This window comes from Loxodonta africana, chromosome 3 (assembly GCF_030014295.1).
Source record: "Loxodonta africana isolate mLoxAfr1 chromosome 3, mLoxAfr1.hap2, whole genome shotgun sequence".
NCBI classification, from domain to species: domain Eukaryota; kingdom Metazoa; phylum Chordata; class Mammalia; order Proboscidea; family Elephantidae; genus Loxodonta; species Loxodonta africana.
Window position 1 is genome coordinate 9,070,533 of NC_087344.1, and position 141,537 is coordinate 9,212,069.

The 141,537-nt window shown below is 51.2% G+C and overlaps 2 protein-coding genes across 4 annotated transcripts in view; one reads left to right on the plus strand and one right to left on the minus strand.

Annotated features, from left to right (window-relative positions):
• The first annotated feature begins 902 nt into the window (after positions 1-902).
• Positions 903-81,201, plus strand: MLLT1 (MLLT1 super elongation complex subunit). 3 transcript variants are annotated; one of them, XM_064280403.1, is made up of 12 exons: positions 903-959; positions 13,935-14,115; positions 27,912-27,994; positions 57,167-57,310; positions 61,771-61,896; positions 67,982-68,536; positions 73,299-73,386; positions 74,979-75,087; positions 77,675-77,774; positions 78,133-78,204; positions 78,451-78,522; positions 78,612-81,201. In XM_064280403.1, the coding sequence occupies exons 1-12, from the start codon at positions 948-950 to the stop codon at positions 78,738-78,740; spliced, it is 1,671 nt and encodes a 556-aa protein (XP_064136473.1). In that variant the 5' UTR covers positions 903-947; the 3' UTR covers positions 78,741-81,201. The 3 variants fall into 3 exon arrangements, with proteins under 3 accessions (XP_064136473.1, XP_064136474.1, XP_064136472.1); XM_064280402.1 differs by lacking the exon at positions 903-959 and adding an exon at positions 1,185-12,705; XM_064280404.1 differs by lacking the exons at positions 903-959; positions 61,771-61,896 and adding an exon at positions 1,176-12,705.
• A 14,223-nt stretch (positions 81,202-95,424) lies between these two features.
• The window catches only part of ACSBG2 (acyl-CoA synthetase bubblegum family member 2), a 63,561-nt gene continuing 17,448 nt past the window's right edge, over positions 95,425-141,537 (minus strand). Inside the window, exons 3-16 of the mRNA XM_010601033.3 lie at positions 127,437-127,537; positions 125,478-125,707; positions 121,492-121,580; positions 117,862-117,982; positions 116,400-116,483; positions 113,077-113,226; positions 111,672-111,848; positions 106,615-106,796; positions 106,269-106,502; positions 102,850-103,067; positions 101,738-101,877; positions 100,639-100,885; positions 98,490-98,598; positions 95,425-96,466 (exon numbers count right to left, since the gene is read on the minus strand). Coding sequence (XP_010599335.2) covers positions 98,525-98,598; positions 100,639-100,885; positions 101,738-101,877; positions 102,850-103,067; positions 106,269-106,502; positions 106,615-106,796; positions 111,672-111,848; positions 113,077-113,226; positions 116,400-116,483; positions 117,862-117,982; positions 121,492-121,580; positions 125,478-125,707; positions 127,437-127,537 — 2,047 coding nt within the window. The 3' untranslated portion in view covers positions 95,425-96,466; positions 98,490-98,524. The remainder of the gene's footprint in view (positions 96,467-98,489; positions 98,599-100,638; positions 100,886-101,737; positions 101,878-102,849; positions 103,068-106,268; positions 106,503-106,614; positions 106,797-111,671; positions 111,849-113,076; positions 113,227-116,399; positions 116,484-117,861; positions 117,983-121,491; positions 121,581-125,477; positions 125,708-127,436; positions 127,538-141,537) is intronic.

Genomic DNA, 141,537 nt, shown 5'->3' on the forward strand with positions numbered 1-141,537 from the left:
GTGTTTACAAGATTCTCAAAAAGCTGGAGTGCGTCTGTCTTCAAGGGCTCTGTGAAATTATGTTTTCCTCGGTAAATTAAAGATCGTCTTTTGAGGGACTGGCATTTTTTTGTAATTTCGTGGCCGAGACTCTCTTGATTCCTTCAATGTAGCACGATTTCAAACCTGTATCGTTCACATTAGTAGGAAATAGAATCACACCGTACTGTTACTTCTTCTGTTTGACAGATGAACTGAGACTTGGCGGGGGGCGGGGGGCGGAGAAAGAAAGCGAGTTGACCACCTTTGCCACGCAAATTCAAGATTCGAGTATTCATCTTCAGATCCAGAGCCCAGGGCTCATTCCATCACACAGCAGCAACACGCAGCTAGGAAACAAGTGTCCCAGGACCCCGTTCCCGGAGTCGAACCCACCACCCCAAGCTCGGGACAGGGAGATGCTCCCGCCAGGAGACAGCGCCCCCTGCGGGCCGCGGCGCGCAAGCACGGCGCGCTCGTCCCCGCCCCCGCCCCCCTCCACGTGCAGCGCACACCTCGCGCTCCCCTCCTCAGGGCTCGCCTCGCACCTCCCTCACTCCCTCCTCCCGCCCCTCCGGCCTGAGCCTCCCATTGGCTGCGGGCTTCGTCCCTCCGACCGCAGCCCGGCTGGCCCTCGCCAGGCCGGAAGTCCCGCCCCACGTGCGCCCGTCCACGCTGCTGAGTGGCCAACAGCGCCGTCCGTCCGGGCGGCGGGCCCGAGTCGGCGGCGGGGGCCGCGGTCGGTGCGCGACCCGGGCTGGCGGTGGTTTCCGGTTCCGCGGGGCTGGCGGGCGGCGGGCGGCCCGGAGCGGCGGCGGCGGTGGCGGCGTCGGCGGCGGCTGACAGACAATGAGGGCGGCGGGGCGGCGCTGAGCGGCGGCGGCGGCGGCGAGCGACGCGGGGCCCGGGGGCGGGGCGGGGCGCCAGCCATGGACAATCAGGTGAGGAGCGGCCGCGCCGCCTCAGCGCAGCCCCGCGCCGCCCGCCCGCCCGGCCCTTCCCTCCGCTCGCCGCCGCCGCGGCCCCGGCCCGCCCCGCGCCCAGCTCCGTGCGCGCGCCCGCCGCTCCCCGCCTTTATGTGGGCGGGGGCGCCCCTCCCCCACCCGACCCCGGCCGGCGCCCCGTGGACACCCCGGGACCTGGCCCAGCCCTCACCCCTCCGACCCTTCTCGGGGAGTCCTGCACGGCCCATATCCTTTCAGACCCTTCTTGGGGACCCCAGCCTGGCCTAGAGCCCCTTCGGACCCTTCTCGGGGACCCCGGCCTGGCCTATGTTCCCGCAGATCCTTCTCGGGGACCCGGGCCCGGCCTCCACCCGCCTCGGGCATTCTCTGGAACTCCAAGCCCGGCCCAGACCCCCGCAGACCCTTTTCGGGGACCGCGGCCCGTCCCAGATACCCCCTCAGACTACCTCGGAGATCCCAGCCCAGCCCGTATTCCCTGGGACCCTTTTTTGGGACTTTGCATGGCCCATGTTCTCTCAGACCATTCTCTGGAATCCCGGGCGGCCGACGTCCCCCTAGACCCTTCTCAGAGACCCTAGCCTGACCCAGACCATCCTCACCCTTCTTGGGGACCCTGATCTGGCCTATGTTTCTTCATATACAACTGAGGGACCCCAGCCTGACCTACGCTCCCCTCGGGCGCCCTTTGGAACCCTGGTCTGGCCTACATTCCCCTCAGGTGCCTTTTGGAGGCCCGGCCCAGAGCCCCCTTAGACCATTCTTGGGGACCCTGGCTCAGCTTGTATCCCCTTTGACCCTTTTCTGGGACCCTGTATGGTCCACATCCCCTCAGACCCTTCTTGGGGTCCCCAGCCTAGCCTAGAGCCCTCTTGGACCCTTTTTGGGGACTCTGGCCCAGCCTATGTCCCCTCAGAGCCTTCCTGGGGACCATAGCCCATCCCAGAGCCTCCTCACTCCATTTGGGACTCCTCAGACCTGGCCAGTACCCCTTTTCCTTTGGATCCAGGGCCTGCTGGTGTCCCCTTCCTTTTCCGGACCCTGCCCCTGAACCCCTTAAACTCCCTGAGTCCCCAACTTGCTGCCTTGTCTCCTTTGAGCCTTTGCCTGGGTTTGAGTCCCCTCAGATCCCCTGGGACCCTGGTCTGCAGCCTCCTCCTCCCTCGAACCCTGGCCCAGCCCAGGCTTTCTTTCCCCTCATCCTCTGCCTGAGCCTTAGCCCCCGATGGCTGGATGGCTGAGGACGCTGGCCTGAGTCTTCTCCCCTCTGATCTTCCCCTCACCCAGCCTGGCCCGAGCTCCCTCTAACTCCCCGGGACCCCAGCCTTCCGCCCTTTTACCTAAAACCCAGGCCTGCTGTGAGGGTCCTCAGCCCCCCTCTGGTTTCAGGCCTTCAGACTGCAGTGCCTGAGGGGCTGGCTTTTTGACTTTCAGACCCTCTTCTCGTATTCCAGGACTAGGGCAATTTCTTCTCTCACCTGGAGCCTCTAAACTCCTCAGACACCAAACTCTGCCCCTCCCCTCAGCTTGGACTCCCTTTGTCCCCTGGGACCCTAATTCATGTGTCCCCGTGTTTCCCCCAGTCCAGACCTCTCTCCCCCATCTGGTTTCCGCCAGCCTCAGCCAGCCTCCCTTCACAGAACTGCAGGCCCCAGGACCCCTGTCTAAGGCACCTGCACCTCCCTCCTTATCTTGGTGGCTGCCTCCCGCTGCCTCCCAACACCCCCAGCCAACCCCCCCCCCCATATTTTCCTTTTCTTTCCCAGCATCTTGGAGCCTCCATCCTGCCAGGAGGCTTGCTCCAAACCCAGGGTGTATTCCCACACCTCCCTAAACTCTCCCAGTGTCCCCTCCCCCTTTGATCTGGAAGCCTGGAGCCAATCTTGTTGGTTCATGTAAACTCGAGGCAGATCTGGCCCTTCGTACCCCTTTCGCCAAAGTCTGCTTTGTCTCATCTTTAATACCAAAGGCCCTTCCTGCTCCCCCCAGCCCCGTTGCTCCCTTAATAGGGTCATTTCTTCCTCCTCCCTTTCCCCTGGCTTCAGGGGTGTGAGGCAAGGAAAGGCCATGTGGCGTTGTGGGGTGGTAGATGAGATCTCCGCCTTTAGCTAGGGTAGGTTGGGGTGTCCTTGGCTCCTGGCACCACTGAGTTAGCTCTGGTGAGGTGCTTTGTGGCTGTGTGGTTCCAGGGGTTCAGGGCAAGAGACTTCCGCCTGTTCTGGCCGCCTGTAGGACAGAATTGTTGGCGGGCAGGTGACACAGTCACCAGGTTTCCTTTGACTTTGGTGTGGCTACCCTCTCTTGAGAGGTAGGGAAGAGTTTTTCGCAGGTGGATGATGGATTTCCAGAGTCGGGAGTCAGGTTCTCTTGAAGGGCGCTTGTTGGCTCCAATGGTATTAAGCTAAGAAACAAAACAGCGTATCTTCAGCGTCTGCTTTAAAGGAAGCCCATGCCTTGTTCTTCACCACAAGGGATGGAATGTTGCCCTGTCACCAGCCCACCCCTCAGTCCCAGGAAAGGTGTCTTAGGCAGAAGCATTTTCCTTCCATCTATGATGTGCTGGGCCCTGGATGTTGGGGCAGTTGCTACTGAGTCGATTCCGACTCATGGTGACCCACGTGTCAGAGCAGAGCTGTGTGTGCCCCACAGGGTTTCGAATGGGTGATCTTTTGGAAGCAGATTGTCAGGTCTTCCGAGGCACCTCTGAGTGGACTTGAATCGCCAAGCTTTCCGTTAGCAGCTGAGCGTGTTAAGCGTTGTCTGGGCAGTTGTCATTTCTGTGAGTGGATGGGGGAGCATAGATGGCATTCTTGGCTGGTGACAGGGGAAGAGGAAGGTTTTGCTTGGGTGGACTGCTGAACACACAGGCCCGAGAGCTCGATTACACAGCCCAAGTACGCAGCAGCTAGCACGTGGGCTATTTACATTTAAACTAGCCAGAATTTGACAGCTCAGTCACACTAGCCACATTCTAAGTGCTCCTTAGCCACACATGGCCACCAGCCACGTTATTGGACAGCGCAGACAGACAGCATTTGCATCATCACAGAAAGTTCTGTAGGACGGTGCTGGTGGAGATCCTGGCAGAAGTGTTTGCAAGTGAAATGGGTCCCCAAGGAAAGTACCCGTCGTCTGATCCTTATTCCCCTGGCGTGTTTGCATGTGAATTTGGGAGAGGCACAGGAGCTCTATCCTTTCCTGACCCGAGACTGAGGCCCCCGGGGAGCCATGGAGAATGGTTCCCTTTTATCCACGTAGGTGAGTTGGTGGCGAGTATTACAGAAAGACTCAGGGTACACAGAAAACACTTTGAATCCAGCGGAATCTCGGCCTTCCCTTTCTACCCTGAGGTGTCACAAACCTGCAGTTGCCTCACAGAGAGTGCAAAACTCCCCCTGTGCCCTCTGGCTTTTTGAGGCTTGAGTCTCTTAGTACCCTCCAGTCACTTCCTGTAGGACTTCCAGTTTAGCTAATGAGTAGGATTTCGCATTTTGCTTCGGGCTTGACTTCTCAGCATTGCAGTCTTTTTCTCACGCCCAGGAGAAGGTCTTTCTGGTTCCCATTGCCCCATCCTCCTCCGCGCCCATGTCTGTACTGACTAGCTTGTCATCTGTGGAATTAGTATTTGGGGGTGGTGGTGAATGAGCTCTTTTGCCCCCTTAGGGGTCATACCTGGGAAGGGTGTGATTTCTTTCCAAGGATGGTGAACCAAAAAAACCAAATCCATTGCCATTGAGTCGGTTATGACTCCTAGCGACCCTGTAAGACAGAACAGAACTGCCCCACAGAGTTTCCAAGGAGCACCTGGTGTATTCGGACTGCCCAGCTCTTGGTTAGCAGCAGTAGCACTTAACCACCACGCCAGAAGGGTTTTCCCAAGGATGGCAGCGAAGGAAAATGAGCAGATGCTGAAAAGCTTGCAAGGGGATGATCTGGGAGTAGGGAAACTGGACGGATGGTGGTTGCTGGGGCAGCTGGGAAGTGGTTTTAGCTTCTGAGCCAGTCTGTTCTCCAAAAGGACCAGGTAGTCCTACTCGTGCATAGGTATGGTCCTGGGGTCTGAAGTGGGTAGCAGACCAAGCAAATCCAACAGTTGGATCGATTGACGACTATTGATTTTTGAAGTCATACCAGTTGCCGTCAAGGGGACTGTAACTCATGGCTACTCCAGGTGTGTCAGGGTAGGACTGTGCTCCAGAGGGTTTTCACTAACTGATTTTTTGGAAGCAGATCGCCAGGCCTTTCTTTCGAGGTATCACTGGGTAGACTTGAAGCTCCAGCCTTTCAGTTAGCAGCCAAGCATGTTAGCTGTTTGTACCACCCAGAGAAAAGGCTCTACTTAAAGTTTGAATTTGGAAACAACTGCCTTGTAATGATAGGAGCCCTGGTGGTGCAGAGGCTAAGCACTTAGCTGCTGACCAGAAGGTCAGTGGTTCAAATCTACCACCCACTCAGCAGGATAAAGACGTGGTAGTTGGCTTCTGTAAAGATTTACAGCCTTGGAAACCCTATGGGGCAGTTCTGCTCTGTCCTCCCGGGTCACTTTGAGTCGGAATCGGCTTGATGGCGGTGCGTTTACAGGCTGTATAATGATTTAGGGTGTTGTTCTAGAAGGGTAGGTTTGTTTTTAATGGCTATGACTGTGAGTAACCCCCTCCCCGCAGCCACCGAAAAATGCAGTCCAAAAAAGTCCAGAGAAGTGTCAACGTGTGGTAGAATTTTTAGTTCGCTGGCTCGGCTCTTGCCCCAAACCTTGCATTACAAAGCTCGGCCTTCCTCAGAACACTAACTGAGAATGCCCGGATTCTCTCTTCCCGCAACTCCAAAGCTATTGCCTGGATAGTTGCCCTGCCAGCTTTTTGTCCTAGAGTTGGCATGTCGTGAAGGGCTTGAGGGCAGGAGCCAGAGTCCAGCCCTGTTCTTGTTCACGTCCGTTGTAGTCTCCAGTGCACAGTTTTGCACTTTTTGAGCTTCACCGAACGTTCGTTAAATGCGAGTGGCTAGGAACTTATCCCTCTGTAGCCACTGTCACCTAGTCTGGCGCCGGGTGCCGCTACTGGGGTTGTGTTCGCTCAGAGAACTCATGAGACTGCACTTCTGCTCCCTGGAGAGCCCAGGAGGCACCTGGCGTGCCATTTGTGCACCTGGTTTGCCCGCGTATACCTGGATGGCATCTCGTAAATACATGGCCTACCCAAGGCCGCCCTGGCAGTTTGGTGGGGGTCAGCCTTACCGGGAACCTGCAGACTCTTAAGGACAGGGAGTATGTTTGCTTATCCACATGGTCCGTGCTCTTCACAGAGAAACTCTTTGAGCCTGTCCCATCCTTCATCATCAACCTTGTGCCCTGGAGCAGAGGGACAAGGGCAGATGCAGCCAGGAGAAGGGAGGGGGTGCTGGCCTGTGCGCCAGGGGTTGACAACACGGCCTCCTCATGCAGCTGTCAGCAGGGGGTCCCCACCTGCTGGCAGACAGTCCTCTGCTTTTGAGGGCTGACAAAGGGACAGCCATTACTTCCTCATTACTCTCATGTCTGATTCAGTGTCTGTTCCAGAGAGCCCCCGACCAGGTCTGTAGGGAGAAGGTTCTGCAAAGAGTATTTTATTTGGTTTTGTTTGGCCATCACTCCACAGGACTCCCCAAGTGCCATTTTTTAGTGCTGAACCAGCAACCGTGTTCTGCCCAATGGGATTGGAGCAGTCGTTTAGGCTGAAGAGGGCACAGATTTCTCAGTGCGCTCTCCTCCCAAGGGTGGGGGGGGGGATTGTCATCAGGGGGAGTTAGGTGCAGGAGCCCAACTCCAGGCCTAATTGTACCACTTGGTGATCTGCAGATTCCCAGGGGAAAGGGCACCTGCTGAAAGAATTCCCACGAGAAAACATGGGGAAGTCTTACAGATAACCCAGTTGTTCAGGACCTGTCTTCTGGGGCCTAGGGCAGGCTCCTGGGAAGCGGGAAGGAACTGATCAGGAGAGGGCTTTGGGTTGTTTGGAGCTGGCTCCTTCTGTGTCAGGTGCAGGCCATCATAGTCCAAACCTGGGGAGCGCTATACCAATGAGTTACCATCGAGTCGACTCCAACTCATGGCGACCCCTTGTGTGTTAGAGCAGAACTGTGTTCAGTGGCTGAGTTTTTTGGAAGTAGATTGCCAGGCCTTTCTTCCAAGGCACCTCTGGGTAGACTCAAACCTCCAGCCTTTGGGTTAGCAGCCGAGCGCATTCATCGTTTGTACCACCACGGGTTCCTGAGATCTATACTTGAGTGATGAAGTGCCTGGAAGCTGCCCTGCAAGGTTTAGGATTCCACCCTTAGGTGCCGAGTGCCCTCTGCCAGTTGGCCTGGAAAGAGGGCAAGGCCTAGGGCAGGCCCTCTGCCTGGCTTCACTGCCCCCTGATGGCTCATGTGCCACTTTTTGATGACTCCCCAGAGTTTAAATGGTCATTCTCTGGGGCAGGCCTGGACTTTCCCCCTTTGTTCTTGGCTTTTGTTGGGGAGTGGATTGGCCAAGGTGCTCCCCAAAGGACCGGGAAGTGGCCGTAAGTGAGGCCAGGCCCCGGATTGCTTTCAGCTGTCGATTCTGGCAGTTCCACAGCGTGCCCTCCCAGCAGCAGGCAGTGCTGGTGTCTCGGAAGAACTGTCCGGGGGATGGGGAGGCTGCCAGGTGGGAAAGTTGGGAGACCAGCTGCTGGGACACACGCGATCCATTCAGTCCTGGAGAGTCATCCGCTAAGGCCTTTTTCCAGGCACCCTTCCTTCCTAGGGAGATGGCTAATTGATCTTCAGTCCTTTGGTGCTAACGGACGGGGAAGGAGCCCTGGTGGAGTAGGGGAAGGAGGGGACGTACCCCTTGGATGTGGAGTTGGCTTTTGCTGTTGTTGTTAGGTGCCATCGAGTCAATTTTGACTCAGAGACCCCATGTGACAGTAGAACTGCCCCACAGGGTTTTCTAGGTTGTAATTTTTTAATCTTTATGGGAGCAGATCGACAGGTCTTTCTCCCATGGAACCTCTGGGTAGGTTTGAACCACCAACCTTTTGGTTAGCAGCTGAGCGCTTCACCACTGTGCCATCAGGGCTCCTCCCATGCTAATAAATTATCGTGAGTCAGTATGTTAAAGTAGCTGGCCAGGGCTCGGCAGTCACGCTTCTTGTTCTAGTTAATGTAGCCTGAGTGTCTTGTTGAATCGGTGAGTTTCTTTTCTTGTTAGTATGGCTCAGAGTCTGTGTTATCCTACTGTCTTTCTTGGAAGATTCCAGCACTGAAGGGTGCCCCAGCGTGCCTGGGGTAAGAAGGCTGGGCGTGTTAACTGTGAATCTGTTGACTGGATCTGTGACACGCCCTGAACCGGGGGTGTCAAGGCAGAGGTTGGCACCCGCCCCCGGGCATAGTTGCCGCCCTGGTGGAGCTGTGGGCACGGCCTGCTGGCTGGCTGCAGGGATGGCCTGCCCGTCCCGGCTTCAGGACCTTCCTGTTGACTTTGGCTGCGAAGCTTATTTTGGCGCCGACGTGTTCCCCCTCTCCGATGGCGCTGTGGTCTTCCACTCTTTCACAAAACTGCTTTGCCACTTGTGTGCCCTGGGGAGGAGCCCCAGCCACTCAGAAATGCCAGGATTTTGGCAGCTGGTTTGGAGAAGAGACGGTTTCATCATGTAGGAGGAGTTAATGCCAGAGGAGGAGCCCTGGTGGCACAACAGTTAGTGTTGGCTGCTAACTGAAAGGTCAGTGACTTGAACCCACCGGTGGCTCCTCAAGGGAAAGGCGGGCGATCAGCTTCTGTAAAGATCACCACCTGGGAAGCTGTGGGCAGTTCTGCACCATCTTACAGGGTCGCTATGAGTTAGAATCAACTTAATGCCACACAACAACGCCAAAGACCCCGAAGTTGATTTCCGTACAGGATTGTTGCTGTTAAAATTGTATGGGATTCGTTTTCGCCTGTAACCGTCCCAGCGATTCAGGAAGCCTCTTGGCAAAGCAGAGGGCGATACACATAAATGGACATGATGACTGCAGCTTATTAACCAAACCAAACAAGCCAAGCCTACTGCCATCGAGTCGGTTCCAAAGCGTATTAGGGAGAGTGTAAGTATTGTCCAGGAGTCCCCAGGGGGCGCAAATGGTTAAGCACTTGACTACTAACCGAAAGGCTGAGGCTCAGGTTCCCCCAGGGGCACTTCAGAAGCCGGGCCTAGGAGTCTGCTTCGAAAGGGTCGCAGCCATTGAAAACTGTCAGCGGTCGGAAGCCACTTGATGGCAGCTGGACTTAAATACTGATTGGGTTTTGTTGTTGCTGTTGAAGATTGTCTGTGTGCAGCGCTATTCAGGTGATGCGGTTGGTTCTGAGCAGTACTCGTTTGTCCAGACGTTTGGCCCCTCATCGCCAGGCCTTTCCTCTGAGGTGCCTTTGGTGAGCTCTTTCCACTGGAACGTTCCGTGTTTCTGTCAGTGCACCTCGCCCAGGCCTTTCACCTCCCGCCCTCTGTGCTTCGTGCTCATCCCCGCAGCCTGGGCCCTGGAGTCACTCAAGTCTCTTCCTCTTGCCTCCTCTCTTGGGTCCCACCAGTCCCCCCACTTCAGGCTCCAGCACCCTCCTTTTCCAGCCCCTCTCTTTGACCGTCTCCTAGCAGGTCTCTTGTGTGTTTTTCTCCTTTCTGCCATTACTCCAGGCTGTAAACAGGTCCCTGGAGTGCTTTCACTCAGATCCCGTTTCCTCATCTCCCCCGTCCACTCACAGCTGGGCGTCATCTCTGTGGGGTCAGATCTAAACGCTCCATCAGATCCCAGCTCCTCCCTCAGTGTACCCGGTCCTTAGGTCGTCACTGCTCTCTTTCCTGTGGAACCCCAAGGGGACTGTCGTCTGGTGCCAGGGGAATGTTTTCTCCTAGCCCTTGTACCTGGCTTGCTAAGGACCCAGAGCCCCAAGCCTCTCACTGGCCCCTCCACACCTTGGAATCACCCTAGTCGTCTTCTGTTTTTTATAATAAAAATATTATCAATCATTTCTAAACTCCTTTAGCTGCTGCTTATTTTCTTTTCTGAATTTTATCTGTGGTGAAAATATAACAGACATGCAGCCACTCCACGTTTCCTACATGTGTGTTCACTGATGTTGGTTACGCTCCTCGCAGTGTGTCGCCGTTCCCGCTGTCTCCCCAGTTGTTCCACCACCAGCGGCTCAGACTCTGTCCCCTGACCTCCTCCCCTGTGGTCTAGCATTGCTGTTGTCACCGTCATCTCCTATGGCTAATTCTTCCAGAGAGCGCACTGCTTCAGGAGAGCTTTCTTCACTAGTTGAGCTAGACTGTGCTTCAGTTTAAAGATGACTTCATGGGATAGGTTTGGTTCAAGGCCTAAAGATTATCTCAGGGTAGTAGATTTGGGGGTTCCCCAGTCCCAGTGGGTCCAGTAAATCTAGTTTCTGTAAGAATTTGAAATTCTATTCCCATGTTTTTCTCTTTTTGATCAGGATCCTCCCATGGGTCCTTGATCAAAACGGTCCGTACTGGAGGCTGGCACTGTCCGTTCTCCTGGTCTCGGGGCAGTGGAGGTCGTGGAACCACCCTGTTCTGTCTGCCAGTTTGCTCCTTCCATCCTGGAAAGCCGACTCAGAATCGCTGCTGGGCAGGCGCTCAGCTGTAATGAATCCAGGATCACTGAGGCCTCAGGGCCATGGCTCCGAGTGAGACGGAAAGGACGGACAGGCTGTGGTCCCTGCTGGCAGAGACTTCACAGGGCCCTTGGGGGAGACAGCAGTGAACAACTCAGGTGCGCGAGGCACAGGAGATGGGCGTGTGGAGCTGGATGCTCACTTCCGCAAGATCCACGGGAAACAACTCATTTCTAGCGTGGAACTCAGAAGGGGCTTTGGAGGAAGCAGCTCTTGAGCCGGGACTTGAGGGACGAGTAGGATTTTGGAGCAGAGAGATGAGTCCAGGGCATCCTAGGTGAGGAGTAGGAGAAACGAAGGCAGGCAGGAGTGAGCGTTGCCCGTGTGTCGGGGGGACGGCTGGCCATTTGATTTAGGAGTCCCTGTGCGGTGCAGAAGGAATGCTGTTGGTGCAGTGGTTAAGCGCCTGGCTGTTAACTGGAAGGTCGGCGATTTGAACATACCAGCTGTTCTGCAGGAGAAAGGTGTGCCAGTCTGCTTCCATAAAGATTACAGCCTTGGAAACCTTGTAGGGCAGTTCTACTCTAACCTCTAGGGTCACGATAAGTCAAAATCGACCCAATGGCAGCAGGTTCGGGGTGGTGTAAACAGTTAACACACTTCCTGCTAACAGAAAGGTTAGTGGTTCCAGCCCACCCAGAGGCTCCTCAGAAGAAAGGCCTGGCCATCTCCTGAAAAATCAGCTGTTGGAAACCCTGTGGGTCACATTTCTGCTCTGACACACAGAGGAGTCCTCTGAGTCAGAGCTGATGACAACCGCCAGCTATTTGCGTTAGCCAGACATAGGCTGTGTGTGAGGAGCCCCGATGGCGCAACGGGCTGCTTACCAAAGTTGGTGATTAAAACCCCTGCAATGGTTCTGCAGGAGAAAGCCCTGGCGAGCTGCTCCCGTAAAGATGACAGCCCGGGAAACCCCGTGGGTGGTTCTCCTCTGTCACACGGGTGGTGTGAGTCGGAACTGACTGGGTGGCACCAACAACAGCACACGGTGTGTGTATCTCCTGTGTCTCTAAGGCACATCAGCAACGTAGTAATAGCTTCCGCGTATGTGTGTGTGTCCCCTCAATATGTGAAACCTACACATGGCCTGCAAGATACACTTCTGACTCTGAGAGGGTTAAAGTGGGAAGGTGTGAGCCTCAGGTGGGAGGAAATGCCCAGGTTTGGGGGGGGGGGAGTGTGCTGAGGAGTTTGGACTTTCTTCCAAGGGAGCGGTGAGCGCTCACAGCTTTACCGTGATGGGTGCACGGGCAGCCAGTCCCACGTGACCGGCTTTCCTCGTGATACCTAGTATTATGTGTGTGGAGAGCCCCAGGGAGAGGGGTGGACAGTAAGATGACCACTTAGATGACATTGTAGGCCTCTGGAAGTGGTGAGGGTCCGACCCAGGGCAGTGGGATTCCAGAGAAGAGCCAGGTCCTGGAGGGGCAGTGACAGAGATGTACGTGGTCCCCGAGGGCAGCTGGCAAGAAAGAGAGAGGGAAGGAACTGACTCAGAGTTCTCCGATGGGGCGGGGCAGGGAGGTGGCCAGCAGAAAGGGCCTGCGGAGCGGTGCGAGTGGGCGCTCAGCTCTGGGAGTCCCAATCCGTTCCTGGTTATCTTGGCACTTAGAAACAAGTGTCCACTTGGTGTGTGTCTTCTTGTAACATTGTCGTACTTGATACTAGCTAGAAGGACTGTGTCTATTTGAGGTCTGGGAGGTTTCTCCACTCCGGAGGGGATGTTTAGGATGGGCTCCCTGTCACTGGCTTTGGCCCAAGGTGTTGAGAATCCTTTGAGCAGTGTGGCTCTGTGTTCGGTGGAGTGGAGTTGGCACGAGTCGCTTTATGTTTCAGGGAGAGTGTCAGTCTGGTGCATCACAGAGGGTGCGTGGCTCCTGAGGCCTCTGGCCCACCTGTGACTGGTCACCAGCCACACCAGACTTGCCTCTCCATCCTGACTGGGAACCACCTTCTGCCTTGAAAACCAAATGCCAGTGTTTTCTGCTGGTGGTTTAGATGACTGTCTCCAGGAAGAATTCCGTAGGATGAAATAGAATGAACGTGCTTTTATCGGGGGTATGTGGTGGGATGGCAGAGTGGCTGAGGGAGTGGGCCCTCGGGTTACCCGGACCCCTCTTGCATCTGGTCCCCACTCCTTACTCGCCGAGCGACTGTGGTGTGTGGTGTAGCAGTTCACTCTTGGAGCCACGGTTTCCTCATCTGTAACATGAGGTCACGGCAGTGTGGTTAGCACAGTTGTATTCTGTAGATTCTCACTAGGATTTCAGCTACAGACAAGGTCCTGACCCCCGAGGAGTTTACATAATAAGGGAGTAGGTGAGCAGTTGGAGGCCCTGGGTGGTGGTGACGGAGCATATGCGGCTGCTAACTGAAAAAGTTGGAGCTTCAGCTCCACCCAGAGGTTCCTCAGAACAAAGGCCTGGTGGTTCGATTCTGAAAAATCAGCCCTTGAAAATGCTATTGAACATAGCTCCACTGTGACACACGTGGAGTCGCCAGGAGCCAGAGTTCACTTGGCGGCAACTGGTTTAGATGGGCAGTTAACAGGGTGATCTCTGACAGTGATAAATCCTGAGAAGAGCACCTAATGAGATGAAGAGTGACAGAGGGTGGTGGGGTACTTTCAGATTGGGTGGTCAGGGTAGGCTTCTCTGAGCAGGTGGCCGTTGAGCTGAGACCTCAGGCCCAAGGGGAGCCAGCTAGAGGGAAGTCTGGGGAAGGGCATCCCAGGCAGAGGGAACCGCAGGGGTGAGCTTGGCTTATCTGAGGACCAGCACGGAGAGCAGGTGGTCCGAACAGGGAGAGTGAAGGGGGGACTGGAGATGATGGGTGTGGGCCATGTGGGGCCTCTCGTGGGCTTGGTGGAGATCACGTGAAGACAGCACTTGGCACAGGCCTGAAGAGCCCTGGTGGCACAGTGGTTAAGTGGTCAGCTGTTAACTGAAAGGTTGGCGGTTCAAACCCACCCACTGGCCCCATGGGAGGAAGTCTTGGCAATCTGCTCCTATAAAGACTACAGCCTAGGAAACCCTGTGGGGCAGTTTTACTGTGTTACACAGGGTCACTAAGAGTCAGAATCAACTTGACAGGACCCAACAACACAGGCGGGGTGTACTGTGAACACCCTGGGAGCCGTTAGCGTTCTTCCTGTGGATTTGGAGGTACCACTCAAGCAAGAGTCTCTGTATTTAACGGGGCCAGTATGGAGTGAGTGTGCTTTACGGGAGGTGGGTGGGCCAGCCTGCAGCTCCACCCTGACCCTGTCCCACCTCTCTCTCCTGCAGTGCACTGTCCAGGTCAAGTTAGAGCTGGGACATCGCGCCCAACTGCGGAAGAAGCCCACCACGGAGGGCTTCACCCATGACTGGATGGTGTTTGTCCGTGGCCCCGAGCAGTGTGAGATCCAGCACTTCGTGGAGAAGGTGGTCTTCCGGCTGCATGACAGCTTCCCCAAGCCCAAACGCGGTGAGTGGCCCCAGCCCCACCACCCGGGCCCGCTCGGCTGCACCCCTTGTCCCAGGTGCTCTCTTGATGGGCCTGGTAGACGTTGCTTAGCAAGGAGGTGGCCTCTCCTGCTGTCTAAACGGCCCTTCCCCTTCCTCCTCCACTTGGAGCATCAGAAGCCGCGTTCTCCCTCAGCTGTTGAGCTAGTCGTAGGAAAAACTGAAAGGACACAGTGACCGCTTATCGCATCATGATTTAAACTCTGAGAAGCACGGAGCTCATAGCCAGTTCCCTTTAGCTGGTGAGTGGGATGAGTGACTTAGAACCCGCAGATGAGTAATCAGGAAATGGCTCATGGGGCCCACAGTGATCAGAGACACTGGTTTCAGGATTCAGGGTGCTCAGGGCCACACGGGGGGGCTCACTGTCCCTCGCCTCACTGCCTCTCATGTCACCCCCCCCACCCCATGGCCTTCACTCAGCAGAAGGGCCTCCCTCACATGTTGAGCAGATGCTGTGACTGCCTGTGGCGTGGTGGTCCTGCCCCATGGAGGATACATTCTGATGGGACAGGGGATGGGAATTCATTTGGCTTTACAGGGATCAGGAGGAAGAGGCATGTTGGGTGGGACCTGGGCGGGGACCTTGGGGACGAGGTTGGTGGCTGTTCTGTGAGTCCCATGGGGGCAGGCTGTCGGGTGCTCACCTTCGTATCTACAGCGTAAGCACAGGGCCTGGCACAGTGAATGTTTCTCCAGTGAACACGTAGATAAAGGAGTGAGGGACTTCCCGCTAGCAGAGTGCCTCAGGGTAGGGGGGACCCTGCGCTTGGTGGTACAGTGGCTCAGGTGGCCATGAGCAAGTGGATGGCCTCAGGCCGAAGCAGTAACACGAACAGGGATCCCCTGGGTGTTCGGCCCTGTGCGTGCAAGTGGCTGACAGTTTACAGGGGGAAATGATATATGTGTCAGAAGTAGTGAAGTCAGCTCGAGATTAATTTTGGCTTCAAAACCCCTCATTTCTCCTTAAATGAGTCTTCACCTTCTCCCCTTTTCCTTCCTCCCTTTCTAAACCTCTCAGAGATAGCAGATATGGTTCCTGGGAACGGCAGATATTTATAAAGCACTTACTACTAACAAGGGGGGCGGTGATGACTCAGTGGAAGAATGCCCGCCTTCCACATGAGAGACCCGGGCTGGATTCCCAGCCAGTGCACCTCTGCGCAGCCCCCGCCCGTCTGCCAGTGGAGGCTTGCCTGTTGTCATGATGGTGAACAGGTTTCAGTGGAGCTTCCAGACTAAGACGGACTAGGAAGAAAGGCCTGGCGATCAGCTTCTGAAAAGCAGTCATTGAAAACCCTGTGCGTCACAGCCGTCCAGTGTGCAGCCGATCATGGGAATGGCGCAGGGCAGGTTCTGTTGTGCACGGGGCTGCCCTGAGTCGGGGACTGCCCCAAGGGCAGCAACAATAGGAAGGAAAGCCATTCATTGAGGACTTACTGCTAAGCACTTTTCCTTTGCAGAATCTCATTTCATTATTTCCAAACCCTAGTAACCCTTTTCAGTTTCTGCGTCTGTAAAGATGTGCAGGCAGGCTCAGAGGGCCCAGTAAGCTGGCTGTGCTTAAAAGCAGGGGTCAACAAACTCTGGACCGTGGGCCACAAATGCCTGCTGCGTGTTTTTATTGAGCACCAAAACCAGTTGTCACCGAGTTGATTCCAACTCATGGTGACCCCATGTGTTTCATCGTAGAACTGTGCTCCATAAGGTTTTTGTGGCTGTGCCCTTTTGGGAGCAGATTGCCAGGCCTTTCCTTCTCGGCACCTCTCGGTAGGTTCGAGCCATTAACTCTTCAGTTAGTAGTACAGTGCTTAACTGTTTACGCCACCCAGGGACTCCTTATTGGAGCATGTTGTTGTTAGGTGCCGTTGAATTGATTTGTACTCATGGTGACCCCACATGAGAGTAGAACTGCCCTGTAGGGTTTTCCTGGCTGTAATCTTTATGGAGGCAGATCACCGGGTCTTTCTTCTGAGGTGCTTTTGGGTGGGCTTGAACTTCCAACCTTTCAGTTAATAGCCCAGCATTTAACTGTTTGCGCCACCTGGGACTCCTTCCTGGAGCACAGCCACACACGTCTGTTTGGTGTTGTCTGTGGTGTTGGCTTGCGAGCCCAGTGGAGCAGAGTGGTCCCGACTCCTGCTCTGTGCCCCCCTCTTCTCTGCGGGGCCTTCTTGGCTTTCTCTTCTGTGGAGGCTCTCCCTTTCCATCTACCTCACCTGTCCTCTCACCTGTTCATGAAGCACCAGCTGGACCTGGGATGGCACTGTTTATTTCATGCTCGCTCCCCAGCACGTCAGTCACAGAGCGGCTACCAGAGGAGTGCTCCCCAGTACATCAGTCACAGAGGAGACTCCAGAGGAGTGCTCCCCAGTACCTCAGTCACAGAGCAGACACCAGAGGAGTGCTCCCCAGTACATCAGTCACAGAGGAGACTCCAGAGGAGTGCTCCCCAGTACATCAGTCACAGAGGAGACTCCAGAGGAGTGCTCCCCAGTACATCAGTCACAGAGGAGACTCCAGAGGAGTGCTCCCCAGTACCTCAGTCACAGAGCAGACACCAGAGGAGTGCTCCCCAGTACCTCAGTCACAGAGCAGACACCAGAGGAGTGCTCCCCAGTACATCAGTCACAGAGGAGACTCCAGAGGAGTGCTCCCCAGTACCTCAGTCACAGAGGAGACTCCAGAGGAGTGCTCCCCAGTACCTCAGTCACAGAGCAGACACCAGAGGAGTGCTCCCCAGCGTGTCAGTCACAGAGCAGACACCAGAGTGCTGCCCAGCACATCAGTCACAGAGCAGCTACCAGAGGAGTGCTCCCCAGCCCGTCAGTCACAGAGCAGACACCAGAGGAGTGCTCCCCAGTACCTCAGTCACAGAGCAGACACCAGAGGAGTGCTCCCCAGCATGTCAGTCACAGAGCAGGCACCAGAGTGCTGCCCAGCACATCAGTCACAGAGCAGCTACCAGAGGAGTGCTCCCCAGCCCGTCAGTCACAGAGCAGACACCAGAGGAGTGCTCCCCAGTACCTCAGTCACAGAGCAGACACCAGAGGAGTGCTCCCCAGCCCGTCAGTCACAGAGCAGACACCAGAGGAGTGCTCCCCAGCCCGTCAGTCACAGAGCAGACACCAGAGGAGTGCTCCCCAGCCCGTCAGTCACAGAGCAGACACCAGAGGAGTGCTCCCCAGTACCTCAGTCACAGAGCAGACACCAGAGGAGTGCTCCCCAGCGTGTCAGTCACAGAGCAGACACCAGAGGAGTGCTCCCCAGCATGTCAGTCACAGAGCAGACACCAGAGGAGTGCTCCCCAGCATGTTGGTTACAGAGCAGACACCAGAGTGCTGCCCAGCACATCAGTCACAGAGCAGCTACCAGAGGAGTGCTCCCCAGCCCGTCAGTCACAGAGCAGACACCAGAGGAGTGCTCCCCAGCCCGTCAGTCACAGAGCAGACACCAGAGGAGTGCTCCCCAGCCCGTCAGTCACAGAGCAGACACCAGAGGAGTGCTCCCCAGTACCTCAGTCACAGAGCAGACACCAGAGGAGTGCTCCCCAGCGTGTCAGTCACAGAGCAGACACCAGAGGAGTGCTCCCCAGCATGTCAGTCACAGAGCAGACACCAGAGGAGTGCTCCCCAGCATGTTGGTTACAGAGCAGACACCAGAGTGCTGCCCAGCACATCAGTCACAGAGCAGCTACCAGAGGAGTGCTCCCCAGCCCGTCAGTCACAGAGCAGACACCAGAGGAGTGCTCCCCAGTACCTCAGTCACAGAGCAGACACCAGAGGAGTGCTCCCCAGCCCGTCAGTCACAGAGCAGACACCAGAGGAGTGCTCCCCAGTACCTCAGTCACAGAGCAGACACCAGAGGAGTGCTCCCCAGCGTGTCAGTCACAGAGCAGACACCAGAGGAGTGCTCCCCAGCACATCAGTCACAGAGCAGCTACCAGAGGAGTGCTCCCCAGCCCGTCAGTCACAGAGCAGACACCAGAGGAGTGCTCCCCAGTACCTCAGTCACAGAGCAGACACCAGAGGAGTGCTCCCCAGCCCGTCAGTCACAGAGCAGACACCAGAGGAGTGCTCCCCAGTACCTCAGTCACAGAGCAGACACCAGAGGAGTGCTCCCCAGCCCGTCAGTCACAGAGCAGACACCAGAGGAGTGCTCCCCAGCCCGTCAGTCACAGAGCAGACACCAGAGGAGTGCTCCCCAGCCCGTCAGTCACAGAGCAGACACCAGAGGCAGTGTCAACAGTGTCTGCTTCCATCAGCCCCAAGCGGTGTGCCGTGTGCCTTTTGCTATGCGTGTGTACCTGTGACGTGGGTCTTCCCGGCATCCTTGTGGGCAGACGTGGAGGCTGAGATCCAGAGTGGTCACTGACCTGCTTCAGGCCACGTAGATGCAGCAGAACCTCCAGGCACGAATTCCTGAAAAATGGGGCAAGGGGCGGGGCTTACTCTCGGACTGTCAGCTTGTGGGCAGCGTTTAATTTGAAGGCCGGAGCACACACAGACAGCAGCTGCATCGAATATATCAGGTGGCAGATGTCCCTTCGTTCCTTGGCTACTTGTTGAGTAAAACAACTTTGCTGGGTGGCATCTAGCCAGTTGTCAGTGAAAGTGAATTGGGCTGTAAGAGTGAGTAGATTCCTTTCAGAATTGCAGCCTCTGAAGTAGACCTCGTGTACTTAACCGGCATTTCGTCTCTCATGGGGGCACCCCATCCGTCAGAGTGGAAGTGTACTCCATAGGGTTTTCGATGGCTGATTTTTGGAAGTAGGTCCCTAGGGTTTTCTTCGAGATGCTTCTAAGTGCAACCTTTTGGTTATCAGCCAAGCGTGTTCATTGTATACACCACCCAGGGACTCCTTTATCAAATACAGACCTGTTATAACAAATCAGGAGGAGCCCTGGTGGCCCGGTGGTTAAGCATTCGGCTCCTGACGGAAAGGTCAGTGGTTAGAACTCAGCAGCGGTTCAGCGGGAGGAAGCTGTGACTGTCTGCTCCCGTAAAGATTACAGCCTAGGAAACCCTATGGGGCAGCTCTACTCTGTCCTATAGGGTTGCTGTGAGTGGGAATTGACTTGATGGCAGTGGGTTTTGGTTTTTTTATAACATAGAATAGTCACGTGTGTGATATGAAGCTGTTTTTTGTCTTGTCAGCAGGTGCTCTCCCCAGGGGCAGTCTTTGTAACCACTTTGCATTCTGCTCTGCGTACTTCTTGAACATCAGCTGAGCTGCTTCTACGTGTGTCTTCTTGATTTTTCCGATTTTAACAGTATCTATTAACTTTTACCAGCATAAAAGATAAGGCTTTACCACAGACTACCCTTGTTCCCGTCTTCTTCTCTGAACGTTTTATAGTTGATTATTTCTGCTTTGCTAGTCATTGTAATTTTGAATAATGTGGTGGTTATGAATTAGGTTATTTTCTCTCCACTGCAATTTGTGTTGAAACCCTAACCCCTATACCTGTGGTTTGAACCCACCCAGCAGCTCCGAGGGAGAAAGACCTGGCGATCTGCTTCCATAAAGACTATTCCTTAAAGAACCCTATGGGGCTAGTTACTCTGTTGCCTGGGGCTACTGTGAGTCGACAATCGCCTAATAGAGACAACATGCCTGTAGTCCGGTTTGGAAACAGGATCCTCTTTGTTATGTTAATTTGATCACACCCTGGAGAAGGTGTGTTCTACATCTCATCACTTCTGAGTTACAAGCAGAGCCCGTCAGGCACAGATGCATACAACCTGGGAAGACAGTTGACCTGAGAATCTACAGGGAATGCCCGGGGCCACAGGCAAGGAAGGAATCTACTCTCTGAGTCCTTGGTTTGGGCTTTGAGCCTCCTGAACTGCGAGACGATAAATTTCTCTTCTCTGAAGTCACCTACTTGTGGTGTTTGTGTGACAGCAGCACTGGCACACCAAAACGGGTGAGCCTGTTTGTCCTGGGACCTGAGGTCTTCCATGGCAGTCCTGTCATCTCTGTGGGATGTCCTTTTCTGGCCATCAGATGGTGGTCTCAAGTGCAGTTTCTTCTCTCAGCACACCCGCACAGCCACGTGCTCCTTAGCCCATTTCCCAGTTCATTTTTCTCCTTAGCTCCGTCTTAACGTATCTCTGTCTTGCTTTTTATCACATTTAACCTTACACACACACACACACACACACACACACACACACACACACACACACACACACACACACACTTTCTCTCTCTCTCTCTCTGCCCAGGTAAGGATACAGTCATTGTTGGGTGCTGTCAAGTCGATTTTGAATCATAGTGACTCCATGTGACAGAATAGAACTGCCCCATAGGGTTTCCTAGGTTGTAATCTTTATGGGAGCAGATCGCCAAGCCTTTTTCCCACGGAGCTGCTGGGCAGGTTCGAACCGCCGTCCTTTGGGCTGGCAGCTGAGTGCTTAACCATTGCCATCAAGTTGATTCTGACTCATAGCGACCCTATAGGACAGAACTGCCCCATAGGGTTTCCAAGGCTGGTGAATCCTAACTACCAACCTTTTGGTTAACCACTGCGCTACTAGGGCCCCAAGGATACAGTAGGTGCTTATTAAATATTTGTTGAATGACTGTTTAGGTTCTTACGCCATGCCGACTCTGTTGGTGTCTCCACATGGGAAGGTAAGGACATCAGCGCCCCATCTTTCCCTGAACTTTTGCCTCCCCTCCTTGAGAACTGCACTTGACCTTGTTATGTTGTTGAACTGGAACCCAGACTTCTGCTCCCCGATTGCAGACTGACTCTGAATGTTGGGAACCAGTAAACAGCATTGACTTTCTTGGCTTTGAGCGTTCACCACCACTGTGATGGTTCAGTGGTGGAATGTTTCCTCCCATGCCGGAGACCCAGGTTCCGTTCCTGGCCAGTGCACCTCATGCGCAGCCGCCACCCGTCTGTCACTGGAGGCCTGCGTGTTGCTAGGATGCTGAACGGGTTTCAGTGGAGCTTCCAGACTGAGATGGACTAGGAAGAAAGGCCTGGAGATCTACCTCCAAAAATCAGCCAGCTAAAATCCTGTGGATCACAACCGCCTGCAGCCAATCACGGGGATGGTGCAGGACTGGACAGCATTTTGTTCTGTTGGGTGTGGGGCTGCCGTGAGTCAGAGCTGACTAGACGACAGCTAACAAGAACATGTGCTGTCAGGGAGGTTGGGACACCAGAGTTTCTTTTCCCTCTAGCCAGTCAGGACCCTGGGCCACTCAAAGGAGACTGCTGTGGGGTCAAGGTCAGGTGGGTTCTTTTCTCATTCTGGTTAAAATTCTGCCCTATTTAAGTTTCCTTCATGTTTGGGCTGTAACTTTCGAATACCCTTTTGCTTCTGCCTTTTCTCCCCGTGCATCGTATGCCTTCATCGTGCTTTCCCTTTTCCCATACTCTCAGTCACTGCATTTCTTCTGTGGGGCTCCTTATTTTCCCAGAAGTTTCATTCTGCTTCTGTCTGCTCCTTTCCTTCCTTCTCTCGGACCGTCTCCTCGAGGCCGACTCTTCAGCCACCATCGTGGACTTTACTGTCCTCCTGGGGAAATTTATTTATTACCCTGTGTTTCAAGTTATTTTCTGGTTTTACTGGGGTAATTGTTCAAGCAATTAATCATGTAAGACATTTCCTGAGAAAAGTGTGTGGGAAATAAACTCTTTGAATCTTGCATTTTGGAAAACCCCATTATTCTGCTCTCACACTTGGATGATAGTTTGGCTATAATATTCTAGCTTGAGAATCCCTCTCAGTACTCAGATCCACCAGGTGCTCCTTGGAAACCCTATGGGGCAGTTCTACTCTGTTGTATAGGGTCGCTATGAGTCAGAATTGATTCGACAGCAATGGGTTTTTTGGGTTAGGGCTTTGAAAGTATTGTGTCATTGTCTTCTGAAAAGTCTGATGCTGTTGGGTTCTCATTCTATCGCAGATGACCTATTTTTTCCTTTAGAAACATTTAGGATGTTTTTTATAACATTGTTTTTTGGGAGCTTTTTTTTTTGCTCATTGTGTTGGACATCTGATGTTGTCGTTAGGTGCCGTCGAGTCAGTTCTGACTCATGGTTACCCTGTGGACAACAGAACGAAACACTGCCTGATCCTGTGCCGTCCTCGTGATCATTGTTACGCTTGTAAGCCCATTGTTACAGCCACTGAGTCAGTCCATCTCATTGAGGGTCTTCCTATTTTTCGTTGACCCTCTGTTTTACCAAGCATGATGTTTTGCTCCAGGGACTGGTCCCTCCTGTGAACATGTCCAAAGTATGTGAGACGTAGTCTCGCTATCCTTGCCTCTAATGAGCATTCTGGCCGTACTTCTCCCAAGACAGATTTGTTTGTTCTTTTGGCAGCCTGTGGTACATTCAGTGTTCTTCACTAACTCCGTAATTCAAAGATATCAATCCTTCTTTTGTTTTCCTTATTCGTTGTCCACCTTTCACATGCATATGAAGTGATTGAAAATACCATGGCTTGGGTCAGGCGCTCCTTAGTGTTTAAGGTATATCTTTGCCTTTGAACACTTTAAAGAGGTCCTTTGCGGCAGATTTGCCCAGTGCAGTGCATCATTGGATTCTGAACTGCTGCTTCCGTGGGTGTTGATTGTGAATCCAAGCAAAGTGTAACCCTTTACAACTTCAGTCTTTTCTCCGTTTATCATGATGTTGCTCATTGGTCCAGTTGTGAGGATTTTTGTTTTCTGTATGTTGAGGTATAATCCATACCGCAGGCTGTGGTCTTTGATTTTCATCAGTAAGTGCTTCAAGTCCTCTTCACTTTCAGCAAACAAGGTTGTGCCACCTGCGTATTGCAGATTGTTAAAGAGTCTTCCTCCAATCCTGATGCCCCATTCTTCGTAAGATCCAGCTTCTCAAATTACTTGGTGTCCTTCATTTTAGCTCTGGAAATTTTTTTCTTTCTTTTTTTTTTTTTTGGACAATTTCCTTCCATCTAGGTATTTACATTCTCTTTCTGGGATGCTTGTGACTTTTCTTTCCTAAATCTTTTCCTCTGTAAAACTGTATCTGTCACCTAAGGTTGTTGTAAAGATTTAGTGAGTTAATGTGCATAAATTGCTGAGAACAGTGCTTGGCACACAGTAGGTGCTTTATAAACTTAAGCTGCTGTTAGTGTTCATTTGCCCTGCTAAATTGATTGTTCGTGGCTCATCTTTTTAAAAAGTGTGTCTTTTTGCTGCGTATTCTGGGGAATTTCCTCTATTTTCTAGTTTATGAAATTAAAAAATAATTAAGTACTATGTTTGTACTATCTAAGAACTCTTATTCTATAATTTTTCCTTTTCTTAAATAACTTATTCTTTTGTTATTGAAAGTATATACAATAGAACATACACCAATTCAATGGCCTGCATGGACAATTCAGTGACACTGATTACATTCTTCGAGTTGTGTAACCAGTCCCACTCAGCTTTCCTGAATTGTTCCTCCGCTATTAACGTAGACTCACTACCCCCTAAGGTTCCTGTCTGTCTTTTCTAGTTGCCATTGTCAATTTGATCCCATATAGATTTTAAAAGAGCATGATGCGTCAGGCAGACATTCTTTACTAATTAAGCTAAACTATTGTTTCTTTTAAAGAAGATTTCAGGAGACGTTTTGGTTTAAGGTTTAAAGGTTATCTCTGGGCAGTAGCTTCAGGATTCATCGGGTCTCATTGGGTCCAGAAAGTCTGGATTCCATGAGAATTTGAAATTTTCATCTGCATCTTTCTCCCTTTTCCGCAGGATTTGTCTATAGAATCTGATCAAAACGTTCAGTAACGATAGCCAGCCACCATCCAGTACTTCAGGACTCATGGTAAAGGAGGCATTTGTTCGTGGAGGCAACTAGCCGCACATTCTCTGAGTTTCCTTTTTTAAAATACCTTGCTTTTATTTGATGGGTGTATCTCCTCGAATCCAAGGCCGTTCTGGAGTCCCTACCCCACCCAAGTTCTTTTGGGGTCTCCAAATTGTTTCTTTGGGATCTTTCCTCCAGGTGGGAGTTCTTATTGAGTCCTTTGTTGGAGTGTGGTGGGTTTTGTTGACCAACAGGCTTCTGTTAAGGAAGGTGGACCCCCCACATTCCTAAATGAGGAGAGCTTCTGGGGAGGGGCCTAAAGGTTGGCAGTTCAGACCCTCCCAGAGCCTCTGTGGAGAAAAGGCCTGGCGATCTGCTTCCGTAAAGATTCTGCTCTTAACACGTGGGGTCACCGTGAGTCCGAATTGACTTGCCGGCAGCGGGTTTGGTGTGTTTGTTTTACCCTGCGGGACCAGTCTTCATACTGAAAGCTTCAGCTTCCACAACAGTAGGCTCTTCTCTCACGACATGGAACTGTCTGGATTGTGACCCAGAGGGAGACGTGAGCCGTCCGAGCTCCTGGGGGCCAGGGGAAGCTGTCACTTCCCAGGGCTGCTCTTCTAAGTACAGCCTTTCGGTTTGGCCTTGTTTATTTTTTAAAAACAGTTGGCCCTCCATATCAGTAGGTTCCACATTCCTGGATTCAACCAACTGCGGATGGAAAATATCCAGAAAAACAAAAAGGGCTCAAAGGCCTGGGACAGCGTGAAGCGTAGCCCAAGGCAAGACAGGCTCTGGCCACAGGAACGGTGTGTGGCTGTGAAGGCAGAAGGAGGCAGCTGCACTCGACATAGTGTGGATAAATGAGGACACCAGGAATGGGGTTGTGAACCTAGGCTCAGGTGCTCCTTGGCCTGACTGACAGAGGCAGAGGTCTCGGGTCCAGAGGAGAGAAGAGAGTTGGCAGGCCCAGGACCTAGCACTTTGCGCTGTGCATATGCAGCATCTAAAGCCACCCAGGGCCTCCTACCTGAGGACCCCTGGCTCGGAGGGCAGCCTGCGGCAGGGGTCACAGATGTGGCTGCCCCTAAAAATGCCTGCTTTGATTCCGCACCTCAGCTTCCACCCTACCTTGGCCCAACCATCACTGTTTGCTTCAAAGTGAAACCCTGTTCATGCCTGTGCTGTGTAAAAAAAAAAAAAAACCTCTGGCGTTTTATATAAGGGACTTGAGCACCTGCGGATTTTGGTGTTCGTGGGGGGTCCTGGAACCAGTCCCCTGTGGATACTGAGAGACAACTATAACCGCTAGATATAATTCACATCACACTCCCCCTTTAAAAGAGTGCACTTCAGTGTTCTTTAGTACACACAAAGCTGCGCTACCATCGCCACTGTCTAATTCCGGGACATTTTTATTACTCCAAAAAGAAACGCCGTGCCCACCATTAGAGGAGTCCCTGGGTGGTGCCAACAGCCGGGCTCTCGTCTGCTAGCTGAAAGGTTGGTGGGAAGACTGGCCTGGTGATCTCCTTCCAAAAGGCCACCATCTTAAAAACCCCGTGGGGCACAGTTCTACTCTCACATGCCTCGGGTCACCGGGAGTTGAAGTCATCTCGATGGCCACTGACAGCAGCAGTGACCCACCGTCAGCAGGCACTCCCCATCTTTGTGAGCCCGCGGACTCTGTGCCAGGCCTTGCTGCCTTGTGGCCCCAGTAGGCTCTCACCTGCTCTGCAGCACCCCTGGCGGATTGCGGCTGCCACAGCTGCGCTTCCTGTTTCTGTAACAGTGCGCTCTCACCCACGTTCTGCCTGGCAGGAATTTGGGGGCTTTCCCCTTGCCCCCTCCCATCTTCACTGTAGTGGCTTTATTGCTGGCCGTGTTTGATTGGCTGGGTTTCTGTGGGTGCTGGCGGGACAGCAGGCAGAAGTGTCTATGCGCTTGGTGTGCGTACTGGGCCGCAAGCCCGTGCTTCTGTGTCCAGAGGGCGTCGTCCCTCTTCACCGTTTCTGCAAGGACAGACATTATCAGTCATGTGACAGGCCTTTGGGGAGAGAGTGAGCAAGCCAGGGCAAGGGTCCTTCCCTGACGGGGTTTGTCATCTGGTCAGGACGGCATGATGAGCTGTGCCATGTAGATTTGGAAAGATAGAGCCCTGGAGGTGCAATGGTTAAGCACTCAGCTGCTCACCGAAAGGTTGATGGTTCAAACTCATCCAGCGACTTTGCAGGAGAAAGACCTGGCCGTCCATTCCCATAAAGATGACAGTCTAGAGAACTCTATGGGGGCAGTTCTCCTCTGAGTTGGAGTCAACTCAGTGACACCCAGCAACAAAGATTTGTGCAGATCCAGATGTCAGGTGACGTGCTCAGATTGCTGGCTATGGGATGGCTCTGGGACTCTGTGCCACAGCGGGTCTAGTTGCATGCGAGGTCCTGCCCTCCAGAAGCTTCTAGTGTCGGGGATGGGGGTGGGGGTAGGGAGTAGAGAGACTGGGACCTCATGCAGAGAGTGGGGGGGGTGGTGGGCTTAGACCCAGAGAGAGATGGCAGGGGGGCTTGAGGGTACCTGGAGGGAGGGTGGGGCTTTATCCGAGGCCAGCAGGAGTGTCGGTAAAGGTGCATGGGGCCAAGGGGGCTCTTACCTCCCTCCTCCCCCTGTTCCTGCACCTCCTTCGAGGTGTGCAGCCTGGGTCGCGGGCAAGGCAGACCCACCAGCCCTGCCCCTGGAAGGTCACCCTCAGCTTGCCCTGCTTACCATTTTGTGTGGATAGTTGTGTGGATAGGCACATGAGATCGATGGAGTCCCTGAGCGGTGCAAGCAGTTAAGCACTCAGTTGCTGATCAAAAGGTTGGTGGTTCCAGTCCACCCAGAGGCACCTTGGAAGAAAGGCGTTGGCAATCTACTTTTTAAAAATCAGCCACTGAAAACCCTATGGAGCACAGTTGTACTCTGACACATCTGGGGTTGCCGTGAGTCAGGGTCAACCTGACGGCAACTGGTCTGGTTTTTGTTTATGACATGGATCCGTGAGAACCAAAAACTAATTTTTTTTTTTTTTGAGAAAAATCTTAATGATGTTTTAGTTAAAAAAAAAAAAAAAATTGTGTTTCACTGTGTTTGGTAAACCATTTTCCAGGAATTCCCGGCCCAGTTATGAATTACCCTGCTGGGTACAAATGCACGTTCAGAAAGGTTTTTCCAGCCCGGGAGAAGTTTTTCCTGGCTCCTGTTAGTGGCTGCCTCTGGAGAGGGAGGGGCAGCAGGCGGGGGAGGCTCGATTGGGAGTGTTCTGACTTTTTTTCTTGAAAGGGAAAACAGTATTTTCATATCACTTGCATAACGAACAGCACACATATCAAAACATTGGAAGTTTATTCCAGTGGATGAGATTATGGAAATGATCATACTTACGCTTTGCCGGGGTTTTTGATTTCATATTTCATTTTTGTTTTGTTTTGAGTCTCTGGGGTTACTGAGGTTCTGGAGAGTCATCAGTAATTGTTTCTGTCAGGCCCTGAGGTAGAACCGAGAGGAGAAAGCCAGCGGAGCCAGTCCTAGGTTCGAGGGGGCGGCTGGGTTTGGGTGACTTGGTGGTGCATGCTGTCCTGGAGACGGACAGGATCACGTCGTTGCTTATCACGCTTGCTGACCTGGATCAGCTGGACTGTGCAACCCGTGAATGTCGCTGCATTTCTGGCCTTTGCATCCTCCTTGGCCTCAGGAGCCAGTCCCCAGGCGACAGAGGCCAACAGCATCCTGATCTCCCCCTCTGCGCCCCACTTCCGCGGCTCTGTTCCTCCTTGTCTCTGTGCCCCCTTCCCTGTGGCATCCCACACCCTGTGGAGAGCCCAGCCTCCTGAGAGGCCAAGAGGCTGCAGTGGGGAGGTGACCAGGGGCCTGACCCAGCCTGTGATAGGGCAGGAAGCTGATGGATGCGTTTTCTTTTTCTTTTTAGTGTGCAAGGAGCCCCCGTATAAAGTGGAGGAGTCGGGTTACGCTGGCTTCATCATGCCCATCGAGGTGTACTTCAAAAACAAGGTAGGACCTTTGGTGGCAGTGAGGACACTCGCCCTGGTGGAGACATACAGGGGCAGGCCCCTCCCTCGAGCTGCACCTGGCCCACAAGCACCAGGAGACGTGCCCTGAGCCCTAGTGAGCAACCACGGCAGAGCCTGAGCCATGGCACACGAGCTGGTGGCCTTCCTCTCTTATGGTGGGAGGGGTGCTCTGGTAGCAGGAGGTGGAAGTGCAGATAGATTTGGCTTTTCTTGTGGAGTCCTGGTGGCACAACAGTTAAGTGCTCGCCCACTGACCAAAGGCCAGTGGTTGGAACCCCCCAGGGGCTCCATGGGGGCAAGGCCTGGCAATCTGCTCCTGTAAAGATGACTGCCTAGAGAACCCTGTGGGGCAGTTCTGCTCTGTCACACGGGGTTGCAATGAGTCAGAATTGATTTGACTGCAGCTAACAAAAACAAAAACAGAGCCATGAAGGATGTGCGTGGTCCCCAAGGGACATCGGACGCCATGACAGGGCTGGGCCATGGGCCGTCCCTGAGCCCAGTCGCGGCGTCACTTGGGATGGTGAAGTTTCATTGTCCCCCAGTGGGGGATTGTAGAGAAATCTCTGGTGCCTCTTCTGAGTGGGATATTTGATGGCCTGGGGAAAAGCCTGTAATGCTAAATGAGAAAGAGCAGGTCACACGTCTTTTTAAGAGTCCTTGGGTGCTGCAAGGAGCCCTGGTGCACAGTAGTTAAGAGCTCAGGCGCCAACCAAAAGGTCAGCTGTTCGAACTCTCCAGCCGCTCTGTGGAAACCCTATGGGGCAGTTCTGCTGTGTCCTGTAGGGTCTCTATGAGTCGGAATTGACTCGATGGCAACGGGTTTGGTTTAGTTTTTTTGGGGTGGTGCAAACGGTTAAGTGCTTGACTACTAGCTGGAAGGTTGGCAGTTTGAACCTAGAGGTGCCTTGGAAGACAGGCCTGGGGATCTGCCTCCTATAAGTCACAGCCTTGAGAAGTCTATGGGGCAGTTCTGCTCTGCACACATGGGGTTGCCGTGAGCTGGAATCGACTGAACCGGAACTACCAGTAACAATGACATATGTTTGTTGTTACTTATAGAGGTGCTCCAGTGGCGTAGTGGCTAAAGAGCTTGGCTGCTAACCAAAAGGTCAGCAGTTCGAATCTACCGGCCGCTCCTCGGAAACCATATGGGACAGTTCCACTCTGTCCTATAGGGTTGTTATGAGCTGGAATTGACTTTATGGCAGTGAGTTTGGTTTGTTTGTTTTTATTGTTTATAGAAGGAGCCCCGGTGGTACAGTGATTAAGCACTTGGCTACTAACCGAGAGGTCAGCAGTTTGAACCCACAAGCCGCTGGATGGGAGACAGATTACAGCCTTGGAAGCTCTGTAGGGTAGTGCTGCTCTGTCCTGTAGGGTTGCTATGAGTTGGACTTGACAGCAATGAGTTTGGTAATTTTGGTGTTATTTATAGAAAAAAAGGAATTATATGCAAAAAATGTTACCAAAGGTGATTTGGGTGGTAGAATTACAGGTAATTTTTATTTTATTTTTTTCTATCTGTATTTTCTAAACATTTACAGTGGGCATAGATCATTTTTATTTTAATTCTGATGATTAAAAATAGCACCTTCCCCAGCAGCTAGCTTCTGCTGCTTCTTGAAGGCTTCCTCAGGGGGCCAACGGTGACATTTCGGCTCCAAGAGGCCTGGCCCTGACGGACACCATTCCCTGCACACAGCTTGCCTGGTGTGGCGGCAGCTCTAGTTGACTTTCAGGAAGGAGGTCCCTGTGTGGGGCCTGGGAGTACTCACCACTCAGTTACGGAGTCCCTTGTTTACAACTGGCCATGCTGAAGACATGTGGTGGGAGTCACCTTGTTCCACGAACTGCCCAGGGCTAACGACCTCTGGGAACGGTGCTCAGATAGGAGGCCCACAGGGTACTGAGTGGCACTTCTGTAGCCCTGGCACAGCAGGATCTTGGATGCTGGTTCTCTGGGGGCCCCGGCACAGCGGTATCTCTGGTGCTGGGTCTCTGGGAAAGCAGGATCTTGGGTGCTGGTCTCTGGGGCTCCCTATCACAGGAGACTGTCCTGTGAGGCTGCTGTGGAGTTGGAGCCCAAGTGGTTGGGTGACCTTCCCCTGCTGAGGAGAGAGCCGCGCATGTCTCCTAGGGCCCGTGTCTCTGCTGCAGGGCGGGGGCAGATGCGGGGAGCAGCCCTCTCTGTGCCGCACCCCTGCATGGCTGGTGCCCAGAGCAAGCAGGGGGCAGTGTCCTGGCCAGGGGTGACAAGGCCGGGGTGGTCTCTTGACGGGGGGGGTATGGGCTCAGGGGCAGAAGGGCTGGTGCAGAGCCATCTGGGCTCATCCCTGCTGGGGTGAGTCCCGTGGTGGGTCTCTCCTAGTCCCATGGCAGGTCTCTCCTAATCCCATGGTGGGTCTCTCCTAGTCCCATGGTGGGTCATTCCTAGTTCCATGGCAGGTCTCTCCTAATCCCATGGTGGGTCTCTCCTAGTATCATGGTGGGTCTCTTCTAGACCCGTGGTGGGTCTGTGTCAGACCTCTACAAGTCCTGTGGGGTCTGTGTCTGGCCTCTGAGTTCCTCTGGTGGGTCTGTGTCTGGCCTCCGAGTCCCTCTAGTGGGTCTGTGTCAGGCCTCTCCGAGTCCCATGGAGTCTGTCCAGCCTCTCTGAGTCCCTCTGGCAGGTGTGTGGGGAGGGAGTAATAACAACAGCCCCCTCATGGGTTTGCTACGTGCACTCTTCTATGCAAAGCCCTCTGCTGCCCAGTGTAAGCAGGTGTCTTGTGGTGGCTGGGTGGCCACAGAACACAGTGCAGCCCCTACCCCAAGGTTCAGGACAGTTGGGGTTCCGTGGGCCACAGAACACAGTGTGGCTCCCCTGAGGTTCAGGACAGTTGGGGTTCTGTGGGCCAACGAAGCTTTGCTCCCTGAGGCCTTCCTCTCCTGGGAGCTGCCTGGAGTCTGCAGCCCGGTAGGCACTGCTGATCCTCCCCAGCATCTGCCCCGAGGTCCCTCCCCCAGCATCTGCCCAGGCCCTCCCCCAGTGTCTGCCCCAGGCCCCTTCCCCATCATATGCCCAGAGGCCCTGGCTTACCCCAGCTGTGGGACAGTACCACGAAGGCTGGCCTGGAGTCCAGAGCTCTTTTCCCAGCTCAGGGGATCCTCGCTGGTCTCAGAGAGCTGGTGATACTTGGGCTCCGCCTCTTCTCTGCCAGGTGGAGGGCTCCCGTGAGGTGGGCCCTGCCCAGTGGTGGCCTCCATGGCTCTGTGCATGCTGTTTTTTGCCCCCAGGCCCTGTGAGCTGGATGGCAAGACACCACTCAGTGTCTGTGTGTCCAGGCAGAAGGCCCTGGTCTCTGGAGAATGGGGTGGTGCTGGGCATTTGGGGCTAGGGAAACAGCGGCCCCCCCAGGCTTCACTGTCACACCACCAGCAACTGGCCTGCCAAGTCCACTGCTGGAGCCCCAGCCTGAACCCCTGCTCCTTTCTCTCCCACCCACGGAACTGCTCGTTGCCAGGGGCCTGCCAGGCCCGTGGGATGGGTCATGCCCGCAGCTAGGGGCCTGCCAAGCCTGCAGGGTTGGGGCCTGCCCAAAGCCAGGGGCCTGCCAGGCCTGTGGGATGGGTCATGCCCACAGCCAGGGGCCTGCCAAGCCTGCAGGGTTGGGGCCTGTGGTTCCCCAGGGCGGAGCGCCCTTTTGTTTCTGTTTTTGAGGCTGCAGCCAGGCCCCAATACCTCCGAGCCCTCCAGACCATTGCTCTTCAGATGCGGACCCTGCCACCTGGGGGTGTCAGTGACCATGCCAGGACCGAGCCAGATGCTCAGCCCAGTGTGGTTGAGTTGTTCTCTGAGTCATTTGAGAGCATGACTTGGTTCACTGCAGCTCGGGTGGGAGCCGGCCAGGTGAGAGCCCCGGTCAGCAGGAAGGGGCCGCTTCTCTGCTGCCTTTTGTCCTGTCGTTTGGTCCATGTGAGGGTTGCATTCCAGGGAGGACCCTGGGGGTTGGGTTATCATCATGTTCATGGACGTCATGTTCCAGCTACCTGCCAGAGGCTGCTGGGAGCCTGTGGAGGGAAAGTAGTGCCTTGGAAATGGGCTTATACGTCTCCTCATGCGGCAGCACATGGGGTTCGGGCCCTCCCTGGTGGCTCAGTAGTAGAGCTCTCTCTTTACGTGCAGGAAACCCAGGTTTAATTCCTAGTCAGTGCACCTCATGCACGGCCACCACCTGGCTGTCAGTGTAGGCTTGCGTGTTGCTATGATGCTGAACAAGTTTCAGCAGAGCTTCCAGACTAAGATGGACTAGGAAGAAAGGCCTGGCAATTGACTTTGGAAAATTGGCTCATGAAAACCGCGTGGATCACAGTGGTCCTATCTGCAACCGATCATAGGCATGACACAGGACTGGGCCGTGTTTCCTGGGTTGTGCATGGGGTTGCCATGAGTTGAGGGCTGACATGGCTGAATGCAGGTTTAGAGGCAGGATGGGGCAGAGCATGTTGGTGCTGTTGGTTCACCCCTGGTCCTTGCCCTTGCTCAGTGTGGGGAACCCTCAGGCTGGTCACAGGTAGGCAGCCCCCAGGTGTTACAGAATGCAGACGACTGAGCAGGTCTGGGCCCCCTGTGGCAGAAGCCATCATATCAATCCACCCCGTCTGCTGTACCTCGAAGTCCTCTCCTGAGTCCAGACTTCAGGCTTGTTCCCACCCCGAGTTCCTGGAGATTCAACCCACTATGTCCTGCCCCCTTGTTGTCGGATGCTGTCCAGTCAATCCTGACTCATAGCGACCCCAGGTGACAGAATAGAACTGCCCCATAGGGTTTTCTAGGCTGTAATCTTTTTGGGAACAGATTGCCACACCTTTCTCCTACAGAACTGCTTGGTGGGTTCGAGCTGCCGACCTTTCAGTTAGTGCTGTGCCACCTGGGCTCCTTGAGTTATGATTTTCATACAGTACGTTTCTCCCTTTTTAAGTGTGTCAGGTTTTTGGAATTCCAGCATGTGTTTTCATTTGAACCCTGTTGGCAGGTGCCCAGGTTTTCCGTTGAAAGGAAAAGAGTCACGTCCCTGCGGTGTACTTGTCCATCCGCTCCTTCAGGGGCCATCTGGCTGCGAGCCCGTTTTCAGGATCTCTGTAATCTCGTGTCCCTGTGCGCTGTGTCCCAGTTCACTGGGAATCTGCTGCTCCTGGTGGTCTTTTTGCCCGCAGAGCTTCAGAGGGCCCCGCACCGAGAGAAGCCAGGAGGTGCGGCCCAGCCCAGAATGTTCTGCAGTTCACTGTGGTGTGTGCCAGGCACCTGGCACTGTGCTCAGCGGGTCCTGATTTAGTCTCAGAATAAGCCCTGCGGGAAGGTTACCTCCCTGATTTATGGACAAAGGAGCGCCGGGGTACTTAGTCAGTCAGTCAGGGTCACAAGGTGACTGGCGGAGCTGGGATTTGAACCAGCACAGTGTGCCGTTGTGTGTGTGTAGACACACGTCCATGGTTCAAATGTCCCAGCCAGCTATCACCTGGAGTGAGAGCTGCTCATGAATTCTGGTTTTTACTCACGTCTAGATAACAAGAACGAAGGAGCCCTGATGGTGCAGTGGTTAAGCACTAACTGAAAGGTGGACGGTTCAAACTCAACCGATGGCCCTGTGGAAGAAAGACCGGGCGATCTGCGCCCGTAAAGATTACAGCCTAGAAAACCCTGTGGGGCGGTTCTGCTCTGTCACATGGAGTCGCTATGAGTTGGAATCGACTCTATGGCACCCAACAACATGACAGATGACAGGGACAGTGTTATTTTATGTGTTGTGTTCTGCAGACGTTGTCCAAATGCTTCTAAAAGTTTTGTAAAGAGCAGACAATCTAGAAAAATGAGTGTTGGTTAATTGCAAAACCAACTTTTTATGAATGTGCCGGTTTGGAATGCTGTTTGAAATGGGGACTTCATTCATGGGTCTGCTGAGAATTTTCTACCCTGATGTAAACAGAGTTGCACAGGGTTTTTAGCCATGACTCCCTCGTCAGCTGTAGGTAAGGAGAGTTCATTCTTGAGGTAGTGAGCAAAGGGGGCAAGGGAGGTGAGAATTCTACCATTCCCAGCCAGTGCACCTCGTGGCAGCCACCTCCCTTCTGCCATTGGAGGCGTGTATGTTGCTAGGATGCTGAACAGGTGTCAGCGGAACTTCCAGATTGAGATAGACCAGGACGAATGGCCTGGCGACCCACTTCCAAAAATCAGCCAGTGAAAACCCTATGGATCACACCTGTTCGACCTGCCCCCGATCATGGGGATGGCTCAGGACCAGACAGCATTTCATTCCGTGGTGTGCGGTGTCGCCATGTGTCAGGGCCGACTCAACGGCAGCCAGCACCAGCAGCAACATACAGAGGGCAAGTGTGTGTTTAGTCTGCGTGGAAAGAGCAGCCGAGGGCAGGCTGGAGGTGGATGCCCAGGGCTGGGATGCCAGTGATTTTCAATGGCTGATTTTTCAGAGGTAGATCACCAGGCCTTTCTTTCTGGGTAGACTCAAACCACCAACCTTTTGGTAAGTAGCCGAGTGCACTCACTGTTTGCACCACCCAGGGACTCCTAGAGAAAGTGAAAATCCCCCATGATCTCCCCTGCCAGAGATGACCTTTCATTGTTGTCTTAAGGGCCGAATGCACTTGCTGTCTGCCCCATTTCCTCCTTCCCTCATGCTCCTGAACCCAGAACAGGGTGGGTCTGCCCTGCACACCATCCGGCAGAAGTGCCGCGTCCATGGCCACAAGTGACCCCTGTTTCATTGCAGCCAGCGGAAGCTCTTCACTTCCTAGCTTGACCAGCTGAACGGGACGCTGCTGCCCACCCCTTCCTTCACGCTCACTTTCCCCTTAGCCTCTGGGACACCACCCACTGGTGCTCACCTGCCTCTCTGGGCGGCTTCTCCTCTCTGACCTGTCCCAGGTGGCCCTCTTATCTCCTCTCTGCTGTGAATCGGCTCCAAGTGCTGCTAGCTCCTGAGTCCCATCTGCAGCCCTCTGCCTCCCGGATACCTGTCCCCTCAGGTGATCCAGGGCCCCCCCAAGCTTGGCCCCCTACTCACAACTACGTGAATGACCCCCTATGCCGTACCTGCTGGGGCCTCCCGCTTTAGTGATGGAGCTGCCATCCCTCCACCTGGGCAGAGGCTGAAACCTACCCCTCCCTGCCCTTCGTCCCCAGCCAGTCCCCAGGGCCCGTCAGTTTTCTCCTCGGCTCGCTTCTGTCTTCAGGAGCAAATCGTCATCCAGGCCATGCTGGTCACCTGCCTAGAACATCCAGCCTCCCTGACCAGCTTCCCCCAAGCTTGCTTCCCTTCTCACCCTTCCCACTCTAGGCGGGGTGAGCTTGGGAAACACATCCTCTCATTTCTCCTCCGCTCTAAGAGCTCTCACGTGGCTCACCCCTGCCCTTGAAACATGTAAGGGTTTTCTTGTTTTCAAGTATATGTACATATATTTCATTTTATTTTTGGTGAAAATACAGCAATACCCGCTTCGGTTCCACAATTTCTAGACGTAATGATCAGTGACCTTGGTTACATCCTTCACATTGTGTCAGCATTGTCGCTACTCCTGGTTCTTTCACTGCCGTTGACTTAGACTTCCTGCCCCACGACCTTCTCGTCTGTGCTTTAGAATAGCTGTTGTCCATTTTGTCTTAGTATGGGTGATTCTTTAAAAGAGTGTAGTACTCAAGGGTGACAGAACGATTCAAACAGGTTCTCCTCCCATGGCTCATCTCCTGCTGCTCCTGAATGCCAGCTCACTCCCACCAGACTGTTCATTGCCCTCATCTCACCGTGCACTCGCCCTCGTGCTTGGAGCGGGCGTCCTTTTGTTCTGAGACCCCTGCACAGACCGGGCCTGTCTGATCCTGAGCCCTAGGTTTCTGTGTCGTGTGGCTCCTGTCAGATGGTCGGGCCCCACTGTTTTCAAGAGTCGCTGTACCATTTGGCATCCTCACCGCCGGGGAATGAGAATCCGGGTTGCTCTGTATCCTCATCTACACTTAGGATTGGCCGTTCTTTTGATTTTAGCCGGTCCAGTAGGTGCAGTTCTATTCTGTCCTGTAGGGTTGCTGTTAAGTCGGAATTGACTCAACGGCAACAGGTTTGGATTTTTTTGGTTTAATAGGTGCGAGGAGTCCCTGGGGGGATGCACATGGTGAACGTGGTTGGCTGCTGACTGAAAGGTTAGAGGTTTGCGTCCACCCAGAGGCACCTTGGACGAAAGGCCTGGTGATCGACTTCCAAAAAATCAGCCATTGAAAACCATACGGAGAACAGTTCTACTCTGACACACATGGGGTTGCCGTGAATCGGAGCTGACTTCATGGCCACTGGTTAATAGGTGTGAAGAGGTATCTCACTGTATTTTTTTTGAAAATTGATTGTGGTGAAAATATAATGGAACATACGCCTTCTCAACAATTTCAGCATGTAGAGTTCAATGACATTGACTACATTCTTTTTCTTGTGCAGCCGTGCCCACAGCTATGGTAATTCACTGGTTTTGACACGCACCTCCCCGTGGCTAATGATGTAGAGTATCTTTTCACATGCTTGTTGGCAATTTGAATATCGTCTTTGGTGAACTGTCCATTCCAGTCGTTTGCCCTCTTTTTTTTAGATGAAAGTTTACAGAGCAAACTAGCTTCTCATTAAACAGTTGGTACACATATTGTTTTATGACATTGGTTGCCAACCCAATGACATGTCAACGCTCCCTTCTCAACCTTAGGTTCCCTATACCAGCTTTCCTTCCCCTCCTGCCTTCTAGTCTTTGCCTGTGGGCTGGTGTACTCCTTTAGTCTCTTTTTGTTTTATGGGCCTGTCTAATCTTTGGCTGAAGGGTGAACCTCAGTAGTGACTTCATTACTGAGCTAAAAGAGTGTCTGGAGGCCATACTCTTGGGGTTTCTCCAGTCTCTGTCAGGCCAGTAAGTCTGGTCTTTTTTTTTTTTTTTTTAATTTTTCTGTGCTTTAAGTGAAAGTTTACAAACCAAGTCAGTCTCTCACACAAAAGCTCATATATACCTTGCTACATACTCCCAATTGCTCTCCCCCTAATGAGACAGCCTGCTCCCACCTTCTACTCTCTCTCTTTGTGTCTACTTTGCCAGCTTCTAACCCCCTCTCATCTCCCCTCCAGGGAGGAGATGCCAACATAGTCTCAAGTGTCCACCTGATCCAAGAAGCTCACTCCTCCCCAGCATCCCTCTCCAACCCATTGTCCAGTCCAATCCCTGTCTGAAGAGTTGGCTTTGGGAATGGTTCCTATCTTGGGCCAACAGAAGGTCTGGAGGCCATGACGGCTGGGGTCCTTCTAGTCTCAGTCAGACCATTAAGTCTGGTCTTTTTACGAGAATTTGGGGTCTGCATCGCACTGCTCTCCTGCTCCCTCAGGGGTTCTCTGTTGTGTTCCCTGTCAGGGCAGTCATCGGTTGTAGCTGGGCACCATCTAGCTCTTCTGGTCTCAGGCTGATGTAGTCTCTGGTTTATGTGGCCCTTTCTGTCTCTTGGGCCCTTGGTGATCCAGGTGGGGTGAGACCAATTGATGCACCTTAGATGGCCGCTTGCTAGCGTTTAAGACCCCAGACACCTCTCTCCAAGGTGGGATGCAGAATGTTTTCTTAATAGATTTTATTATGCCAATTGACTTAGATGTCCCCTGAAACCATGGTCCCCAAACCCCCGCCCCTGCTACACTGGCCTTCGAAGCATTCAGTTTATTCAGGAAACTTCTTTGCTTTTGGTTTAGTCCAGTTGTGCTGACCTCTCCTGTATTGTGTATTGTCCTTCCCGTCACCTAAAGTAGTTCTTATTTACTATCTAATTAGTGAATACGCATTTTCCACCCTCCCTCCCTCCCCCCTCTCACAACCATCAAAGAATGTTTTCTTCTCTGTTTAAACTGTTTCTTGAGTTCTTATAATAGTGGTCTTATACAATATTTGTCCTTTTGCAGCTGACTAATTTCACTCAGCATAATGCCTTCCAGACTCCTCCATGTTATGAAATGTTTCACAGATTCATCACTGTTCTTTATTGATGTGTAGTATTCCATTGTGTGAATATACCATAATTTATCCATTTATCCGTTGATGGGCACCTTGGTGTTTCCATCTTTTTGCTATTGTAAACAGTGCTGCAGCGAACATGGGTGTGCATATATCTGTTTGTGTAAAGGCTCTTAATTATCTAGGAATTATTCCAAGGAGTGGGATTGCTGGATCATGTGGTAGTTCTAGTTCTAGCTTTTTAAGGAAGTGCCAAATCAATTTCCAAAGTGGTTGTACCATTTGACATTCCCACCAGCAGTGTATAAGTGTTCCAGGCTCTCCCCAGCCTCTCCAACATTTATTGTTTTGTGTTTTTTGGATTAATGCCAGCCTTGTTGGAGTGAAATGGAATCTCATTGTAGTTTTGATTTTCATTTCTCTACTGGCTAGTGATCATGAGCATTTCCTCATGTATCTGTTAGCCGCCTGAATGTCTTCTTTAGTGGAGTGTCCGTTCATATCTTTTGCCCATTTTTTGATTGGGTTATTTGTCTTTTTGCAGTTGAGTTTTTGCAGCATCCTGTAGATTTTAGAGATCAGATGCTGATCAGAAGTGTCATAGCTAAAAACTTTTTCCCAGTCTGTAGGTTATCTTTTTACTCTTTTGGTGAAGTCTTTGGATGAGCATAGGTGTTTGATTTTTAGGAGCTCCCAGTTATCCAGTTTTTCTTCTGCATCGTTAGTAATGTTTTATATATTGTTTATGCCAGGTATTAGGGCTCCTAACGTCCCTATTTTTTCTTCCATGATCTTTATCGTTTTAGATTTTATATTTAGGTCTTTGATCCATTTTGAGTTAGTTTTTGTGCATGGAGTGAGGTACGGGTCTTGTTTCATTTTTTTACAGATGGAATATCCAGTTATGCCAGCACCATTTGTTAAAAAGACTGTCTTTTCCCCCATTTAACTGTTTTGGGGCCTTTGTCAAATATCAGCTGCTCATATGTGGATGGATTTATGCCTGGATTCTCAATTCTGTTCCACTGGTCTATGTATCTGTTGTTGTACCAGTACCTGGGTGTTTGGACTACTGTGACGGTGTAATAGCTTCTAAAATCAGGCAGAGTAAGGCCTCCCACTTTGTTATCCTTTTTCAATAATGCTTTACTTATCTGGGGCCTCTTTCTCTTCCATATGAAGTTGGTGATTTGTTTCTCCATCTCATTAAAGAATGTTGTTGGAATTTGGTTTGGAATTGCATTAAAGGTAGAGATCGCTTTCGGTAGGATAGACATTTTTATAATGTTAACAGTCTTCCTATCTGTGGGCAAGGTATATTTTTCCACTTAGGTAGGTCTCTTTTGGTTTCTTGCAGAAGTGTACTGTAGTTTTCTTTGTGTAAGTCTTTTACATGTCTGGTGAGATTTATTCCTAAGTATTTTATCTTCTCGGGGGCTACTGTAAATGGCATTGATTTGGTGATTTCCTCTACGATATTCTTTTTGTTGGTGTAGAGGAATCCAGCTGATTTTTGTATGTTTATCTTGTATCCCAATACTCTGCTGAACTCTTCTATTAGTTTCAGTAGTTTTCTTGAGGATGCCTTAGGGTTTTCTGTGTATAAGATCATGTCTTCTGCAAATAGAGATAATTTTACTTCTTCCTTGCCAATCTGGATGCCCTTTATTTCTTTATCTAGCCTAAATGCTCTGGCTAGGTCTGGTCTCTTTTCGTGAGTTAGAATTTTGTTTTAATTTTCCTTCAGCTCTATCCAGAACCCTTTATTGTGATCCCTGTCGGAGCAGTCAGTGGTGGTAGCCGGGTACCGTCTAGCTGTGCTGGACTCAGTCTGATGGAGGCCGTGGTAGTTGTGATCCATTAGCCCTTTGGACTAATCTTTCCCTTGTGTCTTTAGTTTTCTTCATTCTCCCTTGCTCCAGATGGGGCGAGACCAGCAGAGTACCTTAGATGGCCGCTCACAGCCTTTGCCCACTTTTTTATTGGGTTGTTTGTCTTTCTGTTAAGTTGTAGAAATTTTATATGTATTTTGGTTATTAGACCCCTATCGAATATGTGGTTCCTGAAAATTTTCTTCCAGGCTGTGTGCTGTCTTTCCGCTTTGTTGATAAAACCCCATCATTCGGGGCTCATCTCGGGTTTTCCCTGCTGCAGCCCTAGAATCCTGTGTCTCTGGGGAGTTTTGGTTCTTTTTGCTGAGTGATGGTATTTGAAAACCAAGACCTGAGCGCTAAGTGTGCCGATTGCTTCTGAGGTGTCCCTGCACCTTCTGGGGTATCCCTGCACCTAGGCCCTCTCAACAGAAAATGCTGGAGAATGTGCAGTGGTGCAAACCATCTGCGCTCAGCTGCTAACCAAAATGTGGGCGATTTGAATACACCCAAAGGCACCTTGAAAGAGAGACTTGGCAATCTACTTTTGAAAACTCAGCTACTTTAAATCCTACGTATTAAATGGACACACTGATTTTAAGAGACACTTCAATTTTCAGAAACCTTACGATGTAAGAAAAGCTGACTTGGGTTATTTGCTGTTGATATTAGACCTCCTGTGCCTTCCCCAGACAAGCTTAACGCTGGGCCCTGAGCCCCAGCCGACGGCCATTTCCAAGGCTTTACTCAAACGTACTGTCATCGGGAGTCCCTGGGTGGCACAGAGGGTTAAGTGCTCGATTAGTAGCTGAAAAGGCTGATTGCTCAAATCTACCCAGAGGCGCCGTGGAGAACAGGCCTGGGGGTCTGCTCCTGAAAGGGCACAGCCGGGAAAACCCTGTGGAGCAGTTCTCCTCGGCACACATGGGGCGGCCATGAATTGGAACTCGCTTGATGGCAACGACAGCGTCATCAAACGCTCCGTCATCCGAGGCCACAGAGAGGGCATCTGGGTGCGTTTTATCTGCAGGGTTGGGTGGTTTGATTCAGACAGGATTTTGGTTTTGAAATCAGTTCAAGCTGTAGAGTCTTAAACCTTCGGTGGCGTCTTGTTGGACATGCCCCGTCTGACTTGGGCTTTGGGGGGGCAGTAGCACAGGCACATGGCTGGTGATGACAGGCTGTCACGCAGCCCTGATCCCTTCCACACCCCTCCCCACATTGTGTAGAGTGGAAATGGCGCCCAGTGACCGAGAAAACAAAACGTGATATCTTACCCTGCTGCCTCCCCTTGAGTCCCTTTAGGCCTTCCCCACTTCCCTCAGGTTAATCGGAGACTCCCTGAGAATGGGGAACCCAGACTGTCCCCTAAGCGTACCACGTCCTCACCCCCTGATATGGGGTGAGACCTGCCTGCTCTGTACCTGCCCCTCCCTGGCCCCCAGGCTTTCCGGGGCACCCCAGAGTTCAGGAGGCGGGCAGCCCTTCCAGTGAGCCAGCTGCTGGCAGCGGGGACAGTTGGCTGGTTAACGCAGCCAACAGGGGTGGGGGGGCCTCCCCTGGGGATTGCCCAGGGAGCCAGACAGAAGGGGCATTGTGTGCAGAGACCCAGAGAAAGGTCAGGCGCTGTGGAGTTGTGACAAGCCAGCTTGAACAGGCGGCTCTGCAGCCACGGTTTTCTTTCTTTGATGGGGACCCGGGCATCTGTATTTCCTCAAGGGTGGTGGCCAAGTCTGGACAGGGAAGTGCCTCGAGAGGGGATGTGAAGAGGCGTGTCCTGAGCTGCGGCTGGTCCGTGAGGGACAGCGCTTGGCCTCAGCTCGCCCCGCCTTGCGCCTCCTCTTTGGCTCTTGGGGAAGGAATGGAAGCATCAGCCTGGAGTGGAAAGTGTCCCTGTGTTTCCCACACTGCCTGGTCTGCCTGCTGTCTTCCTCACCAGCTTCTCTCAGAATTGTCTTCTGACCGAGCTACACGTGTCCCGTAAAGATCAGAAGTCCCTGGGGAGCGTGAGCAGTTTGGACTTGGCTGCTAACCTAAAGGTTGGCAGTTTGAACCCACCCAGCTGTGCCCCGGAAGAGCGGCCTGGTCTCTGCTTTTGTAAAAATCGTTGTCGAGTGCCGTCGAGTCAGTTCTGACTCACAGCAGCCCTATATGGGAGTAGAACTGCCCCCACAGGGTTCTAAGGCTGTAATCTTTATGGAGGCAGCTCGCCAGATTTTTCTCTTGCAGAGCTGCTGGGTGGGTTCAAGTTGCCAACCTTTTAGTTGTCAGCCAAGCGCTGAACTGTTGCACCACCACGTCTCCTTTCTGTAAACATTACAGCCAAGAAAACCCTGTGGAGTAGTTCTGTAACGTGGGGTTGTGTGAGTCGAAATCAAAATGGCAGAGGCTTTGAGGGTTTTTTTGGTAAAGATGAAAACCATGTAACTAAGTTGTTTGTGCTGTAGCTCCCCAGCATGGAGAAGGGCCACCGTGGAGCAGGCATGGCCCGGGGGCCGGCATTTGGGGGCACTCGGTAGGAGGGGCCTTGTGCTGGGCTCTCCTGCCTGTCACCTGGGAACTTGTAGCATCAGCCTAGCCCTGCTCGTGTCTCTGGAGCTCCAGGAAGTTTCAGGTGTGGGAGTGGTCGTCCCCGGTGTTTTGCGTGTGTGACCTCAGAGCCCCTCTGGGACATGGGGGTCGTGGCTTCATTTTGGGGACGGAGGCCCGGAGCTCAGGGCAGCTGACAAGTGTGGTTCTCTTCCCACCACCTTGCTGGTGGCTGTGGCTGCGGCCATCGCTTTCACTGATGCGTGCCAGGCGCACCTACTTCTGTCTTCTTTGTTAGAATCCAGGTGTCTTTTTGTAAATTGCCATTCTACGCGTGTGTTAATGTTAGTATTGCAGGCAACTCTCTAATAGTTTTTGGTAGATTGGGGGTCAATCACGAGGTTAGGGTTCCGGATAATCGAAGCCTACCATGAGCATAAAAACGTTTGATGGTTTCCACAGGAAGGTCTTTAATTAAAATGTCCTCTTCCCTTTCCTGGCGTCTCGTTTTAATTGCTTGTCAATACGTGGATCTATTTAGGCGATGCAAAGTTCAGATAATACTGAAGCATATAGAGTGAAAACCGGAAACCTTTCCATCTCTCTGCCCCCCTTTTTTAAATTGCTATTGAAAATACGCAGAGTAAAACATTACACCAACCCCCCCATCCCTAGATGTACAGTTCGGTGACGTTCGTTAGAATTGTGCGACCATTCTCACCCCCCTGTCTGAGTTGTTCTTCCCCACGAACATGAACCCACTGTCCCTTAAGCTTCCTGTCTAACCTTTTGAGTTGCTATTGTCAATTTGATCCCATGTCGATAGATCTTAAAGGAACACAACGCTCACCCTGCTCTCATTTTTTTTTTTTTTGGTTTTCTTTCAATAAGGTTAACCTTTAAGCGTCTATTTTCTTGATCCTTTCCCTATGTGCTTTATATTCATATATAAATAAGGTGTTTTTGTTTTCAAATTTTAAAGCTATTTATGACCCTTGTCCTTTTGCAGCTGGCTTTTCTTAGCAGTATCTCCGGGGATCTTTCTGTGCCGGCGTATAAGGATAGGTAGCATTTTCTGAGCGCTTGCAAGTAGGGTAGGTTCTGTTATTTACGTTTTTCAGGTGAGGGAGCCAAGGCGCGCACAGGTTAAATACCTGGCCCGAAGTCTCACAGGAAGGTGTGGAGCCAGTGTGAGTCCTGTCCGCTCGGCTCTGGAGTCTGTCCTCTGAATCACTTGGCTCTCTCTCTTGAGTTCTTTTTAGTGGCTGCATAGTATTCCATGAGGAGCCTTGGTTGAGCACTGCTTAAGTGCTTGGCTGCTAACCCTAGGGTTGGTGGTTCGAACCCACCCAGCAGCTCTGTGAGAGAAAAGACCTGGTGATCTGCTCTTGTAAAGATTACAGCTTAGAAAGCCCCATGGGGGCAGTTCTGCTCTGTCATGTGGAGTTGCCATGAGTCAAAATCAACTTGATGGCATCCAACAGTGGGCATATTGGTATTCCACAGTGGGCAGATACCATTTTTTTGAGCGTTCAGAAGGTACAAAAAGAAAACTCCCCTCCTCTCCTGATCTCCAGAGGTGGCTCCTTACTGACAGGCATCTCAGTTGTTTGCTGTCTTTTACTGTTTAAGCAGCAGCAGGGACTGTCCACACTGCCTGTGGCCTGGGCAGGGCCTGGCTGGAGGTTTCCTGGCCTTCTCAGCATGGGGGCCGGTCAGATGTGAGAGAGGTGCAGGCTGATACCTCACGCTGTCCTGGGACTCCCCCCATTCCCTGCGTGCCTATAAACCAGAGTCCACAGGAACACCTCCCCTCCCTGCATGCTTACAGAAACAGTCCATGGGGACTTCCCCCTTCCACATGTGTCTGTAAAACTAGGGTCCACAGGGACTCCCCCCTTCCCTCTTGCGCACGGAAACAGTCCATGGGGATTCCCCTCTTCCCTGCGTGCCCATAAAACCAGGGTCCATGGGGACTCCCCCCTTCCCTGTGTGTCTGTAAAACCAGGGTCCATGGGGACTCCCCCCATCCCTGTGTGCTCATAAAATCAGAGTCCATTAGGACTCCCCCCGTCCCTGTGTGTCCGTAAACCCAGGGTCCACGGGGACGCCTCCCTTTCCTTGTGTGCCCGTAAAACCGAAACCAAGCCAGTTGCCATTGAGTGGACTCTGACTCACGGTGACCCCATGTGTGTCAGAGAAGAACTGGGCTCCATAGAGTTTTCACTGGCCCATCGTTCAGAAGTAGATCACCAGGCCTTTCTTCTAAGTCACCACTGGGTGGCCTCAAACCTCCGACCTCTTGGTTAGCACCCGAGCATGTTAACTGTTCGTGCCACCCAGGGGCTCCTGTGAACCCATAGCCCTGCGTTGTTCTTTCCCCCTTGTACTGAGGCTCAGGAAGGTGAAGGGCCTGTCCACCATCACACAGCAAGTCGGTACGGAGCCCATCCTTCTCAGCCCCATTGTAGCATTTCCCTGATGCCTTCTGTAGTTTTTCTTCTTTTAATTACAAATGTAATCTCTGCAGGCCCTAGGAATTGAAACACTCTCCCTAGCCCGTGTCCTCAAAGCAGGCACTGAGAGAAAGTAGTTGTGTATCCTTCCAGGAACGTTTTCCTGTGTCTGTGCGCGCACACAGCAGGACCGTGCTGTGTCTCTGCGTCCTTATGCTTGCCATCTCCTGCCTGCGCAGGCCGTCAGGCACAGAGCTCTGCCCCATTCTTGGTTGTCTGCCTGGTGCGCCCTTTAGTTCACATCCCCTGTAATTTGTCTGGCTTTTCCTGTCAAGGGACACTTGGGCCTCCCTAGGCTTTTCACTGCTATTTGTAAGGTTCTCACTGGCCGGCTTCTTCAGAAGTAGACCATCAGGTCCTACTTCCTAGTCTGTCTTAGTCTGTAAGCTCAGCCGAAACCTGTCCACGAAGGGTGACCCTGCTGGTATTTGAAATACTGTTGGCAAAGCTTCCATTATCACAGCAACATGCACACCACCACAGTACGACTAACTGACAGACACTGCCAGAAGAACGGACAAACCTGTCTTGGAAGAAGGCCAACCAGGATGCTCCTTAGAAGCGAAGCTGGGGAGACTATGTCTTACATCCTTTGGACACGTTGTCAGGAGGAATCAGTCCCTAGAGAAGGACATCATGCTTGGTTAGGTGGAGGGTCAACAAAAAAAGGAAGGCCCTCAAGGAGATGGATTGACACAGTGGCTACAACAATGGGCTCAAACATAGCGACGGTTATGAGGATGGTGCAGGATGGGGCAGTGTTCCGTTCTGTTATATGTGGGGTCACTTCGAGTTGGAACCAACTTGACGGCACCTGACAATGACAGCAGGCCTTTCACTGTTGCACAGGGCTTGGTCAGCAGCCATCCTCACGTACTTGTGTTTGCACGCCTGTGAATATCTCAGGGGGATGGAATTCTAGCAAGTGAAATTTCAGATTTGGTGGTGGTCGCTGATTAGAGTTACTTTTTCCACATTTCTTCCCTTGCTCTCTCACATTGGGCTGCTGGACACGTGCTCTTGCTGCCGAGGAAGCAGCCTGCTCCGTGTGTGGTAGGCTGGAGTACGGGGAGCCAGGGCAAGAGCTTCGTCTGAATGAGAGCCACGGGCTCTGTGGACACAGGCGCTCTGGTGCTGGATGGCGCAGCTAATCTCTGTGGTTCTGTGCAGCTTTGGAAAATGAGTCGTTGGGTGCTGTCGCGTTGATTCCGACTTGTGGAGACCCCCAGTGTGTCAGAGCAGGGCTGTGCTCCATAGGGTTTTCAAGGACTGATTTTTCAGGGATAGATCGCCAGGCCTTTCTTCCAAGATGCCTCTGGGTGGACTAGAACCTCCAGTCTTTCAGTTAGCAGCCACACATCTGCATCACTTGTTGGGTGCCATCAAATCTGTTCCAACTCACAGCATCCCCATGTGACAGAGTAGGATTGCCCCATAGGGTTTTCGAGGCTGTAAACTTTATGGAAGCAGATTGTCAGGTCTTTGCTTCTGCAGAGCCTCTGGTGGGTTTGAACCGACGAGCTTGTGGTTAGCAGCGGAGCATGTAACCGTTGCACCAGCACGGCTCCAAATGAATGAGTAGAGCCCAGGAAACCTCAGTGTCTTCTCCTGATGGTTGTGAGAACAGGAGCTCGTTCTCAGTGCATCTGTGAGGATGAAGTAAGGCACAGCCACAGAGCGTGCAGCGCAGGGCCTGCCCCGGGGAGGGCTCGATTCGAGGGGCTGGCAGGGCAGGTGTGGCTGGAAACAGAAAGCGAGGCACTTGTCCGGTGGCCGAAGAGGGTCCTGGGGGGCCTGGGGAGTGCAGGGCTCCACTGGCCTTGTCTGGGCCTGTGAGGGGGGATGTGCTGTTCACTGGATTCCCAGCAGCCAGGACAGAGTCAGGCTCCGAGGTGGTCAGACGGTCAGTGAATTAAAATGCAGAACTGGGAGGAAGGCTGGCAGTGGAGCCAGGCATATGTATGTAATTTTTTAATATGTTGTTGTTGTTATTAGGTGCCATCGAGTCAGTTACAACTGATGGCAACCTTATGCACAACAGAACGAAACACTGCCTGGTCCTGCACCATCCTTACAGTCCTTGTTATGCTGGAGCTCGTTGTTGCAGCCACTGTGTCAGTCCACCTCGTTGAGGGTCTTCGTCTTTTCCGCTAACCCTGTACTCTGCCAAGCATGACGTCCTTCTCCAGGGACTGATTCCTCCTGACAACATGTCCAAAGTATGTAAGACGTAGTCTTGCCATCCTTGCTTCTAAGGAGCATTCTGGTTGTACTTCATCCAAGACAGATTTGTTCTTTCTTTTGGCAGTCCATGGTATATTCAATATTCCTCGCCAACACCACAATTCAAAGGTGCCAGTTTTTCTTTGGTCTTTCTTATTCATTGTCCAGCTTTCACATGCATATGATGCGATTGAAGATACCATAGCTTGGGTCAGGCGCACCTTAGACTGCAAGGTGACGTCTTTGCCCTTCGACACTTTAAAGCTGTCCTCTGCAGCAGATTTGCCCAGTGCAATGGGTCTTTTGGTTTCTTGACTGGTGTTTCCATGGCTGTTGATTGTGGATCCAAGTAAAATGAAATCCTTGACAACTTCAATCTTTTCTCCGTTTATCATGATGGTGCTTACTGGTCCAGTCATGAGGAATTTTGTTTTACGTTGAGGTGTAATCCATACCGAAGGCTGTGGTCTTTGATCTTCATCAGTAAGTGCTTCAAGTCCTCCTCACTTTCAGCAAGCAAGGTTGTGTCATCTGCATATCACAGGTTGCTAATGAGTTTTCCTCCAACCCTGATTCCGCGTTCTCCTTCATATAGTCCAGCTTCTCTTATTGTCTGCTCAGCATACAGATTGAATAGGTATAGTGAAAGGATACGACCCTGACGCACACCTTTCCTGACTTTAAACCCATCAGTATCCCCTTGTTCTGTCCGAACAACTGCCTCTTGATCCGTGTACAGGTTCCTCATGAGCACAATTAAGTGTTCTGGAGTTCCCATTCTTCGCAGTGTTATCCGTAATTTGTTATGATCCACACAGTCGAGTGCCTTAGCGTCGTCAATAAAACACAGGTAAACATCCTTCTCGTATTCCCTGCTTTCAGCCAGGATCCATCTGACATCAGCAATGATATCCCTGGTTCCACGTCCTCTTCCGAAAGCGGCCTGAATTTCTGGCAGTTCCCTGTCAGTATGGTGCTGCAGCCGTTTTTGAATGATCTTCAGCAAAATTTTGCTTGTGCGTGATATTAATGATATTGTTCTATAATTTCCACATTTAGTTGGATCACCTTTCTTGGGAATAGGCATAAATATGGATCTCTTCCAGTCAGTTGGCCAGGAAGCTGTCTTCCATATTTCTTGGCATAGACGAGTGAGCACCTCCAGTGCTGCATCTGTTTGTTGAAACATCTCAATTGATATTCCATCAGTTCCTGGAGCCTTGTTTTTCGCCAATGCCTTCAGAGCAGCTTGGACTTCTTTCTTCAGTACCATCAGTTCCTGATCATATGCTACCTCTTGAAATGGTTGAACATCGACTAATTCTTTTTGGTATAATGACTCTGTGTATTCCTTCCACCTTCTTTTGATGCTTCCTCCATCATTGAATATTTTCCCCATAGAATCCTTCACTATTGCAGCTGAAGGCTTCAATTTTTTCTTTAGTTCTTTCAGCTTGAGAAACGCCAGGCATGTTCTTCCCTTTTGGTCTTCTAGCTCCAGCTCTTTGCACATGTCATTATAATACTTTACTTTATCTTCTCGAGAGGCCCTTTGAAATCTTCTGTTCAGTTCTTTTACTTCATTATTTCTTCCTCTTTAGCTGCTCAATGTTCGAGAGCAAGTTTCAGAGTCTCCTCTGACATCCGTCTTGGTCCTTTCTTTCTTTCCTGTCTTTTCAGTGACCTCTTGCTTTCTTCATGGATGATGTCCTTGATGTCATTCCACAGGGCATCTGGTCTTCGGTCACTAGTGTTCAATGCGTCAGATCTATTCTTCAGAAGGTCTCTAAATTCAGGTGGGATGTACTCAAGGTCATATTTTGGCTTTTGTGGACTTGCTCTGATTTGCTTGAGTTTCAGCTTGAGTTTGCGTAGGAGCAATTGATGGTCTGTTCCACAGTCGGCCCCTGGCCTTGTTCTGACTGATGATATTGAGCTTTTCCGTAGTCTCTTTCCACAGATGTAGTCAATCTGATTTCTGGGTGTTTCATCTGGCGAGGTCCATGTGTATAGTCGCTGTTTATGTTGATGAAAGGAGGTGTTTTTAATGAAAAAGTCATTGGTTTTGCAAAATTCTATCATTCAATCTCCGGCATTTTTTCCATCACCCAGGCCATATTTTCCAACTGCGGATCCTTCTTCTTTGTTTCCGACTTTTGCATTCCAGTCGCCAGTAATTATCAATGCATCCTCATTGCATGTTCGATCAATCAGACTGCAGCAGCTGCTAAAAATCTTCTGTTTCTTCATCTTTGGCCTTAGTGGTTGGTGCATAAATTTGAATAATAGTCGTATTAACTGGTCTTCCTTGTAGCCGTATGGGTATTATCCTACCACTGACAGCATTGTACTTCAGGGTACATCCTGAAATGTTCTTTTTGACAATAAATGCAACGCCATTCTTCTTTAGGTTGTCATTCCCAGCATAGTAGACTATATGATTGTCTGATTCAAAATGGCCAATACAAGTCCATTTCAGCTCACTAATGCCTAGGATATCGATGTTTATGCATTCTGCCTCGTTTTTTGACGATTTCCAATTTTCCTAGATTCATGCCTCATACATTCCACGTTCCGAGTATTAATGGATGTTTGCAGGTGTTTCTTCTCATTTTGAGTCGTGCCACTTCAGCAAATGAAGGTCCTGAAAGCTTTACTCCATCCACGTCATTAAGGTCGACTCTACTTTGAGGAGGCAGCTCTTCCCCAGTCATCTTTTGAGTGCCTTCCAACCTGGGGGGCTTATCTTCCAGCACTATATCAGACAGTGTTCCGCCGCTATTCATAAGATTTTCACTGGCTAATATTTTTCAGAAGTAGGCTGCCGGGTCCTTCTTCCTAGTCTGTGTTAGTCTGGGAGCTCAGCTGAAAGCAGTGCGCCATGGGTGACCCTGCTGGCATCTGAATACCGGTGGCATAGCTTCCAGCATCACAGTAACACACAAGCCCCAACAGTACAACAAACTGACAGACACGTGGAGGTTTTTATGAATTGGAATCGACTTAACAGCAGTGGATTTTGGATTTTTTTTTTTAATATAAAAAATGTGAAATATATACACAGAAGTAGAGAGAGTGGTACAGCAACCCCCGACATGGTCCCCATCACCACCTCCCGCAGTTCACTCATGGATGACATTCTGTCATCTCATCAGCTGCCGCTAGGTCAGCCTGACTCATGGCGACCCAATGTGTATCAGTAGAACTGTGCTCCTTAGGGTTTTCAGTGACTGGTTTTTTAGAAGCAGATTGCCAGGCCTTTCTTCCAAGGTGCATCTGGGTGGACCCGAACCTCCAGCCTTTCAGTTAGCAGCCGAGCTCATTAACCATTTGCATCACCCAGGGTCTCCTAGGTTTAGCTGCTCTTTAAGCCAAGCAGAAGCCCTGGTGGCACGGTGGTTCAGATCTCAGCTGCTTACCAAAAGGTCAGCAGTTCAAATCCACCAGCCTCTCTTTGGAAACCCTATGAGGCAGTTCTGTTCTGTCCTGTTAGGGTTGCTATGAGTCAGAATCGACTTGATGGCAACAGGTTTGGGGCGTTTTTGGTTTTTAAGCTGAGCATATGTGAGCCAGGGCCTCTCATAGGGAGTGCCTCACGGTCCTGAGGGCCGAGTGTGGGCAGGTTGGAGATGGCAGGGAGAGAGTGCTGGGGTCATCGGGAGACCTTATTGAGGGCTGGGTCCTCTTCATTTGTGTCCGGAGTGGGGAAGTAAATCTGAGGTTTACTTCTGGACCAGCCATGGAGAAGAGAGAGGCCCTAGAGACTGGCTTCACATGTGGGGTCCAATGTAGTTGTGGAGGAGCATCGTCCCTTTTGGTGGTCACCCTTGGTGGCAGCAGCAGTGGTGGCAGCAAGTGTGGTTGCCAGCCACAGGGCTGTTTGTGCTGCTGTGCCCCCAGTAGCCAACCCTCGAGCCTCATGAGTCCCACCTTCAGGACACTGGCAGGCGTGTCAGGGTTCCCGGCCCGGGCTCCCCGCCTGCCCTGGGCGTGCGCGCAAACTGCTGGCACTTGGCCCTGGCACCAGTTTGGCCAGTTCCCCTGAGTCTTGGTTTGCTGAGGCTGGAGAGACGCTGGCCTGGAGCCCGCTGGCTTGGGAGTGGGTACCCACTCAGGGCTGGGTCTGAGAACACCGCGTCCCAGCGGACGCTGCTGCTGCCGCCAAGGAGCTGGGCAGAGGTGACTCAGGGTGCTCTCGGGGCTGCTGATGATGGGGATTCTGTGCTGGGATCCCCGTGTGTGCTGCCAGGCCTCGGGGTATGGCCGAGTTGGGCACGGCATCCTGTGTCAGAAGGTGGCTTCCAGGGGCATGCAGGGCCAGCTCTGCAACCCTCAAGGTTCCTGAGCCCCATGGCACAGGTCTTGCTCAGAGCTGACACCTTCGCCCCCTCTGTGCACTGTGGTCCCTCGCCCAGCAGCCAGCCCCAGGTAGTCAGAGGCAGGGACTAGCCTGGATGTGTGCTGCAGGGCCCCTCTGCCCGGCTGGGCTCGGCACCACCTGCCTCTGGGGAACCTTAGAGAAAACGAAGTAGCCGTCTCAGTGCACTGCTGCCTTGCACTGTTTGGGTGTGTGTGTGTGTGTGGTGTGTGTATGTGTGTGTTTCAGCATGTCTGTATGTGTGTGTGTTGTCTTTGTGTGTGCATGCGTATGTGTCTGCATGTCTCTGTGTGTGTGTGTTTGTATATGCGTGTGTGTGTAAAAGAGAGAAAGAAACCTCTCCAAGACCCGGTGGCTCCAGAGAACCTGGGAGTCCTGGCTCTGCCACTCACCAGCCATGTGGCCTTGGACAGATGACCCTGCCTCTCTCTGTTCCAGTTTCTTCATCTGTAAAGTAGGGTAATGATGGTGCCTGCGCTTGGGCTGTCAGAAGGGTTCAAAGCCTTGATGCTTGTTAAATGCATAGGGAAGTGCCTGGCCATGGTATGTGCTGGGCAGATGTGACGTTATGTCCTGCTACAGTGAGGGCCACGTTCGCTGACCGCCGCAGATACAGCAGTGGCTCTGCATAGGATTGATTTTTCTTATACAGCAGGGAGGCAGGAGGCAGGTAGGGCAGTCACCCGCAGCTCTCTGGCTTCTTCCATGCCTGTTCCCGTGGTGGATGCTGCACCTCTGGGCCTGGCGCCCCAAGTTTAAGGAGGAAGAAGAGAGAGATGGTGACAGACTTCCTCCTCACAGCCCACCCTAAGCTGACCCTTTATCTCATTAGCCAGAACCTGTCCCACGTCCCCTCAGACCACCCCCTGGCCAGGGGGAAGGAGGTGCCCAGCCCTGGTTTCAGCCTGTCACAGTGTGTCCCTGGGAGCTAGTAGAGCCTACTGTCCCCAAGTTGAAAGGGTCTCCCTTCAGGCGCAGATTGGGGTCTGTCAGTGAGGTGGGACCGTCAAGTGGTCGAGGTCTGTGTCTCATGCTCAGCTTGTTACCTCCTCATTGGACCGGAGGCTCCCAGAGGGTAGGGTGTGTGCTGGCTAATTGGACAGGTGCACCTTCCGTCTTTGCAGCCATCCACACAGTGGGACTCCTGGGCAGCTGAGGGCCCATCCACCACCTTTGTGAGGACATGGGCACGTGGCTGTGTAGGTCTCAGCTCCCAGGTATCACCTGGCCACTCGTGCTCAGGAAGCCTGGCTTTGCTCATACAAAACACTAGCCACTTGCTGAAGAGCCTGAGGGGAAACTGAGGCAAGGTGGCAGCTAGACCCGACTGCAGCTGGTGGGGGACTCTTGCGCCATGGCCCTGCCTCGTTTTCTCCTTGTCCCCAGCCCCCGTCTTGGCTTCCTTCCTGCCAGGACTGTGAAAGCAGCTGTGAACCTTGGAGTTTGGGCTGCTGGTGGAAGGGATGAAAGTAAGAGGCCGTGGGAAATTCAGACGGGCGGAAGCTCAGCAGTTTTGCTCTCCTTCCTTTATCTCTCATTCAGCTGTTGCAACGTCTCCTTCCACTTACTGAGCGCAGAAACCCTCACTGGATTCCCGTGCCCGTAGGTCCCCCTCAATGGATAGCATTTTTTAAAAATTGAGATATAATTTACGTACCATAAAATTCACGTTTAAAGTGTACCAGTCGGTGGTTTTTAGTATATTCACAGTGTTGGGCAGCCATCCCCATGATCTAATTCCGGAATATTCTCATCACCCCGAAAAGAGACCCTGTTCCCATCAGCGCTCACTCACTCCTCATTCCCCCCTCCTCCCATCCCTCAGCAGCCAATAATCTGCTTTCTGTCTCTGTGGATTTGGGATCATACAATAGGTGTCTTTTATGTCTGCTGTCTTTTCACTTACGTTTTCGAGGTCCATCCGCATTGTAGCATGTACCAGAACTCCATTCCTTTTTATGGCTGAATAATATTCCATCGTATGGGTGGACCTCATTGTGTTCATCTGTCATCTGCCGATGGACACTTGGTTGTTTCCACCTTTATGCTATTGTGAGTAGTGCTGCTGTGAACATGCACGTATTTGTTTGAGTACCAGTTTTCATTTCTTTTGGGTATATACCTACGAGTGGAAATACTAGGTCATATGGTAATTCTGTATTTAATTTTTTGATAAACTGCCAAACCTTTCCACAACGGCTGAGCCATATTACAATCCCACTGGCAACTTTCCAATTTCCGGACTTCTACCCCAACCCTTGTTTTCTATGTTTTTTTTTTTTTTTGATAGCAGCCATCTTAGGGCGTTTAAAGTGGTATCTCATTGTAGTTTGGGTGTATATTTCCTTAATGACTGATGACATTGAGTGTCTTTCCATTGGCTTGTTCTTTGGAGGAATATCTACACCCACTCCTCACTTATCAACATGGTTAGGTTCCAAAGACCAGGTCGTTATGTGAAAATCATTGTTAGGTCAAAATGGAAGTGACTGTATCAGATCACAATATGGAGGATGACTACATCATTACATAATTTACAAACCATGGAGAATCATGGCCTAGCCAAGTTGACACATAACTTTAACCATCACAGCCTGCTTTTACTCTCACCTTGCACGTCGGCGTTCGCTGCTGCCAGGTGTACATTGTTAAGGCGCAAAATACTAGGATAGTAGGTTTTTTACTATTGTCATAAATGCAAAATGTCAGACTGTCTTTTTATCGTTCAGTTAAAAGGGTTCGTTATATTTTCTGTATGTATAAGTCCCTTATTAGATATATTTACAAAAGGTTGTCTTTTCATTTTCTCTCTTTTTTATTTTTTTGGTGATACAACACTTTCCAGGTTCACTTTTCACTTTCTTGATAATGTCCTTTGCAGCAAAAAATTAATTTTGTTGAAGTCCAATTTATCTGTTGACAAATGCAAGGTCGTGAACGTTCACTCCTGTGTTTTCTTCTCAGAGATTTACAGTTTCAGCTCTTAACATTTAGGTCTTTCAACCATTTTGAGTTAGTTTTTGTGTCTGGTGTGAGGTAGGAGTCCCTGGGTAGCACAGATGGTTATTCACTCGACTACTAACTAAAAGATTGGTGTTTTGAACCCACCCAGAGGCGCCTTGGAAGACAGGCCTGGTGGTCTGCTTCTGAAGGGTAACAGCCTGGAAAACCCCATAGAGCAGTTCTATTCTGCACAGATGGGGTCGCCTTGAATTTGAATTGACTCAACGGCAGCTGGTTTTTTTTTTTTTTTTTTTTTGGTTTAGGAACCTAAGTTCATTCTTTTGCCTGTCCTGGTTGCCTCAGCTCCATTTGTGAAAAGATTAATCTTTCCAGTTCTCAGCGCAGGGACCCTGGGTCCAAAGGATGCGCTCCTCTCCTGTCTCTTCTTCCTGGTGGTAGTGAGGTCCCCTTACAACATACAACTTATTTGCAAGACTCCCACAGGGGTTCCATATACCTTATTTGCATTATTAGCAAGCTGTCCAGTCCACTTGGTAGGCAACAAGACCTCTTGTGCATAGTCCTACCCAATCATTTTGTAGGAGTCACAAGACCATGGTGAGAAAGGCCATAAAAGTGATTCATTGTACCACAGGTACACTTCGTACTATCCTGTTCATACTCAGGGTGAATTAACCTTTATAAATCAAGACATAGAAAGTTGAATGTTCCCATGATTTAAAGCTGTCAAGGCAAGCTTACTCTTAGAGTGCCAAATGAGACCGTTGTTTGGTAGTACTAGGCTGATAAGATAATCTATTAGGATTTTTATACAAGTTATAAAAGTTAGAGAAGCCCAGGTCACACGAACTTAAGCTAAAAGAAGAAATTACTGGCTTACGTAAGTCCTAGGGATGAATCTGGTTTTACGTATGGCATGTTTATTCAATGGACTTAGCATCCTTATCAAAATCAGTTGCCCATAAATATAGCCATTGTTGTTGTTGGGTATCATTGAGTCGATTATCAACTCATAGCGACCCCCATGTGATAGAGTAGCTATAACCTTTACAGAAGCAGATCATGAGGTCTTTCTCCCACAGAGCCACTAGTAGGCTTGAACTGCCCACCTTTCTGTAGCTGAGTGTTTAACCATCGTGCCACCAAACCAAACCAAACCAAACCAGTTGCCGTCGAGTTGATTCTAACTGATAGCAATCCTATAGGTTACAGTAGAACTACTGCATAGGGTTCCCAAGGTGCGCTGTCAGCCTTTTGGCTAGCAGCCAAGCTTATTAACCCCTGCGCCAGCAAAAAAAACCAGGACTCCTTAAATGTAACCTTACTTATTGTTTATATTAAAAAACTTGGATTCCTTAGCTTTGCGTTGAAGGCTTTCCACAGTTCAGTTTCCCACACCCCCTTTTCACTCCCACTTTTCTTACCGGCCCAAAGTCCTGAACCAGGAGCAGCTCTAGATTTTTCTGGGGCCCGAGGCTTATATAATTAGATGTAGGGGCTCTTTAAGAAAAAGAATATGAAAATACCTTGATTTGTCAAATGCTGACATTCGCTTGTGGAGTTTTCCGGGGACCTGATCCTGTGCACACATCACTGGGCCCCTCTGCAGCCTCAGGAGAGTCGGACACGCCACCTTCCTTCCCCGCACACCTGCCTCCACCCGAGACACCCCTTGCCTTTGCTGTAGATGTAGCACCCCTCTCCATCCCTCTTTCCATCCCTTTCTCGTGAAGCTGCCACTTCTGAGTTCACCGCTCCTCTGTCCAGAAGCTGTCCCAGGTGCCTGCGCCATGCCAGGTTGTGCCACACCAAGCCCGGGGGAGCAGGACGGAAGCCCGGCCATGAGCGTTGGGTGCAGAGCTGTGCCGGCACAGGCGAGGCCTCCTGAGAACGGTGCCAAGCAAATGTGTTCCGTGTTCCCGTAACACTCCCAGCCACTGCTCATGGGCCCTGTGTTACCCTCCACGTGGGCCCTTCCAGGGATGGGGGCAGGGGGTCGAGGCATTAGGGCACGGGCTTCCAAGCCTGGGCTCCCAGTGCAGCACAGCCATCTGGAAGCTGCATGTCTCTGAGCCTCGGTTTCTCTGTTTGTCACAGGGCTGCTGGAAGGATGGAAGGGGGTGGTATCAGCACTTTGCTCAGCACTTGGCATGCAGCTGTGCACGCCCTCGGCGAGACTGTGTCCACCCAGGAACCGTCTGAGGACATGACTGTGGGGACCCCTCCTTGGTCACAGACTCCCCGTTGCCTGTTGTTGGGTGTCGTCAAGTCGATTTCAACTCATAGTGACCCCATGTGACGGAGTAGAACTGCCCCATTGGGTTTCCTAGGCTGTAATCTTTACAGGAGCAGATCGCCAGGTCTTTCTCCCAAGGAGATGCTGGCTAGGTTTGAACCACCGACCAGGAGCTGAGAGCTTACCTGTTGCGCCACCGGGGCTCCTTCCCCGTTGCCCAATCCTCTGCGAAGAGTGAGTAGATTTGCTTTTAGTGACAGAGCAGGAGACAAGCAGCACACAAAGAGAAGCAGGGAAGGGCCTGAGGGGAAGGGAAATGGAGGCAGAGAGGAGGACCCGCAGACCACAGCTCCCTCTGCCCCCGCGGCCTCCTGCCCGCCCCTTACCTGACTTCCTGTTTCCTTTGTTGAAGGAGGAGCCAAGGAAGGTGTGCTTCACCTATGACCTGTTCCTGAACCTGGAGGGCAACCCGCCAGTCAACCACCTCCGTTGTGAGAAACTGACCTTCAACAACCCCACCTTCGAGTTCCGGTGCAAGCTGCTGAGGGCAGGCGGGGTGAGTGTGCCCCTAACAGGTGGGCTGTGCCTCCTGCTTGGATGGATGGACAGATGGGTGGCTAGATGGCCTCCAGTGTGGCCACTGTGGGGAGCTGATCAGTCTATCCCAGGCCCTGGGCTGTGGCATTGGTGCAGAGGGCACTGTGGGGGTCTCCTTGGCCGGTCTCTGCTGCAGATGGCCAGGCACCCATGACCCAAAGGGGCAGGTGGCCCAGGTCATGCTGGAGGAGCTGAGAGGACCCAGGTGTTCCCAGGCTGTGCTGGGCAGTGTCGGTGTAGATGACTGGTTGGCTGTTACCGCCCGTTTCCTGGTTGGCCATGGTTAATTAGCATCTTCCTCCTTGGAGGGGCCGGGAAGGAATGGGCCTGAGGCCAGTCTGTCCGCGTGGCTGGTGCTGGAGCCGGCTTTGAACTGGCCTGGCAGCACTGCCGCCAGGCGCCGTCGTATCCAGGGCCATCAGTGGCCTCTCTGAGGGGTCCCCGAGAAGGCGCTGCCTGTGGTTTCTGTGCCTGTGAGACGGGGTCCCACGCCTGCTCTCAGAACCACGGTGCCTTGTGAGTTGTGCGGTGGGGAGTCCCTGTGTGGTGGCTCTCTTGTCTTCTCTTGAGTGGGCGCCTCCCAGCCCCTGAGGGCAGAGCCCAGGGCTCCAGATGGGGACCCGATGGGGCACCTGGAGAACGTGGGTGGGAGGGAGGGGAGTCTGGTGCTGCTGGTTGGTCGTGGCTGGGTGTGGAGGAGGTGGGACGCTTGGCTGTGGGCCTGGAGTGTCTGTGGGGAGGGCAGTGCGAGCTGAGGATCGGTCACGCGACATCCCGAAGCCACCTTTGAGTGGCCAGAAGTCATAAGACCTTACCTAGGTGCTGGCCAGTGCCTGCGATGGAGGAGTGGGGCCAGGGTCCTGTGTGTGTGTGTGTGGCAGTGTGTGGGGAGTGTGAGTATATGTGAATGTGAGAATGTGCGTCATTGTGTGTGTGCAAGAGTGTGTGTGCTTGTGTTTGTATGTGACTGTATGATGTGTGAGCTTGTATGCATCTGTGTATGTGTGTATGAATGTGTCATTGTGTGTGTGAGAGTATTGTGGTTGTATGTGAGTGTATGATGTGAGTCCGTATGGTTGTGTTATTGTGTGAGTATGAGTGTGCAGTTGTGTGTGTGAAAGTCACGGTGTATGAGTGTGTGTAAGTGTGTTTGTATGTGTTGAGCCTGTGTATATAAGCGTGTGTGTAGTTGAGTGTGAGTGTGGAAGAGAGTGGTTGTGTATGAGTGTGATGTGTGAGTGTAGATAAGTGTGTATGTGTGTATGAGAATGTATGTGTGGTTGTGTGTTCGAGTGTGTGTGTGTGAGTATATGTGAGAGTGTGATTAAGGTTACGTGAGTGAATGTGTGTCACTGTGAGTGATTGTGTATGCATCAGTCTGTGTGTGTCATTGCATGTGAGAGCATGGGTGTGTGTGTCCGTGTATGTGAATGTGTGTATATGTCTCTGTATGTGTATGAGTGTATCCATTTATGTCAGTGTGTATTGTGTGTGTGTGTATATGAGTGCGTAGCTGTGTGTGAATGTCCGTGTGTGTATGAGTGTGCATGTGTATATGAGTGTGTGTGTGTGTGTGTGTGTGTGTGTGTAGCAGCTCTACCTCCCACGTGCGAATGGGGAGTTGGGTTGGGCTTCTTCAGGCTCAGGGAATAGTCCTTTCCCTTCATCTAATACAGTTGCGGTCTTTGATTAGCTTTTTCATAAACTTAAAGCATAACTTGTTGGTTGTAGAGAGTTTGGTTCAGCTCCGCAGGGTCCTCATGAAAGAGGCGTTTGTGAGGTGACTCCAGCGCGAGGGCTGATGGAGCAGAGTATGGGGGCGCGGGGTGGCTGGCACCATGGGAAGGCAGGACCCCGCTGCCTGAAGTTCATGAGACCTAAGAGTGGGTGGGGGCCCGGGCCCAGCGCTCTCCCCTGCTCTGCTCTGCTGCCTTCTTTGTGCCCCCAAGTATTTCCCACAGTATTGTCACAAGATGTTTCCGGGTGCTCCCCGAAGGTTCCAGGGTCAGCTCTGTTTGGGAAACACTCGCGTAACCAGTGAGCCTGGGACACAGAGGTGGTCTCTCCTGAGAGGGAGGCTCTGTGTGCATCATGGAAGCACATAAACCAGGGGCAGGGAGCAGGGCGGGAGAGAGGGAGAGGTCCGGCTGCCATTGTGAAGGGGGTGGCCGGTGAGGGCAGAAGGCAGCATGTTCACTCACTGCAGCCACCCTCGGTGCCCCAGAGAGGCCCACAGGCCACCCGCCCCTCAGCCTCTGCCCTGGCTGTTCTCCTCCCAGCGGCCTGCCCGGGAGAGCTGCCTTGCTGGTTGGGACTTTGGCTGCTCTGAGGGCCAAGGAGCGCACTTGGTCTTAGGAGCCCAGCCAGAGGCCCTTAGGGGATGGGAACTTGGGGTGCAGTACTTCTCGGGGGTCCTGAGAAGGAGGGACTGTGGTGCCTGCATCTGCCATGCTGGAATTCCGGCGTCATCAGTGGGGCCGGCAGGGATGTCTGGTGACAGATGGCCCAGACCTTGCGGTGTTGGTTTCGGCACCAGAAGAGCTGGGAGGACGGGGGAATCCAGAAGTCCATGAGACCTGCTCTCTCTACTCCTCTGAGTGCTGTGATTCCTCACGCCAGTCTGCGGAAGTATCATCCAGAAAGCCCAGAGTAGGGGCCTCCTGCTTTCCTAGCAGGCCGGAGGCCGCCCTGGGGCAGGTGGAGGAGCCCTTGGACAGGATTGTCTCCAGGCTTTTGCTCAGGGAGCAGTTAAGCCACAGAGAACAGCGCCTGCTTTGGTGGGTGTGCTTCTGTGCTTCCATCTGCTGAGACTGGTCTTTGCTGTGGTACCTTGCGCAAGGTAGACGTGGCTCCATTTATTTACTTTTTTGAAAAGGGTCTTTGTTACGAAGAAGAGAGACTTATCCTGAAATAGCATCAGTTCAGTGCCTCACTTGGAAGGGAGAAAACGGACGGAGATTCAGGAGGAGGTGGGTCGACATCTGTCTGCTGGCCACGGGCTCAGCTTCCCACCGGGCTCATCGTTTATTTATACCCTGCGCCCTCTCTAGCTGCGAGCACGGGCATTTCAGGGAACTAGAGGTCCTGGGGCCTGGCTGGGCCTAAACGTGGGCTCGGTGCCGCGGGTCAGGAGCCTGTGGTGCACAGGCTCTGCTGAGCAGCTCTGTCTCCCGCTCACGGCCTCTGAGTCGTGGGGCCAAGAGGCTGCAGCTCTTTCAACCAGGTGACCTCATGGCCGTTCTTGCCGGGACCTCTTCTCCGATGGCTCCTTAGATGAAAGGCTTGGCTCGTCAGGTCACTCAGGTGCCTGGGGCTATTCGTGATGCTTGTCTTACTGAGCTACACATGCCTTTGAGAGCACATTGTGTTCTATGCCCTTGCCATGTGGAAGGCGTGTCTTCGTTCCAGACCAGTAGTGTTAATGTGGGAGCCCTGTGTGGTGCAAGCAGTTCTTGTGCCCCACTGCTAACCCCAAAGTTGGAGGTTCGAGTCCACCCAGAGGTGCCTAGGAACAAAAGCCTGGCAATTTGCTTCTGAAAAGTGAGCCTTTGAAAGCCCTATAGCATCAGTGTTGACTTGATGGTGATCGGTTTTTTAGTGTTCATGCGGTGTTGGTGTTCGGAGAGCTTGGCCTGAGCTTTCTCTCCTGCCTTCAGCACATGTCATGGCAAACCTCGCTGGAGTTGGGGGTCCCCTGGGAGGCCCCAGGCCCCTTCTCATCCTGTGATCTTCCGACCAGGAGCAGACGCTCCTTCCCGCAGGCTCGCTCTTGCCCAGCGGCTCTGCTGAGATCAGCTGAGACAGGCACCCCCACCCCAGACACGATTCTCCGCCTGCCCCGGGCCTGCTCTCTGCTCTGTTCCCCGCTTTGCCCCTCTGAAGTGGTGGGTCTCGCCCCAGGAGTGTGGGAAGCGGTGAGGCCGTCTCCTCCCGAGTTCATCCGAAGCTGCTCGCTCTGCGTCCACCTGCTTCTCGTGGTGGCTGCCTGGCTTCTTGCCTTCCCACACCACCCCTAGTCTCGCTAAACCCAAGTGCTGAGGTCAGGCTTTGGCCGCAGGTACCTTCTGGTGCTGTGGCTGCTCTCGCCGGCCTGTCTTCCGGCCCTCGGTCTGCTGGACCAGGCTCTGCGTCCTGGGGCCCAGGGGCCCGCCCCAGCCCAGCCATCCTGGGACCCACTTCTCTTCGCTTCGCCCCAAGCGTGCAGCACCCCGAGCCACATGTCCGGCTTGCCCTGACAGGAGATGCCTTTGACTCTTCCGGGAAAATGACGCTCAAGCTGGCACCCCTCCACCCCCGCCCACCGCCAAGAAGGAAGCTCTGAAAGCCTCACCCTCGCTCAGGAAGGGCCGACTTCTTCCTCCCGACAGGTCCCTGGCTCCTCCCTGCCTTTGATAACATCTGTCTCTTCTTTATCACTAGGTGATGGTAATGCCCGAAGGAGCAGAAACGGTGTCCAGGCCCAGCCCCGACTACCCCATGTTACCCACAATTCCACTCTCTGCCTTCTCTGACCCCAAGAAGACCAAACCGTCCCACGGCACCAAGGTTAGTGGGGCAGAAGGCCCAGTCTGAGGGAGCCCAGCCGTGGCGGGGCTGGGACTCGGCACCCCTGCAGAGCTGGGCTTTCTGAAGGGGCCTGGAACTCGCTCCCTTGGCATCTTCTTTCTTGAACTCTCTGCTCTGCCGTGCTGTCTGCTCGCTGCCCCTGACTTAGGAGAGCCAGCCCCTCCTGTGTTTCAGGGGACAAGCCAAGTGACCATGGTGGGCTCTCTGCTCCGCTCTTCTTGAGGCCAGAGGCCCGACCCCATCTTCTTTCCACCGTGCTGAGTCAGGCCTGGGCCTTATACCCCTCAGCCCCGATAGACTCCCTGGCCAGGGGCCGCTGGACACAGTGGGCTCCTCATTGCTGAGACCGCCCACCTTTCAAGGATTGGTACCCGACCCAGCGTGCCCTGTCTGCCCAACCCAGCTGCTTCTGCCCTCGGCTGTTCTAGGCTTTGCTCCTTTGGCAGCAGCTTGTGCAGAGAAGGCTGATGGGGGGCAGGGGCCAGGGGAAGCAGAAACAAGGGGCGTGAGCGATTCCACTGAAGAAGGAACAGTGCGTTGTCTTGTCTTGGCCCAGCCGAACGGTGGCATTCCTCTCTCTGAGTGGGCCCGAGCGGCTGTCTGAGCACTAGCCGAGGCCTCTGGTGGCATCACGGTGCACATACACGGACGTGAGCGTGTGCTCCCCGCCAGTCCTCTGCAGCATCCCCCAGCGCCCGAGCGCCATCTGGCTGTCAGGCAGCTGCTTGTCTTCCTGTCACCAACCCTACACATTTCTTCACTTCTCATCCTGATGTTTTCCTGCTTTACCTGCCTGTCAGGTATGGGGACCTGGCACAGCTTAGGTGCAGAGGTAGTAACCTCAGTCATCCTTGAGCCTTACTTACCAGCATCACCGGAGGAGAACCACCTGTTCACCTTGGCATGATCTCTCCGGCTCTTTCCATAGGCCAGCAGGCCTCTGAAATCCTTTGACATGTCTGATCTCAGCCGTCCAGGTGGGTGGCACCACAGTCTTGAGGTGCAGAGTGTTGCCCTAGGGGTCTCCCCATGCCGGCCCCTGACCTGTCTTCCAAGCCCTATGGAGGTTAAGTGGAGGAAAGTTCTCGTTGATGGCGTCGGCTGCTTCTCTCTCAGCCACCACATTTTCTGGAAGTCCCATGCAGCATAGGAAGTCAGTGGAATGGCTATTTCTTCTATACAAGCCACTTGATGTCACCTGAGGCCCAGGGAAAAAGTACTCTCTGGGTGGCGAGAAGCTCCTGTGGCTGGCAGGACCGTGGCATCGCTGCGCCTGCTCCTGGCCTCTCCTGCAGAGTCTCAGAGACCCAGGGAGCCCCAAGCCAGATTGCTTTCTGCCAGTTCAGGGAACCTGTGGGCAGAGCCTCCTCCCCCGTCTCGTTGTGGAGTGCCTGCCAGCCTCCCCAGCACCTGACTTAGGAGGTGTTCATGGAGGCTTCCCAGGCAGCACTGGCGAGTTCTCTCCCAGGAGCTCCCACTGCCTTGCTGCAGACGGGCCTGGTGTCCACACTCACAGCCTCACTGCCTTCTGCTGGGAGTGGGCTGGCCTGCGACCCACGCCTCTCACATGGAGGGCTTCTGTCCAGGCACTGCTGTCCCCACCCCAAGCAGGTCTCTGCTTTTGGGGCCCAAAGAGTCTCACTGGTCTCTCAGCCACAGGGGCCTCAATAGGGCTTAGTGTAGGTGGAGAGGCTGGGTGGACTTTGCCTGGCCTCTATCCCATGGAACCCCCCGACCAGGTGCCTGGCTGTTGCCGCTGACTGTGAGTAGCTGCAGGCTCTGGTCCCTGGTGGTTGTCCCTCCTCTCGGCCCCTGCCAGAGGGGTTTGTGGAGGCAGGCCGGGGCTCAGTGGTGCCTGTTGGCTCCCCCACAACAGGGCACAACTGGCCGCCAGCTTCTGGGCACTCAGCCATCTCTGCCCGATGCTAGGCGCTTGGGCTGCTGGTCTCTCTCTGAAGCTCAGTTCTTCATCTCATCCTTCTTTGGGGTCATGGACAACGTTGAGAACGTGTCTGCTGTGGAGCTTCTCCACTGGGAAAAGTCCTCACGTTGCCGAGAGTTTAGCACTTGACCTCGGAGAGCCTGTGGGCTCCGACAGCTGTGCAGACCCCCAGGCTAAGAACTGTTAGGGTTGGGAGTGTCCCAGGGGCTTGGAGGAGTGGCTGGTGTGGGGCTGGGCGAGCATGGGGGTGGGGAGTGGGGTCTTGGATAGAGGCCTTGGCACGCTCTCGGCTTGCTTGTCAGCCCCGTGGCTGTGAGGTCGGAGGTGTGCTGCCAGGGTTCCGTGGACACCGGGAGAAGAGGCCGGTGCTCCGCCTTGGCTGTGGACTTTGAGCATGGTGCCTTTGCCTCTTCTCCCTCTGTGGGCGCAGCCTGCTGGATGTGGAGCCTGGGGCCAGCTGCTCTTCCTCACCCGCCCCCAGCCTGGCTGTGGCCTTGCGTGGGCTCCTTGGCCAAGACCAGGGACCCCGGGAGCTTGTGGTGTCAGGGCAGCTGCTCGTCTTCCTGTCGTTAACCCTGCACATTTCTCCACTTCTCATCCTGATGTTTTCTTTGCTTCACCTGCCTGTCGGGTGTGGGGACCTGGGGCTGCCCTCTTAGGTATGAACCTGGTGACTAAGAGCTGGCGGCCAGGCCACAGCGGCCAACCATACTCCAGGAAGTGCGGGCAGCATCAAGGCCCCGTGCCGATGCTCTGGGTCTCAGACATCAGGGTGGTCCTATGAGAAGATGGCAAACTGGGCCCCATGGACGTGGCTGAGGGGCTCTGTCATGGTTGGAATTGTGTCCCCCTCAAAGTATTTATCAACTTGATGAGGCCATGATTCCCAGTATTGTGTGGTTGTCCTCCATTTTGTGATTGTAATTTTATGTTAAAGAGGATTAGGGTGGGATTTTAACACCTTTACCCAGGTCGGATCCCCAGTCCAGTGTAAAGGGAGTTTCCCTGGGGTGTGGCCTGTACCACCTTTTATCTCTCAAGAGATGAAAAGGAAAGGGAAGTGAGCAGAGAGACGGGGGACCTTATACCACCAAGAAAGTAGTGCCGGGAGCAGAATGAGGCCTTTGGACCCGGGGTCCCTGTGCAGAGAAGCTCCTGTTCTGGAGGAAGATTGATGAGAAGGCTGATGGAGAGAGAAAGCCCTCTCTCGAAGCTGACACCCTGAATGTGGACTTTTATACAACTTTACTGTGAAGAAATAAATTTCCCTTTGTTGAAGCCATCCACTTGTAGTGTTTCTGTTATAGCAGCACTAGATGACTAAGAATTTGGTGCCAGGAGTGGGGTACTGCTCTAACAGATACATAAAATGTGAAAGCAGTTTTGAAACTGACTGGATAGAGTGGCAGCACCAGAGAGCCGGCAGCAGCAGAGAAATGGCAGTGGCAGAGAACCAGTAGCAGCAGAACCAGAAGACCAGTGCGAGGTGGCACTGGGGCCGACCCATTGGAGTGAGTGGAGCACCTGTGCGCAGCAGGCTTCCTGGCGGAGTGGGGTGCCTCCGGGCACTTATCGGTGGAGCTACAGAGCTTTGGAAAACTTGCCCCAGCAGGGCAGATATGGGCGTGAGGCTGGAGGAACTGAGAGGCCAAGAAACCACGAAGCAGAAGCCGAAGAGACAAGGAACACAAGAAGCTGGGCTGCCTCAGCCTCAAAAGGTGTGGGCTGGACCTCTGGGTTTCAAAGGGTGAAGCCACGGCCTCTGGTGTTTCTAAGGGCGGAGCCGCCACTCAGATGGACTAGGAGAATGGTGCACCTAAAGCCGAGGGAGCAGAGTTGCTGTCCCAGGGGGCCTGGAAGGTGGAGCGGAAGCCCAGGGCCGAGGGGCCTCCACTCAGAATCCAGAGAGTGTGGCCAGGACCTGGAGTCCGGAGGGCAGGGCCATTGTGTAAACGGTCTCAGAGAACAGAGGATTCTTTTCAAAGCCTTGAGGGCTAATGTACTGTGTTCCACTGACTCGCTCAGTGCCTGTTACGCCATCTTTCTCTCCAGTTTCTCCCATTTGTAATGGAAATGTCTAGCTGGTGCCTGTTCTGCAATTGTACCTTTGGAAGCAGATAGCTTGTCTTCTAGATTTCACAGACGAAGAGGAATTTTTGGATTTTAGACTTGGAGTTAAGACTTTTGCTATGATATGATGGGGTAAATATGTTTTGCATGTTGCAAGGATGTGATTTTTCCGGGGGGCCGAAGGGTGGAATGTCGTGGATTGAATTATGTCCCCCCCCAATATATGTGTCAACTTGGTTAGGCCATGATTCCCAGTATTGTGTGGTTGTTCTCCATTTTGTGATTCTAATTTTATGTTAAAGAGGGTTAGGGTGGGATTATAATGCCCTTACCCGGGTCACATCCCTGATCTAATGTAAAAGGAGTTTCTCTGGGGTGTGACCTGTACCACCTTTTATCTCTCAAGAGATAAAAAGGAAAGGGAAGTGAGCAGAGAGATGGGGGACCTTATACCACCAAGAAAGTAGTGCCGGGAGCAGAGCGAGTCCTTTGGGTACGCGGTCCCTGTGCAGAGAAGCTTCTATTCTGGGGGAAGATTGATGAGAAGGCCAACAGAGAGAGAAAGCCTTCCGTCAGAGCTGAGGGACTAAGTGGACTTTTAGCCTACTTTATTGTGAAGAAGTAAATTTCTCTTTGTTAAAGCCATCCACTTACGGTATTTCTGTTACAGCAGCACTAGATGACCAAGACATGTCCTTCTACTGCACGCTGTTTGTGGGAGTATCTGTGGCTGGACCCTCAGGCTCTGAGAGCAGGCGGCAGAGGGGCCCTGCCCTGGGGTCTCGGTGGCTGCCCTGTGGCGGCTCACACCCCTGTCCTGCCCCTCGACTCTGAAGGTTTGAGAACGTCTGCCTCCCTTCCTGAGGGGCTCTGGCCGGCTCAGTGGACCCCAGCCTGGCGCAGGCTACCGTCGTGCCTGGTTGCCTACGAGGCTCAGGGGAGCGTTACCTGAGAGACCCTGGGCCTGGCTGTGTACCTGGCCAGCCATTGCACTGTTCTGGGGAAGACAGAGTCACAGTAGCTGATGCCAGTGGACACCTGTCCCGCGCCCCTGAGGGCATGGGACTGAGTGTCAGTAGAGAAGAGGCCCAAAGTGGTGTCCGCTGTGGCTCCCTTCTGCAGGGATGCGGCTGCAGACAGATCCGCACAAGTACGTGGGGGAAAGCACCGTTGCTGCGTCTCAGCAGCCCCTTCGTGGACTACCTGGTGCCCACCAGGGCCACGTCCGTGGGGAGGTGGTCTTCCCCTCTATTGGAGGAAGCCCAGGTGCAGAGGGCTGGAGAGGGAGCTAGTGCCCCTCACCCTCACCGTGGACGCCTGCTGCCAGGCACAGCCTCCTGCACCCTGGAGCCGGCCTGCTCCCAGCCTCTCTCCCACCTCAGTCCAACAGAGCTTCGCAGATCCTGTCCAGACTCCACCTCCGCCCTCGGAATTTCCAGGTGGAGCCCCAGGGGTTGTATGGTTTTGAGAAAAGCCCCCAGGTGGCTTCAGTGGTGATCAATCAAGATGCTGTGTGTGCTTGTGGTCCTGGGCACTCAGTTGGCACTTGGTCAGTGCCAACTTCGTGAATCCTACGAGGGCCCTGAAGACGGGGCTGGGGGAGATAGAGAAGAGGGAGCTGGCCGGGCTCGTGGGAGGAAGGCCTGAGGTGGCTGGGCAGGTGCACGCAGGCAAATGCAGGACAGAGAGGTGGCTGGAGAGGAGGCGGAGCTGACCGCAGGGCCGTGCAGTGCCAACGGAGCTCGTGAGGCGCTGCAGGGTGCAGATCAGTGCGGCCCCTCATGCGCCTGACTTACGTGTGCTCTCCCTTCATCCCTCAGGGAAGGTCAGTTCAGTTCAGAGGGGACTCAGCCTGCAGTCGCCAGGACCTGCTGACCATCCCATAGTGTAGAGGCCCTATTTAAACTCTTACCTGCTCCTTACTTTTTTGCTCTAGCTGAGGCTGAACCAGGTGGATTATGCTTTGTAGGGGTCGGGGGAGGCGGAGCAGGGCGGCACACCACGCTGTCTTGACCATGTGTCCTCCCCACCCCCCACCCCTTGCCCTTGCAGGACGCCAACAAGGAGAGCAGCAAGACTTCCAAGCCACACAAGGTGACCAAGGAGCATCGCGAGCGGCCACGCAAGGACTCAGAGAGCAAGAGCACCTCCAAGGAGCCGGAGCGTGAGCCATCCAAGGCCTCCAAGGACACCACCCGAAAGCTGGGTGAGGGCCGGCCACCCAAGGAGGAGAAGGCACCACCGCCCAAGGCTGCCTTCAAGGAGCCCAAGATGGCCCTGAAGGAGACCAAGCTGGAGAGCCTGTCCCCCAAGGGGGGGCCCCCAGCCCCGCCCCCGCCCAAGTCTTCCAGCAAGCGGCCCGCTGCCACGGACTCGCCCAAGCCCAGTGCCAAAAAGCAGAAGAAGAGCAGCTCCAAGGGCCCCCGAAGTGCCCCTGGCACCTCACCCCGCACCTCGTCTTCCTCGCTTTCGGACAAAAAGCCAGCCAAGGACAAGAGCAGCAGCAAAGGGGAGAAGCTGAAGGCAGAGAGTGAGGCCAAGGAGGCCAAGAAGCCCGTGGAGGTGGAGGAGTCCAACTCAGAGGACGAGGCCTCCTTTCAGTCAGAGGTGAGCTGACCCTCCCCTGTCCCTGCCCCCACCCTCCTCCCTCCTCTACCTCCTCCCTCCTCCCCACCCTCCTCCCTCCTCTCCACTCTCCTCCCTCCTCCCCCTCTTCCCCACTCCTCCTTACTCTACCTCCTCCCACCGCTTCCCTCCTCTACCTCCTTCCCACACTTCTCTACCTTCTCCCCGCCCTCCTTTATCTTCTCCCCACCCTCCTCTACCTCCTCCCCCTGCCTTCTCCCGCCCTCCTCCACCTCTACCTCCTCCCCACCCTCCTCCCTCCTCTGCCTCCTTCCTGCCCTCCTCTACCTCATCCCTGCCCTCCTCCCGTCCTCTACCTTCTCCTAGTCCTCCTCCCCTCCTCTCTGTCCTCCTCTCCCTCTTCCCTGCCCTCCTCCTCACCTTCCTCCCCTCCTCTACCTCCTACCCCACCATCCTCCCTGTCCTATTCCCTTCTCTCCTCTCCCTCCTCATCCCATCTTCCTCCCACTCTCCTTCCCTCCCTCCTCCTCCTTGTCCCCCCTCCGCCCATAGGCATGGCAGTCCAGTGGGACAGCCTGTGGTGGAGTCCCTCTTCTCTCTTCTGGCTCTCAGCCTCGGGAAGCTGCTTAAACTGTTGTACTTGAGGAGGAGAGTGAGGTCTCAACCCAAACTCCAGGCTTTGAGTCCATCAGCTCCCAGTTCACACCTGCTCTTCGACTTGACACCTTCTGTCGTAGGGCAGGATGACAGTGCTTGCCTTGCGGGCATTCTGTTGAGATGGAAGTTAGTGCATTCGCCGTAAGGTGTGTCACGGTCCCAGTAAGCGTGATAGTCTAGGCCCTAGGTTCAGCCTCTTATTGGGCAGCCCCTGCCCCGTGGTCAAGAGATGGCCAGGGCCTTTGTGGCCACCTTGGTCAGGGAGGGCAGGTGACCGTGTCTACCCATTGCTGCTTCCCCTCCCATGCCCGGCTATCACCCCAGTTGCCGAGGGGGTGGTAGTGCCCTCACCCCTCCTGCCTTCCCACCCCTGCCACACGTGGTCTGTCTGTAGAATGCCGGAGGTCCTTCACCCTGGCGTTCTGAGCTCTGGCTGGCAGGCCGTGCTCTCGGGCATCACAACGAGGCTCCAGGCTCGCTCTGCAGCAGCGTGGCCACACACTCTCTGAAGACCACCTTGAACGTGGCTGAGCCCAGACTCGACTGTGCAGCCACACCCCCTGGGGGCCTATGATGGTTGTCTGTGAGCAGGGACCTTGGCATCACACTCAGAGAAAGGCTGCATGCGTGAGTGAGTGAGTGAGTCCTTCACGTCTGTCTCCAGGCCTGGCCCCGGGTGGCCTGGGGCAGTGTCCGGACCCTTCCTTTACCTCTGAGGGTGAGGCCAGCCTTGCTCAGGAAGGTCAGCCAGCAACTCTGCTGATTGAGCCTCGTCCAGAACCCAGTCCTGGGATGGGGGTGCTGGCTCCCCCTCGGACCTCCCAGGGGCCTTGCAGAGATGGCAGCGTCGGCTGCAGAGAAAGCTCCGGCTGTTGGTGACATCCGTCCCTAGCTGCATAGACACAGGTGGAGCTAGGTGGTGCTCAGCACTCCTCGCAGCCCCGCTTTCCTCAGACACAGGGACCTTGTGTCCCCCTGATCTCAGGAAGCCATCGCTGCAGCCTCTTGGCTGCCAGAGCTTCTTTGCCGACCTCAAGGCGCCTGCCTATGTGCACATATGCAGTGCCCACAGCCCTGGTCCTCCTTTCCACCAAGTTCCTGGCTCAGAGGACACTGCTGGGTAGAACCCGGTCCCACCCATCAGGCACTTCTGGTGCACCTCTGCCTGAGGCCAGGTGGGCTCGGCATGGGGAGAGCAAGGCTCTGAGACCCAGGCGTTTGTGTGGATCCTGGTGTGGTTGTCGGTGAATACCTGGGGGCATTTTGGGGGAAACTCCCCACACCTCGCCGCTCCAAGTGGGGTGGCTTTGGGGTGCCTGGTCCTGAAGCTGCCTTAGGGGCCATGGGTTTTCTTCCTGGCTGAAGAGGCACGGCCCATGCACAGAGAGACTCTCGTGAATGCTGTGCCTTAGCTGCTGCGGTCCACAAGGTGGGGAACCCGGACTGCAAGCAGGGTGGCTGGGGGTCTTGGAGGCTGCCTGGTGGCGACTCACAGGCGTTTCCCAACACTGGGAGTCAGTGAAGACAAGCTGTGGTAGAAGAGGCCACCTCTCGGGCTGCACTGTGGCAGCAGCTCCTCTCGGAGGTGGCCACTGGCGGCCACGCATCTGCTGCACCATGGGCACTCTGAGCACCAAGCGGCTTTGGGCGTGCCCCAGGGACTTTCGGGGGGCTTGCCAGCACACACCAGCTTCAGGCTTTCTTGGCCGAAACCAGTTCCCAACTCTTTCCCTGCCTCCTTGGATTTGTGTGGAAGGACAAGAAGCAAGTGCGTCTGAGAAGCTTTTTGGGAGCCACTTCCCGCCTTGTCGAGCTCGATGCCAGGACTCCGAGGGCCGGAGCCGGCCATTCTGCTCTGCCCGGGACCTGCTTCTTGGGATCACCTGGGGCCTCCTACATGCAGTTCGCTGTCTGTGCAGCCGTGCCTGTGAGCCCGCTCGCTGTCAGCAGCCCTTGGGGAGTGAGAGCACGTGAGGGGTGGGGCTGGGGGCCCAGGACTCCTCCCCTGAAGTGGGGGAGCTATCTCACCTGGCCCACCTGCCACCAGATGGGCACATGGCCTGGCCAGGACAGGCTCCTTCCCCAGCCCCAGGGTGAGCAGCCAAGCCAGTGCCTTCCCATGGTGCTGCAGGCCCCCCTGCCCCCACCCAGAGTCTGGCCTCCTTCTGGCCCTGCTGCGCTCTGTCCATCCCAGTAGTTCTGTCCAGGTTCTCCACCCAAGATCAGAGACAGGACTGGCATTGACGCCGTGTATGGGTGGCTGAGACACACATGCTTAGCAGAGACCAGCAAGGTAGCTCTCTACAGATGGAAAAGCTGAGGCTTAGAGCTGGGCATTGCCTCGGCCAGAGTGAGAAAGCCAGGGCTAGACCCAGGGCTTCAAACTGCTTTGTTCCAGTTTGACCTCCTGCTGAGAATTTATCTCTCTACCCTGGATATACTGAATCAGAATCAATGTTTTAATGAGACCCCCAAATGATTCTTGTGTATACACCAGAATCTTAGGAAAATGTAGACATACACATAAGAATCCGTAAGATTCCCAAATAGGGATTCCGTAACTGATTCGAAGTCCTGGTTAGAACACATCAGCGCTCGCACCTGTGTTTGCGCCGCCCCCAAATCAGGACTGGGGGTCAGCATGCAAGGGGAGTCATGGCGTGGTGCAGGGGACTGCGGTGCAGGGTAGGGGACCATGCCGTTCTGTGTGGCACTTCCCCAAGAATGTCCCCTCAGAGCAATGCAAGGCTTCTGCTAGATTTCCTGGAGAGGCCCTCAGGGAGCCCCATTTACAGCATGAAGGGGGGCGAGGAGGGCGTTGAGAGGGGCTGGTGTGGGCTGGAGGACCTGCCGTGGGCTGGGCTGGGCTGGGCCCGGCAAACCTCAGAGAAGAGACAGAGAAGACTCCTCCCCAGGGAGCTCTGTCTCTGCATCAGGGTCTGCATCTGGGTTGAATGAGGAGAGGCTTGTGCCTTCTTGGTCCCCTCTGCGGGTAGGGGGCTGCCCCAGAGACTGTGGAGGGGCTGAGGGGCCCTTAGGCACATACAGTCCTGAGTCGAGGGCAGAGGAGGGACCTTCTCGGCTTCCTTACACGCCCACATGGGGCCCCAGGCTGCTGGCTGCCTTCTCCCCCGGAGTCCAAAGTGCCCTGGCCAGTTCCACCAGCTGGGCTTGCCAAGCAAGAGCCGGGCCTATGAGGCTGGAGCCTCTAGGTGTCCCTGAGCACCTGGGGCAGTGCACACCATACACAGAACATGCATGCGTGCAGGCACACACACATCACGTGCGAGCATTCACATCAAGGCGTCTTACCTCCCTGTATCCTTCAGGCTGTCCAGTCACGTTTGTTTTGTCTTACTGCCCCCTGGTGGCTGGGCCAGGGCGGACAGCTGCAGGAAGAGGGGGTGAATGGGACTCCAGAGGCATGGTGGTGGTGGTGGAGGGCATTCAGGCTGGGGCTGGGTTGGGGGTCAGTTGCTTGGCCCAGAGTCTCTTCCAGCCACAGCCACACATGCCTCCCCTCAGCACCACGGGGACGGCTGGCAGATGACAGCAGCACACAGGCTGGGAGATGAGGTTTTGTCACCCCTGAGCTGCAGGACAGGGCAGTGGGAACACGAAGGCAAGAACGGGAAGGGTCTGCACGAGGAGCAACTCCTTCCACCCAGCCCCCTGTTACAGGTCTTTCTGCTGCCCCTGCAGCTGCTACAGCCCACATCAGCCAGCTCAGATGCTCTTTGGGGGAAGGCCGGGTACCCAAACGTGATGAGCCACCTCCCTCCAGAGCTTTCTGTGCCTCCTTGACCTGTGGCCTCAGCAGATAGGAGACTGGAGTCTGGAACTTCTGATCCCACTGGGGGCTGAGTAAGGGGATTGTGTCTGGAATGCGCACTGGCAGTGTGCTGGGGCTGGAGGGGGTGACCAGCTAGTGGCCCCAGCCCGAACTGCTCGGGACAGGTCCACCAGGCCCCCTTTGCCTGCACGACTTCCTGTTTGCCTCAGGCAAGAGGTCCTGCGTCTCTGCGACCCTCAGGGTAGGGCGTTTTGGCACCCTTCCTTTGCTGAGACCTGAAAGATTCTCTTCTTCCTCTCCCCGTCCTGCCCCCTTGCCCCGCTCGGGGAGAAGTCGGCCCAGTCGAGCCCTTCCAGCTCCAGCTCCAGTGCAGACTCCAGCTCTGACTCGGATTTTGAGCCTTCCCAGAACCACAGTCAAGGTAGGTGCCATGGGAGGGGTGGGTGAGAGCAGCAGGGGGAATCCTGTGGGTGGGGCCTCTTGGGAGCCAGCCAGGTGGGGGCTGGGAATGACCTCCAGAGTGAGCTTGTTCCCTGTGGAGGTTCAGCCGTAAATGCAGCACCGGTGTCTGGAAGCTGCTGCTGCCCATGCCATAGCTCAGTGCCAGCTCACCGGGGGCCACGGGGGCCTGCGGATGTGCTGGGCAGAACCTGAGCCCGCAGCTCTTTCAGTGTACGGGGCTAGCCCCGACTGCCTCTGAAGGCCCCCCCGGCAGGTGTGCCGTGGCTCGGGGGAGACTGTGCTTAAAGTAGCGACAGGTCACCAGACTGCTGCTGCCAAGTTTGGGCATGCTGTCCTTCTGGTGGCCTCTGGGGTCTGCCTCCCCCTAACCCTCCCCACCGCACCCCCATCCTCTGTGTGGCAGGGCCTCAGGCTGTGCTGATGAGATGCTGGCATCTGTGGGTGGGTGCAGACGGTAGCCACCTCTGGTCTGGGCCCCACCGCTTGCCAGGAGCCCCCTTCTGCGGTGGCTCCCAGTGGAGGCTCATTGGTCACTGTCAGGCACCTCTGCAGCACCTTCTCCTCTGCCCACGGCCTGGCCAGCCAGCACCCAGCTCTGGGCTTGGGGCAGGAATGCCCTGCTGGGGATCTGGACTTGGCTGCAGCTTGGCTGGCCACCAGCCTCTGCATCCTGGCTTCTCCCTGCAGGCAGCGGGGTCTCAGCCTGCCCCAGAGTGGTGAGGGGACATGCTCAGGTGACCGTGGGGGCCTTCGAGGACCCCTGTAGACCAGAAGCATTTCCCAGGGTTGGAATGAGTCTTCTCCCCCACAGCCTGGAATCCTTTTGGGGGAGTGGGCGAGGGGTGTGCCTGGGGGGAGGCCTGGGATTGAGCTGCGCAGCCGCCGAGGGGGCTGGGGGATGGGATGTAGGAAGCCCACACGCCTTCTAAGTGCGCTTATCTGGGAAGGGAGGGAGGGGGAACCTGGTAGAGCGGGATCATGTGACCAAGGTAATTGAGGGCTTTGTGTCCCTCTGTTGCCTTGGTAACGGGAATATAAACCAAGATGCCGTCGGTAGGGGACTGGAACTGTGAGCCTCTGGAGAAAGGGGAGGACGGTGGGCCGAGAGCCGCGGAGGGCACCATGGCGGGAGGGGGTGGGCGGGCGTGAGTAGCGGGTACAGGCTGGGTAGAGGAGCTCTGTCCCGGCCGCCACTGCCCTTAGCCCAGGGGAGGCCCCCACCCCGGGCAGAGCATCAGCACCAGCTCTGTCCTACCCATCACGCTGAGGGCCACCCACCTGGGCACCAAGAGCAGAGGAGGGCCCCCTCACCGCCAGGATGGAGGCGCCCTGCAGCCCTGCTGCAGGCCCGCGCCCTGAGGCTGGGGAGCAGGGTCAGGAAGGTAGGGGCTGGAGGGGCCTGTGCCTAGAAAGGGTGTGGCATGGGGGAGGGGAGACACAGGCCACTGGTGAGCGGGTTGTGTGTGGGTTCAGGGTCCCTGGTGTCACAAGACCCCACGTGGCCCTGCAGAGCCTCACCGTCCTCCCCTCCTCCTGTCCAACTTGCCTCAGGCCCCCTGCGCTCCATGGTGGAGGACCTGCAGTCCGAAGAGTCCGACGAGGAAGACTCCTCGTCGGGGGAGGAGGCCACCGTCAAGACGAACCCGGGGCGGGACTCCAGGTGACTGGGCCCCTGGCAGGTGGGAAGGTGGCGGTCAAGGGCCACTGTCTGGTTTACTGTGACGGTGGGGGGCACTCAACTCGAGGGCCTGGAATGCGATGTCACAGCCGGGGCAGGCGCCCGGGTCTCAGCCAGCCAGAGGCCGTGCCAGAATTGCGGGGTCCCCAGGAGAATGGAGCGGGGTGAGGCTGGAGGGATGGGGCGTCTATGCTGCTGGATGTCGTCGGGTCCCAAGCGGCCTCTCTGCCCAGGCTGGGTGTCAGGGGCCTGTGGATGTGTGCCATCCATGGCAGGCCCTCTTCAGCTTTCCCACGCTAGGGGCCTTCAGGGAGATGTGGGGATGTTTAGAGCAGTCACAGTTGTCATTGGAGGAGGTGTGAGCGGCAGGCAGGACCCCGCAGCAGCCAGAGGGCTGGTCCTGGTGTGAGGTGCATGAGGGCAGGAGGGCTCTGCCGCTCTCAGCCATGGGCGGGATGCGTGGGGATGGGGCCAGGACCACCACTGAAAGCCCTGCCTGCCCTGCAACAGCCTTGCCTGGGGAGCATCCCTCAGCCCTGCCCTATGTCCCGGGCTCTTCAGTGCAGTCCCCCACCCCCCCCACCACTGCCATCCAGCCCCAGGCCCATGGCGGTCCAGGTGGGAGGGTCCCCGATGGAGGGTGAACGGCCAGCTGGGAGAGACACGGCCAGCTGGGAGAGACACGACTGAGGTTGGGGCATGGGAGGGCTTGGTGCTGGAAGGTTACTCACTGACCCTGCCTTCCTGGGAGCTGCAAGCTGTGAGAGGCTCCGTAAACCGGTTCCCAAGTGTTAGCAGGTCCCCATCCCCCGTTCCCCCAGCACACATTGCTGAGCGAGGCGGGCAGCTGGAGGCAGGCCTCGCGGTGCAGGGCAGGGCCCATCAGAGCTCGCCGGCTCCATTGATGTGGAAGCACTCAGTGTCAATTCTTCTGGATGCTGTGAGAAGCCAGAGTGGGTGGGGCAGGCGCAGCCCAGCACTCTAGGGGCTCACAGAGCCGGGAAGCCCTGGGGGTCTGTGTCCACGTGGGAGCTGGTGGGACAGAGTGCTGTGGGCCAGGATGGCTGAGGAGGCGTGCTCCCAACGTTTAGCATCCCCATCCTGGCCTGTTCTGGGGGGTGGAGGGGGTGAGGGCAGTGGTGCTGCAGCCCAGCCGGGCAGCCCTGGGCTATGGGAGCATCACACGGGCTGCCTTGTGCTGGCCTCTGTGGGGGTGGCTCGTGGCAAGGGAAGGGGGGACCGAGCTCTCAGGCCCCAAAGAGAGTAGGGGGCAGGCCCTGAAGCTGACAGTTCAACGTGGGAGAAGTTTATCCAGGGAGAATGATAACACCTTGGCAATGGGGAGGGAAAAGACGCCATTGGGGGCCAGGGCTATCTGCACTGCCACACACTGTGTCAGCCCAGGCAGGCACAGCCCAGTGGGACTGCGGCTGCACCTCAGGGCCTTTTTGCCTTGAAGGTCACAGTGAAACTCCCCTGGAATAGGAAGAACAGGCAGGCAGGACTCCCCAAGTACAGGTGTGTTGTAAGGTGACAGCTGTCAGGCTCACTGGTACTGGGTCAGGCCCAGCTGTCCACAGGGACCCCAGGCACAGGCTCTGCCTTGAGGGTCTGCTTGCCCCAGCGAACAGTGGGGCAGGCAGGTGCTGCAGGACAATGCTGGGGGCGGGGGAGGCCACCTCCCCTCCTTGCTGCGCACCAGGAGGTTCTGGATAAAGTAAGAGAAATGGGCCAGCACCTGTTATCCAGACCGAGGTCGGGAGAGGAGGTGTGGCTGCAAGGAGGGCTCAGGCTCAGGCGAGGGAGGGTGTCTGGCCTCCCCCTCTGCCGGTAACCGCTGACGTCAGATGCTGTGAGCTGGGCCCTCCTGGGGCACCTTCTTGTGTCCTCGTGGGGATGGGGGAGACTGAGGCTGAGAGGATAGGGACCTGCCCAGGGTCTGACCCTCAGAGGAGGTAGACATGGCCACCAAGAACACGCAGAGTTGACAGGGCTCCTGTTGGTCCTGGGGGTGTTGTCAGGGCTTCATGTCACAGCGGGCCCCAAGGCTGAGCTGGTGGGGGCAGGCAGACCCGGTAGGGGCGGGCAGGCCGGGCAGGGGGTGGAGCAAGCCGCCTGAGGGCAGTCAGTGGGGCAGAGCAGGTGGCGGGGTGGAGCAGGCGGGCAGAGTAGGCTGTCCCAAAGCTGAGAGCTAGTAGGGAGAGCAGGGGGTAGCAGGGAGTGGAGCAGGCCAGCTCCAGGGCTGAGGATGGGGGGCAGGGCAGGCCGGGTGGGGGCGGGGCAGGCAGCTTCCCGAGCCCCTTGGAGTTCGTGCTCAATGTGCTTCAGCCCTTTCTCCCTTGGAGGCCAGGCACCTTCTGCCCTTTTTTTTTTTTTCTTTTTAACCTTAGTTGTAGCTGGCTAGAACATCTCCAGAAGATGGGGGTCACCTCTTAGGATGGGGAGCCAAGCACTTGGCAGCCACAGACCCAGATGTGGTTCCCTGGGGCCTGCGGGGTGGGTAGGCAGAGGAGCCTGAGGTGGGTGTGTGCAGGCCGGGGAGTCTTGACATTCTGTGTCTTGTGTCCAGGCTGAGCTTCAGTGACAGCGAGAGCGACAACAGTGCTGACTCTTGCCTGCCCAGCCGCGAGCCCCCACCCCCCCAGAAGCCACCCCCACCCAACAGCAAGGTGAGCCCAGGGCTCTTTGTGTGCGCAGGGAGGGCAGGTCAGGGGCCCCTGTCGGGGGGAGGCCTGCAGGGCAGTCGTCTCGTCTCCCCTGATAACGTTGGGGTGCAGGACTGGAGGGTTAGGTGCTGGTGCCCAGCCTGGGCCTGAGTTCTCTTGAGGGGCCCAGTTCCTAGCTGGGGGAGATGGGTTTGTTCTAGGATGTTCCAGTCGGGCCAGAGAAGGGAGGTGCCTCTTTCTCCATGTGCAGCCTGGCCCAGGGGGCTCAGGAGGCTTCTCAACAGGGTCTCAGCATAGTCCTGGGGGGTCTAGAACTTGGGGGCCAGACAGGTGCTCAGGAGTCCTGGGGTTTGCCCTTCAGGCATCAGGCCGGAGGAGCCCTGAGTCCTGCAGCAAACCTGAGAAGATCCTCAAGAAGGGCACCTACGACAAGGTACTGGGCAGTGTGGGGATCGAAATGGGGAGGCGGGAACCCCTGAGGCCCCCAGACCCTCACGTGGGGGTTGCCCTCCCTCCCCTGAGAACCCCAGGCTCCCTCTGACCTGGTGCCCTTCACCCTGTGCGAGAACGGGCTGGAGCACCTGTGGGGAAGTGACCAGAGGTGGTGGGGTGGGCCTGGGTGGTGGGGGCTGGCTGGAAGCGGAGGGGGTGAGCTGCTACTGACGTCATCCACCTGCAGGCCTACACAGACGAGCTGGTGGAGCTACACCGGAGGCTGATGGCCCTGCGGGAGCGCAACGTGCTGCAGCAGGTATGAGGGCCGCACCCCGGGGGCCATCCGAGGAGCTCTGGGTGCCCCCTTCCCCGGCTTCCAGCCCTGACTCAGTGCCCGCCTTCCAGATCGTGAACCTGATTGAGGAGACTGGCCACTTCAACGTCACCAACACCACCTTTGACTTTGACCTCTTCTCCCTGGATGAGACTACCGTGCGTAAGCTGCAGAGCTACCTGGAGGCTGTGGCCACATGACCCCGGGCCGGAGGCCGGGCCTGCGTCCCCGGGGCCCCGGGAGCCCGCGCCGGGGCCCCGCCTTCCTTCCTGTCTCTCCACTCACCTGCCTGCAGCGCTGCCTTAGCGACCGCCCTGTCTTCGGCCCACACCGCCAGCTGCACTTTCCTCGGCGGCATCCGGCCCGCCCTCCCCGCATTCTCCTCGGGGGGCCCTGGGGCCGAGGGGGGCCTGGCTGACGCAGCTGCCCCTGGCCACCCTCATGCACTCACCTAGGCCTCCCCCCAAGAGGGGTTGGCATTGAAGATGGTGCCGGGCCGCGCGTGGTGGCAGAGTGGAAGAGATGTGTCCAGTTGTGGGCTCCTGGCCCAATGTTGGGACCCGCCCCCAGGGTAGTGGCCTGTCCCCCAGCTCCCTGGCGGGGTATGTGGGCGGTAACCGCCAGGCATCCTGACAGCTGACAGCACGCCCACACCAGGAGGGCCGAAGGCTCCCTGGAGGCACCACCTCGGTTTCCTGGTGAGCCTGAAGTTGCCGCCCTCTTGTGCCGGCCTCTGGGCTGAGCTGTACAGCCCTATATATATTATATATATGTACACGCCCTGGTGTCTGACGGGCGGGTGTGTGTCTCCGTGGCAGCAGTGGACCTGGGGGGTGGGGGGTGGACAAAGTTGGACGTGTAGGTTAAGGTGTCTCTACTGGTCTTGTCGCGATGGAGCGGGCCTCTGAAGCACTCGAGTCTGCGGCCCCCAGGCCACCTCACCCAGGAGTGGCCTCCGGTCACCGTTCCAAGGACGTCTCTTCCGCCCTGGGCGGCCAGTGAACACTAAAAATGAGGTGCTCGTCCTCAGGAGCTTGTCTGGCTCGCTGCTGCCGGCGCCTAGTCAAACTAGCGCCAGGCTCTGGGGACAGACCTTCGGATCCCCAGCCAGCAGCGAGGCTGCCGGTGTTGGCACCTGGGGCTCGCGTGCCTCCTCCTTCTCTTCTTCTTGTTAATTAAGTCTTTGAACTTTAAGACAATGAGCTTTTGCCAAATAAGACAGGAAATTCTGTGGAGTTTTTCGAGGAGCCCCCAGACTCAGCTAGTCCTGTGTGTAGCCTGGCGGCAGGGTGCGGCTTAGCAGCCAGGCTGGCCCTCTCCAGGCACACCTCCCCCTGTGCTTCGGACCAGCTGAGCAGGACTGGGATCCTCCCTCTGCCTCCCTCCTGTAAGGGAGTCTGCCTCCTTGTTCCCATTCTTCTGGCCTGTTTGAGGAGGGGAGAGAGGAGGCCTGGGGCCAGAGGTGGGTGCCGCTTCTCTCCAGCCCTGTATCTCATGGCCCCTCCACCAGGTTAGGAGTTCAGGCATGGGGGGCTCCAGGCTTTCCTCCTGTGTTTCCACGTCTCTGATCTGATTCTCTCCACCGGAAGACTCTGAACACTCCCTGTGGGTGAGCCTTGCCCCCAGGGTGCCCAGACTCCAGTCCCTAGGTTAACTCCCAGCATCTAGTTCCAAGAACTTCCAGAGGAAACAAGGACTCCCACTGTCCTGTTCCAAGAACTTCCAGAGATAACAAGGACTGCCACTGTCCCTCTGTTTTCCTCCCGACCCCACAGCCCTAGGATATCGGGAAGAGGGCAGGTTCCTGCGGCCCCCACTCCTCCCCACAGGCCAGCAATACTCCGGAGTGGGGTGCCTTTCTTTTCTGAAAACCCTCTAAGACTTTGGACAGACGCGCTGACCAGGACGTAGTCTTCCAGAAGGCAGAAGCTGCTCAGCCATCTGCGCCAAGAGGCGGGCAGATGGCTGCGGGCAGGAGCCCCGGCCCAAGGCCTGGTCTTCACACAGTGTCCTGGGAAGGGCCGTCGCAATCCTGAGCTCCATGCAGTGACCCTCTGCTCCGGGCTGCCCGCCCCCATGAGCAGCCACCGGAGGGCGTTCTCACCCGCCTGTCCCAGGGCCTTGGGAAGCACCAGCCCGTTTCTCAGTTACCTCCTTGGCCGGAAGGCCCCCACCGCCATCCTCCGGAGCAGCTCTGTGACCATCTGATGGACGGCCAGCCTGCCGGGCCCACCTGTGGCATTCCCAGCTGCTCCCACCCCACCCCGGCTGCCCAACAGTTGGGCCCACGAGGGCTCCGGGGACACTCGCATAGGAAGGGGCCTGGCACTTTGTGATTGCTGAGTGTTTCGTGTTAAGCCTCCTGTACCCAGTGCAAATCCCTGTGTTTTGCTCTCTCCCGAACAAATGTAAACCGACGTCTGAAAGCAGAAGGTATCGAATACCTTCCTCACCCATAAGGGTTTTCACGAAGAATGTGTCTCAGTAGGAACTAGGATGTCCTTTGGCCAGAGACCAACTCCTGGATAAAAGGAATAAGGAGAATTGTGTTTGTATTGTCACAGGATTGTTTCAGTCCTGAATTTTAAACTTTTTGTTAAATTGTGAAATTATGGAGGAGTTTTATAGAAAACATTGAAATAAAGTTAAATGGAAAAGCCAGCCCTGTAGTCTTGTTTGTCTGCTTGGTTCCTCTTGTGTGGAGGTGGTGGGCAGAGCCACCCAGTGGCATTTGGGCCGCTTGACCCCTCTCCCTGTCCAGTGCTTTTCAGATCAATGGCCAGGAGAGAAGGCTGGGGACCAAGCCTGTTGGAACTATAGGGGCAGGGATGGGCGCCGTGGCCAAGGTTGGCATCCTAGAGGAAAAGAGATGGTGCCACCAGAAATCCGAGAGGAGCGAGAAGGCAGAGAATTCAGTCCAGGGTCCTGCTTTTAATGTGTGCTCTTTCCTTGGAAGCAGGCAGCATGGTTTGGGTCAAAAAGCAAACCTGATTTCACAAGATGGGTGGGTGGGGGATGGATGGATAGGTGGGTGAGTGAACAATGGGTGGGTGGCTGGATTGGTGGTGGGTGGATGGATGGGTGGGTGGAGGGACAGGATGGGTGGATAGATGGATAAATGGGTGGGTGATGGAAGAAAAATCTGGGTAAGGACAACCTTCCCCAGATGCCAGAGTGACCGTGCCAGGTGTCAGTGGTGGGATTTTGCTGTGGACTCGGCGGGAGAGCTGAGCGAACCCGAGGAGACCGTGTGAGCAGGTCTCTGCTCCACGGGCTCTGGCGCTGCCCACAGGGCCAGGCATCCCGTGGTAAACGTGCAGGCCAGTACCCTGTGACCACCCCACCCTGCCGCCCCCACGGTGGCAGCTGCTGGGTCAGATCACTTTTGTCAGCAGGCAGCAGGTGGAGGAACACGGGGAGCCACTTGGCACTAGGCCACTTGAGTGTGTCTTCTCCAAAAATTCAGTGTCCAGTATCAGGGCTTCCCTGACCTATGTCTTTCATACCAGAACAAGACTGCAGGCCTTTGGGGACAGTTTCTGACCTGAGCTCTTAAAAACTAGGGACATAAAATGAAAGAGGCTCTAGGGTAGCCCCTCATGGACCCCAGACCCCCATAACACAGTAAAAACCCGTTGCCGTTGAGTCAACTCCAACTCACAGCGACGCTGTAGGACAAAGTGGAACTGGCCCGTGAGGTTTCCAGGGAGCGGGTCAGCTGGCAAATGCTTAACCACCGTGCCGCCAGGTTCCGGTACCACAGACGTGTTGACACGTAATAACAGTTGCTGTTGAGAAGGCCCCCGCTCGCAGCGGCAGGGAACGTTGCCCGGTCCTACGCCATCTTCACCATAGCTGGTATGCTCGAGTCCATTGTTGCAGCCACTTTGTATTTGGAGTGCCTTCCAACCTGGGGGAATCTTCCAGAGCCCTCAATATGAGGTCAGGGTGAGGGGTCCTTCCTTTGGTGCAGGGTCCCTCCCCCTCGGCACTGCTGACATGGGGCCCAGATCCTCCTCTGGGGCGGGGGCTGTCCTGGGCTGTAGGGTGTTGAGCAGCATCACTGGCCTCCACCCACTCGATGCCAGTAGCACCCCACCCTCCACGTTGTGACACCTGCGAATGTCCCCAAAATGAAACAAAACCAGTTGCCATCATGGTGCCCCCATGTGCATCTCAGTAGAACTGTGCTCCCTGGGGTGCCCAAGGCCCGTGTCTCCAGATGCTGCTGTGTCTCCTGGGACAGGGAGGGAGAGGAGCCACTGCTTTTAGTGAACTGGTTTTATTCTTGTATTTAAATTTCAAACACTTCCCCGGAGAGGGGCACCTTAAAGGCCAGGGCTCCTCACTGGGAGCAGCGTCCCACCTGCCCTCTCAAAAGCGGTTGCCTTACAGCCAACCAGGGGGAAAGGGAAGGAGGGCCGGATACAGATGCTTCTACACAGAAGGGAATCCACAGGGCCTCTCCCGGCCGGGCGGGTGGCTAGTCCTCCTTGCTGTCCTTGCACAAGCTTTTGATTTCCGCTTGGTGTGTTTGGGCCACGACAGCCCTCTGCAGTTTGGTGGTTGCCCCTGAAACGGAAGCGAGTTTTGCACTTCACAAGATCCCTGAGTCCCTCGTCACCGCCGCCCATCCCCAGATGGGCGAGGGCCAAGCCTGTCTTCAGGGTGCAGAGACAGAAGACTCCCCCTCTTGGGTTGAGGAAACAGTAGAACAGGACTGGGGCACTACAAGCCCACCCCGAAGTGCCCTGAGAATATCCACTGTACACACCACCCGCCGCCAATAGCTGAAAACGCCTTCCCCACAGCCGGGAGCCTTGGAGGCGCTGGTTCAACACGCGAGTGCCGGCACCCTACCCACCACCAAAACCAACCAGCTGCTGTTGAGCCAATTCTAATTCATGGTCATCCCATGTGTGTCAGAGAAAAACCGTGCTCCATAGGGTTTTCTTGGCTTTGATCTTTCAGAAGTAGATCGCCAGACCTTTCTTCCAAGGCTCCTCTGGGTGCCTTTGAACTTCTGACCTTTTGGTTAGCAGCCAGAAGCTCAACTGTTTCCCCCTACCTGGGGACTCCATTCCCAACCCCCAAGCCTGGGGAAATTGCATTTTAACAGTGGGTGTGAGTGGCCCTTGGCCCACACTGGGAAACCCCAATCTGTAGGGTGAAGCGAAGACCCCTTAGCCTGCCTTTCAACACTATAAGCTCGGGCTCTGCCCCCAAAGCAGGGGACCCACTGGTGCCCTGTCCTGGTGTGCGGTGTACCTGCTGGTTTGGGGGATGCCCTGAGAAGGGAGCTGAGGGCTCAGTGTCACACACCAAAAAGAAAAACAGATGCCATTGACTCAACCCCAACCCATGGCAACCCCATGTGTGTCAGAGTAGAACTGTGTTCCGTAGGGTTTTCAATGGCTGTTTTCTGGAAGTAGATCACCAGGCCTTTCTTCCAAGGTGCCTCTGGGTGGATTCGAACTCCCAACCTTGAACGTAGCAGGAGCATTAACCGATTGCACCAGCAGGGCCTCCCCAGGATCCCACAGCCAGGACTCAGACGTGGTTTGGGTGAAGCATGAAGACAGGCCATGTGGCCACAGCCCATCTCTAAAGCTCAGAACAAGTCTGCCCTGAGGAGGGCCCCTCTCCCTCCCAGGGGTCCGTGCCCGCCTTCGCTGCCTGTCACCAAGCCAGCCACGGAGAATTCAGCATCAAAGGTGTTCTACTTGACAATCTTGGTACACTTCCAGGTGGCTTCCATGTTGGTGATGTCGACGGCCTGGTTGACGAACTCTGTGATGACAGGTCTCGGTCATACAGGACATCTGTCAGCTGGTGGAGGGACTCGAGCTGTTGGCACATGATGGCCTCACTGGTTAGCGTGTTCTGGGGCTCCCCTGACTCCGTGTTGACTTGGCACTGTTGGACAGGGACAAGGGCTCAGGCTGCTGTCAAGACCCGAGCCCAGCACCCCACGCAGGGGCCGGGCCACAGCCCATCACTGAATACTATCTCTCTATGCCGGGGCGGGCCACAGCCAATCACTGAATACTATCTCTCTATGAGACGCCCAGCATGGAGGGAACTTGCCCAATGTTGCCTCTATCAAAGACGGGGCGAGGCCAGACTTCAGGTTATTTGAGGACCGGGACCCACTCTACTCAAATATGAGGGAGGGGAGGCCCCCAGGCACATGGTGTGGCCCAGAGATGGGGGCTCCCACTGCGGGGACATCGCTGGCCAAGCACAGTTGACTGTGACTCTCGGCACCCCATGTGTGTCAGAGTAGGACTGTGCTCCATAGGGCTTTCAATGGCTAATTCCAGATGTAGAGCACCAGGCCTTTTTTCTGAGGCACCTCTCTCTGCCCCTGATGGCCCAAGTGGCACTCTGGCATCCCAGCCTCACCTGAATATCCACTTCCTCTTGAACCTGAGTCCCAGCCTCATGGCTCACTTTTCGAGCTTCCTGCAGAACAGGGTAGTAGTGAGCCAGGCTGCCCTCAGCCGGTCCGCCCTCAGCCGGTCCAGTATGGGGTCCCAGACCTACAGCACGCCATAGAACATGGTGGGCCGTACCTCCCACAGTGTGTCCAGCAGTTAGCCCTGTGCCAGACAACGGATGAGACACTGACAGCAGCCAAGATGGCCAGGAGCCCCGAGTGCCATTCCCAGCCCCCCTGGTCCCCTGGTCCCGCGGCTGGGGGCCCTGCCCTATCTGGCCCTCGGCATTCCTCATTGGCCATAGCGGACCCAGGGCCCAGTTCAGGTCCAGACTGTCATCGGTCGACGGGGAGGATCCGCATCATGCATTATGCAAGGGGGCGGCTATGGGACCCTCCTGGCTCCGCACGGGCCCATGGGAGCCACGAGCTCCCACCTTCCTGCACAGGGGACACTGAGCAGGGGACACTGAGCAAGCCCTGGCCTCGCTCCCTTGCATTTGAGATGCAGCCCTGTAGTTGGGTGTTTCAGTAGTTGGTATCCACCCACTCCTGGGAACGCTTGAGTCAGGGGTGAGTGGGGAGAGAGAAGGGAAGGGGGAGAGAGGGAGAGAGACCCAGAGAGACGCAGAGACAGAGACACGGAGGAAGAAAGAGACACGACACACACAGAGACTGAGACAAAAACAGAGAGAGGTGGAGCACAGGGCATCTTTAGGGCAGCAGAACTGTTCTTTTGGCTACTGTCATGGTGGTGGACATGTGACAGTCTGCATTGGTGAAAACCCACAGGACTGGGCAACACAAAGATTGAAGCTAGATGTAAACTGTGGACTTCAGTTAGTAACAAGGTATCAAGAGCGGTTCATCAGTTGTAACAAAGGTACCGCACTAATGCGAGGCGAGTTAGTAACAGGAGGACTGGTGTGCTGGTGGTGAGTGGGTGGGTGGGATCTCTCTGTTAAGTTCACAGATTGCCTGTAAACCTAGATGCACTCTAAAAAATCGTGTTTATAAAACAACAGACAGAGAAACGGACCCAACAGCCACAAACAATAATGACAAGAAAGAGCAGTACCAAGCTATGCAAAAACCACGGTGCTCCCAGGAACCAGTGGTGCCGCCGGTCGGTCGGCAAATTCTGGCCCACTACCTCTTCTTGTACCACCAGTAAGTTAAGATGGTTACTACATTTTTTAAATGGTTGGGGCCGGGGTGAGGGGGGAGGGGAACAAGAGGAATAATACTTGCGAAGCATAGAAATTACGTGACTTTCAAATTTTCATGCCCTGCAACGCAGTTTTGCATTTTTTTTTCCCCAATGGAAAAGTGGTCGTCTCTTTTGTTCTATGTTGTTGGATGCCATTGAGTTGGCCCTGACTCATGGCGACCCCATGCACAAGAGAATGAAATACTGCCTGGTCCTGCACCATCCCCACGATCTGTTGCAGATCTGACCACTGTGATCCATAGGGTTTTCATTGACTGATTTTCAGAAATCGATTGCCAGGCCTTTCTTCCTAGTCTGTCTTAGTCTGGCAGCTCTGCTGAAATCGATTCAGCATCCTAGCAACATGCAAGCCACCACTGACAGCTGGGTAGGGGCTGTGCATGAGATACATTGGCTGGGAATCGAACCTGGGTCTCCCGTATCGGAGGTGAAAATTCTACCACTGAACCATGCACTTTGTCTTTTTTTTTTTTTGTAGCACAGTGGTTAAGCACTCAGCTGCTAACCAAAAAAGTTGGCGGTTGGAACCCACCCAGCGGCTCTGCGGGAGAAAGACCTAGCAATCTGCTCCTGTAAAGATCACCAGCTAGAAAACCCTATAGGGCAGTTCTCTGTCACACAGGGTTGCTGTGAGTTGGAATCGACTCAATGGCACCCAACAACAGGGTTGGGACTGACGCCTCACATTCCCTGTGACGTAGCTCAGGTTGGCTCCACCCTTTTAGTTTACAGAGGAGGAAGCTGAAGCCCAGAGAGGGGCAGAGCCCAGATCAAGCACCCACTTGGGGGTAGGGCAAGGATTCCAGTTCTGAATAGGAAAGTATCATCTGAATTGTTTTTGCTAGTTACCCTCCAGTCGACTGGACTCATGGAGACCCTGTGTGTGCAGAGTAGAACTGCCCCATGGGGTTATCAAGTCTGTGACTTTTTGGAAGCAGATCACCAGGCCTCTCTTCCGAGGCACCTCTGAGTGGGTTCAAACTGCCAATTTTTCCACTAGTAATTGAGGTGCTTAACCTTTTGCGCCACCCAGGGACCTTGGATTCTATTTCCACTCAGAGCAGCCCGAATTCACTGCCATCCCCAACCTTGGCAGGGCCCACAATTGCAGGGGGTCAGGGTGCTAGGCTCACCCTCAGAGCATCCGACCAGGCACAATAAAGCCCCGGCCACTGCGATGGAGAGCCACATGTCGAAGAGCTGGGTGCTGTTGTAGCCGAGGGGGAGGTGGCTCACTGTGACCGACTGCCCCTTGGTGGGGGACAGTTGTATGAGAGGCTGTTGGCACCCTCGCCTAGCCCCCTTCTGCAGGAGGGACACCCACATTGTCGTGACTGAGCATGGTGGCCTTCCAGGGGTCCGAGGCTCCCAGGCTGTAGACCAAGGTACAGCACTTGTTGGGCTTCTGCAGGTCAATGATCTGCTCCAGCACCTCATCCAAGATGCTCTCCACCAGCTCCAGGAACTCTTTCCACTATGGAGAGGCTGGTGGGCTCACAGAGCAGGGGTGGCCCCTGGAGGTGTCCCCCAGAAATCCCCTCAAGGTGGACACCTCAACCCAGCAGCCTCTGCTCTGGGTGAGCCTGTCAGGGTCTCACTCAGCACGGAGCATGACCGTGACCCCCTGCTCCCCCATTCTGCCTTTTTGGGCTCGAAAGTACAGAAGAGAAGTTCGGCTGCCTCATCTGGGTGGTCTTGTACTGGACGATAGCCTTGAGATGCTTCAGGAAGCCCTGGGTCTGCAAGACACTGCGGGGCTCAGCCAGGCACAGCCTCAGGCATGCGGGGATGAGGGACAAGATAAGAAGCCCCTGTTGTGCAGCACCAAATCCAGAGGGGACCTGTTAAATCTGTTGCAATCAAGTTGATTCCGGCTCATAGAGACCGAATCAGGGGCCTCAGTGCTCTTTTTACTGTGGCAAAATGCACATCATATAACATTTACCACTTTAAAGTGTATGATCCTGTGATATTTAGTATATCTGCAATGTCTAAGAGGGACTGCGTCACCACCAGGATTCAAAGGCATCAATTCTACTTCCGTCTTCCTTATTCATCATCCAGCTTCCACATGCAAATGAAGCAATTAAAAATACCATGGCTTGGGTCAGGCGCACCTTAGTCCTCAAAGTGACATCTTTGCTTTTTAACACTTTAAAGAGGTCTTTTTCAACAGATTTGCCCAGTGCAATACGTGGTTTGATTTCTTGACTGCCGCTTCCATGGCTGTTGATTGTGGATCCAAGTAAAATGAAATCCTTGACAACGTTGGTATTTTCTCTGTTTATCGTGATGTTGCTTGTTGGTCCGGATGTGTTATGGACCGCCAAAAGAACCAACAAATCTGTCTTGGAAGAAGTATAGCCAGAATGCTCCTTAGAAGCAAGGTGGGTGAGACTTTGTTTCACGTACTTTGGATACATTATCAGGAGGGACCAGTCCCTGGAGAAGGACATCATGTTTGGTAAAGCAGAGGGTCAGCAAAGAAAAGGAAGACCCTCAGTGAGAGGAATTGACACGATGCCTGCCACAATGGGCTCCAGCATAACAACAATTGTGAGAATGGCTCGGGACTGGCCGGTGTTTCTGTTGTACACGGGGTGGCTATGAGTCAGACCTGACTTGATGGGACCTAACAACATTATTTGGCTCAAAGATAACTTCAGGGGATAGTTTCAGTTCAAGGTTTAAAGATTTCCTCAGGGTAGTAGTTTTTTTTGTGTGTGTGGGGGGGGAGGGGGGCAGTTCACCCATCCATCATCCAGCTTCAATGGATTCAGAAAGTCTGGTTTCTATGAGATTTTGAAATTGTTCTGCATTTTCCCCCTTTTGATCTGGACTCTTCTATAGAATCCTTGATGTAAACGTTCAACATTGGTAGCCAGGCACCAACCAGTTCTGCTCTTATGGCTATTGTTTTCTTTTTTTATCTTAAGTGCCTGAAAGCATAGCCAGCTCACAGCAGGTGACCAAGTTTTTATTACTTTTAACCTGGAATTCTTCAAACCATCTTGCATTTTTGTTACATGTGGCAGGAGGTAGATTAAAGTTAATTCTTCTTCATGGCATTAAATAACAAAAACAAAGTCAGCTCGTCCCAAGCCAGCTTATCTTCCCTCACTGAGGGACAGGACCTGCCCTTGAGTTTGGATTTGCCCATCATGTCTCTTGATTTGGGTTGGTTGGAAAGTCAACCAGGAGTAGGCTCTGACCCCCAGAAGTAGCAGACGGCGGTATTTGGGGCCACATTGCAGGAAGAGCACATTCTGGGCATCAGTCAGGGGCCCCACGACCAGCCTGACCATAGAGACAGCAAACCCGCATGCTCGTAACAAGTGGGATGGCGTATCTGCTGGGTGGACTTCACTTATTTCCATTAAGTCAGACACAGTGAGAGCCTTCCTCCCCACCAAGGCCCCTACCTGGAGTGCCCACTGGCCCCTGAAGGCCTGAGCGCCACTGACATGCATCACCTTCTGCAGCTGCCTGTCGATGTCCACTTCTGAGTTCTCAGCCATGACCTGGCAGAGTTTGGGAGAGCTGGCGGACAAGATGCTGACAGAGAAGCCTCTGGAAGCAGAGCCCAGGAAGTGAGTGCTTCAGGAGCTCATGAGGGAGGCATTGAGTCCCTCAGGTAGGGCACTGAGTGTGGGTGATGTTCCCAGACATCCCCAACATGGCCTGGGGTGCTGGGTGGTGGGACCCAGGGACAGCACAGCCCTGGCCTTGCCTTGGAGGAGTTCCCCAATGGTCCAGGCTGGTGGAGGGAGGGCTCAGTGCTGGGAAGCCCTGAGGGGTTGGAAAGACTTCCTGGAGGAGGGCACATGGAAACTAGGCTTAACAGGATGTATAGGAGTTTGCCAGGCAGAGAATGTCAGGAAGGATGACCTGGGTGGGGCTTGAGGCTGGACCCTTGACAAACTCCATTAAGTTCAGACTAAACAGGGATGAGAAAGGTCCCATGTCCTGGGGACTCAGCCATGATACCCCCATAGGCTCAGAAGGGGGCAGGCGACTCAGGCTGGTGACTTCCTGCCTCCTTGCATCCGGGGAGAGACCAGGTTCACCTCACCCCACCATGAGGGCACCAATGCTGGCAATGACCCACTCCTCGGAATTAAGCCCCATGATCCCCATGCCATGTAAGCGTTCCAGGCCCAGCTGGAGAAGGAAGGCCCTGTGAGGCCCAGGTAGGCTCAGTCATCCCACCCTGAACCTACCCAGGACCTTCGGGCGGGGAAACATGGGCTTTGTGCAAAGGACTATTGTCCTTTATTCATTGATAAAACGACCCACACCCCTATTACAAGCTAACACGTATCATCTAGACCAGTGGTTCTCAATTGGGGTGATTCTTCTTCCCCCAGGGGACACTGGGCAATGTCAGGAGATAATTTTTTTTTTATTGTTGTTGAAAATATTAAAAAAAAATACACAGTAAAATATACCCCAGTTCGGCAATTTCTACACGTACAATTCAGCGACATTGATTACATTCTTCAAATAGTGCAACTGTTCTCATCCTCCTTTTCTGAGTTGATCCCCTCCCATTAACATAAACTCACTGGCCCCTAAGCTTCCATTCTAACCTTTCGAGGTGCTGTCGTCAATTTGATCCCATACAGATAGTTCTTTCAAAGAGCATAATGCTCAAGGCTCACGTTCTTGACTAATTAAGCTAAAGTCTTGTTTGGTTTGAAGACGTCTTCAGGGGGTATTTTTGGCTTAGGTTTTAAAGATTCTCTCAGGGCAATAGTTTCAGAGGTTCATCCAGCCTCAATGGCTCCAGAAAATCTGGATTTCATGAGAATTTGAAATTCTGTGTCACATTTTCTCCTTTTGATCAGTATTCTTCTACAGACTCTCTGATCAAAACGTTCAGTAATCATAGCCAGGCACCATTCTGTTCTTCTGGTCTCATGGCAAAGGAGGCAGTTGTTCATGGAGGCAATTAGGCACACATTCTGGAGACATTTTTAATTGTCATGACTTAGGGGCAGGTGCTACTCAAGTGAGTGGAGGCCAGGGATGCTGCATATCATCCCTGGGTGGTGCACATGATTAAGAACTCGACTAATAGCTGAAAGGTTGGTAGTTCAAACCGACCCAGATGTGCCTCAGAAGACAGGCCTGGAAATCTCCTTCCGAAAAATCACAGCCTTGAAAACTCTGTGGAGCACAGTTCTACTCTGTACACATGGGGTTGCCGTGAGTTGGAACTGACCTGATGACCACTAACCACCACAACAACGTATGCTCAAACATCCTACGATGCACAGACATCCCCATCCCAACACAGAATCATCCAGCACAGAATGTCAATAGCGCCAAGGTTGAGAAACCCGAACTTAATGACATAGAATAGGCTATAAACCTACTGCCTTGGAGTCGATTCTGACTCACAGTGACCCCACGTAAATCTCCACGGAAGCAGACTGCCACATCTTTCTTCTGAGGAGCTGCTGGTGGTTTTGAACCACTGCCCTTTTGGTTAGCAAGCAAGTGCTTTAACCACTGGGCCACCAGGGCTCCCTGAATACGCTATAACAGAGTAGAACATATCAGAGGACACTGCACAAAGTAAACCAGGAGCCAGGCCGAGGGAGGTCTGGAAAAGGGTGGACGCCGGCTGAGGGGGCAGGAGGAACGTGGGGTGTGGGAGCCTTAGCTGAGGAAAGCTTGGTGGCCCGGTGGCACTCCTTGTAGTACTGGATGTAGGTGAGCATGTGTCAGCCATTCTTGTGCTTGGAGTCCAGTGCGATGCAATCGGCATCCTTGGTGGCCGTGTCCATGACAATGTCGTGCACAGTGAGGGGCGCCCTGTGGGCAAGCGAGTCCTCCAGCCGCAGCTGCACCTTGTGGTCCTGCCTCATCATCCAGAAGCCACGGTCTGCTGGCAGTCGAGGCTCAGTAGCGGCCAGAGACTCGGGAGATGAGGAGAGACGGGGAGGGGGCAGAGATGGAGGCTAGGACAAGCAGAGGGATGTGGGCAGGGCATAGGGACAGAGGTGGGGGGCAGAGATGGACAGAGAAAGATGGACAGTGACGAGAGAGGAGTGAAGGATAGAGTGGGAAAGACGAGAACTCACTGAGAGTGATTCAGAGGACAGTGGGACAAACACACTGACCCACAGACGTCGAGTGCAGACGAAGTCCCCCAGGGAGCAGGCAACTCAACAACAGGCTTACGGTCCCTCCTGTGGACACCCCAGGGCCAGGCTCCACTGACAGCTGCTGACTGCCTGCCCCTTCCCTCTGTGTCCTGGCCCTGCCTCTAGGCAGACAGACATGTCCCCTCAGGATCTCCTCTCCAGCCCCACCCCCAACAAGAACAGACCAGACCCCAAGGAGCCTGATGCTGGCCCAGCCAGCCTTGGCTAGCCCTGACGGTCCCCCACCCTCAAACCAGACCCTTGGGGAGCCCAGTCTGCCAGGGATGGGCAGACAGACATTCATACAAATGAAATTACAGTCAGGTGGAGGGCTGGGAGTATCCATCGGGGGCTCAGAGGATCCCATTTAGTCATGGGGGCGGCCAGGGAAGGCATCTGTGAACAATGCATAGTGTTATAGATCAAATTGGGTGCCTCAGAAATATGTGTTGTAAATCCTAAGGAGCCCTGGTGGTGCAGTGGTTAAAGCACTCAGCTGCTAACCGAAAGTTTGACGGTTTGAACCCGCCAGGAGCTGTTAGGGAGAAGGATGTGGCAGTCTGCCTCTATAAAGATTTATAGCCTTGGAAACCCTATGGGGCAGTTCTATCCTGTCCTGTGGGGTCGCTATGAGTTGGAATCAACTCAACCCCAACAGGTATACCTGTGGTTATAATCCCATATGGGTTTTCTTTGTTATGTTAATGAAGCAGTATTAGTGTAGGGTGTGTGTTAAGTCAATCTCTTTTGAGATATAAAAAGAGCAGATGGAGCAAATACAAAGCAAGCAAGCACAGATGGGGGAAGACAGATGCCACGCCACATGGATGTCCAAGGAACCAAGAAATAGAAGCTCAAGAGACAAGGAAGGACTTTCCAGAGGCAACAGAGAAAGAGACTGCTCCTAGAGCTGGTGCCCTGAATTTGGACTTCTAGTCTCCTGAACTGTGAAAAACTAAATTTCTGTTTGTTTAAGCCATTCACGTGTGGTATTTCTGTTACAGCAGCACTAGAGAACTAAGACAGGTAGTGTTGACTAGTTGACCAGAAGGGAGGCACAGGCTCTGAGAACCATGGGCAGTGTGATGGAGGTCCTTGGAACGGGAATGGAGGGAAAAGGGGACGTGTAGATGAAATGAAACAAGACAGGCAGGTGCGGGGCCAGACCTCATGTTAGTGAAGAAGTGTTCTCTGGTACCTTCTATGCTCACCCCTACACAATGTGCCGCCTAGCTCATCCCTGGGAAGAGGTGAACTATCTGGGCCCCCAGCCTGGCCTTCTACCTGCAACACATTTCAGTCCTGTCAGTCATCTGCAGGGCGGTGCCCACTCCTGCCTCCAGCTAATTTTCACCAGCCTTGGTCACCCTTCTGCTCCAGCCTCAGAGGGACAGGCTAGGCTTCCAGAACATGCCTGCAAATGGCCAACCCTTGTGACATCACTGTGGGTTTTGTGGCCTGGAGCCATGATGGTGACACTGCCTCCTGCCCCTTTGTATAACTCACATGTCTATTTCCATATCTGTGTGTATATATGGAGCCCTGGTGGTGCAGCGGTTAAGAGCTTGGCCGCTAACCAAAATGTCGGCAGTTCGAATCCACCCGCTGCTCCTTGGAAATCCTATGGAGCGGTTCTACTCTGTCGTATAAGGTCGCTATGAGTTGGAATCAACTCCACGGCAATGGGTTTGGTGTGTATATGTATTATAAAACTATGAGTTTGAAACAATACTTACAGTTCACAGGGACGATGTCTCTTTTATATATTTTTAGGTGTAAAAACAAATTCTCTTCTCCCTACTGCATACACTGAACCCAAAAAACCAAACCCAGTGCCATCGGAGTCGATTCCGACTCATAGTGACCCTATAGGACAGAGTGGAACTGCCCCACAGAGTTTCCAAGGAGCGCCTGGCAGATCTGAACTGCCAACCCTTTGGTTAGCAGCCGTAGCACTTAACCGCTACGCCACCAGGGTTTCCACCGCATACACACTTAAACATTTTTTTCCCTGTGATGACACACATACACAGGCATATATCTCTATCTATAAGGAGGCCTGGTGGCACAGTGGTTAAGTGCTCAGCTGCTAACCGAAAGTTTGGCAGTTCGAACCCACCAGCCGCTTCATGGGGAAAGATGTGGCAATCTGCTTCTGTAAGGATTACAGCCTTGGAAACCCTATGGGCAGTTCTATTCTGTCTTATAGGGCCACTATGTGTTGAAATCAAGTCCACAATGGGCTTACGGGTATGTCTATCAATATAATTTTTTTTTTTTAAAGCTAAAAAATCACCAAATAGATGAGGAGGGCCATCAAAAATGACTTCAGCCTTATCTGCCTATCTTTAAAGTTAATTAATACACTACAGATAAATTAATGGACTTATTTGCAGTGTATTAATTTTTTTCCAAGGAGAATGTCTTTATAAATTGCTGGTGTATTTATAATTTTTATATTTAAAAAAGAAAACTACAAAGAAGAGAGGCTCTGGGCTGCCTCTAGGTATCTCAAACCTTAAAGGCCCCCATTACAATTTCAACAGCCCTCTTCAGAGAAATAGAAAAGCCAACCATAAATTTGTATGGAAGAAACAAGGGATCCTGATGGCTGAAGCAAACTTGAGGAACAAAGTAGGAAAAGTCACACTTCTTGATTTCAAAACATATTATAAAGCCACGGTAATTTAAAAATCCTGGTCTGGTACAGACAAACAGGCCAATGGAATGGAATTGAGAGTTCAGAAGTGAATCCATACATCTGTGGTCAACATTCCCAACAAAGGTGCTGAGCCCACTCAATGGGGAGTGAAGAGCCTCTTCAATCAGTGGTGCTGGGAAATCTGGATTTCCACACACAGTAGAAGGAATCAGGATCCCTGCCTCACACCATACACAAAAACCAATTCACAATGCATCAAGGACCTACATGCGAAAACTAAACCCATAAAATTCTCAGAAGAAAATGTAGTGGCGAGGCTGCGGGGCCTAGTTTTTAACAACGGGCTATCGGCTGTGACAACAAAAGCAAGAGTAGCATAAGACAGAATAGATAAACGGTGCCTTGTAAAAATTAAATGCCTTTATTCATCGAAGGTCTTTATCAACAAAGCGAAGAGACAACCTAGAGTCTGGGAGAAAATTGTCAACAACCATATATCTGATAAGGGTTTAATCTCCAAAATACAGACCCTTCAGGGACGCTGGAAGTTTTGTTTCTGTTCTTATGGTGGGCTGTCCCTCTCTGGGCTGAGAGATGTTTCCCTCTACCCCTCAGTATTCTTTCAGGAACCAACACTGTGGATATACCGTACCAGCCTTGGACTGCTCACACATGGACTGCCGAGTGAGAGAGGAATACACTTTTTTTGAGCCTTTACAGAAAAACTCATCCCTAAGGTGGAAATTAGTCAAGAGTCACACCGGATAGCCTAGACTGATGGGGTACTGAAGCAGTAAACGCTAACCCTTAATAAGGGCTTTTGGTGTCATGATACCACTTCCGGTACATCCTGGCCACCCTGGGAAGTGGGCTCTATTTTCATAGGTTAGAACTCCCTGAGACCCAGAAGGCTGACATCGCACACAGCTACTCAGAACTCAAACCTGGAACTGATTTCAAAGTCTGAGCTTCTGGTTGCTGCACACAACAAAGGACAAAATGTCCCCATCTCACCAAAACTCAGGACGTGGGACACGCACAAGCTTTATTCTCAGAACTTATTGGGAGAGTATCCAAGTGGCATCCGGGCAGGTAGTGGGCTTGGGGGCACAGTTCTTCCGGCGTGTGGAGGCTTTTCTTTCTTTCTAGAGTCCGAATAAGCCCTCCGAGGAGACCAAACAATCCAGTTGGAACCCATAAAGATCAGATCTTTCTTCTAAAACAGGAAATTTGATGTAGACTTCCCAATAAATACCCCTGGGAGCGGCACGTTGATGGTTCATATGAGCTCAAAGACCTATGATGATTCTATTCCTTTGAAAGGTGTGGCAGGTCCCACTGGGAGATCTCTTCAACAGCTCAGCAATCAAGCAACAGACCCACTGAGAACTCAGCTTCTGAAAAACCAGAAGCAGTAAAGCGTGTGTTGCAGTGGGGTCTTCCTGTTTGAGGCCGGAGGAAGACAAGACAAACACAAGTTATCACATGGGGAGCCTTGTATTACGTATATTCATTCTTTGAAACCCCACAGTTACCGTAAGATGAAAATACTCCCTAATGAACTGACCCGTTAACCAATGGGTCCTCGCTCAAGAATACCTCCCCGATGACCTTGAAACCAGCCCTGTCTAATAGCAATGGCATATGAAGCAGTAGCAGGAGAGACTGGTAGGAAATTGTGCAGCGGGCTTCCCAGCCCACGGAGCGAGCAAGCTGAGGGCCTGGGGTGCCTCTGGGGACTTGCTGGCAGAGGGCTAGGGCCAGAGAGAGGGGCGCCTGCGAGCACGGCTGAGAAGAGGCCATCCTGGTGGAAGAACTGTATCCTGAGTGTTCCTGAGCCTGTGTGTTTAACCTGTTGCTTCCCTAATAAACCCCATAATTACCAGGAAAAAAAGAAATGGCATATAAGCCACCTAAGCCGTTCAAACTTTTCTAGTAGCCACGTTAAAAAAAAAAAAAAAAAAGTAAAAAGGAACCAGGGAAATTTATCTTCATAATTTATCTCATCCAGTATATCCAAAATGTTCCGTTTTAACGTGTATTCAGTATGTTGTTAGTTGCTGTCCAGTCGATTCTGACTCACTACGACCCCATGTGTGCAGAGTAGAACTGTGCTCCACAGGGTTTTCAAGGCTGTGACCTTTGGGAAACAGATTGCCAGGCCTGTCTTCTGAGGCACCCCTGGGTGGGTTCCAACCGCCAGCCTTTTGGCTAGTAGTCGAGAGCTTAACTGTTGGTGCCACCTAGGGACTCCGTATGCAATATAAAAAATATTAAGGGGATATTTTACTGAGACTTCAAAATCTGGTGTGTGTTTTACGTTTACGGCGGCTGCTGTATTGGACAGCGCGGGTCTACAGGGTCCACCTCCCACCCCTGTGTCAACGTCAGGTGGCCTCTCGCTCAACTGCCAAGTGAAATTGGAAATCTTGCCATCGATGCGGACTTTCTTGGGGTTGATGAATGGGATGCGTTCAACTCCTGGGCTGGCTCCCAAGCCACTGACAGATGAGAGTGTGGAGGAGTTGAGCCAGTTAATGATGGGAGTCAAGAAGAGGGACATGGCTGGCGGCTGGGGTGCCAGGAGGGAATGGTTTGATTATCAGAGGGTTACACCTGGCATAACTGAAAGACATGCTCCGCACTCTGTTCCTGCACTGCACACCTGGCCGGGTTCCAGAAAAGTCTTGGCGGCTCCTTGTGAACATGACGTGGGGGGAGAGGGAAGACGGGCTGGGTGAGGGAGGTCAAGATGCCACTTCGCACCATCTCCCCTGTGATGGGCCAAAACACCTGACTCCTTGGGTTCCCGACAAGTGGCACCCATCAAAGCTTCTGACAAAAGGCCTTCCCCAAGCAAGCCACAATGGAGCATTTTGTTGTTGCATGAAAACCTCTGGTCCCGGCTGGGAAAACCGCTGCCCTACCTCCCTGACTAAAGCAGAGGCGGGAGGACAGCTAACACGGTGGGTGAGTGATCACAGAGGAGTCCGACTGCCCCACCAGTGCCCCGTGGAGAGCGCCCGAGGCGAGGCCGCACGCTACTCAGAGTCCGCTGCAACTGAGCACGTGTGTGCGTGTGTGTGTTCGCGTTGAGTGTGTGTGTGTTTGCGTGTGTGAGGGTGTGTATGTTTGTGTATGTGAGTGTAAATGCAAGATTGTGTGTGGGTATGTGTGTTTGTGTGTGTTCGCATGTGGGTATACGTGAGTTTGTGTGAGTGTGCGTATATGCAAATATGAGTGTGTGTGAACGTGAGTGTGTATATGTGAGTGGGTGTAAGTGTGTGAGTGTATGTTTGTGTGAGTATAAGTGTGTGAATGTGTGTTTCTGAGTGTATGTGTAAGTATCAGGGTGAACATGTGAGCTTATGTGTCGGGCCCCTGAACTTCCACTCCCAGCCGGCGCCACACAGAGCCCCCCTCTGTCGTCCTCACTCCCCGCAAAGCCCAGCAGCCCCATCTCACCGTTCCGGCAGCCACGAGCAGGTCCGCCCGGGAAGTCAGTGGTATAAGTTATAGATTTGCTGTTTGTATTTCTCAGTAACGAAATATCTCTTGACCTTTGCCGTTGGACCTATCAATAAAGGAGACAGTGGTTCAGCGGTGGAGGTAAACTACAATTCTACACACCCCGCACGTTACCCGGCAGCTGGGCCCAGCGAGCAGGGCCGGGCTGGGCGGCCGGCTCCACTGTTGACGTCCTGGGAGTGCCATTTCCGCCACCCACGTCTGGGTGTAATGTCAGAACCTCCACTCCATGTCGGGCTGAGGGGAGGACTCTGAGACCTCTGTGCCTGGGACAGACGGCGCACCCAACACAAGGAGAAACGTTGCCAACCCCCACACTTCCTCCAGCTTCCCACGAGGAGATGGGGCTCGGGAGGGTGAGCCCCTCTCAGGCCACCCAGCAAGGGTGTGGTAGAATCCAGACTCTCAGTTGCTGGGTCCCCAGGTGGCCTGGACCCCCTTGAGGTGTCCTCAAACCTCATGAAGACCGCGCCTCCAACTTACAGAGGAAAAGACCAAGACTCAGAAGAACAATTCTCATGTGGGGAAGTGAACCCAGGCTGTTCAGAGCCATACGCTTCTCCTCACTCCAACCCCACCAATCCACACTCCCCAACTGCAGCCAAGCACCAAGAGCAAGCCCCAGGAAGCACACTGATAGAATCCAGCGGGCTTTACATCTCCACCTGGAGTGAGTCCTTCTCTCCTGGGGAAGGGCAGCGGGGCAGGCAAAAATAAGCTAATGTTGTTGCTGGGTGCCGTGAGTGGACTCTGACTTATAATGGCTGCACGGGACAGGGTGGAACTGCCCCTTAGAGTTTCCTATGCTGTCATCTTTATGAAAGTAGATTGCCAGGTCTTCATCCCGCAGAGCTGCTGGGTAGGGCTCGAACCACCAACCTTAGCAGTCGAGCACTTAACCACTGCACCACTAGGGCTGTCTCTCTCTTTATATGTATGTATCTATATATATATATATAATTGGTTATTTAGCTAATTGATTCTGTGTCTGCATGTGTGTGTATATGTACATATATAAAACCAAAACCAAACCTGTTGCCGTCGAGTCAATTCTGACTCCTAATGACCCTATAGGACAGAGTAGAACTGCCCCATAGGGTTTCCAAGGGGCGGCTGGTGGATTCAAGCTGCTCACCTTTTGGTTAGCAGCCAAGTTCTTAACCACTGTGCCACTAGGACTCCGATATATGTATACACACACACATATATATATATACCTTATTGGTTCTGTATCTACCTTATCGATTCTCTGTGTGTGTGTATAGATATGTATGTATGTATGTTATCTTATTGGTTCTCTATCTTATTGATGATTTTGTGTGTGTACCTGTGTGTGTATATATATATCTTATTGCTTCTGTCTATACAGCTATATGTTGTTTGTTGTTAGGTGCCATCGAGTAGATTCTGACCCAGAGACGGCACGTGACAGAGTAGAACAGCCCCATAGGGTTTCCTAGGCTGTAATCGTTACGAGAACAGGTTGCGAGGGCTTTCTTCTATGGAGCCACTGGTGGGTTCAAACGGCCAGCCTTTCAGTTAGCAGCCAAGTGTTTAACCATTGCACCACTAGGGCTCCTTTATAGGTAGAATAAGTTTCTATTGCAATGTGTTATGGTGGAAAGAAGGCAGGGTGACATATGAAGGGTGGTGGTCAGGGAAGGCTTCTCTGAGGAAGTGGCCTTTAGGGTCAGACCTAGACACTGAGGAGGAGCCAGCCAGGCGAAGAACTAAGGGGAGGAGCATGCCAGGCAGAGGGAACAGCCAGTGCAAATGCCCTGTGGTCTGAAGAGTTGGAGGAACCATGAGGTATGTGTGTGGTGGGGGCAGGGTACATGGAAAGGAGGAGGCAGCAAGAAAGATCAAAGGAGTCGGGGTTTTATGCTGAAAGTCGGGGACATGGCTGCCCTGGGGAGAAGGGACTGTGTGATGGGGAGGTGGACAGTTAGCTGTAGATAGCGGTGTCCCTCTGGTCTCTGCTGGCCCACAGGTCCAGCGAAAAGGGTGTGTCTGCTCAGAGTCCAAGTGGCCCCAGATGCTGGGGAGGGACAGTCCCCAAGGGCCACCAGCCTGCTGGCCTGCTCACCTAGCTCTCCGCCAGCAATGGTAAAGTCCTTCTCCAAGATGACCCACTTCTGAATCTTCTGAGCGTTGGAGACAGCCACCTCATTCACCTCGTTTATGCCTTTCTGGATTGCTGTGTAGACATGGGGGTCTTGATGCTGCAGGATCTCCGTCACGGTGGATGCCTGGCTGCCCACGTGCCGGCAGAAACTGATGGCCTCTGAGGACAGCCTGTCCAGCAGCTCTCCGCTCTTTGGGTCGACCTCGCACTGCCGGGGAAGACCACTGTCAGTACACCCAGGGCCAACACACACTCCCCATCCAGCCCCCAGGCCCTGAAGACCAAGAAGTAGGTCCTCGTCTGCTGTGAGCATAATCTTATGGACTGAATTGGGTCCCCCCAAAAATACGTATTGGAATCCTAACTTCTATACCTGTGGATGTAATCCCACCTGGGGTAGGGTTTTCTCTGTTTATGTTAATGGGATCTTATCAGTGTAGGATGGGTCCTGAGCCAATCACTTTTGAGACATAAAAAAGAGCAGATCAGTTATAAAACAGAGAGGCAGACAGAGATGGGGGAAGATAGATGTCACGTCAATGGAGATCTCCAAGGAACCGAGGAACAGAACCTGAGAAGAGACAAGGACCTTCCCCCAGAGCCAGCAGACAGCCTTCCCCTAGAGCCATTGCCCTGACTTCAGACTTCTAGCCTCCTAAACTGTGAGAAAATAAATTTCTGTTTGTTAAAGCCCCCCACGTGTGGTACGTCTGTTACGCAGCACTAAGAAACTAAGACGAAACTGACAACAGCAACTGGAAAGGTCAGACAGGAAGCTTAGGGGGCAGTGAGTTTACGTTAATGGCGGAGGGACAATCTGGAAAATGAGGGTAAAAATGGCTGCACAACTTGAAGAATGTGATCAGTGTCGCTGAGCTGTACACATAGAAACTGTTCAATTGGTGTACGCTCTGCTGTGTATACTCTCAACAACAACAACAAAAATAAGTCATTAAAAGCACCAAAGAAGTAGGTCTTGAACCAGCTGCTGCGTCCTTCCCACGTGAGCCAACTGCAGGGTCTTTAGGAAAAGACCCAAGGTCCCCCAAGCCCATGTCACCTTCAGGGTCAGCAGCATGCTCAGAAACTTGGCCTTGTCTCCCACCAACATGGCATTACTGACGATGGGAATCTTCTCCTTGACCAAGTTCTCGATGGGAACGGGAGGCACATTTTCGCCGCCAGCAGTGATGAGCAGTTCTGGAAAAAAGCTGGGCTCAGCGTGGGCTCAGCCGCAGCAACACCAAACTCCCACCCCGCCAAGAATCGGATGGACAGATGTTGTTGGCAGGGACGCACTCTTAGAGATTAAATTGTAGCCCACCCCTCCCAAAATATGTGTTGGAATCCTGACCCCGATACCTGTGAATAGAGTCCCCAAACCTGCTGCTGTCGAGTCGATTTCGACTCAGGGCTGCCCTCTAGGACAGAGGAGAACTGCCCCATAGGGTTTTTAAGGAGTGGCTGGTGGATTCGAACTGCCGACCTTTTGGTTAGCAGCAGAGCTCTTAACCACTGCACCACCAGGGCTCCGGATAGAGTCCCTGGGTGGCACAAATGTTACACACAATGGAATACTGCTCAGCCATAAAGAGGAATGAAATCCTGGTGCACACCACAACGTGGACGAACCTCGACAACATCATGCTGAGCTAAGTCAGTCGCAGAAGGACAACTACTGTGTGATCGCCACTACATGAAATAAGCAATATCTGTTGGTGTCATTAAATGCCCTCGAGTCAGTTCCAACTCGTAGTGACCTCATGTGACAGAGTAGAACCACCCCGTAGTGTTTTCTTGGCAGCCATCTTCATAGGAGCAGATTGCCAGGCCTTTCTCCCTCGGAGCCACTGGGTGGACTCGAACCACCAACCTTTCAGTTAGCAGCTGAGCGCATAACCAGTGCACCACCAGGGCTCCGTAAGCAAATGCATAGAAACCAAATATTATTACTGGTTTTTTACAGGGGTGGGGGGCGAGGGGAGTTCTTGCTTGGGGGGTACTGAGTTTATGTTCACGGTGGTGGAATGATTTGGAAACGGATAGAGAGTCTGGTGGCACGACAGGAAGGATGTGATCAGTGTCACTGCATCAAAAATGTGGCACTTGTTGAACAAGCTAGGGGTGGACCTGCGGCAGGAAGCCCCTCCCCGGCCTGCGCAGCCCTGGTACCTTTGATCCGGCCGGTGATGTAGAGGAAGCCCTGACTGTCCATGCGGCCCAAGTCCCCCGAGTGCAGCCAGCCGTCCTCGTCAATGACCTCCTTGGTGGCGTCCTCCCTTTCCAGGTAGCCCATGAAGACATGGCGGCCCCAGAAGCAGACCTCGCCGACACCGTCCTTGTCCGGCTGGTACAGCATGTTCTTGCAGCCACTCAAGATTTTCCCGCAACTGCCGGGCCACCAGAGGGGCACGTTATGGGCTGAATGGTGTCCCTCCAGATACGTGCTGTAAAATCCTAGCCCCTATCCCTGTGGTTAAGGAGCCCCAGTTGCACAGTGGCTAATGACTCAGCTGCTAACCCAAAGGTTTGAACCCACCAGCCGCTCCGTGGGAGAAAGATGGTGGTAGTCTGCTTTGGTAAAGATTACACTCTTGGAAATGCTATGAGGCTACTCTGTTCTATAGGGTGGCTGAGCCGGAATTGACTGGACAGCAGTGGGTTTGGTCTGGGCTATACCTGCGGTTATAACCCCATTTGGGAATGGGTTTTCTTTGTTATGTTAATGAGGCAGTATTAGTGCAGGGTGGGTTTTGAGTTAAGCTCTTTTGAGATACAGGCAGTTCCCGGGTTACGACCCTCCGACTTATGTACAACCCGTAGTTACAAAACGACTCCCTAAAGCCTATGATATTAAAATTTCGAGGTACAGATAATGGTTCCTAATAACAAACAGGTGCTACTTTGTGACACAAAAGGAAACATCATTACTGTATATTATGTTAATGGAAACCCTGGTGGCGTAGTGGTTAAGTGCTACGGCTGCTAACCAAAAGGTCGGCAGTTTGAATCCGCCAGGCGCTCCTTGGAAACTCTACGGGGCCGTTCTGCTCTGTCCTCTAGGGTCGCTATGAGTCGGAATCGACTCAACAGCAGTGGGTTTAGTTTTGGGTATTATGTTAAAGATGTTTTAGTGTATCTGGCAGTGTTCCTTTAATGGTTTTTATGCATAGAAAGGTACACCATATCCTGTATACTAAGACAAACATTTGACTAACTGACGTTGAACCATACCTAGCTGTTCTGACTTACGTACAAATTCGACTTAAAGACAGGATCAGGAATGGAACTCTTTTGTAATCTGGGGACTGCCTGTATGGTGAAATTGTTGAGAGCCAGAACGCAAAGGGGCTGCCTTGTATTACCAGGTCTCAAAAGTTTTCTGCCTTTGACAGGGTGCAACCTTACCACTTTTCTATCGCTATTTGTGGAAAATATTTGAGTTTTCCCTCTTTGACAGGTTTCCGCCTTAGAAAGGTTCCAGCTTTCACAGGTTTTACTGTATGAAAGCGCAGATTAAGCAAGAAAGCACAAACAAAGGGGAAGATACACACTTTTGGGGGCTCTCCAAGGAACTGGGGAACAGAAGCTGAAAAGAGAAGCATTTTCCCCCAGAGCCGACAGAGAGAGAGAGCAAGTGAGCCTTTCCCTAGAGCTGGCACCCTGAATTTGGACTTTAGTCTCCTGAATTGAGAGAAAATAAATTTGTTTGTTAAAGCCACCTACCTGTGGTCTTTCTGTTACAGCAGCACTACATAACTAAGACAGGGAAGCTGAGGCACAAACAGACAAGGCCATCTGCCCAGGTCGGCCTGGATTTGTAGCCTGGGCTCCTAATACTGTGCTCAGCCGGCCAGGGCCAGGTCTGCTACCTTCTCCCTCTCCAGGACCCGTGGTCATAGTTGTTGTTGCTGGGTGCTGTTGCGTTGATTCCAACTCATGGCGCCTCCTTGCGACAGAGTAGAACTGCCTCATAGGGTTTTCTAGACTGTAATCTTTATGGGAGCAGATCATCAGGACTTCATCCTATGGAGCTGTTGGGTGGGTTCGAATCACCAACCTTTAGGGAAGCAGTCCAGCACAAACCATTTGCACTACCTAGAGACCTTGAATTTTATATGTTGTTGTTGAGGGCCGTTGAGTCGATTTTGACTCATGGTGACCCCATGTGACAGCAAAGAACTGCCCCACAGAGTTTTCTAGGCTGTAATCTTTTTGGGTGATTAACAAGAAGACCCTCAACAAGATGGATTGACATAGTGGCTACAATAACGGGCTCAAACATAGCAACAATTGTGAGGATGGCGCAGGACCAGGTAGTGTTTTGTTCTGTTGTACACAGGGTCACTATGAGTTAGAACCGACTTGACAACACCTAACAACAACGACAATCTGTATGGGAGCAGGTCCCCAGGTCTTTCTCTTCTGGAGCTGCTGGGTGGGCACAGGAGGCCCTCATGGTGTTTGTGGGATGAAATAGAGGGGAAGAGGTCAATCAAATAGGGCCAAGTCCCAAACGCTTTGTGAACAAAGAATCCCACTGGAGCTGCAGGTTGTTAGCGCCTTTACTTCCCCCTGTTCGGTGTTCTCTGACCAAGTGGGGCTTCCCACCGTCATGAAGATTTGGGGTTTGACGGCTGGAAAATGGGTCACTCGGGTGACACCAAGTCAGAGTCCACGTTGGCCCAGAGGCCCGTGTTATGGATTGAGTTACGTCTTCCCAAAAGTATGTGTTGGAGCCCTGGCCCTGTACACATGGATGGAACCTGGTTTGGGAATAGGGTTTTCTTTGTCGTGTGAACACAGCCATTATCCCTGTAGGGTGAATCCCAAACCTAATCGCTTCTGAGTGATATAAAGAGCAGCACAGACAGGAGCCCTGGTGGCGCAACGGTTAAGCAATTGGCTGCTAACCTAAAGGTAGGCGATTTGAACCCACCCAGCGGCTCCGTGGGAGAAAGACCTGGCGACCTAGTCCTGTAAAGATTAAAAACAAAACAAAACAAACTCATTGCCGTGGAGTCGATTCTAACTCACAGCAACCCTACAGGGCAGAGCAGAACCTCCCCACAGGGTTTCCAAGGAGTGGTCGGTGGATTCGAACTGCTGACCTTGTTGTTAGGAGCTGAGTTTTTAACCACTGCGTCACCAGGGCTCACCTGTAAAAATTACAGCCTAGGAAACCCTACGGGGCAGTTCTACTCTGTCACACAGGGTCTCTGTGAGTCAGAATCGATTTGACGACACCCAACAACTACAACAACAATATAGCCACAGAGACAAGGAAGCACAAACGGGGGAAGACAGATGGCCACATGGAGACTGCCAAGGACGCAGTAGCTCCAGGGTTTCAGAAGCTAAAAGAGACAAGGATCTTCCCCTAGAGCCAAGAGAGAGAGAGAGCCTTCCCCTGAATTCGGACTTCTGGCCTCAGGAACTGTGAGAAAATAGACTTCTGTTCTTTAGAGCCACCCACTTGCAGCATTTCTGTTACAACAGTGTTAGACAGCTTAGACACCCACCCAGCCATCTTCACCCTCTTGACCCCTCGTTGCTAGAGGACAGGGTCTGCCTGAGCGGGAGGCCAGTACCTGTGCGTCCTGTAGTTTTCACAGACAGCGACTGTGTGCGGCCCTGAGCTCTCGCTCATACCGTACATCTCGCCGATTGGGATGTCCAAGCTGAGGAAGAATTCGGAGGTCTCTGGGGTGAGAGGCGCAGCCCCGCTCACAAAAAGGTAGCAGCGGTCGAGGCCCAGGGCATTCCGGACTTTGTTGAACACAAGGGTCTTGGCCATGCGGTAGCTCATGGGCATGTCGTGTCCCCTGTGAAGGGTGCCAAGGACAGTTCAGCAACCTTGGAGCCCAAAGAGGGTTGATGGGACCCCACTGGAGAAGGCTGAGCCCCCCAGCCCTGCCCCCTGGACCCTCCACCTACCCCAACATCCTTTTGGTGTTGACCCGCAGGCCAGTGTTTCTCGCCCAGGTGAACACTTTCCTCTTCAAGGCTGTGGCCTTGGTAGTATTTTCCTTGATCTTCTCTTGCATCTTCTCCCAAATTCGGGGTACCCCCAAGAAGCAGGTAGGTCTCACTTGATGCAAAGTATTCACCAAGCTGCCCTGTGCAAGACAGCTGAGTCAGCCACACTGGCAGCCCCTGCCACCCCGCCAGCCCCTGTCACCCTGCCAGCCCCTGCAACCCTGCCCAACTCTGCTTGGGAGAACCTTTCTTTGGCTGAACGGACAAGGTGGGCTCTGGACCCAAGAGAACCCATCCATGCATGCATTGACAAGCGGCCAGTCTGATTTTTGCTCCCTCCCCAGGATTTGTTTATGCTGAGCCAAGAAAATACTATGGAGCACAGTTCTACTCCATAACACACTGGGTCACTGTGAGTCAGGATTGATTTGACAGCAGCTAATAACATCCATCAGCACAAACTGGTAAAATATTTTTGGGAGGCAACCTGACAGTGTTACCAACTTTTTTTTTTTTTTTTTTGCATAATTCCCTTTCTATCAACATTTTAAATGCAACCTAGAAATTTTACTTCTGTAGGTGAAGGAATTGAGAGGAATTGAGATACTCAGGTGCACAGAGAAGCAATATAGGATGTTCTGTGCAGCATTGTTTTGTAATAACATGGAAATAGTCTACATGTCCACACATGGTTAAAGAAACTGAGGTCCAAGCCTGCAGTGGAATATTATGCAACTGTGAAAAAGGATGCAAGATTCTTCCCTAAGTTCATCTCTACCAATTAGGGTTCAACGCAATCCGCATCAAAATCCAGGCAGGCTTTTTCATAAAAACTGACAGACTGATCCCTAAGTTTATATGGAAATGCAAATGACTTAGAATTGCTGAAACGGTTTTGGGAAAGAAGAATAAAATTGGAGGACTTACTACCTGATTTTTAAATGTAATATAAAGTAGGATGACCAACCGTCCTGGTTTGTCCAGAACTGAAGGGGTTCCCAGGTTGTGAAAGTTCCAGGCAAACCAGGATAAGTTGGTCATATTAATCATATATATATATATATATATATATATATATATATATATATATAAAATCATATTAATCAAGTCATTGTGGTTTTGACATAAGGATAGAGCTATAAATCAATGGAACAGGATAGAAAATCCAGAAGTGAAACCTTACATTTATGATCAATTGATTTTCAACAAAAGTGTGAGGAATTCAATAGAGGAAAGATATCCATATGCAAAAAAAAAAAAAAAAGAGCTTAGCTTAGACCCCCTACCTCACACCACACAGAAAATTAACTCAAAGTGGATCATAGTCCTAAAGGAAAGGGCTAAAACTAAAAGCCTTCTAGAAGGAAACAGAGAAGAAAATCTCTGTGACCTTGGAGTAAGCAATGATTTCCTAGGTATGACACCAAAAGCATAATCCAAAAAAAAAAAAAAATCAGACTTCACCAAAGTTAAACACTTTTGCTCTTCAAAAGATACTATTCAGGAAATGCAAAGTCAAGCCACAGAACCAGGAGAAAATATTTGCAAATCATATGCCTGATAAAGGAATTATAAGCAGAATATATAAAGAACTCTTAAAACTTAAAAATAACAAGACATATGACAAAATTTAAAAACAGAGAAAAGATGTGAACAGACATTTCACCAAAGAAGACATCAAAATGGCCAACAAGCCAATGAAAAGATGCTCAATGTCACTAGCCATCAGGGAAACGCAAATCAAAACCACAGTGAGATACCACCTCACACCCACTAGGATGGCCATAAGGAGCTGAACCTTTGGGCAGGAGGCTTGCTGGTGGAGTGCGGTGCCTCTGGGTACTTATTGGCAGAGCTAAAAGAGCTTTGTAACACTTTCCTGAGCAGGGCAGAGGCCGAGCCGAGGGGCCGAGGGCCAGAGAGAGACCTGTCTGCAGGCACAGTTGAGAAGAGGCTGTCCTGATCAAAGACCTGTATGCTGGGCTTTCCTGATCCTGAATTGTAACCTGTTGCTTCCCTAATAAATTCTGTAACTGTGAGCATGGTCTGTGAGTTCTGTGTGGCCATTGCAATGAATTAGCGAATGTAGCAGAGAAGTAAAGAGCGCCGTGGGAGGGACAGCTGGTGTCAGAATTGGTGAAAGGGCTGTGGGGTGGCGACATGTCCGACCTCTGCCTCACAGGGATCACCCTTGGGCTGTTCATGCTGACAATAATTCTCTTTCCCCTTGTGAAGTCAGAGGAGGTCAGACGCTGCCCCCGCCACGCCATTTTCACAGAACTAAGGAACAAGGAGGAGTCAGCCATGCAAACAACAGGAGAAAGAACCTTCTAGAAGGAAGTATGGAGGCCCTAAGACCTAGCCTACTTGATGGAAAGTGTGGGAGGTGAAATAATGGCTCTCGAAGACATCCGTGTCCTCACCCCTGGGACCTGTGGGTATGATACCTTATATGCAAAGAGAACTCTGCACCAAAAAAATTCACTGCTGTCAAGTCGATCCCGACTCATAGCAACCCTATAGGACAGAGTAGAACTGCCCCATAAGGTTTCCAAGGCTGTAATCTTTACGGAAGCAGACTGCCACATCTTTTCTCCTGCAGAGCGGCTGGTGTGTTGGAACTGCTGATCTTTCAGTTAGCAGCAGGGCACTTAACCGCTGTGCCACCAGGGCTCCGTTTGGGACCCCTGCACATAGGATTAATTAAGGATCATAAGATGGAGAGATTACCCTGGATTATCCAGATGGGTCCAATGTCAGCACCAGGATCCTTACGAATAAGGAGGCAAGAGGGTCAGAGAAAGAGAGATGATGATGGGAGGGGCAGGAGGGGGAAAGGAGAAGAGATACAGAGAGATGAAAGGGAGATTAGAATGACTGTTAGGGAAAACAAGAAAGATTAGAAAATTAGAGGGTTTATACAAAAGGCCCAATAGCCAGGTAAGAGGTGTTCCAGAATGAAAGAACAAAGAAAAGAGAGTGGAGGAAACAATCAAAGACATAATTCAAGAAAACCCCCAAACTCCCGGAACTGAAGCAGAAGTCACCACCCTGACAAGGCTCACTGGATGCCCCCAAATAATGAATTTTAAAAAGGGACCATAGGAAGAAATAGAATCAGAAACTTTAGAGAGAATGTAAAGATCTGAAAAGTACATGGAACAGGAAGAAAAAAAAAAATCCATCCATCTGATATTTATTGAGCATCTACTAGGTTCTGGGCACGATCCTAAGCATGGGAGAGACAAATGAAAACAAGAAAGACAAAGTTCTTGTCCCCAAGGTGGTGACGGTCTGGTGAATACACCGACAATAAATAAGTAAACTAAATGGTAGGTTCGAGATTCCAGAGAAAGGTCTGGCGATCTACTTCTGAAAAAAATCAGCCGTCGAAAACCCTGTGGAGCACAGTTCTACTCTGACACACATGGGTCACCATGAGTCGGGGCCGACTCATCAGCGACTGGGTTTTATATTTCTATCTATATATGTGCTCATGAGGAACCTGTACATGGATCAAGGGGCAGTGGTTGGGACAGAACAAAGGGATACTGATTGGTTTAAAGTCAGGAAAGGTGTGTGTCAGGGTTGTATCCTGTCACCATACCTATTCAATCTGTATGCTGAGCAAATAATCCGAGAAGCTGGACTATATGAAGAAGAACGGGGCATCAGGATTGGAGGAAGACTCATTAACAACCTGTGTTATGCAGATGACACAACTTTGCTTGCCGAAAGTGAAAAGGACTTGAAGCACTTACTGATGAAGATCAAAGACCACAGTCTTCAGTATAGATTACATCTCAACAGAAAGAAAACAAAAATCCGCACAACTGGACCAATGAGCAACATCATGATAAACGGAGAAAAGACTGAAGTTGTCAAGGATTTCATTTTACTTGGATCCACAATCAACAGCCATGGAAGCAGCAGTCAGGAAATCAAAAGACGCATTGCATTGGGTAAATCTGCTGCAAAGGACCTCTTCAAAGTGTTGAAGAGCAAAGATGTCACCTTGAAGACTAAGGTGCTCCTGACCCAAGCCATGGTATTTTCAATCACTTCATATGCATGTGAAAGCTGGACAATGAATAAGGAAGACCAAGGAAGAATTGAGGCCTTTGAATTGTGGTGTTGGCAAAGAATACTGAAAGTTTCATGGACTGCCAAAAGAATGAATAAATCTGTCTTAGAAGAAGTACAACCAGAATGCTCCTTAGAAGCAAGGATGGCAAGACTGTCTTACATACTTTGGACATGTTGTCAGGAGGGATCAGTCCCTGGAGAAGGACATCATGCTTGGCAGAGTACAGGGTCAGGAGAAAAGAGGAAGACCCTCAACGAGGTGGATTGATGCAGTGGCTGCAACAGTGAGCTCAAGCATGACAGCGATTGTAAGGATGGCGCAGGACCGGGCGGTGTTTCGTTCTATTGTGCACAGGGTGGCTATGAGTAGGAACCGACTCGACGGCACCTAACAACAGCAACAACATCTATATATGTGTGCTATACCCTGGCGGTGTAATGGCTAAGCACTCAGCTACTATCCGAAAGGTTGGTGGTTTGAACCCACCTGGCAGCTCCTTGGGAGAAAGGCCTGATGACCTGCTTCCTTAAAGGCTATCGCCTAGAAAACCCTGTGGGCAGTTCTCCTCTGTCGCATGGGGTCGTCAGGAGTCAGAATTGACTCGCTGGCACAAAACAACAACACATCTGTATATATACACACATACTTTAGGTATTATTCACATCTTAGTCTTAAATTGCTCAGTGTACAACCTACACAACCATGCATGGGTGCCCTGACTTGGATAAAGATAAAAGTTAAAAGAATGTGTCCAACTGTTTCAAATGCCATGAAGTAGGAGCACAAAAGGAGGACAGAGAAGGAAGCCCTAGAGCCCCAGAGAAGGGCTGTAACAAAATCTCTGTTACAGGAACGAAAGACCACCCCCCCACTCAGCCTGGGCTGCCCTGGAGGAGGCAGCAGGGCTCAGGCCTTCCCTCAGCCTTACCCTGAGCGCGTCTGGTTGAGCAAAGTAGGTAATGGCCCCGATCTTAATGGGGATCCACAGGTCCACCATCTGGGCTGCGATGTGACTGAGGGGCAGGTAGCTGACCACCACCTCCTGCTTCTCTGGGGCCAAGGATAGGCTGCAGTCCCTGGGCACTGCCCCAGCCGTCCACGTGATCTGCAACACAAGTTGGCTTTACTAGCCAGGGCGCCTTGCTGGAAGCCCATCGTAAATGCATTTATTGAGCTGACACTTCCAAAGCGCCTACTATGTGCCAGGCACTGCTCTTACACTCTGCACACATTGGGTCATTTCAACCTCCTTAGAACACTCTGGGGCTGCTACTACAATTCTCCTCATTTCACAGATGGGGAAACAGAGGCACAGAGTGACTGATGAGCTAGCCCGAGGCTTGGCAGAGCTGCAAAATGCAGCAGGCAGCTTCGTGGATTTGCAGAGCCTTGGTGGTGCAATGCTTAAATGCTTGGCTGCTAACTGAGCTGCTACAGGTTGGCGTTTCAAGCCAACCAGAGGATCTGCAGAAGAAAGACCTCACCGGGTCTGCTCCTGTAAAGATTACGGCCTCGAAAACCCTACGGGGCAGTTTTACTCTGTCACATGGGGCCGCGATGAGTCGGAATCAACTCGAGGGCATCCGGTGACAACGAAAACAGGGCCCAATAACGAGTCCTTGGGTGCACAAAAGGTTAAGGAGTTGGCTACTAATTGAAAGATTGGTGCTTTGAATCCAGCTGGAATTACCTCAGAAGAAAGGCCTGGCGATCTACTTCCAAAAGCTTTGAAACTCCTAGGAAGCTCGGTTCTACCCTGACACATATGGAGTTCCCACGAGTCAGAGTCAACTCGATGGCACCCAGTTTGGTTTCTGCTTTAGGGTCCGACAAGGAGTCCCTAGCTGTGCACACAGTTAAGCAGTTGGCTAAACCTAAACCAAATCCATTGCCCTTGATTCAATTCTGACTCATAGCGACCCTATAGGAAGGGGTAGAACTGCCCCATAGGGTTTCCAAGGAATGGCTGGTAGATTCGAACTGCCAACTTTTTGGTTAGCAGCCGAGCTCTTAGCCACTGAGCCACCAGGGCTCGAAGCCACTGAAAACCCTACAGAGCACCCTTCTACTCTGACACACTTGGGGTCACCATGAGTCGGAATGGACTCGACAACTAGTTTGGTTTGTTTTTTAGAGTCCAACAAAAAACCCTAGATTTCAGAAAGTCTGACTGAATTCTATATACTAGGCCCCAGAACTGTGTGCTAGACCCCATAACACTGCCCTGCCCCTGTAGGTCAAGAACAAAAAAGCCCAAAGGCCACTGCTCCAGAGAGAAAGGACTTTGGACGCTACCAAGTCCGCCATCATTGCTGGGTTGAGCGAGCACTTACATTGTCATGGCTCAGCATCACGCCCTTGGGGTGGCCTGTGGTCCCCGAAGTGTAGATAACCACAGCGCACTGATTGGCCTTCTGGCTCTCGATGATCTGGTCCAGCTGGGCGTCGGGAATGCTGTTGCCAAGTTCCATGAAATCATCCCACTGTGGAAAAAAAAGATAAGCTGAAGATGGGGAGCCAGGGGGCACTGGAATTCCTCTTCCTCAATGGGAAGATCCCTTGGTTTACATTCAGCTGTTAACCTAAAGGTTGGCATTTGAACCCACCCAGTGGCACCATTGAAGAAAGGCCTGGCAATCTGCTTCTGTGAAGATGGAACAGTTCTACTCTGTAACACATAAGGTCGCCGTTGAGTTGGAATCAACTTGTCGGCACCGGGTTTATTTGTTTGTTTAGGGTCCAACAAGGAGTGCCTGGGTGGTGCAAATGGTTAACAGGCTTGGCTACTAAATGAAAGGTTGGTAGTTTCAGCCCAATCAGAGCTGCCTAGAAAGATAGGCCTGGTGACCTACTTCTGAAAAAATCAGCCACTGAAAACCCTATGCAGCAGTTCTCCTCTGACACACATGGGTTCGCCATAAGTCGGGGTCAACGCGATGGCAATGGGTTTGATTTTTTGGTTACTCCGAGCTTGCCCCATCAGCTTTTCCTAAGGCACAATTCTCAGAATCGACTCAGTGGCGACAGGTCCAGTCTGGCCTACTGGCATCGAGTGGGTGGAGGTCAGGGGTGCTGCTCTACATTCTACAGTGCACAGGATGCCCCCCCCAACCAAGAATTATCCAACTTCAAATGCTGACGGCACCAAGGCTGAGAAACCTTGCTGTAAATGCCACTTCCAACAAAGGAATCACAAAAGTCATCCAGATCCCAGAGGTTGGTGCCATGTCCTATGGTGGTCACTTTTAACCTCTGAAAAGTCTTACTCAGTTGGTCGTTATCCTGGGATTAGTATTTCTTAAATCAAATCAAATCAAACCCACTGCTTTTGAGTCGATTCTGACTCATAGCGACCCTAAAGGACAGAGTAGAACTGTCCCATAGGGTTTCCAAGGCTGAAATCTTTATGGAAGCAGGCTGCCACATCTTTCTCCCACAGAGCGGCTGCGGGGTTTGAACCACCAACCTTTTGGTTAGCAGCCTAGTGCTTAACCACTATATCACCAAGGCTCCTCATCATTTATTTTGTTGCTGTTGAGAACGCACATAGAAAAACATACACCAATTCAACAATTTCTACATGTACAATTCAATGACATTGATCAAATTCTTCAAGTTGTGCGACTATTCTCATCCTCCTTTTCTGAGTTGTTCTTCCCCCATTAACAAAAACTCACTGCCCCCTGAGGTTTCCATCTAACCTTTCGAGTTGCTGTTGTCAATTTGATCCCATATAGATAGTTCTTAAAAGAGCACAGTGCTCAAGACAGACACTCTTTACTAGTTAAGCTAAACCATTGTTTGGTTTTAAGAAGACTTTCAGGGGATATTATTTAAATCGGCATTTCTGTTTTCTGAAAGGTGTAAAAAGGTAGTGAATATGTTGGATGGCCAGAAAGGGTCATTGCCACTTTCCTTCTCTCCCACTTGAGTGGAGGGAAAAACGAACTCCATGGCTTTTTAAGCCTTCTGATTTGACATTGGGGTTGAGTGTGTGATCTTGGCAAATTAACAGGTTTTGTCCTGGCCCCTCACAAGCTTCCTGCCCCGGCTTCTGTGAGATTACCCATGTATCTTTCTAAAACAAACAAAGCCCAACCCTCGCTTGGCTTAAATGGGGCCCCGTTGCTTGCGATCAAACACTTGCTGACTCTAAAAGTCCCTTGGCAGAATGTATTTTTCCAGATATGACTGTGACACTTATAGGCTCACACACTCTTTCAGAACCTTGTCCCTCCTCCGTTAAGAGGTGGAGTCTAATCCCAGTTATAACAATTGGTCTCTATTTGCCTGGAGCAACAGAGGAAGGAGAGCCAGGAATAGGAAGAGGAAATGAAATGCGTGCCTAATTGCTTCCGTAAACGAAAACCCCCTTTGCCATGTGACCAGAAGAACTGGATGGTGCCTGGTTACCATTACTGAACATTTTGGTCAGAGTTGATAGAGGAATCCTGATCAAAAGCGGGGAGATGTGGAACAGAACCCCAAATTCTAATGGAATCCAGACTTTCTAGAGCCATGATGGCTGGAAGTACCCCCAAAACTGTAGCCGTGAGATAATCTTTAAACCCTAAATCTTAAAGCAAAAAATTCCCCTGAAGTCTTCTTTAAACCAAAAAGTAGGTTAGTTTATTTAGTTAAGACGGTTTGCCTTGAACATCACACTGTTTTGAAGACTCATCTATACGGTTCAAACTGACAATTGCACCTGGAAATGGCAGATGGGAAATGTAGGGAGTTCATGTTAATGGGGGAGGAACAGTCCAGAAGAGGAAAGTAAGAATGGTTGCACAACTTGAAGAATGTAATCAATGTCACTGAACTGTACATACAGAAATTGTTGAATTGGTGTATGTTCTGCTGTGTATACTCTCAACAACAATAAAAGAAAAAAAAAAAAGAGGTGGAGTCTATGTCCCCTCGCCCTCGATGCCAGCAGGGCTTTTTGACTGCCTTGATGAGCAGAGTACGGCAGAATTAATGTTATGGGACTTCCAGGACTAGGTCAGAAAAGGTAAGGCAGCTCTCCCTTTCAAGGCCCTGTGGAGGGCTGAGGCACCGCAGGAGAAGAAACGCAGCTGTCCTGGCATCACTGTGCTAGAAAATCACTGCACAGATAGCGAAGGATGCTGGAGGAGCCCCAGCTACAGGGCCTGGACTAGAGTGAGGAGCGAGAGGCACTCACCACAGGTCCAAAGCTTACTATTTTACTAGTTGCCACTGAGCACGCTATGACTCACAGCAACGCCACGTGTGTCAGAGTAGAACTGTGCTCCATACGGTTTTCAATGGCTGTGAGGTTTCTGAAGTAGTTCATCAGGCCTTTCTTTCAAGGCACCTCCGAGTGGACTCCAATCTTCATGCCAGAATAAAGGGTCCCAAAGGCCCCGCCCACTTCCACTGCTCAAGGCTCATTTCTTTTTGCAAGGCCCCCCCACCATCTTTCAAGGCATCACCCACTCCCATCAACAGGTTCCAGATGCTTCTCTTGGGAGGCCCCGCCAACTTCCCCTTGCAAGGCCCCACACACTTCCTTTGAAAGACCACACCCACTTCCTTTGCCCTACCTGCTTCCTTTGAAAGGCCACACCCACTTCCCTTGCAAAGCCCCACCCACCTTTGCTGGCCCACCACCTTGCCCACCTCACCCACTTACAAAGTACAGGTTGTTGCTGCTCTCCTTCACTGGCTGCTTGTACTGGATGATCGCATTTAAGGTCTCCACCTTGTTCTGTGGAATCTGAAAAAAAGTTTGTGTGGGCCCCACAGCAATCCAGCCCTGGGAATGACTGAAGCTGGGTGTGAGTCCGAAGCTTCTCAGATGCCCTCTATTCTAGCAGATCCTCAGTCTCTTTTTCCTACCCACACTGTGAAACATTGCTCTTTGTTCTGAGCTGACCTAAAACGACCTGACCATTCTCCCTCCATTACTGGGTTCTTCTGGGTGGGTATCAGTAATCTCCAACAGTTAAAGACAGACAAAGACAACAGCTTCCATACCAGGTGGTATTTACAAGAAAAACATGACTCAGGTGGAATTATGCTACACAATCATGAAGGAAGTGATAGCTCTCCCTGGAACAGTATACTCTGCGACATTCTAGAGGTATGATTCAGCTAACTTCTAGTTGGAGTCTAGTAACAAAACCAACCATTTCCCATCAAGACCCTGACTCGTGGAGATCCCATGTGTGTCAGAGTACAACTGTGCTCCATAGGACTTTCAGTGGCTGATTTTCCAGAATCAGATCACCAGGCCTTTCTTCCGAGGTGCCTCTGGGTAGAGTCGAACCTCCAACCTTTCAGTTAGTAGTTGAGTACATTAACTGTTTGCACTATCCAGGGACTCCTCAAGATGGAGACAGGCAACAAAAATCCTCCGTAAAACTGGCTGTACAAATGGCTGGAACCCTCTGCCCAAAAATGAAATGTAGAAGCCCCAAGACTTTCTACAACAGCATACAATGATATTACAAGGGGGAAAAAAAAAGAGTAAGATAGGAGCAAAGTTTCACTGTACATGAAGAAAGCTCACCCGAGGAATGTCACTACAAAGCAAAGGAAAGTTATAACTGAATGTTGCAACATAAAATTAAAAACAGAATGAAGCAAACACAGCTAGTAAGGAAGAGCACAAAGTAAACATACAAGCACTCAGGGAAGAGAGAGCCAGGCATCAGAAAGAGGTGAAACACGAAATGGTAGAGCTTAGGAAAGAAACAGAAGAAAAAGAACCATTTCAGAAATGAAGACTATTACAAATAATGAAGAAAATTATGAGGAGCACAAGGTGAGAAATAATTAAGCTTCTAAAAGAAAAATAATAAATGGGGGGTGTATATAAAATAATAATAAATGCATTTTTAATGGAGGCTGAATAGGACATTAAGTTAATCTAAGTTGGAAATTAAACTCCTCCACCCCAGCCTATTTCCCCCAAAAGCATCTTTGCAATTTTACCAATGTGAGCATAGAGGACTCTTACTGAACCCATCCATGGGGCAAACCCCACCAACCCACCTCACCTTTGGCATCTACCTGCGAGCAATCAGATACCTGACCAGAACCCTGAGGTTCCCCTGGGTGACTTTGGCAGGCAGTGCTGGGTAGGGGTTTACCGAAAGGATTTTCTGTAACTGTTGGTCATTTTCAACCAGTAAGATGTTCACCTTGGCGTGATCGATAACATATTGACAGGCCTCGGGAGAGTTGGTGGCATAAATGCCAACACAGAGGCCCCTGGGAAAAGAAAAGGCACGTGTGTGTATGTGAATGAGTACACACACACATACACACACACATCTTAAGGTGAGAATGGCCTATAAGTGGGTACGGGAGTTACACAGGTAAATTCTGAGTTTGCATTCTTGGTGTCAGCTTCCCTCCCTCAACAAGTTAACAGTGATGAAAACAACAAAATGAATATTACGAGAATGGCAGCTCCTATGATGCCATTATGACATCAGGCAATGGAACCCTCACCAAACCAAAATCAAACCCGTTGCTGTCTAGTTGATTCTGACTCACAGCTAGTAACCCTATAGGACAGAGTAGAACTATCCCATAGGGTTTCCAAGGCTGTAATCTTTATAGAAGCAGACTGCCACATCTTTCTCCCTTGGAGTGGCTAGTGGGTTCGAACCGATCACCTTTTGGTTAGCAGTTGAGTGCTTAACCACCGTGCTACCAGGGCTCCTTGGAATCCTCACAGCACCTCCATTTTACAGATGAAGAAACTGAGGCTCAGGGCAGTGAAGTTGTTTTTTTCCAGGCTACACAGTAAGTAACTGTCAGAGCTGGGATTTGAACCCCACTCAACCATCTGGTCCCTTCACTCGCAGCCCTTTGTTCTTGCTTTAAACCATTCCAGTGGGTGTATGGCAGTATATCATTGTGGTTTTAATTTGCATTTCCCTGATGGCTAATGATCTTGAACATCTTTTCTGGTACTTATTGGGTAATTCCCTTTGTGGCATTCCTGTTTAAGTCTTTTTCCCATGTAAATTTTTTTTTTTTTTGTCTTTTTATTACTGAATTGTCTAAGTTTTTTATATATTCTAGATACTGGTCACTTGCCACATACAAGTTTTAAGAATACTTTCTCCAAGTGTGAGGCTTGCCTCTTCATTTTCTTATTGGTGTCTTTTGATGAGCGGAAGTTTTTAATTTTAATGAAGTTAATTCTAACTTTTGGTGAAATTTTATCAATGTTTTCTTTATGATTTTTGCTTTCTGAGTCCTAGGAAACTTTTGGTTATCCCCAGGTTGAGAAGATATTCTCCAATGACTGTTTTTCTGGAAGGTTTATAATTTAACTTTTATGATTAGGTCTTTAATCCATCTACATTTAATTTTTTGTGTATGGTGTGAGGTAGGGATCAAGCTTCATTTACTTTCTTGTATGGATATTCAGTTGTTCCGCATCAGTGGATTACTCTGGCATCTTGGTTAAAAGTCAAAGACCACATATGTATGGGTCTATTTCTGGTTTTTCTGTTTCATTGATCTATTTGTTGTTCTTTTAGTATGGTGAGGGAGTATGCAGGTTATAATTACATGAAATAATTAGCCTCATCACTCTTTACAAGCACATACTATTTGCTAGGCACCATGCTAAGGGCTTAATAAGTATCATCTTGTTGAATCTTTATAACAGCCCTGGGAGGCATGGATTCATGTTGGTATCAGGCTTACTTTGATAGATAAGGAAACAGCAGAAGATCCAGGATTTGAACTCAGGCCTAATCTGCCACCAAGACTCAACAACTGCACCACACCCCCTCTCCTCTTGGGTATGGTGATTCAGTCCTGGAAAATGGGGCAAATCTCTTTATTTAGGCTTTTTTCCCAACCCACTATAAGGTAGGGGGGATATATGCTCATGAAATAATTTGGAAAATAGGAAATAACGTAATATTATAAAATCCAAACCAGTTGCTGTTGAGTCAATTTGTACTCATGGCAGCCCCATGTGTGCAGAGTAGAACTGTGCTCCACAGGGTTTTCAAGGCTGTGACCTTTTGGAAGCAGATCTCCAGACCTTTCCTCTGAGGTACTTCTGGGTGGGTTTGAACGGCCAACTTTTCAGTTAGTAGTTGAGTGCTTTACCATTTGCGCCACCCAGGGACTCAAAAAAAAAAAAAGACTGGTGCTGCTGGTTGGGTTAGAACCACCAACCTTTAGGTTAAGTAGATGAAGGCAAACCATTTGCACCACACAGGGATCTAACATAATATTAGAGCGTCTTTAGTCTCGACGTTCAGATATAACCAATGCTAATATTTCTTTCTAGTCATTCCCTCCAGTTCCTTATGCTGGCTGTTGTTATCTTGAGTTGGAGAGATCTGAGTTCAGGCCTCAGGCTCTTCCACTCAACCACTTTGTGATTCTGGGGAAACCACTTAACATCTCTAGGTCCCACATCATCTTCACCATCATTATTACTGGGGATAATAATAGTACCTACTGAATAGGTATTTTTTACTGAATAGGGCTACTGTAAGGATTCAATGAAATACCATGGCTAAAAGGCCAGCAGGTAATTACTGGTATATTATAGTTCCCATTTTTAAGCATAGTCATAAACATACAGCGCATAAATATTCTCCACCTGCCATTTTCCCCTCTTATAACACAGAAAATGTTTAAAGTGTGCTCTTCAAAGCCGTCATTTCCAACTCCTGCCTAGTACTCCATCCAGAAGGCATCCCACGGGTCTATCTCCAGTTGCTGAACACTTAGATTATTCCCAATTTTTTACCACCACCAATAACACTAGCAAGAAACATGTTCGTGTATGAAGCTTATATTTATCTCTCTCTCTTTTTTTTTTTTTTTGGCAATGTCTAGAGATATTTTGGTTGCCATGACTGGGGAGGGGGGTGCTACTGGCATCTAGTGGGCAGAAGCCAGGGATGCTGCTCTAGTTCTACAATGCACAGGACAGCCCCCTACAACAGAGAGTGACCTGGCCCCAAATGTCAGTAGTGCCAAGAGGGGGAGAAACCCCAAGGTAAACGAAGACCATTGATCTTTTTCTTTTAGGGGTCACCTTCAGGCCCAAGCACTAAACATGGCAAGTTCACATCAGTTTTTCTCACCTGGCTTCAAAACACTTAGGACAGGATGACCACACCTGTGTTCTAACTTCTGGTCTGGTCAATCACCATTCACTTAATTACTTAACTGAGCTACCTGGTGAACCAGCCCTGAAGGTGAACAAAACACATTCCCTGCCTGCGGGGCGCTTAATATCAGGGCACGTCAGCCCCTTGCCAACTCCCAGCTGCAATCAGAGAAGTTTCCCCCTTTTATTTGTTTATTTATTTTTAAGAGCCATTCAGATCTGGATTCAAGTTCTGGCTCTATTGCTCACAGGCTGCATAAGCCTCAGTTTTTTCATCTGTAAGTAGGGAATTACAGGACCCAGTTCACATTGCTGTTGTGAGGTTTTACAGGAGCATAATGACTAGCACATAATCAGAAATCTCTAAATGTTATCTGTGATTGTTAGTTGATTTGTGAAAATTCTGCAGCTGAAGAAAAAAGAAGTCTAAAACCTCTGATCTAATGGATGCTATTACCTATGGCCCACGACCCGAATAACTTGTTTGTGTGTCCATTTTGCCTGCTAACCTGGGGCTCCACCTGAAATTTCTTTTCACATCTCAGTGTGAACCACCCCAGGGGTGCCAGGCCCAGAGTAGTACCTTGTCAACATTCACCATGAACCAAACCGATGGTCTTACCCTGCTAAGATGGCGCCAATAGCAGCAATAAACCACTCAGCTGAGTTAAAACCCAGAATGCCAACTGCGTTGAAGCGCTTCAAGCCCAGCTGGAAAGGCAAAAACAAACAAACAGAAAACGTAAACATGGAGATGTTTTGCTTCTGGGTGTACTGTCATTGGGACATGTAAAAGCAAAGTCAAAAGCACACACAGTCACTTGGGGGGAAGCCACTGTTGAACTTAAAATCTGGGGTGTGGCAATTTTGTGAATATATAAGGGTTCTCTACCTCCATCTACCTACCAGTACCAGTTGCCATTGAGTTGGTTCCAACTTACGGCAACCCCATGTGTGTCAAAGTAGCACTGTGTTCCTTAGGGTTTTCAATGGCTGAGTTTTTGGAAGTAGCTCAATAAGCCTTTCTTCTAAGGTGCCGCTGCGTGGACTTGAACCACTAACCTTTTGGTCAGTAGTCAAGCACTTTAACGGCTTGCATCACCCAGGGACTCCTGATGAGTACACTAAGAGTTGGGAATCATGGGGGCCATCTTAGAATTCTCCCTACCCTGCCTATCAAATTTGCCAAGATTAACATTTTTGATAATATAATGTTAGCAAAAATACAGGTAAACAGATTTTCTCATACATGGTGAGTGAGTATATAGAGACAACATTTTCGTAGGAATTATCCTACAGAGGAGGATTACTGTGGCACTATTATGGTAGCAAAAGGCAAGAAACAACTTCAATACCTGTCAGTGGGGGCTGGTAAGTCCATTCTGTTATGTACATATTTCCAGTCATTGTAAAGAATAAGGATTTTTTTTTTTTTTTATGCACCGATATGGAAAGATCTCAGAGTGTAGTAGGCAGCCTCCAAGTTGGCCCCCAAAGATTCTCACATCCTGGTATTTATGCTCTTGTATAATCCCCTCCTACATTACATCCAGGCTGGTCTGTGTAACCAATCAGATGTGGAAGAAGTGATGATCACATTATAAAAGATACTGCAGTTCCCATTTTGGTTGCTCTCTCTCTTTGGCATCACTCATTCTTGGGGAAGTTGGCTGCCATGTTGTGAGGACACTCAAGCAGTCTTATGGAGAGGACCATGGAGTGAGGAACTGAGGCCTCCTGCCAACAGCCAGCCACATGTGTGAGCTTAGGAGCAGATCCTCCAGCCACGGTCAAGCCTTCACACGATGCAGCCCTGGCCGACAACTTGACTGTAACCTCATGAGAGACCCTGAGCCAGAACTACTCAGCTAATCTCCTGGATTCTGGACCCACAGAACCTGTGCCATGATAAATATTGTTTTAGACCACTAAGTTTTGGGGTAATTTGTTATGCAGCAATAGTTAACAAATACATAGAGACACATACTATGTTAAGGGAAAAAAGTAAAATACAGAATACTGGGTGTACTACGCTACCATGTGTGTAAAAATTTGCATATACAAAAATATACAATATATGAAACTAAAAACCAAACCTATTGCCATCGAGTTGATTCCAACTCATGGTGACCCCATGTGTTACAGAGGAGAAGTGCTTCATAGGGGTTTCTTGGCTGTAATCTTTACAGAAACAGATCACCAGGCCTTTCCTCCATGGTGCCACTTGGGTGGGTTCAAATCACAAACTTTTCGGTTAACAGCCAAGCACAAACCGTTTGCGCCACCCATGGAACTATATCATATATACCAGGGCTTCCAGCTGGTTCGTGCCAGTTTGAACCCCTGCTGAGAATCTGCATTTCTAACAAGTTGATCTGATGCATTGAACACTAATGACTGCAGCCCAGATGAGTTGTGGAATGACATCAAGGACATCATACATGAAGAAAGCAAGAGGTCATTAAAAAGATAAAAAAAAAAAAGAAAAAAGATAGGAAAGAAAAAATAAAAGACCAAAATGGATGTCAGAAGAGACTCTGAAACTTGCTCTTGAACATCAAGTAGCTACAGTGAAAGGAAAAATGATGAAGTAAAAGAGTTGAACAGAAGATTTCAAAAGGTGGCTCAAGAAGACAAAGTAAAGTATTACAATGACATGTGCAAAGAGCTGGAGGTGGAAAACCAAAAGGGAAGAACACGCTCGGTGTTTCTCAAGCTGAAGGAACTGAAGAAAAAATTCAAGCCTCAACTTGCAATAGTGAAGGATTCTATGGGGAAAATATTAAATGACGCAGGAAGCATCAAAAGAAGGTGGAAGGAATACACAGAGTCACTGTACCAAAAAGAATTGGTCGACATTTAACTGTTTCAGGAGGTACCATATAAGCAGGATCTGATGGTACTGAAGGAAGAAGTCCAAGCTGCACTGAAGGCTCTGGCAAAAATCAAGGCTCCAGGAATTGACGGAACACCAATAGAGACATTTCAACAAACAGATGCAGCACTGGAAGTGTTTACTCGTCTATGCCAAGAAATTTGGAAGACAGCTTCCTGGCCAACCGACTAGAAGATATCTATGTTTATGCCTATTCCCAAGAAAGGTGATCCCACCAAATACGGAAATTATCGAACAATATCATTAATATCACAAGCAAGTAAAATTTTCCTGAAGATCATTCAAAAATAGCTGTAGTAGTATATTGACAGGGAACTGCCAGAAATTCAGGCAGGTTTCAGAAGAGGACGTGGAACCAGGGATATCATTGCTGATGTCAGATGGATCCTGGCTGAAAACAGAGAATACCAGAAGGATGTTTACCTCTGTTTCATTGACTATGCAAAGGCATTTGAGTGTGTGGATCATAACAAATTATGGGTAACATCGCAAAGAATGGGAATTCCAGAACACCTAATTGTGCTCATGAGCAACCTGTATGTGGGTCAAGAGGCAGTCGTTCGAACAGAACAAGGTGATGCTGCATGGTTTAAAATTAGGAAAGGTGTGCGTCAGGGTTGTATCCTTTCACCATACCTATTCAACCTGTGTGCTGAGCAACTAATCCAAGAAGCTGGACTCTATGAAGAAGAATGGGGCATCAGGATTAGAGGAAGACTCATTAACAACCTTCAATATGCAGATGACACAACCTTGCTTGCTGAAAGGGCAGAGGACTTGAAGCACTTACTGATGAAGATCAAAGACCACAGCCTTCAGTATGGATTACATCTCAACATAAAGAAAACAAAAATCCTCACAACTGGACCAATGAGCAACGTCATGATAAACGGAGAAAAGATTGAAGTTGTCAAGGATTTCATTTTACTCTGATCCACAATCCACACAGCAGTCAAGAAATCAAACCATGCACTGCATTGGGCAAATGGGATGCAAAAGACCTCAAGTGTTGAAAAGCAAAGATGTCGCCTTGCAGACTAAGGTGCGCCTGACCCAAGCCATGGTATTTTCAATTGCATCATATGCATGTGAAAGCTGGACAATGAATAAGGAAGACCGAAGAAGAGTTGATGCCTTTGAATTGTGGTGTTGGTGAAGAATATTGAATATACCATGGACTGCCAGAAGACCGAACAAATCTGTCTCAGAAGTGCAGCCAGAATGCTCCTTGGGACCACGGGTGGTGAGACTGCGTGATAGATACTTTGGACATGTTGTCAGGAGGGATCAGTCCCTGGAGAAGGACATCATGCTTGGTAAAATAGAGGGTCAGTGAAAAAGAGGAAGACCCTCAACGAGGTGGATTGACACAGTGGCTGCAACAATGCGCTCAAGCAGGCAGAGCAACAATTGTGAGGATGATGTAGGACCAGACAGTGTTTTATTCTGTCGTGCATAGGGTTGCTGTGAGCCAGAACCGACTCAACAGCACTTAACAACAACAACTAACCTAAAGGCAGTTTGAACCCACCCAATGGTGCCACAGAAGAAGGAAAGCCAAGATCACCCCATGGTGTTCTTTTCTGCAACACATGGGGTTGCCCTGAGGCAGCATTGACTTGATGGCAACGTGTTTTGTTTTCTTTTTGTCTGCGTGACCTATTCTGAATGAACAATTGAACAAGTGATAAGTGAACGAATGACTCATTTACCTTGAGCAAGGCTTTTGCAGCTTTCCGGCAAGCCTTGTAGTACTGGTTGTAATTCAGAAACTCCCATTCGTCATTATTCCTTGTTGCGAGGGCTGGATAAGTCCCGAAGCGCTCGGCTGACTCTCGGAAAAATTCTGGAATGGTCATCGGGGCCTCGTGGCCCGGCCCATGCTTTGTTAACCTCAAAAGGACTTCTCCATCACGATGGATGGTCCACAGCCGAAGAGCATCTGCAGACAGTCACCAAACAGTCACCAGGGCTTGGGTGGTAAAAGTTTTAATGCATTTAATAACTTTTGGGGGTTCTTTTGTATCTCAGGTGTGGAGTATTGAATTAATCAAAAACAACAAAAAACCCAAACCCATTACCAGTGAGTCCATTCTGACTCACGGTGACCCCACGTGTTACAGAGTAGAACCACTCCATAAAGTTTTCTTGGCTGTCATCCTTAAGGAAGCAGATTGCCAGGACTTTCTTCCACAGTACTGCTGGGTGGGTTTGAACCGCCAACCTTTAGGTTAGTAGTCGGCAAACTGGTTTCACCACCTAGGGCCTATGATTTAATCATGTTCCTTGGGTAAAGGCATATGGTCAATGCTGGTCCATTTAAGCTTCCTCTCTCTTTTTCATTTACCCCTTTGATGATGTATAATGAAAATCTTCATGCTTTCGAGAATGCTGAGAGATTGTATAGTGAACACCTGTTTACTACAGGTAGTAGACCACCACCTCGATTCCACAGCTGCGAACATTTTTATATTTGCTTTGTCGTGTATCTATCCATTCATCCCTCTGTTCGTCTATCATCCCTGGGTGCCAAACAGTTAAGTGCTCAGCTGTTAACCAAAAACTGAGCTTTCCATAGCTTGCCTCTGGCAGGCTTCCTGCTGCGGGGGACTGTCCCCAAACCAGACTTCCTATGCTTCAGCTCCAATAAATTGCTTGTTGTGCAACGATGCTACCTCATGGTCATATTTTTTTCCTTGCTCAGCCCTGAACTCCCTCAAACTCACTCCAGCCCTCCAATTCCCCCACAAGACGAGTCAGCATTGGGAGTCAGTGCCCGCTTACAACAAACGATGGTTCTTGTTGTTGCTGAGTTGATTCCGACTCAGGGTGACCCCGTGTGTACAGAGTAGAACTGTGCCCCTTAGGGTTTTCAAAGCTGTGACCTTTCAAAAGCAGATCACCAGGCCTTTCTTCCAAGGTGCCTCTGGGTGGGTTCAAACCCTCCTGCCTTTCAGCTAGCAGTCAAATGCTTAACCATTTGCACTACCCAGGGACTTCTCCAACAAACTGCCTAGTGGGAATGGAGGCAAAGGGAGGAGAAAAATATCTAAGAAATCAATGAGCAGTCCATCATACACCCCACCACCCCCTGGCCCAGCATCTAGTGTGAAACAGGAGGGAGGGGAGAAGCTTTAAATGGGACAGAAATGTAGAGGGACATCACTGGGATACTGACTGGGACACTTTAATGACCAAAATGGATTTTGAAAATTACTACCATTTGAGAGTGACTCTAAAAGTTACCAAAGAGCCCTGGTGGCACAATAGTTGAGTACTCAGCTGCTAACCAAAAAGTCGGCAGTTTGAACCCACCAGCTGCTCCGAGGGAGAAAGACCTGGTTGTCTGCTCCCCAAAAGATTACAGCCTAGAAAACCCTGTGGGGCAGTTCTACTCTGTCACATGGGGTAGATGAGCTGGAATCGACTCTTCAGCCACAGGCATGGTTGTTTTTGGTTTTATAAAAGTTGCCGATGCTGTCAACATTTCATCCAAGGTTGAAAAAGGATACTTGTGAAACAGAATGAGTGGAGGTGCTTCAGGATCACAGGGTGCCTCAAGTTTCGTTTGTGCAGTAGGACGGTTACAAGGTAAAGATAACAAGTTATCACTGTTATTATGGAGTCCCCGGGGGCTGTTTCTCATCTAGGCAGTCTCTACCACAACATACCTTGTGCTTTATTCATGCCTTCTTCTAGGACTTCAGCTTCCTCTTCTTGAGTTGTTGAGGTTCCAGCCCTTTCAGATTCACGGAGCACATTCTTCACAGTACTGCAAGGCAAAAAGCAGGCGACTTAGCAGGGCTGGCAAACAGGCTGCATATCCGAGGCCAGCTCCCATCAGCTGGTAATTTCTGCCTAGAATTCGGAGATTGTTTAGTCATGCCTGTCCTGGGTCTAGGAGAAGAGGAGAGTGGTTTGTATGCCAGATATAAGGGCAGTTGTAAAGTCTAGAGAATACTGAATGTGAGTGAGTTTCCAGAAGACTGTCTTAAAAGATCAGATTATAAGGGCCAAGTTTATACATAACCCTGTGGGTGAGAAAAGATTTTGAAGTCTCCCAAGGAAAAGGTACTTTCAAGGGAACATACATCTGCTGTAGTCTGCTTGCCTTAAGGATAACATAACATGAAAACCCAAAGGGCACAAAAGAATACAGGATGAATCTTGCATAGACATGTTTTTAATTTTCTACATGGCAAAGAACACCATAAACAAAATCAAAATGTAAGCAAAACAGCAAACTTGAAAAAAATATGTGCAATATATCTGATAGATAAAGGCCTGATTTCCTTAATATGTAAAAAGCTCTGATGAATCAATAAGAAAAAGACCAATAAGCCAGTGGGAAAATGGCTGAAGGACATGGACATATATTTTTCTATAAACAAAATTAAAAAGGCTTTTAAAAAGCAGGAAAACACACTCAATCTCAGCCATGAGAGAAATACAATAGAAAATATCATGATGCAATTTTCACCTATGAGATTAAGATCAAAACGGTTGATAATACCTAACATTAGTAAGGATGTGGGGAAACAGGTACTCTCACACATTGTAGTAAAAACTGTATGGAGCCCATCTGGAGAACACTTGTCAGTAATCAGACTTAAGATCACATGGTGTTTCACCCAACCTGAAGGTCAGTGGTGGTCTTGGCTACCCAAGATCCTTGTCCCCTCATTTAAATGACTCTGTTAGTGTACAAAGACTTTTGTACTTGATGAGGGAAAATCACCTTGTTTGATTCTCAATTTGTTAATTTTATGTTGTTATTGTTAGGTGCCATCGAGTCAGTTCCAACTCATAGGGACCTTACGTACAACAAACGAAACACTGCCTGGTCCTGCGCCATCCTCACGATCCTTGCTATGTTTGAGACCATTGTTGCAGCCACTGTGTCAATCCATCTTGTTGAGGGCCTTTTCTCTTTTTTGCTAACCCTCTATATTAATTCTATAAATCTATTAAACAACAACCTTCTAAACACATAACACAAATACATCATTACGTACATGTTTGGAGGAAGGTTGTTTCATGAGTTTATGAGCTGAACAAATCAAGATTTCCCAAGCCTTCCAACACTGTGGTTGTTAGCTACCACCGAATCTGTCCCAACTCATGGTGACCCATCCATGCACAACGGGATGAAACACTGCCCAGTCCCGCACCATCCCCATCATCGGTTGTGACCCATGAGGTTTTCATTGGCTGATTTTTGGAAGTTGATCACCAGCCTTTCTTCCTAGTCCATCTTAGTCTGGAAGCTCTGCCAAAACCTGTTCAGCGTCCTAGCAACATGCAAGCCTCCACTGACAGATGGGTGGTGACTGTGATTATCGACTCATAGTGACCCACGTAAATAGGGTTTTCTTGGCTATATTTTTTTTTTTTAAATAATTCTAAACCACTCAGAGTTGCCCAAAGCTGAGACTGGCTGCCTTGACAGGTAGTGAGCCCCCTGTCACTGGAGGTATGTGAGCAGATGGGCATGTTATGGAGAGATCGATGAGCTGGGTGACTTTCAGGGCCCCCCTCAACCCAGATTCCTATGGTCTGTGAATGGAGATGGCAGACAGAGAACTAGAAAGAGACAACAGACATCTTGGTGAGTTGGCGAGAGAAGCGTCTGGGCCGGAGGGCAGGCTGGCCCCAGCGGCCTGTGCTAGGACAGACTGTCAGACCTCAGGACAGCTGGTCGCTGAGCTGAGCTGAGTACCTGTCTCACTAGCTGGCATTGTGTGTTTGCTCGTCTAACCTCATATCTGGGTTCATTTCACTGTCATCATTGGGCCTGGACAACTCCATCCATAGCAATCACTAAGTAAATCGAGTACTTGCCATAGACCAGGCACTGTGCAATTTACAGCAACCTGTGAGGTGGGCTCTAGCCTCTACCCATGTTACAGACAGGTTAAGTGGCTTGCCCAAAGTCACACAGCTTGTAAGTGATGGAGCTGGGATTTGGACCCTAGTGGTCCAGTACCAGCCGCCCAGTACTCTGCCCCTTCTTCTTTTTGTTTTTCTGTTTTTTTTTGTGATATTGGTTACCAACCCCATGACATGTCAACACTCTCCCTTTTCGATCTTAGGTTCGCCATTACCAGCTTTTCTGTCCCCTCCTGCCTTCTAGTCCTTGCCCCTGGGCTGGCGTGCCCCTTTAGTCTCATCTTGTGTTATAGGCTTGTCCAATCCTATAACAGGTAAACCTCAGGAGTGAATTCACTGTGCCGAGCTGAAAGGGTGTATGGGGGCCATACTCTCGAAATTTCTCCAGTCTTTGTTGGGCCAGTAAGTCTGGTCTTTTTTCCTGAGTTAGGATTTTGTTCTACATTTTTCTCCAGCTCTGTCTGGGACCCTCTATTGTGATCCCTGTCAGAGCAGTCAGTGGTGGTAGCCGGGCATCCAGTTGCGCTGGACCCAGTCTAGCGGAGGCTGTGATAGTCGTGGTCCATCATCAGTCCTTTGATCAATCCCTCCCTCGTGTCCTTGGTTTTCTTCAGTCTCCCCTGCTCCTGATGGGGTGAGACCAGTGGAGTATCTTAGGTGGTCACGTATAAGCTTTTAAGACCCCAGACGCTACTCACCAAAGTAGAATGTAGAACATTTTCCTTACAAACTATGTTACTCGGCTGTAATCTTTGTGTTGTTGTTGTTAGGTGCCGTCGAGTCGGTTCCAACTCATAGCGACCCTGTGCACTACAGAATGAAACAATGCCCTGTCCTGTGCCATCCTTACAATCGTTGTTATGCTTGAGCTCATTGTTGCAGCCACTGTGTCAATCCACCTCGTTGAGGGTCTTCCTCTTTTCTACTGACCCTGTATTTTGCCAAGCATGATGTCCTTCTCCAGGGACTGATCCTTCCTGACAACGTGTCCAAAGTATGCAAGACGCAGTCTCACCATCCTTGCTTCTAAGGAGCATTCTGGTTGTACTTCTAAGACAGATTTGTTCATTCTTTTGGCAGTCCGTGGTATACGCAACATTCTTCACCAACACCACAATTCGAAGGCGTCAATTCTTCTTCCGTCTTCCTTATTCATTGTCCAGCTTTCACATGCATATGATGCAATTGAAAATACCATGGCTTGGGTCAGGCGCACCCTAGTCTTCAAGGTGACATCTTTGCTCTTCAACACTTTAAAGAGGTCCTTTGCAGCAGATTGGTCCAATGCAACACGTCTTTTGATTTCTCGACTGCTGTTTCCAAGTAAAATGAAACCCTTGACAACTTCAATCTTTTCTCCGTTTATCATGATGTTGCTCATTGGTCCAGTTGTGAGGATTTTTGTTTTCTTTATGTTGAGGTGCAATCCATACTGAAGGCTGTGGTCTTTGATCTTTATTAGTAAGTGCTTCAAGTCCTTTTCACTTTCAGCAAGCAAGGTTGTGCTATCTGCATAATGCAGATTGTTAATGAGTCTTCCTCCAATCTTGATGCCCCGTTCTTCTTCATATAGTCCAGCTTCTCCGATTATTTGCTTAGCATACAGATTGAGTAGGTATGGTGAAAGAATATAGCCCTGACGCACACCTTTCCTGACTTTAAACCAATCAGTATCCCCTTGTTCTGTCCAAACAACTGCCTCTTGATCTATGAAAAGGTTCCTCACGAGCACAATTAAGTGTTCTGGAATCCCCATTCTTCGCAATGTTATCCACAGTTTGTTATGATCCACACAGTTGAATGCCTTAGCATCGTCAATAAAACACAGGTAAACATCCTTCTGGTGTTCTCTGCTTTCAGCCAGGATCCATCTGACATCAGCAATGATATCCCTGGTTCCACAACCTCTTCTGAAAGCAGCCTTAATTTCTGGCGGTTCCCTGTCAGTATAGTGCTGCAGCCGTTTTTGAATGATCTTCAGCAAAATTTTGCTTGCATGTGATATTAATGATATTGTTCTGTAATTTCCACATTCAGTTTGATCCCCTTTCTTGGGAATAGGCATAAATATGGATCTCTTTCAGTCAGTTGGCCAGGAAGCTGTCTTCCATATTTCTTAGCATAGACGAGTGAGCACCTCCAGTGCTGCATCTGTTTGTTGAAACATCTCAATTGATATTCCACCAATTCCTGGAGCCTTGTTTTTCACCAATGCCTTCAGAGCAGCTTGGACTTCTTCCTTCAGTACCATCGGTTCCTGATCATATGCCAGGTCTTGAAATGGTTGAATATCGACTAATTCTTTTTGGTATAATGACTCTGTGTATTCCTTCCATCTTCTTTTGATATTTCCTGCATCGTTCAATATTTTCCCCACAGAATCCTTCACTGTTGCAACTCGGGGCTTGAATTTTGTCTTCAGTTCCTTCAGCTTTGAGAAACGCCAAGCGTGTTCTTCCCTTTTGGTTTTCCACCTCCAGCTCTTTGCACATGTCATTATAATACTTCGTCTTCTCGAGAGGCCCTTTGAAATCTTCTGTTCAGTTCTTTTACTTCATCATTTCTTCCTTTTGCTTTAGCTGCTCAACATTTGAGAGCAAGTTTCAGAGTCTCCTCTGACATCCATCTTGGTCTTTTCTTTCTTTCCTGTTTTTTCAGTGACCTCTTACTTTCTTCATGGATGATGTCCTTGATGTCACTCCACAACTCGTAATCTTTACAGAAGCAAATTGCTAGGTCTTTCTACTATGGAGCCACTGGGTGGGTTCAAACTGCCAACCTTTGGGTTAACAGCCGAGCACTTAGCCATTGTGCCACCAGGGCTCCTTATCTGAACATTAGCCGCAATTGATTTAATCAGATTCCCCTAAACATTTAAATAAAATCACAAATAGAATATATCAATTTGTTCCTATGAAAAACGTCCCCAGACATTGCCAACTGTTCCCTGGGGGACAACATTGCTGGTGCGCATCTGCTGAAAGTGATTCATCAGTGGTTTTCATGGAGAAACACTGTATTATTTAGTTTATGAAATACAGTCTTCTTGATACCAGAAACAAGTGGTAGGTCTAAGTTCTAGATCTGGGGTGATGTTCTCCAAACTCCAAACATCCCATCAGGGACAGCAAGGGCACACTGGGCAAAACCTCACCATAAATACAGGGGTAAGGGACGCACTATAACATCCACGCGGTACTAGACTAGCAAAAACTGGTTTTTTACTTCAGTAAAACTGGTTGCTTGCCAAGGCGCCTTATAAAATAAGCTTGGATGAGTCTCCATGGAGAATATACAGACAAAGTAAATCAATCAGCAGAAAAAAGCCAGCGGCCAACAAACAGAACTGCCCAAGCGAAGCCACAAATAAGCCTATAAAAGCAGGCATACATTGTGCAGCAAAAGAAGGATTCAAAGGAGGTCCAAGGTCCTGCTCAAGCAACTGGGTTTGGCCCAAAACCTTGGGGTCACTCTTGACTCAACCTTGACTTTCCTCCCTCCTTCTTCCCTCCTTTCCGTCCCACTCTTCCTCTCTCCCTTCCTTTTTCTCTCCCTCTTCCTCCTCTTCTTCTTACTCCCCCCAACACTGCCACCACCACCTATGAGTGGAATTGCGGGGTCCTAAGGAGCCCTGGGGAGGAGCCCTGGTGGTGCAGTCATTAAGTCCTCAGCTGCTAACTGAAAGGGGGGTGGTTCAAACCCACAAGCCTCTTTGTGGGCGAAAGATGTGGCAGTCTGCTTCCTTAAAGATCTACAGCTTTGGAAACCCTATGGGGCAGCTCTACCCTGCCCTATAGGGTCGCTATGAGTGGGAATCGACTCAATGGCAATGGGTTTTTTATGGTAATTCTGCTCCACACTTATCCATAAAGTTTTCACTGGCTAATTTTTTAAAAAATTGTGCTTTAGGTGAAAGTTTACAGAGCAAGTTAGTTTCTCATTAAACAATTAATACACATATTGTTTTGTGACATTGGTTGCCAACCCCGCAATGTGTCAACACTCTCCCCTTCTCGACCTCGGGTTCCTCATCACTGGCTCATTTTTTTTTTTTTTTTCCAGAAGTAGGTCACAAGACCCTTCTTCTTAATCTGTCTCAGTCTGGAAGCTCCGTTGAAACCTGTCCACCATGGGTGACCTGCTGGTATTGGAAACACCTGTGGCATAGTTTCCAGCATCATAGCAACACGCAAGCCACCACTGTATGACACGCAGAGAGACAGGCGGTATGCGCATGTGTGACCTGTATGCAGACCAAGAGGCAGTCGTTTGAATAGAACAAGGGGATAGTGCGTGGTTTAAAGTCGTTGAGCAAGTAATCTGAGAAGCTGGACTATATGAAGAAGAACGGGGCATCAGGATTGGAGGAAGACTCATTAACAACCTGCGTTATGCAGTTGACACAACCTTGCTTACCGAAAGTGAAGAGGACTTGAAGCACTTACTAATGAAGATCAAAGACCACAGCCTTCAGTATGGATTGCACCTCAACATAAAGAAAACAAAAATCCTCACAACTGGACCAATGAGCAACATCATGATAAACGGAGAAAAGACTGAAGTTGTCAAGGATTTCATTTTACTTGGATCCACAATCAATACCCATGGAACTAGTAGTCAGGAAATCAAAGGACATATTGCATTGGGTAAATCTGCTGCAAAGGACCTCTTTAAAGTGTTGAAAAGCAAAGATGTCACTTTGATGACTAAGGTGCGCCTGACCCTAGTCATGGCCTTTTCAATTGCCTCACATGCATGCGAAAGCTGGATAATGAATAAGGAAGTCTGAAGAAAAATTGATGCCTTTGAATTATGGTGTTGGTGAAGAATATTGAATATACCATGGACTGCCAAAAGAACAAAAAAATCTGTCTTGCAAGAAGTACAACCAGAACGCTCCTTAGAAGCAAGAGCGCCAAGACTGCATCTTACATACTTTAGACATGTTGTCAGGAAGGATCAGTCCCTGGAGAAGGACATCATGCTTGGTAGAGGGTCAGCGAAAAAGAAGAAGACCTTCAACGAGATGGACTGACACTGTGGCTGCAACAATGGGCTCAAGCATAATAACGATTGTGAAGATGGGACACAACCCGGCGGTGTTTCATTCTGTAGTCCATAGGGTCACTGAGAGTTGGAACTGACTAGAAGACACCTAACAACAACATATACACTTAACAAATATGCTCCCATACTTTGAACCAAGTGGAAATTTTTTAAGAAGTTCCACTATCAACACGTCCAATCTGTTCCTACTCGGATGCTAACCCTCATGAACCCACTCAAGGGCTATGGGGGTCCCAGGATGGGCAGGCTGGCTAGAAACTATTGTTCTCATAGCACGATAATAGCACAACAACCTGTCTTGATTTAAAATGCTGATATTTTGTCTCTTCTACCGAAAGTCATCTATAGATACAATGCAATTCCCATCTAAATTCCAACAACATTTTTTAATGAGATGGAGAAACAAATCACCAACTTCATATGGAAGGGAAAGAGGCCTGGGATAAGTAAAGCGTTACTGAAAAAAGAAAACAAAGTGGGAGGCCTCACACTACCTGATTTTAGAACCTATTATACTGCCATGGCAGTCTAAACAGCCTGGTACTGGTACAACAACAGATACATAGACCAGTGGAACAGAATTGAGAATCCAGACATAAATCCATCCATACATGAGCAGCTCATATTTGACAAAGGCCCCAGAGCAGTTAAATGGGGGAAAAGACAGTCTTTTTAACAAATGGTGCTTGCATAACTGGATATCCATCTGCAAAAAAAAAAAAAAAAGAAAGAAACAAGACCCATACCTCACACCATGCACAAAAACTAACTCAAAATGGATCAAAGACCTAAATATAAAATCTAAAACAATAACGATCATGGAAGAAAAAACAGGGACAATGCTAGGAGCTCTAATACATGGCATTAACAGTATATAAAACCTTACTAACAATGTACAAACACCAGAAGAGAAACTAGATAACTGGGAGCTCCTAAAAGTCAAACACCTATGCTCATTCGGAAATCCTGGTGGCGTAGTGGTTAAGTGCTACAGCTGCTAACCAAGAGGTCCGCAGTTTGAATCCACCAGGCGCTCCTTGGAAACTCTATGGGGCAGCTCTACTCTGTCCTATAGGGTCGCTATGAGTCGGAATCGACTCAATGGCAGTGGGTCAGCGGGTTTATGCTCATTCAAAGACTTCACCAAAAGAGTAAAAAGATTACCTACAGACTGGGAAAAAGTTTTTGGCTGTGACATTTCCAATCAGCGTCTGATCTCTAAGTCTACATGATACTGCAAAAACTCAACAACAAGAAGACAAATAACCCAACTGAAAAATGGGCAGAGGATATGAACAGACACTTCACTAAAGAAGACATTCAGTTAGCTAACAGATACATGAGGAAATGCTCATGATCATTAGCCATTAGGGAAATGAAAATCAAAACTGCAATGAGATTTCATCTCACTCCAACAAGGCTGGCATTAATCCAAAAAACACAGAATAATAAATGTTGGAGAGGTTGTGGAGAGACTGGAACACTTATACACTGCTGGTGGGAATGAAAAATGGTACAACCACTTTGGAAATCGATTTGGTGCTTCCTTAAAAAGCTAGAAATAGAACTACCATACGATCCAGCAATCCCACTTCTTGGAATATATCCTAGAGAAATAAGAGCCTTTACACGAACAGATATATGCACACCCATGTTCATTGCAGCACTGTTTACAATAGCAAAAAGATGGAAGCAACCAACGTGCCCATCAATGGATGAATGGATAAATAAATTATGGTATATTCACACAATGGACTACCACGCATCAATAAAGAACAATGACGAATCCGTGAAACATTTCATAACATGGAGGAATCTGGAAGGCATTATGCTGAGTGGAATTAGTCAGTTGCAAAAGGACAAATATTGTATGAGACCACTATTATAAGAACTAAAGAAACAGTTTAAACACAGAAGAAAATATTCTTTGATTACAAGGGTGGGAGGGAGAGGGGTATTCACTAATTAGATAGTAGACAAGAATTATTTTAGGTGAAGGGAAAGACAACACACAATTCAGGCAAGGTCAGAACAACTGGACTAAACCAAAAGCAGTTTCCTGACTAAACTGAATGTTTCAAAGGCTAGAGTAGTGGGGGTGTGGGTCTGGGGGCCATGGTTTCAGGGGATATCTAGGTCAATTAGCATAATAAAATCTATTAAGAAAAATTCTGCATCTCACTTTGGTGAGTGGCATCTGGGGTCTTAAATGCTAGCAAGCAGCCATCTAAGATGCATCAATTGGTCTCAACTCACTCGGAGCAAAGGAGAATGAAGAACACCAAAGGCACAAGGTAATTATGAGCCCAAGAGACAGAAAGGGCCACATAAATCAGAGACTACATCAGCCTGAGACCAGAAGAACTAGATGGTGCCCGGCTACAACCGATGACTGCCCTGACAGGGAACACAACAGAGAACCCCTGAGGGAGCAGGAGAGCAGTGGGATGCAGATCCCAAATTCTCATAAAAAGACCAGACTTAATGGTCTGACTGAGAGTGGAAGGACTCCAGAGGTCATGGTCCTCAGACCTTCTGTTAGCCCAAGACTGGAACCATTCCAAAGCCAACTCTTCAGACAAGGATTGGACTGGACTATGGGACAGAAAATGCTACTGATGAGGAGTGAGTTTCTTGGCTCAAGTAGACACGTGAGACTATGTGGGCAGCTCCTGTCCAGAGGGGAGATGAGAGGGCAGAGGGGGTCAGAAGCTGGCTCAATGGACACGGGGAATATGGGGTAGAGAGAAGGAATGTGCTGTCTCATTAGGGGGAGAGCAACTAGGAGTACATTGCAAGGTGTGTATAAAGTTTTATATGCGAGACTGACTTTCACTTAAAAAAAATTTTTTTTTCTTTAAAGCACAATAAAAATAAGATAAATAAAATGTTGATATTTTCACTAATTGCACACCTGAAAAATGTTGAATTGGCCAACGTTGGGTAATATACATTTTACAACAGTAAAAAAAAATGCCGATATTTTGTTCATCTTGGATTTTTTGCATTCATTTTGATATTTTAAAGTATTGCATTAAAATATAGTTTATCCAGATGTCCAGATGCCTGCATTTTTTGGTGGCCTCTTAAAATTTGCACCCCATGCATGCTACATGTGGATGAACCTCAAAAACATTACACTCAGTGAAACAAGCCAGACACCAAAGGATAGGCAGGGTGTTGTTGTGGTTAGGTGACGTTAAGTCAGTTTCGACTCATAGCAACATCAGGACAAGACACTGCCTGGTCCTGCACCATCCTCACAATCGTTGCTATGTTCGAGCCCGTCGTTGCAGCCACTGTGTCAATCCACCTCATTGAGGGTCTTCCTCTTTCTCCCGACCCTCTACTTTACCAAGCATGATGTCCTTCTCCAGGGACTGTTCCCTCCTAATAACATGACCAAAGTATGTGAGACAAAGTCTCACCATCATTGCTTCTAAGAAGTGTTCTGGCTGTACTTCTCCCAAGACAGATTTGTTTGTCTTCTGGCAGTCCATGGTATATTCAAACTTCTTCACCAGCACCATAATTCAAAGGTGTCAATTCTTCTTTGGTCTTCCTTTTTCATTGCCCGGTGTCATGGATTGAATTGTGTCCCCTCAAAATATGTTGACTTGGCTAGGCCATGATTCCTAGTCTTGTGTGATTGTCCATCATTCTGTCACCTGATGTGATTTCCCTGTGTGTGTGGATGAGATGGGATTAGCGGCAGGTATGTTAATGAGGCAGGTCTAAATCTACAAGATTAGATTTTTGTCTTAAGTCAATCTTTTTTGAGATATAAAAGAAAGAAGCAAGCAGAGAGACATGAGGACTTCCTACCACCAAGAAAGCCGTGCTGGAAGCAGAGTGTGTCCTTTGGACCTGAGGTTCCTGTGCAGAGAAGCTCCGAGACAAGGGGGAAGATTGATGACAAGGGCCTTCTCTCAGAGCCAACAGAGAGAGAGAGCCTTCCGCTGGAGCTGGTGTCCTGAATTTGGACTTCTAGCCTACTAGATTATGACAGAATAAATTTCTCTTTGTTAAAGCCATCCACTTGTGATATTTCTGTTATAGCAGCACTAGATAACTAAAAGATTCAGCTTTCGCATACATATGAGGTGATTGGGTCAGGCACACCTTAGTCCTCAAAGTGACATCTTTGCTTTTTAACACTTTGAAGAGGCCTTTTGCAGCACATTTACCCAGTGCAATGAATCATTCGATTTCTTGACTGCTGATCCCATGGGTGTTGATTGTGGATCCAAGTAAAATGAAATCCTTGACAACTTCCATCTTTTCTTTCTTTATTTTTGTTTTCTTTATGTTGAGGTGTAATCCATACTGAAGGCTGTGGTCTTTGATCTTCATCACTAAGTGCTTCAAATCCTCTTCGCTTTCAGCAAGCAAGGTTGTGTCATCTGCATATCGCAGGTTGTTAATGACTCTTCCTCCAATCCTGATGCCCCGTTCTTCTTCATATTGTCCAGCGTCTTGAATTATTTATTTGCTCAGCATACAGATTGAATAGGTATGGTGAAAGGATACAACCCTGACGCACCCCTTTCCTGACTTTAAACCCTGTGGTATCCCCTTGTTCTGTTCAAACAACTGCTTCTTGATTGATGTACAGCTTCCTCATGAGCACAATTAACTGTTCTGCAATTCTCATTCTTTGCAATAGTATCCATACCTTGTTATGATCCACACAGTTGAAGGCCTTTGCATAGTCAATAAAACACAGGTAAACATCTTTCAGGTATTCTCCTCTTTTGGCCAGGAGCCATTTGACACCAGCAATGATATCCCTGGTTCCACATCCTCTTCTGAATCCAGCCTGAAATTTCTGGCAGTTCCCTGTCAACGTACTGCTGCAGCCATTTTTTAATGATCTTCAGCATAATTTTATTTGCATATGCTATTAATGGTATTGTTTGATAATTTCTGCATTCTGTCGGCTCACCTTTCTTTGGAATGGGCACGAATATGGATTTCTTCATAGAAACGGAATCACACACTATGAAATCATAGCTGGCCTTTCCAGCAGCTGTCTTAGTGGAGAAGGCGGTGGCAGTCGCGTCAGCAGTTTGGAGGAGAAAGTGCGGGCTGATAACTGACCCACGCCTTTTTTCTTCAAATGCCACATGCGACCAGGACAGTTTGAAGAGAAAATGCTGGCGACCGGATTTTTGCAACTGGCTCTTGCCTCCTACACAACCAGCTCCCTCTTTCCTGTTTTGTGACCACAATATGCCATAAGGAGCACGTGTTTGCGGTCCTGTGCTCTGTTTACAGCCTTGGGGCGCTTAGTCATAAACCTTGCCCAGCCATACATGATAAAAACCAAATAGTATGCCTGAGGCCACCCTGGCCCAATGTGACATTCTGGTTCCCTGACAGTTTAAGTACACTACTTATACTCTTGACACCTTTCCAAGCCCATGTCACCACCCTTACCCGTGGGAAAAGGCACCCCTGTTTTTGGGAGGAGTGAACAGCTGATCCTGCTCCCCAGTGTCCAAGGTCAGCAGCAGGCATTGAGGGGCCCAGCCAGGGTTGGGGCACCGAGTCACGAGAACCCCCTGTGGCTGCCCAGGCAGGCGCCTGGAGTCGCCCTGCTGTGACTTTCACAGGGCTGCATGCCAGGCAGAACCCGGCCAAGTGCTCAGCTGAGGTGTCCCGGGTAGAAGCTGCCCAGACGCCCCTTACCCTGCAGACCCAGGTCTTTGCACAACATGCAAATCACATAACGTCCTATTTTACGGAGATATATTGTGCACATGAAGCAACGCACACTTGTATACAACAAATATACTTAATAATGGACAAAAAAAGCTACTGGAAGTATTTCCATTAAGTCAGGAACAAGACAAGAATGTCTGCTGTCACTCTACTATCCAGCATTGGTCTGAAGGTTCCCAACCAATGCAATAAAGTAAGAAAAAGAAATGAGAAGGATAAAGATTGGAAACAGACAAAATTTTCACTTTGCAAAGTGTTAAAAAGCAAAGATGTCACCTTGAAGACTGAGGTATGCCTGACCCAAGCCATGGTGTTTTCAATCGCCTCACTTGCGTGAGAAAGCTGCACAATGAATAAGGAAGACTGAAGAAGAATTGACATCTTTGAATTATGATGTTGGCCAAGAATATTGAACATACCATGAACTGCCAAAAGAACAAGCAAGTCTGTCTTGGAAGAAGTACAGCCAGAATGCTTCCAAGAAGCGAAGATGGTGAGATTTCATCTCGCATACTTTGGACGTGTTGTCAGGAGACACTAGTCCCTGGAGAAGGACATTATGCTTGGTAAAGTAGAGGGTCAACGAGAAAGAGGAAGGCTCTTAACGAGATGGATTAACACAGTGGCTGCAACAATGGGCTTAAGCATAGCAATGATTGAAAGAATGGCGCAGGACCAGGAGGTGTTTCATTCTGTCATACATAGGGTCACTGAGTCAGAACCAACTTGACACCTAACAACAACAAACCTAGACTATCCGGTCAGCTAAAAAACTGTTAGAAATGAAAACAGTTCATTAAGCTGACTAGGTAAAAAAAAAAAAAGCTGACTAGGTAGAAGGTCGATATTCAGAAATTAATAGCTTCATTACTCAACCATAAAGAGAAATGAAGCATGCCTGGTGCGTGCCACAACATGGATGAGCCTCAAAACATCACGCTGAGTGAAATAAGCCAGTTGCAATAAGACAAATACTGTGTGATCTCACTTATATGAGATAAGCAAATATATAGAAACCAAAGATTATTAGTGGTTACCAGGGGTAGGAAGGAGCTATGGTCATGCAATGGTTAAGCACTCAGCTGCTAACTG

Bases quoted from the DNA above. Each gene is read 5' to 3' on its own strand.
- MLLT1 (XM_064280402.1), top strand. From the start codon at position 12,685: ATGAACGTGCTTTTATCGGGG. The intron at 75,088-77,674 runs GTGACTGGGCCC...TCTTGTGTCCAG, and splicing joins AACCCGGGGCGGGACTCCAG to GCTGAGCTTCAGTGACAGCG. The intron at 77,775-78,132 runs GTGAGCCCAGGG...TTTGCCCTTCAG, and splicing joins CACCCCCACCCAACAGCAAG to GCATCAGGCCGGAGGAGCCC.